This window comes from Amblyomma mixtum, chromosome 5 (genome assembly GCF_055824585.1).
Source record: "Amblyomma mixtum isolate Tamu chromosome 5, ASM5582458v1, whole genome shotgun sequence".
Classification (NCBI taxonomy): domain Eukaryota; kingdom Metazoa; phylum Arthropoda; class Arachnida; order Ixodida; family Ixodidae; genus Amblyomma; species Amblyomma mixtum.
The window spans coordinates 182,496,714-182,640,892 of NC_143016.1; the positions used below are offsets into that span (position 1 = coordinate 182,496,714).

At 47.4% G+C, this 144,179-nt stretch overlaps 2 protein-coding genes and 1 pseudogene across 2 annotated transcripts; all 3 read right to left on the reverse strand.

Annotated features, from left to right (window-relative positions):
- Nucleotides 1–20,464: 20,464 nt before the first annotated feature.
- Nucleotides 20,465–21,031, reverse strand: LOC149345009 (uncharacterized). Its single transcript, XM_089542716.1, has one exon. The coding sequence runs from the start codon at nucleotides 21,013–21,015 to the stop codon at nucleotides 20,491–20,493; it is 525 nt and encodes a 174-aa protein (XP_089398842.1). The 5' UTR covers nucleotides 21,016–21,031; the 3' UTR covers nucleotides 20,465–20,490.
- A 10,337-nt stretch (nucleotides 21,032–31,368) lies between these two features.
- On the reverse strand, nucleotides 31,369–68,911 carry LOC149345010 (uncharacterized). The gene is made up of 3 exons (XM_089542717.1): nucleotides 68,715–68,911; nucleotides 47,087–47,268; nucleotides 31,369–31,574 (listed from the first exon to the last, which is right to left on the reverse strand). The coding sequence occupies exons 1-3, from the start codon at nucleotides 68,909–68,911 to the stop codon at nucleotides 31,369–31,371; spliced, it is 585 nt and encodes a 194-aa protein (XP_089398843.1).
- Nucleotides 68,912–86,264: 17,353 nt separating this feature from the next.
- LOC149345011 (uncharacterized) lies at nucleotides 86,265–113,393 on the reverse strand (annotated as a pseudogene).
- Nucleotides 113,394–144,179: the final 30,786 nt, after the last annotated feature.

Genomic DNA, 144,179 nt, shown 5'->3' on the forward strand with positions numbered 1-144,179 from the left:
CGGCACTGCCGTAAACGAGATGGAATGGGGACATTTCCGTTGTTTCTTGCATAGCCGTATTGCAGGAGAAGGTGACATATGCGAGCACTTCGTCCCGCGTTTTGTGTTCAATATCTACGCACATGGACATCATGTCAGAAAGGGTTCTGCTCAGTCTTTCAGCCAACCCGATCGTCTGAGGGTGGTAAGACGTTGTTCGGCGGTGGTCGGTATGACTGTAAACCAAGATCTGCTGCAGCAGCTCAGCCATGAACGCAGGGCCCCTGTCAGTGATCAGCACTTGAGGTGCCCCATGGCGGAGTACGATCTCATGCACGAAGAACTTGGCGACTTCTAAAGTGGTGCCGCTAGGTAGAGCTGACGTTTCTGCATAGCGAGTCAGGTACTCGGTCGCGAAAATTATCCATTTGTTGCCAGAGATAGAACGTGGGAACGGACCCAGCATGTCCATTCCTATTTATTGGAAGGGCCTTATGGGTGGTTTAATGGGCATCAAGAACCCAGCTTGCTTCGTTGACGGCATCTTGCGACGCTGACAGGCTCGGCACGTTCTGATGTAGTGAGCGACATCAGCATGGAGACGAGACCAGTAGTACTTCTCTTGGATTCGGGCTAGCGTACGGGCAATGCCCAAATGTCCACAAGTGGGTTCGTCATGGGAGGCTTGGAGGATTTCATTGCGCAGGCTAGGCGATACGACGGTCAGTAATTGCGTATTGTTCGGAGCGAAATTTTTTTTACCAGAAGACCCTTGCGGATGCCTAGAGATGACTACACGCGCCTGAAAGCGCGCGGGGCGGTCATGTTACTGCCGTTGAGAAATTCCATGACATCTGAAGGCCTCTCCACGCCGTTGTGACGTCACGCAAGTGATACCGCAGTGGTAGTCGGCTTCACTGTACCAAATTGCTGGTTCAGAGCTACCCATTTTTTTCTTGCTAACAGCCTGCGAGCTTATTTTACCGCTTGAATATTTATTAGGCTACAGGACATGAAAGCCAATTATTGGAACCATGTTCTTCCGCACTGGTGGCTGAAAACTGCATCCGCAGAGCATCACTGCCTGCAACACACCATCACATTTTTTTCTCAGACATTTACGCATACGATCATCACGTTTTCTCTGGTTTTCTCAGTTGTCTTTCCTGATAACGTTAGTAATCGGGCAAGTAGCAAATGCGGGTATTGCTGCATAATTTCGTGACTCATCGAGATTGGATGCAGCAAAGTACATACTATTCTTTAAACTATACCCTAGTCTGTATTATGATATTAAATTTAACTAAAAACAAATGAAAGACATTTTTATTCAAGCGAACGTACTGCCATTTATTACCACATTCCTTTTGAGATGAACACGGCATGCTGTACAAACAAACCATTCTTCATTGAGACATATGGTGTCAGCTATGAAAACAGTTTCAAATGAACATGGCATGGAAATGTGTAGAAACAAATCATGTATCATTCAAACAAATTAGAGCATTTACCCCAAATGAAATGCAAATTACTGCCCACTAATAAAAAGCGCCCTATCAAAATTAACATTGCGTGCAAATGAAGCTAAAAAGGTCAAGCTTGCGGTGTCTTCAGATTTCGGTTTTTTTCTTCCTTACTGGCTGCAAGCTTGTCATTCTGCACTTTACAGAGATTGCTTAGTAAAACATTTCCAGCCACACTAAAAATGTAGTTCATGACGAGCTGTGGTGAATGTCCATTATCACACGTGTCAAGGTCTTCACTGCTATCTATAACAGACAATGTTAAGGCAACAAGAAGCTCCTTTTGATTTGCACAATCATAAAACATTGAAGAATTTCTTTCATTTACAAGTTGGTCCAGGACAACTTCCGCTGTGACAAGTGCATGCACAACCACAGGCTGGGGAAACTTTAGCCCACCTCTCGTGGCGGAGGAAATAAGTGCAAAATCATCACTGTCAAAACAACCATTTTCTAGTACCAGGTTCTGCTTGCAAGAAGTACATGCAAGCTTTTTTGTAACTGTATGCGCGCAATACCCGGCCACATACGTAATGGCTGGAAGCATCGGCTGCTTGTTTGCGATATCTTGGTCTCTCACAGTGATATCAAACTGCTTCAAAGCTTGCAGGTGGTAAACAGCATCACAAGTAGTGAGCACATCTAGCTCAGGGAGTTCGGGTAGCTCCAGCACTTTCTGGAGCCTGAGTTTTTACTCGGATTCGTATATCTGCAGTATTGACACATGATACTGTGCTCCTGACAATTGCCGATATTTTCCAAATCTGTCCTCTAGGCAGTCGGTTTCAAATTTCCCCAACAACTCATATGTGAAGCCAAGCTCGTCAATGCAGTAGCATGACACTTCTATGAGTGCATGGGATATGTGGCAGAATGCACTGTGTGTTTCACGGGGAAGGTGACCTGCATCATGTTTCAGACTTTGCCATAAATTCCGCCAGTCAATGACACTGTTCAGCAAGTTAATCTGAGGGCAAGACAGACTTCTGACGGCTCTTGAAAGCTGTCACGCAGTCGCTGTGCATTGAGGAGGGTTTTCACATTTACAATGTTCCACCATGTCAAGATAATGCGGATAAATTCAGCTGTACTTTTGGCATGTTGAAGATTAGCTAATTTGGAACTAGACAGTGCTGCATTTATTGAAGTGTTGAAAATCTTCAGGACAAGCTTGACATTCTGGCGCTCTAAGTTGGATGGATTTAATGCTTTCAAAGACAACGGGGGGGGGGGGGGGGGGGCAACCGCAAGAGCTCACTGCTTTCCTCTTCGTGCGCCTTCCGAAGTGTGCCCAATGATGCTGTTAGCACCTGCGTATCACTAGAAAGTTCACTTAGGTCATGAAAAAACATGCACGTCCCTGGGTTGCGTTGATTAAGCCAGTTGTTGCGGATGCACTTCAAAATGTGAACGCTGTCTAAAACAAAGAACAAAGGTCTGGAAGGATCAGATGGGTCTGCATAGACAATATCACATCGGGGGGGGATCACAAAAATGGCATTGCTTTCCGGTTTAATTATTATTAGAAATGACTGCAATCACCTTAAGTCGAGCATCCTCTAGGTCTTTAATGAGGCGTCTGAGAATGCAATGGAAGTCATTTGCGTCGAATTTGGCAACAGGTGGAATAAGAACAACGTCTTTGTTTGACGACAAAAAGCTCTGAACCATCAAAATGTACGCAGTCTTTGCAGCATTACTGCTTTTTGTGGCTGCACCTGTTACAAATCATTCTTTATATTCAATTTAGGGCTGTAAATGAATTTCATCTATTATTAGCGTCAAAGTCCGTTCATGGTCCTTCAGTGCTAATGCCATTCGTTCTGCATACGACAAGTACAATTCTTCTTGCAGCTCTAATGAAGGGCTAATGTTATATGCAGCACAAACACGTCTAACAGTGTTTGGGTGGGGAAGCTTCACCTTTGATATACTTCGCATGAACTTGTAGGCATGAAGTGATATGGTAAACATAATACTACCGAACACAAGCAATTCAGAAGGATACTCAGCCGCATTCCTCAAAAAAATCTCAACTTGCTGCCTGAGGAACTTTATCACTTCTGCCTGTCAGTCAGACGGAAATTGCGAACGCGACAGTTCATCCAGCAGTGCCAATGTCTGCTGCAAAAGAAGTTCAACTTTTGCCTCATCATTCACTGAACAATTTAGAGTCTCTTCTAAGCGATCAAGTGTATCTCCCAGTTGTCTGATGTCAGAAATTAAAACAGGGAACACGATGGTACCTACGTTCTCAATCGGAGTTTCTCCAACGTACACCTTCAAAGAGAGGTTCGCACTAACAAGCACAGCACAGCGCACAACCGGCACATCTTGACGCACAAGTTTCAAGAAAAGCACTTCGTCTTTTGTGACCACTTTGCTCCAGGACTCTCCCGCGGAAAGCTTGTTCACGAGGCAAAAAAGGTCTTCGAAAAAGTCGACTGCGTTGTTCATCTCCTCTTCTTCTTGAGCTCTGATTGACTGTTGTACTGCCTCTTGCAACGCTTTAGCCTCTAGCCGAGCGCGGTGGTCTTCTGGGGCCTCGCGGTCAGCACTTTTCTCTTGAGAAAGGTACGTGGGCCATCCGAGAAAAATGCTTGGCGTTGTCCCCGGTTATAGACGCCTAAGTTTCAGGAGAACTTCAATGACTTTTTCTTTGTCCATGTCAGTGTAGCTTGTAGAAGTGATAAAGTCGCTGGGATGGAAGTGCTTTACGCAGAACTGAAATCGGACTTCACGTTACAAGCAAATCTACCGCAGGAATACTCGGCATCTTAAAAAATAAGCGACTGCTAAAGCAACTATGATAAAGAAGTGAATGGAAATATAAAGCAGACTTCCTTAGTACTGTGTACTTCGTTGGCACAAAATCCTTACGCGGCACGGCGCGCGTCCACGCAGTTTCTTCCGCTGCCTTCGCCGGGAACCTGTAGACGCGAATTGAAGGCCCGCCAGCATAATTTCAGTTGCAGTTTGGGGAACAGCAATATGCAGGTATATTTGCTCTTGGTGCGACTGACCAAGAGCAAAACGAGTGGTTTGCGCACAGTGTAGCTAAAGCACGACACGCGTTGTCAGCTACAAACAGAGTGCCGAGCTTTGAAGGCGAAAAATGTTCACGTCTCTTGTGCAGTAAATATTGCCTGGCGGTAGTATTCAAGCCATGGAGCAACAAAAATATATTTTGTTGTAAAAGTTGTGAAGGAATCAGTATGTTTTCCTTAACTGGATTGCTTAAAATGCTTCTGCGGTCACGCCGTAGAATGCGATTGGCCCCACATTAGCGAAAAGCCGCAAGCCGTGACAAGCCATGCCGGTTCCGTCGGCTGTCTCGATATCCGCCGCAGATCTCACCGCGGTGACGTCGGCCAGTGGAAAGGATGAAATGGACAGGCCTTCAGTATTCTAGAGGGTGTTGTTACATCTCGAAGTTCGAGGTCGGCACATTCTTGGTCAGCGAGGCAGGAGGCGCTGAGAGCACTCAGTAAGAGTTGACAGTTGACAGCCGTGCTGTGCGGACGTGCGTTTTGGTGCTCTTCGAATCACGCGTGGAGACCGGGACCGGACAGACTGCGAGAGCGACTGCGTAAAATAGATGAGTACTTTCCTTTAATAGTTTTAAAAGTGCGTTTAGTTTTTTAGGCTGTTAGGGGAAGTGCAGGTTAAGGAATCGAATTTAGGTCAGTGACCTAATTTCGGCCGGGACTATTTGGCCGGCAGTTGTCTCAGTGTTTTTTTTTGTGCGTTAACTTTTAGAGAGATAGCTATTTTTTCCAAGTGATTGATCGGAATTTGCGGTAGCCAGAATTTTATTTTAATTTTGCACGTGTTTTCAAGTGTTTTTTTGTCTTGAGCGTGTAGATATCTGGGCATTTGGTGCAAGCAATAATCGAGTGTTGCTACGATGGTTAAGCTACTGAAGGTTAGATGTATGGAGTGTGAGGAATCGGTGAATTTATAAGAAACGCGGTTCTATTCAGTGGAGGAGGCCGAAGGCGCAGATTTTATGTGCAAATTCTGCGTATTAGGTGCACGCCTGGACAGGGCTGAACAGGCGAACAGCGAACTAGTGCTAAGGATGGATGCTCTAGAAACAGAGTTACAGATAGAGAGGGCAGAGAAGCGTAAGCTTCAAGTACAGCTCTGTCAGATCGAGTCAAAAACAGCTGACACCGCCATTGGAAGCCACAATGGCGAGCCACAATGGCGGGCATTCCAGCGCCAGCCACGTGGATGGCGCTTGCACTGGCATGGACAGCGAGAGGCCAGTAGGTCAGACATGTTCAGGGAGGAACAGCTACGCACAGGTGGCAGCTGGGAATTCGAGAGGCGATACTTAGAAGGGGTCCGAGCTATTTCCAGGGAATGAGGTCACAGTCGCTGATAAGAGGCAGCAAGATCCGGAAGTTAGGAGGGAGTGGCAGAGTACCCTAGTGCTTATCGCTGGTGACTCAAACATGGGGCGCTGCTAAAGAGCTAATCTGGACCGGGTGAAGGGTGCTAGGCGGGTAGCAGTCGGGGTGTTTCCAGGAAAGGCAATGGACGATGTTCTGAGAGCGACTAAAAGTGAACTTTCCGAGAAGGCTGCAAGGCTTAACTTGGTAGTGGTAGCGGCGGGGCTAAATGATGTCCTGAATGGTAACGCCGCACAAATAGGGAAAACATTAGCTGAGGGAGTTGACGGTATAAGGGCGATAGCACAGCAAGCGCAGATCGTGGTGTGTACAGTGCTGGAGGTACAAGGAAGGAATGTAGAGGTTGCTAAAGACGTTGTGAATCTTAATCGTGAGTTAACGCAGTTAGGCCTCGAGAAAGGCTTTGAGGTGGTAGAAATAAACAAGGAAGTGCACAGAGCAGGTTTGGGCAGAGACTTTGGACGAGATGGCATCCATTTCAGTGGAAGGGTAGGAGAAGAGATAGGCAGGCGCCTGGGAGGCCGAGCGGTAGCTTTTTTAGGGGGTCCACGGTGGCTCAGGGCGTAGGGGTAGGTAGAAGCGATGTAAATGTAACAATGGCGGCTGATCCCAACAAAATGGCCACTAGGAGGCCCAGAAAGAAAACTACGAAAAAGAAATTTAACGCCAGGTTCAGTTACATAAACATGCAAGGGGGTAGAAAGAGAGCGAAATGGCTAGAAATAGAACAGCAGTTAAAGGACGAAGCAGTAGGTGTGTACGCTCTATGCGAGACACATCTGAGGGATCTAGAAGATCCACCTTTCATCGATGGCTATGTCTGGGAAGGGTGCAACAGAACAACAACTTAGAAGAAGGGAGGAGGAGTAGGTATGCCGATACATCAAGGAACAAATTGGCAAAGAATAAAATCAACTTGCAAAGAACATGTCTGGGTATCAGGTACAATTGCTGGTAAAAGGACATGGCTAGGGGTAGTTTATTTAGGGACCGGGGACAAATGCAGGCAAGAAAACAAGGATCTAGTTAAGTGCCTCAATGACGATATAAAGCAGATTGGAGACGGTGTCGATATTATTTTGCTTGGAGACATGAACGGCCACATCGAGGATCTGGATGGATACACAGATTGTAACGGGAAGTTAATGCTAGACTTGTGTGAGCGGCACAACTTAGTTCTTGTCAATAGAGAAACTAAATGTGAGAGACAAATCACGTGAGAATCCCGTAACAGGCAAACAACCATTGACTACTGTCTAATGTCGCAGGGCATCTATAGCAAGCTCGCAATAATGGAAATAGACGTAGAGGGGAAGGACAGCCTAGGAAGTGATCATAAACGTATTAGTCTACAGTTGGGAGCCCTAGTCAAAAGAGGAATGCAACAAAGTCCAAAAGACAACGCAAAATTAAATGATGAACAAATAGCGCTAATATCAGCCGATATAGAAGAAGTAATTGAGAAACGCCACATGGAAAATTGGGATTATAATCAGTTGGAACTGCTCATCACTACAAAAATGAAACAAGGGAATGGAGTTAACCGCTGGAGAGGAAAGAGGAAGCCACGAAGCTGGTGGAATATGGAAATTAAGGAGGCCATCGAACAACGACGGGTGGCTTCAAGGGAACACAGAGAAGCAAAGAGGGCGCAGTTATCTGTAAAGGAAATAGGAAACAAATGGGAATCTTATCGACAAAACAAACAGCAAGTTCACGTCCTAGTCCATGCTAAAATAAAGCAGTCCTCTGATAAATGGCTGGCTGAAGTTCGCGAGGCAAATAAAGGGGGGGCAAGAAAATTCTGGAACCATATAAGCTGGTTGGGAAAAACAAATCAAAGAAAGCAGGAACAGATTATAGATGCTGAGGGAAAATATTTAGAGGGAGACGATGCTGTGGACTGCATTACGTCATTTATAGCTGCGTCTTTTAGCAACACCAATGGGGTAATCTCCCCAAGTGAGGCGGCAACACAGGACAGCACAAAAGAGAACAGCTTAGAACTGACTAGTCTTAACTGGGAAAAGGCGGAAGCGAATATTCCTAAAACCACATCCGCAGGGATAGATGAAATTCCAATTAAGCTGATTAATGAACTTGGCCCAAGAAGCAAGGAAGCGCTGATAAAAGCATTGGAGACAGTCATAACAAATCAGCAAATTCCGCACAGCTGGAGGCAGAGTAAAATGAATTTGATTTATAAAGGGAAAGGAGATAAGATGAACATCAAATCCTACCGTCCGATTACGATAACGTCTGTTATGTACAGGCTGGCAATGCAGGCGGTGAAATTAAAAATTCAGGCATGGGTAGAAGGTAATCGGATACTCGGAGAACTCCAGAATGGGTTCAGAAGGGGTAGGCGTTTAGATGATAGCCTGTTCGTGCTTACCCAATGCATAGAAATAGCTAAGGCGGAAAACAGACCTCTGTTTTAGCCTTTCTGGACATAAGCGGTGCATACGATAACGTCATTAACACTTCTTTTTGGGCAAGTTGGTTCATATTTGAAAACTTTAAAAGGGCGCAAACACAAACGACCACAAAGTACAAGAGACGAGACACAAGCGCCGACTGTCAACTGATTTTTATTGGAGCAAGGGAACACCTTATATACACAGCAGCATACACAAGATAAGAAGTTGCAGAACGCACGTGTGAGCAAGAGACACTGCGGAAAAAAGATACGAAAAACCAAGCAAGGCGCTCAAGGGGTGAACAGATTAGTCGCATCTAAAAAACAGACCTCAGCGTTTAAGAGAGATATCGAAGGCTTACTAATGCAACTGCTGCCATATTTCATGATATGAATGGCTTCCAAGCTGAGACGTGCCGTCTTATCAATGCTTTTGCCGAGTATTTTCGTCTCATGAAATCGGGCCACGCAACCACTGCAATCACTAATATGCGCAACTAAATGTGCGTACTTGTCTTTAAAATTCTTAACATTTCTTGAATGGTCCCCTAATCGATCATTGATGCAACGGCCGGTTTGGCCGACATACACCTTCCCGCACGTCAAGGGAATAGCGTAGACCACTCCCGTGGAACATGTCGCAAACCGATGCTTGTGATTAATTTGGCACCCACTCTTTTTCGGGCCACAGATGCGGGGGCATAGCCCTCCCAGCTTACTGGGTGCCGAAAACACAACCGGCACACCGTGCCTGTTGGCCACTTTTTTTAGGTTGTGAGTGGTCTTGTGTAGGTACGGCACAACCAAAGGTTTTTCGGCCTTTTCCTGATTACAACCGGTCATTCCTGTTCCATGCTTCAACTTCTGGAGGAGGGTCTCACAAACAGCAATCAAGATCGAAGAGGGGAACCCTGCCGCTAAAAGTCGGCTTATCTGATTAAGGAAGCTATTTTGCATTCGATGCGGGCACGACCTCCTGAGAGCAGATTCCATGCATTGCAAAGCTATCCCTCTCTTCACAGTCTTGGAATGCGCCGAGCTATATGGCAGCAGATCTTTTTTCGCTCGAGGGTAGTAAGACCAGCAAACGTGTGTTTCACAGAATGTTAGTTCAAGATCTAAAAACTGTAAAACAAATGAGTCAGGTAGTTCATGGGTAAAATTTAGCCCAAGTCCATATTTTTTGAAAGCTATTAAAACTTCACCTACTGTAGAGGGGTAGGTGAAGGTAGTCTGTTTTCTTAAAAGCACTAAAAAGTCATCAACATATCTAAAAATCTTTAAAATCCTTCCTTGGTTTTTCGTATCTTTTTTCCGCAGTGTCTCTTGCTCGCACGTGCGTTCTGCAACTTCTTATCTTGTGTATGCTGCTGTGTATATAAGGTGTTCCCTTGCTCCAATAAAAATCAGTTGACAGTCGGCGCTTGTGTCTCGTCTCTTGTACTTTGTGGTCGTTTGTGTTTGCGCCCTTTTAAAGTTTTCAAATACGATAACGTGAACAGGGAACTTCTGTGGAGCATATTGAAAGATTTAAGTATCGATCATTAGGTAATTGATTTTCTACAGGAAATCTACTAATGAAGTTGAAATTGCATGGGAAGGAAAAAAAAGTACCACAACTGTGGGGGTGCACAAAGGATTAAAGCAAGGTTGTCCTCTATCACCGCTGCTGTTCATGCTTTACGTGATAAATATGGAAAGAAGGCTAGAAGAACGTAATCTAGGTTATAATTTGTTGTACAGATTAGGCGGAAATGCAGTTGAGCAGCGACTGCCGGGTTTAATGTATGCGGACGATATTGTACTGTTAGCAGATAGCCAGGAAGATTTACAAACTTTGGTTAATTGCTGTGGAGACGAAGGAGACGATCTAGGATTCAGTTTTAGCGCAACTAAATCAGGTCTGATGATTTTTAACGATACAACTGACCATGTGCTTAAAATACACGGCCACGAAATACCCAAAGTTGCCGAATACAAATACCTCGGGATATGGCTAAACGAAGGGCAGATATACACGGAAAAGCACGAACAGGCTCTTAGGGCAAAAGGACAAAGAGACGCCGGGATAATGAAACATAGGGCATTATGGGGGTACAACAAATATGAAGTACTAAGAGGCATTTGGAAAGAAATAATGTTGCCGGGACTTACTTTCGGGACTTAATTTCGGCGACGGACAACAGCGGCGTATGTCATTAGCGGTGGGGCTGTGGACGGCTGAAAGGGAGCTGGGGTTGTATGCGCCTGTTGCACCTCTTCCCGAATAACCTCGGATAGGGCAGAAACCGTTGGCGCAGGCGGCGTAGCCGGGTACAGCTTCTGCAGCTCCTCGCGAACGACAGCTTGTACGGTTTCGCGAAGCACGTCAGTGGTATGGATGTCAGTGGCTGCCGCAGTCATGGCCAAAGCTGACGCTCGTATTGCCACAACCGCATATCGATTGACTTTTCCATGGTGGTGGCCTCCGAGAGAAACTCTGCGACAGTGGTCGGTGGATTGCGGACCAGTCCGGCAAAGATGTGCTCCTTTACACCTCTCATAAGGTACCGGAGTTTCTTCTGCTCTGTTATATCCGGGTCAGATCGACGAAATAACTTCGCCATCTCTTTGATGTACGCCAGCACGCAGCCCGTTCTCTTCGTAGCACCCACCCTGTCTTACGGGGTGGGTTCGACAGCACCCGAGAACGGGAGCAACGCAAGTCGTACTTTATTTATACATTTGGAACAATTGCCCAAGGCATTAATGAGAACCTGGGCGCTTTGTCTTCAAAACGCCCCTTGCAAATCCAGTACTGAACTTGGAGTGCCGGCTTGACAAGCCTCGCAAGCTTTCTCCCATACGCTTACACCGATGTCCTCATCGCACACCGAGCTCTTACCTTCCCCCCTTCTACCATCTTGACGAGAGAGGCGCAGACAAAGAACCCTAAGCACTCCCGCCATTCATAGTTGCCCCACGTGACAATTCTTCCCCAATGTCGTCTCCGTTTCCGGCTTTTTCTTTTCATTTTTTTCGTTTTTGTTGCTTCTGTGGGTGTGTGCATGTGAGCTCATCTACATCCCACGTGTGTCCAGTTAAATTCAACTCTGCCTGCCTTCACTCATCCGGCCAAAGAAGTTGCACATGGCGGAAGTTCCCCACCCCACCCCCCCTTTTGCTCCATTGTATTTTGTTTACTCGTTTAAGTGGACAACATTTGACTGCATCTCAAATCTATGCTGTGCTTCGGCCACTTTTGTCTCCATACGCTTTGCTAGCTGTCCGGTGTGTTAGGACTCAGTTCTCCGTCCATTCACCCCTCCCGCGCTTTTTTTTTCCCCTTTTCTCTTTTTTTTCGTCTTTTCTCCGCACGACCGCATACGTGGGTGGCGGGCGACGACATTTACCCTCCCCCTCCCTGTCTTGTTTGTGTATTTTTGGTTAATTATTTCTTTTTTTCTCTTCCTTGAGCCGCTGTGCCTTCTGCATCGTCGGCTTGTTTTGGCTTGTGTGTCGAACACCTGTAGAGATGAAGACCCTTTAAAAAGAGAAGCAAGAACCATGTAACATCAGTCTTGAAAAATGACAGGCTCTGTCCGAAACGTCGACTGCCAATAAATATTTTCTTTTTTTATTTATTTATCATCATACCCACAGCGCCATTGGCTGGCATTACAGTGGGGGGGTAGAAGAAAAAGTACACAAATGCCACCGCGTGCAGGTGGTTACAAAAAAAGAAGATAACAATGAGATAGAAAGAACACGGAATTATTATACACAAACAAATGTCACAGCATGGAAGAAAATGAATCATTTGATAATATGGACACTACTTCCTCAGGCAGCTTGTTCCATTCCGAAACCGTTTTGGGGAAAAAAGACATTTTAAAAAGGTCAGTCCGGCACCTGTATTCTTTAACTTTAAGTGAATGATCTCTACGTAAAGACACGTAATCAGGGTTGGCTATATATTTGGTTCTGTCTATTCCAGTTCTAGAATGAAATATATTATGAAATAATTTTAAACGCAGTACTTTCCTACGTTTTTGAAGTGAGTCCCAACCCAAAGATTTTTTCGCGCTCGTTACACTAAAATAACGCCCATAGTTATTGAAAACAAAACGAACGGCCAAATTCTGAACTCTTTCTAGCTTTTGAACGTCAAGCAAGGTTGAATGAAGCGTTTCTCAATTTCGCATCTTAGCAACCAAGTACGTTTATCTTATTGTGCTAATTATATATATATATATATATATATATATATATATATATATATATATATATATATATATATATATATATATATATATATATATATATAGGTTGCGAGGGCATGAAGTACTTGAATGCTTACAGGAGTACATAGCGAAGTATACACTTCGTTAAAGGAAGACTATTTATTTGAGTCGACGTTTCGTTCGGAAGACCGATCTTCGGATCGGTCTTTCGGCCGAGACGTCGACTCAAATAAATATGGTTCCTTTAACGAAGCGTATACTTCGTTATATATATATATATATAAGAAGTTGGGGAAGTCACATTGAAAAACTTAACAGATTTGTTCAACGTTTCGACCAGGGACTGGTCTTGAAAAAGACCAGTCCCTGGTCGAAACGTGGAATAAATCTGTTAAGTTTTTCAATGTGACTTCCCCAACTTCTTATGTTTTTAATCAGTTGCCTTGAAGATTTTGTTATCCCTTATATATATATATATATATATGTTGCGAAAGCGTGAAGTACTAGACTGCTTATAAGAATATATAGCGAAGTATACGCTTCGTTAAAGGAAACATATTTATTCAACTCGACGTTTCGATCGGAAGACCGATCTTCTTCAGGAGTGATTTTACATTGTGAATGCATCCCCTTTTATAGGGACGGGCACAGAACACAAAGCACATAGCAGAAAAATACGCATAAAAAATTATTAGAGGCAGTCCGACCCACACACACATACACAAAAAAAAATAGAGTTCGAGGAACAGGTACTCAGTCAGAAAATACAACGTCCAGATGCGGCCTCTGTTTTGTTAAGCACCACAGGCTTGCTTATTGACAGTCGTGTCCAGCTGGGAAGTGCTCGACAGGTGCGTGGCCGTGCAACAACTTTTGTAGAAAAATGCGAAAACTTGTTCCTTCTCCTGGCCGCGAGAGCAAAAAAATAAAATATGACCCTCCAACAGAGAGAGCAGGCAACAGAAAAAAAAAAGAAAAAAAAGGAAAATGAACAGAGCAAGGAAGAAACCTCGAAAAAAAAGTGAAATTGGTAAAAGAAAACCTTTAAAGTAGTGCTTTTTCTTCGCACCCAGCTATAGTGCACCCACCCCTGGTTGAGGGGAAGTATTGGAAGGAATGTAAAAAAAGAAAAAAATATAAGAAAGGAATATAAAAAAATGTGAGCTTACATAGTAAAATTAAAAAGGAAAAATAAAAAAAAAATAAAAAAAAATTGTGCGGCATTCGCGTGACCACAAGGTGAGCACACCCGGGGGGGAAACGGCACAGGTGTGGCATGCAGAAAGGGGTATGACCTCAGACGACTTAGTCAGTGTTGCTTTGTTTAATTTCGTAGGCCCCTGACCTCGGAAGAGAGGTGAGGGTGCCGTAAGTTTCATTAATGCCATTTTGCACTGTGTTAAATTTAAAAATAAAATATGATTCTCGTTGCTCGCGCTCACGAGTGTTTTTTAAGCCACTCTGTAGTATTGTTACTTTAAGTTTGTCAAACTCGTGACTTTTCTCGCGGATGTGTTTCGAAAGAGGGAGGTTGGGGAGGGATTGGGTATGTGAGCGGTGGTTATTAAATCTGAAACGGAAGGAATTGTCTGTTTGGCCTATGTATTGCATTCGACAGTCGCCACACTCGAGCATGTAAACCACTTTGCTGGAATCGCAATTCAGGTCTTCCCGGATAGAATGCTTGAAATTTGAATGGGTGCTTTTAGCCAGTGCCGTGGTTTCCATGTGTTTGCAGACTTGACATCGGCTTTTTTTGCATGGTGTGCAACCTACAGCTCTCGGTTTATTGACTGTCGAATCGACAACATGGTTTTGCAGATTTTTTGGTCTCCTATATGTTACTTGGGGGACCGTTGTGAAAATTTTTGAAAGACGGTCACTCTGTTCTATGATATTAAAGTGTATTATTAGGATGTTGTTAATATTCGGGAGATTATTTGTGAAGGTTAGTATAAGATTACAGAGCTGTGATGATGGCTGAGATTCCTTAATGACATGATTAATATTAGTTGCTTCTGCCTTTTTAATGGCATCGTTGATTATAGAAGACGGGTAATGTTGTTTTTTTAGAGTGTCCCGCATGCGATTAGCATTTTCGTGAAAATCTTCCGATCGTGAGCAAATTCGTTTGAATCTGATGGCCTGTGAGTATGGGATTGAAGTTTTGCAGTGGCGTGGGTGGCAGCTGTTGAAATGAAGATACTGTTGTCTGTCTGTGGGTTTTTTATAGACACTAGTGATTAATGTACTTCCTTCTACTCGAACCAGAACATCCAGGAAGTTAATTTTATTGGTTGAGTAGGTGTGTGTGAAAGAGATATTGGGATGGATTTTGTTGAATGAGGCGATAAAATGGATGAGTTCGTCCTCGGTTTCTGTCCAAACTATGAATATGTCATCCAGAAAGCGTTTGTAAAAAGCTGGTTTTGTTGGATATGAGGACAGAAAGTCAGATTCAATTTTGTTCATAAATATGTTGGCGTAATTTGGAGCCATTTTTGTGCCTATAGCTGTACCGCTAGGTTGAAGATAATATTAGTTGTTGAACTCAAAGGTGTTAAGTTTAAGGACCAAATTTGCAAGTGTCTCGACGGCACTTGGACTAGGGGTGTCTAGAATTTTGTATTGTTTATATGATCCAACCATTGCCTGAATTCCGTCGTCATGTGGGATGTTAGTGTAAAGTGATACCACATCCAGGGTAACTAGGAAAGCGCCTTGAGGGAAGGTGACATTCGACAATTCTTTCAGGAAGTGATTAGTGTCGCGTATGTAAGATGGATGTTTCGGAGGTATATGTTTGATGAGCGAAGCGATATACTCTGACATCGGTTCTGTTATTGTGCCAATACCAGAAACAATCGGTCTCCCTGGATGATTCTGTTTGTGTATTTTCGGAAGCATGTAGAAGCGCCCCGCGGAGGAATTTCTTGGCGTGAGCGCCTTACCTACTCGCGGTGGTGTGTGTGTGTGTGTGTGTGTGTGTGTGTGTGTGTGTGTGTGTGTGTGTGTGTGTGTGTGTGTGTGTGTGTGTGTGTGTGTGTGTGTGTGTGTGTGTGTGTGTGTGTGTGTGTGTGTGTGTGCGCGCTCTGCTATGCGCTTTGTGTTTCCCACTTACCTGTTCTGTACCCATCCCTATAAAAGGATGCATTAACAGAGTAAAATCACTCCTGAAGAAAATCGGTCCTCCGATCGAAACGTCGAGTCGAATAAATGTTTCCTTTAACGAAGCGTATACTTCGCCTTATATATATATATATATATATATATATATATATATATATATATATATATATATATAAAGCTGTTTGGTGAACTGTATCACCGAGTTCACAAGTAATCGAACCCCCTTTCATTTGGTGAAGTTTGCGACCGTCTGACGCCCTGGACCTTCGCAGCCGTATTCTCCCGCCGCCCACAATGCCTAAGGACTCCGTGCCCAGTCCTGCCCCTGCCACCTCGACCGTTCTCTGCACTGGAGCGCTGCGCAAGCGTGATCCCGCTATCTTCAGTGGCACCAACGACGATGACGTCGACGATTGGTTGGCAACCTACGGACGGGTGAGCACCCATAACAAGTGGGATGATGCACTCAAGCTCAACAACGTCATATTCTACCTTTCGGACGTTGTGAACCTATGGTTCAGAAAGCACTTAGCCGACATCCTCACGTGGTCAGCCTTCAAATCCAATTTTTCTGATGTATTTGGCAGGCCTGGGGTGCGCAAAACTCCGCGCGGAACAACGCCTGCGAAATCGGGCGCAACTGCCTGGTGAAAATTTCACCAGCTACATAGAGGACGTTGTGAACCTTTGCACATCCGTCGATGCCTCTATGTCTGAGCGCGCGAAGATTGCGAAGATTATGAAAGTAATTGACGACGATGCGTTCCAGATGCTTCTGGCACGCAATCCCACCACAATCGCCGACGTAATAACCCATTGCCAGAACTTTGACGAACTTCGGAAGCTACGCATCCTCACCCGTTCTCCGCTCTCGCAGCAGGAGTCGCTTGCTTTCCTCACGTCTGACACCGCCCCGGCACAACTGTCACCGCAGATCAAGCAGTTTGTTCGGGAGGAAGTCGCGCGTAAGCTCTCGTTGATGCCCTTCAGTCACGACGTTGCTACTCCTCTGTTGACGCCATTACAGGAGGTCATCCGCCATGAAGTCGCCGAGGCTGTTCCCACTGCACATCCAGTCCCTTCGGTTGCTCCATTAACCTACGCCCAGGCTCAGTATCACCAACCATCTCCGATACCCGCCCGGATGACCTACGCAGAAGCAGCGGCGCGCTCCGTGCCCCTGACTGTTCCTTCTCGTCAGCCCGTCCTATGCCCGGCCCCGTCTCTACGACCAGCCCCGGTTCCTTCGCTGTCACCGCAGCGGCTTTGCACCCCTTAGCTCACATCGGATAACCGTCCCATCTGTTACTCCTGTGGGTACCCGGGACATGTCTCCCGCCACTGTCGCCGTCGCATGGTGGCATCGCCAACCATCTCAACCTCTGTGCATCCATCTCAGATGCTTTATTCGGCTTCTCCATCCTCGCCTCTAGACGCGTACGCCCCTGACCATCGTCCCTGCAAGACCCGACGTTCTCTATCACCACGCCGCCGCTCACTGTCACCTATGCGCCGTCGCCCTCCCTCCGCTGAAGAGGGAAACTAAGATCCGCAGTTCCGGAGGCAAGAACTGCGCGCTGTTCGAAAAGCTCAAGGCCTCCGTTTTCCCCACGCAATGTTCTTCAGGTCATCGTCGACAGACTACCGGTACATGCGCTTATCGACACGGGTGCCTCAGTATCAGCGATTCACGGAAAACTCTGCCGTCGTTTGCGCGAAGTCACGACATCGTTTACGGGTCTCTCCGCACCGCTAGTGAACAGTGCATTGTCCCTCTCGCCTCAGGCACAGCGCGAGTCATCATGGACGATATATTGTATCCAGTCGAATTCTTGGTGCTGTCCTCATGCTCACATGACATAATTCTCGGGTGCGACTTTCTGTCACAGAACAACGCCGTCATCGATTGCGCCCGCGCTGAAGTTGAATTTTCTGCTTTGTTTGACGAGCTTACTACTGAAACCTGTGCCCTCTTGCCACTGAAGGTCACCATCGCTGAAGATGTTGAAGTAGCGCCGGGAGCATCTGCCCTTGTTTCTCTGTCGTGCCGTGTCGCGTCGGATGGCACCGTTTTATTTACGCTGTCTGCTTCCTTTGTACGCCGGAAGAACCTGCCGCTACCTTTTGCTGTCCTCGATGTCAGCAAGGTGTCACGAAGATGCTGCTCTACAATCCATCCCCGTGTACCCTTACCCTACTCCCTGGTGGGTTCCCTGGCTGCATTCAACCTGTCTGCCTTCTCCCTACCCTTAATGTCCACGAGGCAGCCAGCGGTCCTTCCCTAAATGCCATGCATTCCGAGCTCGCTACTGAACCTGAGCCTGACGAACTTTTCCGCGCCGCCATCGACGATACTCTTCCGTCCACCTACCGTCAGCAGCTTTCCGCCCTTTTCCCCACTTTCCGCTTCGCTTTCAATAGAGCCCATCAGCCATTAGGCCGTACATCAACCGTGGCTCATCGCATTGAGACCGGCCCCCCCCCCCCCCCCCGCCTTTTCGGCAGCGGCCCTATCGCGTGTGTGCGGCTGAGCGCCAAGTGATAAGTGAACACGTTGAGGACATGCTGCACCGTGGCGTCATCCGTCCCTGTCACAGCCCTTTGTCTTCTCCGGTGGTTCTGGTCAAGAAGAAAGACGGTTCTATCTGATTTTGTGTCGATTACCAGCGACTCAACAAAATTACCCACAAAGACAATTATCCGCTTCCCCGCATGGATGACGGTCTTGACTGTCTCCAAGGCGCAGAATACTTCTCCTCTCTTGACTTCCGTTCGGGCTATTGGCAGGTCCCGATGGCTGCCGCTGACCGTGAGAAGACCGATTCGTTACCCCTGATGGCCTTTACGAGTCTACCGTTGTGCCATTCGGCCTGTGCAACGCGCCAGCTTCATTCGAAAGAATGAAGGATAACGTCTTACGCAAGATGAAGTGGTATACGTTCCTCCGTTACTAGGACAATATTGTTGTCTTTTCGGCAGATTTTTCCACTCACCTCACACGCCTGCACCAGATTCTGACTTGCCTCACCGACGCCGGCCTGCAGCTTAATCTAAAGTGCCACTTCGGCGCCCGGGAGCTAACGATCTTGGGTCACATTGTATCTAAAGAAGGCGTTCTTCCCGACCCGGCCAAACTCCGCGCTGTTGCGGAGTTTCCTAAGCCGACATCAATGAAGCAGCTGCGGAGCTTTATCGGTCTGTGCTCCTATTTTCGGCGTTTGGTCCGAAATTTCGCGTCGATCATTGCGCCAGTCACGAAACTGCTTGGAACCGACAACCACCTCTCCGCATGGTCACCCGAATGCGAAGACGCGTTCACCACACTGTGCTGTCTGAAGCGTTTTGATGCGTTTGAAGCGGATTACTTGACTGTAGGGGATGCTGGTTATAACATGCTTGACATGGCTACTGTCAAAGTGCAGATACTGTTGGCGGTCAGTAGGTTTACTGTACACTGTTGTAGTGACTGCCGTAGTGACTGCCTATAATGAAGCTAGCATAGAAAAAACAGTAGATAGTTGTACTTTGGCCACCTTACTGAAACTTATATTGCAGTTAAATAATTTTGAATTCGAAGGCAAACATTATGTCCAGACAAGTGGTACATCAATGGGTACCCGTATCGGCCCAAATTATGCAAACATATTTATGGGGATGCTTGAAAACAAATTTTTGGAAAGCCGGTCTTTAGTACCATTTTGCTATAGGCGTTACATCGATGATACTTTTTTCATTTGGCCCATGGCGAAGCCGGACTCCTATCATTTATTGCCGAATTCAACAGCGTGCATCCTTCGCTATCATTTTCCCATACATATTCTAGATCTACAATAAATTTTCTCGATGTCACAGTCTCACTTCACGACGACCGCTTAACTACAACAATGTCCCGTAAACCTACTGACCACCAACAGTATCTGCACTTTGACAGTAGCTATGTCAAGCATGTTAAACCCAGCATCCCCTACAGCCAAGTGGCCCGCTTCAAACGCATCTGCTCGGAAGAATCTGATTTTAAACGCAACTGCGCTACACTTCGTAACTCGCTGACTAAGCAGAATTACCCACCACAACTGATAGATGACGCCATTAAGAGGGCTGATAGACTACACCGAACGAGTCTACTTGCCACAGATAAACCAAGAGTTCAGCACTTTCGTACCAACCTTGTCTTGACCCATTCTGCATCTGCTCCAAAAATTTCAGCAATCCTAAATAAGCACTATAACATTCTTATGCAAAGTGATCACCTGAGGAACATATTTTTAGAGCCGCTCAAAGTAGTTTAAAGAAGGTCAAAAAACCTACGCGATATACTAACATCGTCAAAGACCAATTCCCTTGAACCCGTAGGCAATCCATGGAACAAGAGTCGGTTTAAAGTATGTCTGCACATGACCACAACCTGTAGCGTGAAAAGCACCGGTTCACTCTTTCGTTTAAGCATTCGCGGTGATTTCAACTGCGATACTGCAAATGTCATATACCTGCTGCAGTGTACCGTGTGTAATTTGCAATATATAGGTCAGACTGAAACCCCCTTTAGGTTACGCTTCAACAACCACAAAGCCCACGTCCAAGCCCTACCGAAGTTACCGCTATCAAGGCATGTCCAACTCACCGGCCATTCATTTGGTAAGATTTATGCTACCATTCTGAAATCAGGCTTTAGAACTGCAGTTGAGCCCACTTATAACGAACTTGATCGTCACGCGGCATTTGTTCGTTGTATCCAAAGTTCGTAGTAAGTGGACCACCTATAATACGGGCAAAAAGAGCAAGCGAGACGAATGTTAACTTTATTTTTGAAAAAAGTCAGTGATGCATGTCTGCTTCTTCAAAGCTGATCGCATCACTGCCGTTTCTAATTGTTCCAGCGCGGTAATATGTTCATCGCCAAGGCCTCTGCTGCACACGAGTTCCTTAAACGACGCGATGTAACCGATCGCGGTTGAAATATTCACAGCAACCGGCGGTAGAGCAGCATCCTCGTCATCGTCCTCGTCGGTCTCTGGGCAGTCAGGAAGGGCTCGCACTTCACGCATAATAGCTTCTTCAGTGCATGGCTCCGCAATGTCGGCGTCGTCATCAGCAGAAGCGAAATCGTCCCAGGCAACGTCAGGTCCGGCCAGCTGCGTGTCAACGACGCGTTGCCACAAGTCCTCGTGCGACCGGCCTTCCGGTGGGTCATCTATGGCGTTCTTAGTGTCTGGGCCCATAAAACTCGCCTTGCGGAAGCAGTTTGCTATGCACTCCGCGGTGAGTTCCATCCACGCCGCTTTCAACATCTCCATGGCGGCAAGCAAGCTGATGCGAACTGGCATGGCAGCATCATCGCGATCAACAAGCGTTGGATGACGCGCCGCCGGTAGCACACCTTGAACGCATGAATGATGCCCATATGCAGCGGCTGAATTTTGCAGGTTGCATTGGGAAGCAACAAGAGCACTGTCACCGCACTCAAGGAAGGCTGCACATGGTGCGCCGCACAGTTATCCAGCACGAGCAGGACCTTCCTGTTTTTTCGTGCCATGTCGTGGTCGAACTCGACAAGCCACTCGGCAAATAAGTCACGACTCATCGAGGCTTTTGTATTGTTCCTGTAGCGTACGGGCACGTAGCTTCCAAAGCATCGCGGCTTACGTGACTTGCCGATGACAAAAGGCAGCCGCCGGTCACTGCCGTCCATGCCACTGCCGCGTCGTGTCAGGGGAACACAAAGTGCGCGAAATTCGCCTGCCGCGGGTTCGCAGTCGAGCGAAACCGCGCCAAACACCGCCGGTTTGGTCAACTACGGGTGCCCGACAGCTTCGCGTTCGCTCTAACCGAGTGTTGAGGCCACAACAGTTCGTTCTATGTGAGACACTGTGCCATTGCCCCAATATATATTTTGACGGTAGCACCGCCCTCGTTCGTACTAAGCGGGCGTTCGTTATATCTGCGGCTGTTATAAGTGGGCTCGACTGTAATCATGACCGGGAAATTAGGGAGTCTTAATTACCTTATCTATAAGTTTAATACAGTGTCTTCTGGTTTAAAAGAAAGCACAAGAAAATTGAGTTCCATACCCTCCTAATGCGCTAATATTTCGCTTTTAGGTCAGTGTATTCTGGTTCGTCATCAGTTTCTTTTCTAGATTTAGTAATAGATATTCTTTCTACTGAGTATGCTGTTCATAGCCTCTATTTGTTTCGTTGATCATGTGTAACGTCTTCCTTCTTCATTCTCGCTGTTCAAGATGATGACATGTCATCTTGGCACTGATTATAAGCAAAGTGCATTACAATGTTCATTATATATAGCTAACACAGCAGATAGACTAAATTTCGCAAAGTAGCTGTTGTGTATGTGGTTCATTTAACGTCTTGTGATTGGCACTGTGAGTCATTTATCGTTTTGTAGCCTTGCGCGTGATGCTTTTTTGATCGAATTTTTTTTGGGCCCATTATCCTGTGCGTTGTTCTTATCGACATTTATATCCCTTTCGATCCATACATTCTGACGAAGGCTGTTCGACGGTCGAAACGTCAATAAACTTTCAAGCGTTTCAAACGTTGGTCTACGTTCTTACTGTATATATATATATATATATATATATATATATATATATATATCGGGGGAAAGAGGGGGAACCTTCAGCTTCACAATGCGGCGAGTTAAGTTTTTCTACGAGCAGACGAGGCGTGCGGATGTGTTTGAGCATGTACCCCTGTTTCGTCGCTGCGTCGAGGAAAGCATGGAGCGAACTGTGGAACAGGCTGCGCGGTGAAGTTTTACTTTAAACTAGGTAAGTCACCTACGGAGACTTTCCACATGATCAAGACAGCCTACGGCAATGATACAATGTCCAGATCACAAGTGTTCAAATGGCACAAAGCATTTCCAGACGGCCGTGGAGATATTCACGACGAGCAACGGTCCGGGCGTCCATCGACGGCGGATAGGTATGGAAATGTCGATCTCGTCCGTGCTTTATTGAACACTGATCGGCATTTAAGTGTCTGTATGATTCCACAAGAGTTGGAGATTCCGAAAACGCCAGTTCATGAAATCATCGTTGAAGATTTGCAAATGCGGAAGGTATTTGCAATGATCGTACCAAATATTTTGAGCCCTGTGCAAATGGAGACACGGATGACTGTTTCTGCCGAGTTGTTGCAACAAGTCAACAGTGTTCGAAACTTTCTAAAGCAAGTTATCTCTGGAGATGAAACGTGGGTGTTTCAGTATGACCTAGAAACAAAACGACAGAGATCAGAGTGGCCCACCACGGAATCTCCCCGTCCGAGGAAGGCGCGGATGTCAAAGTCCAAAGTGAATTCCATGTTAATCGTCTTCCACGACTGCAAGGGAATTGTCCATAAGGAATTTGTTCCCTCTGGAGTTACCGTAAATGCAAATTTGTATGTTGAAGTCCTCGAGGCACTAAGACAACGCGTCCTGCGCGTGCGTCCAGAGATTGCAACGTCATGGATTCTGCACCACGACAACGCTCCGTCGCACACGTCGCTCGCTGTCAGAGAGCTTTTTACCAGTCAAGGCATAACCGCACTTCCCCAACCACCATACAGCCCCGACCTCTCACCCGGTGATTTATTTCCTTTCCCCAAGAATGAAACGCTCTTTGAAAAGACACCGATACGACACCGTGGAAGACGCCCAAAAAGCCACAACAAAGGTGCTCAACGAGATCGCAGAAAAGGAGTTCCAAGACGCCTACAAACAGTGGGAAACTCGCTGGGCTCGCTGTGTCGATGCTCAAGGTGCTTATTTTGAAGATTATTAGGGGTATTGAAAGATACTGCCAAATAAAATGTGCTTTTTACATCGTCTCATTAGTTTCAGGACAGACCCTGTGTGTGTGTGTGTGTGTGTGTGTGTGTGTGTGTGTGTGTGTGTGTGTGTGTGTGTGTGTGTGTGTGTGTGTGTGTGTGTGTGTGTGTGTGTACGTGTGTGTGTATGTGTGCGTACGTGCGTGTGTGTCTGTGTGTGTGTGTGTGCATTATACATTGTGACGCCCATGAAAAGGCGATACCTATTCTGCGTGGTTGCTGTTGCTGGCTAAGCCGAGGATGAGGAGGATGAGGTTGGTGGCGTTCGTGCTCGGCAAGCGGACCCCGCTGTTTTCAATCCTCCGTCCCGGTCTTAATAAATCACTGGGCGCAACATGTTGGGGGAAGGTGCCGGGTATACAGGCTCCCCCGAAGACGGATGCCCAGATTAACATTCGCCGCAGTCGTCGCATTGTTGTTCTGCCGCCTTCTGTCCCCACGATGTCCCTGAACGGCGACGCTCCGAGGTCTGTGCCTAGCAGTTCGTGGCAGCATTACCGGGAGCCACGGTCGCTCGCGGGCTCATCCAGCGACAACGTGAATGAATGCCTCACCCACTATTTATTTATTTATTTATTTATTCAATAAACCCCTAAAGGCCCTCAATAGAGGGTATTATATAGGGGGGAGCAAAGACACACAACACAAAATAATATTGAGCAAGCGCCAATGTGCTATACATAAGAACAGAAAGCACATGTAGAAAACAAAAGAAATAAACAAAAACCTGTAGTATACATTGTAATTTACACAAAAAAAGAACAGATAGTGTTTTAGAGGCATAACAACCGCAGGAACAAAACAAAATAACAAAAAAGCTGAATGGAGCATGTGGTACAATCAATTAGTGAAGCTAAACAGACATTTGGGTAAGAAGGTCCTGAAACTTATTAAGATCCCGTTCAGAAGCGATGTGTGATGGAAGATTATTCCAGTCGACTATAGTACGTGGTATTAAAGAGTTAGCAAACGAAGAAGTGTGGCATAATATGCGTTTAACTTTCAGCGGGTGGTCGCGACGTGGAAAAAAAGATTCAGGTGATTGAAAAAAATCGTCATGGAGCAGAACATGCTACGGGTGAGTCGTTACAAGTGGAACTCCTCTACCCGGCTTGCCAACGTCGTGTTTTCCCTAACCGATACGGCCCTAACGTGGTTTCACAACTACGAGGAGTCCCTCACGACTTCGGACCGCTTTGTAGAGGAGCTCAAGAAGTGCTTCGGTGACAGTCGCGAAGAAGCGGAGTGAACAAACACTTGCGCAAAGGGCTCAGCTTCCCGGTGAAATATGCACAAAGTACATTGAGGAAATCGTGAAGCTATGCAAGGTCGTCTCTCCTGTCGGGACAGAGGAGGACAAAGTTGGCCATTTGCTTAATGGTTTTGCCGAAGATGTCTAGAATTTTCATACTGGAAAAGAAAGTCTCGAGTATGTGTCTGACGTTCTCAAGCACTGCGGGACGTTTGAGACATTGAAAATGCGTCGCATAAAGCCGAAATTTGGACGTTTGGCCGGGGTACGATGGTGGCAGCTGTAGACTCACGATCGTTTTGTGATCTGCCTTCCACAATCTGCCAAATTGTTCGCGAATAGTTAACCAGGTCGCTGGAATTCACTCGAAATTCCTCAGAGCTCCCTCATGTGTATCTAACGCGCCCTACTCAATCAGCCGCCGGTAATGCAGCGGACTTTGAGGAGCATCGGGTATCCCGAGGGCCACGGCGGAGCAACATATCGCGATCACCCGCGGAGCACAGGTCTCGCTCTCTCGTACCAGTCTACGCCGGCCACATACGACGTGAACTTTCGGCCCCGTCCTTCGTACGATTACTTGCTCGCGCAGCCTTCTCCCGGCCCCTCTCTAGTGTGTTACCGCTGTGGTCAACTCGGACACATCTCCCGATTTTATCCCCGACTACAACCATCCCGTTACGGCTCATCGACCTATCCTCGGCGGCCGTATTACCAGATCTTTCTTTCTCGATGCTCATCCTTCCCACCTGATTCCGGCAATTCATGTCCTGCACAAATAAGGAATCATTCGCCGGCATCGGATAGAAGTGTGACACCGTCTCCAGGTTTCCGCACTCGTCGATCTCCATCGCCTCGAAGCCGCTCTTCTTCGCCTCCGCCGGAAAACTGGTCGGCGCGACCGATGGGGGTGAGGTTGCTGCAAGTCTGCCGCCGGAAGTGATACCCCTGCCTGTAGTTATGTTACAGAACAAAGTGCATGTGCTAGTGAATGGTGTACCTGTGATGGCTTTGGTGGATACCGGTGCTACTGTTTCAGTTATGAGTGCTGCGTTTAAGTGTCTCCTCGGACAAAAAGTTTTGTTTCGATGAGACAAAATGTGCAGTTTTGTGGTGTTAGTGGCGAACCGTTTCCAGCAGTTGTAGTGTGTAGTGATAAGGTTCCATTGTGTGGTGAAGTCTTCAGCACGGAAATGGCGGTGTTGAACCGGGCGACGCCAGACGTTATTCTTGGCCTCGACTTTTGGCAGATGTGTGGCGCGAACTTCGACTGTCACACAGGTGAGCTCAACGTTGGCAAATGTTCCACCACTGACCTTCTGGAAGGCTCGTTCAGTGGAGAGAGTGTTCTGTGTTGCCCGAGATACTGTCCTGCCTCCATCTTCGGCTGTGTGCGTACCGGTTTCCTGCCCCGATACCAATCTCGACATTTTTGATGCGACTATGGAACCGAACCACTTGAACTGCATAAAAAAGAGCATCTTGGTTCCTCATGCCGTGGTTCCCGTCATCAACGGAAGAACTGAACTGTGGACAGTGAGTAGTTCGACAGAATCTGTAGTTCTGCCTGAAGGCCTGAAGCTTGGGTCATGCAGCCAAGGTTGCCTTGGTTTACGACGAGCACCAGAGGTTTACGAGGAGTCGCAGTTGCTTCTCATGACTGACACCTAGCTTTCCACGCATGAGCGCCGTGCACTGTTGGCCATCCTCCTGCGATACTCCACTGTGTTTGACTTTTCACAGGCCGGCGGCCCATCTTCCATCCCCTCGCCTCAAACCCTGCACAGGGTTGACACAGGTGCCTCACATGCGATCCGCCAAAAGCCCTACCGAGTGTCACCGTCTCAACTCAAGGTTATCAATGAACAAGTGCAGGAGATGCTAACCAGAGGCGTTATACAAGAGGCCTCAAGTCCCTAGGCTGCTCCAGTAATTCTTTATCGGAAAAAGGTTGGATCATGGCGTTTTCACGTGGATTACCATCGTCTGAATGCCGTCACGAGAAAATGCGTATACCCCCTACCTCGAATCGACGATGCGATCGACTGGCTTTTTTAGCCTCCTACTTCCATTGATCTTCGGTCGGGGTGTTCGCAAATCCCTATGCATCCGGCGGACAAAGAAAAAACAGCTTTTATTACGCCTGATGGCCTTTATGAGTTTAATATGATGCCATTCGGTTTTTGCAATTCGACCGCCACCTTCGAGAGATTTATGGACACTAAACTCCGCGGTTTGAAATGGGAAATATGCATGTGCTACCTCGACGACGTTGTCACTTTCGGAAAGACGTTCAGTGAGCACATCGACCGTTTAGCTCACGTTCTGGACTGTTTGCGCCAAGCTGGCCTTGTGCTTAACTCTAAAAAGTGCCACTTTGGTGCGCGTGGAGCGTTAGTGCTTGGACACCTCGTTGATACAGCCGCCATCAGACCTGATCCAGCCAAGACTGCAGCTGTCGAGTCGTTCAAGCCATCACAGTCTGTTAAAGAGTTGCTTAGTTTCTTGGGCTTATGCTCTTTCACCGCTTTATTCATCGCTTTTCGGACGTAGCTTACCCTCTGACAGGTCTACTTCAGAAAGATTTGGATTTTGAGTGGACACCTGAGTGCGACTCCGCCTTCCGCCAAATAAAATTCCTTCTGATATCTCACCCTGTACATCGCCACTTCGATCTCTCCGCTCCCACAGAGATTCATACCGACTCCAGCGGTGTTGGCCTCGGCGCTGTTCTGGACCAGCGATGCGACAGCAAGGAGCGCGTTGTAGCGTATGCGAGTCGCTCGCTCAGCAAGCCGGAGCGCGATTATACGGTCACCGAGCAAGAATTCTTGGTCGTCGTTTTCGCCACGGATGCCCGTTCCCCATCATCACCGACCATCATGCCCACTGCTGGATCATTAACCTTCGTGACCCGTGCGGACGCCTATAACAGTGGACTATCCGGCTACAAGATTTCGAATACACAGTCGTCTACAAGTGTGGTCGCCGTCACGCTGACGTGTACTGTCTTTCGAGGCTACCCCAATCGTGAGTAAGACTGAAACATCGATACTTTCGACCTCTGCGTCGCGTCAGTGCCACCTGTTTTTCCTGATGTCGCAACGTTCAAAGCGGAACAGCAGAAAGATTTAACCCTGCGGTCTCTCCTTGCGGAGGCTAGACACCCTACCAATGTCAGCCACTTTTGTGTGCGTGATGGTCTTCTGTGGAAGAAACACTATTATTCTATCAGCCACCGCTTCCTGCTCGTAGTTCCGAAGAGCCTGTACTCCTCTATCTTGCAGGCCATGACCCTACATCTGGACATATTGATTCAGCACGGACGCTCCACAGTACCCAGGCACGCTTCTGTTGGCCGAAAATGCGGGCCACGACTGAGCTTTACGTCGCCAGCTGCACTCAGTGGCAACGATACAAGCGCCCCACTAGCCTTGCATCTCGTCGGCTTCACCCTGTGACACTATCTGCAGCACCGTTTGAGCAAGTGGGCATAGGTCTGCTGGGCCCGTTTCGAGAATCCTAATATGGGAACCGCTTGATAGTGGTTTGCGTCGATTACCCTACCCGGTATTGTGAAACGGCAGCTGTACCCTCGGCTACAGCGTTTCGTGTGTCCTCTTTTCTGCTAAGATTCATAGTTCCGCGTCATGAACCTCCAAATGTTATCATCAGTGACCGTGGTTGGCAGTTCAACGTTGATGTCGTGAAGCAGCTTCTCCGTTCCTGCGCATCGCATTTTCGCCATTCCTCGCCTGACAATCCCCAGACGAATGGGCTCACTGAGCGCACGAATCGCACGATCACTAACATGCTCTCAATGTATGTTGATTCAAGGCACAAGAACTGGCACAGCGTCCTGCCGTTCATCACCTATGCGTTCAATACCGCGTGCCATGAGACTATTGGCTTCAGCCCCTTCTTATTACTCTATGCTCGCCCCCCACGCTACACCCTGGACAACATACTACCATTTTCTGACGAGCTTCATGAAGATATCTATCGCCGAGACGCTCTGTCTCGCCGAAAAAGTCCGGCGCCTTGCTTGCCTTCGTGTTCGCGCCTCCCAAGATCTGTCCAAAGCGCGCTACGATGCCCACCGCAGTCACGTCACTAGAGCCCTGGTGATTTGGTCTTGTTGTGGCGCCCTATGAGAAAGCGAGGATTGTCTCATAAGCTGCTGTGCCACTACGATGGATCCTATACCATTACTTACCAAATTAGCGAGCTCAATTACCGCATAGCTCGTCTTACGGCGAGCGGCCACTGTTCAGCGCGAACTGCATTCACTCAGGTTGCCCGGCTGAAGCACTACCATTCGCGCGGCGCTTTTTAACTCGCCCAGCGAGCTTCGGCTGCGTTGGGGGAAGTGTGACGCCCATGAAAAGGCCTATTCTACCTATTCCTATTCTACATGGTCGGCGTTGCTGGCTAAGCCGAATTTAAGGAGAAAGAGGTTGGTGGCGTCTCGGGCTCGGCAAGTGGGCCCAGCGGTTTTCAATCCTCCGTCCCGGTCTTAATAGACTACCGGGCATAATAAATTATATATATATATATATATATATATATATATATATATATATAGGTCGGTCTTCCGATCGAAACGTCGAGTTGAATAAATATGTTTCCTTTAACGAAGCGTATACTTCGCTATATATATATATATATATATATATATATATATATATATAGCAGTTGCAGGAGGTCTTGTCGTTCAATGGGCCAGGAAGACTTGTAGAAGAAGGGGTCACAACCTTGCAATTATCTTAATTTAATACCGACAGTTTCGGACGGAGGATCGTCCTTCCTCAGGGTATACACAAGAATGACTTGTGTATACCCTGAGGAAGGACGGTCCTCCGTCCGAAACTGTCGGTATTAAATTAAGATAATTGCAAGGTTGTGACCCCTTCTTCTATATATATATATATATATATATATATATATATATATATATATATATATATATATATATATATATATATATATATATATATATATATGCGAAATAGAGAAACGCTTCATTTAAGCAAACATATATTGGGTGTCGACGTTTCGGACAGAGCCTGTCCTCTTGAAAAAGGACAGGCTCTGTCCGAAACGTCGACTCCCAATAAATGTTTACTTAAATGAAGCTTTTCTCAATTTCGCATTTTACCTCTAGCAACCAAGTACGTTTATCTTTTTGTGCTATATATACAGCTTCCACCCTCGCCGTTCGATGACGTTCTACGTCACATCAGCTTTAACTCAGGACGTGCTACGTCCGCCGCTTAAGAACATGGGTGGCGCTGATGAACACTCGCAAGGTTAGGTTATTTGTAAACATAAATACCCCGAAACCAGATGATTTGACAGCCGTCGCCGTAGTTCAGCGGTAGAGCACACGACGCGTAATTCGGAGGTCGTGGGTTCGGATCCCACCGGCGGCATGTGGTTGTTTTTTCTTCTCCTTTTCTAATCAATTAGCTTTAAGCGATAACGTATTCAGTAATATTCTAAATCGAACAACAGCACAAAATAAATAAATCAATTAAAAATCCCCTGTGTCCCCCTTGGTTTCTGTGGCTGTTAGCTTCTCTCTCATATATATATATATATATATATATATATATATATATATATATATATATATATATATATATATATATCAAAGGTCGCGCTGTATTACGTTTGATGACCATTGCTTGTTTTTTTCTGCTACGAAATGATTACAAGAACGCGACCAAGTGGATTCGGTATTGGAGCGAAATTTGGGCATCAGGAACGCATGGGCGCAGAAATTCACTCAATAGCATCTGTTTCCACAAGTCAAGAATGGGCTAGAACTTCAGAAAGGGAAAAGAGACCCGCACATCTCTCTACGTTCTCGGAAAACCGTGGTGCACTTACTCAAATCATACCCTAAAGTACACTGAGAAATCTCCTGCAGGAAACAGTTCAGCCAGAAAAAAAGGTACAATATAAAACCTTCTTTTATTTTCACATTCTTGGCAGCCTTAGTCACATCCAAATTTCTAGACATCAGGCTTTCACTTTCGATGTCGCCTTTCATGATTCACGACAACGGGAAGCGTTTCACAATTGTTTGCTATGCGACAAACAACGTTCGACCTTGGCTAACTTTCAACTTTTGGATCCTGTGCTAATTTTTTAAAAGATACCTAAGTTCTACACTTCTAAGATGCTGCGCAGCCCAAGGAAAAATAAAACTAAAAATTGGCGCGCCTTCATCGCCCATGGCACACAAGGCGTAAAGGAAAATTAAATAAATAAGGAGGCACGAAGCAAATGAAAATTCTCCTCAGCAGGAAAAAAAGAATTTTGAGAAAGGTAAGTTTCTGTGCTTGGCTGGTTTCAGCTATCATGGAATAAGTGGCGCTTCCACACGAGGACAATGAAGAAAAAACCACACACGCAATTGCGCTGAACTGAAAAAATGAGAAATATAGCGTCAGCGCAGTTGTGCGAGTTGTTTTTATTTGACTGTACTCGTCCGCAAGTGCTGCTTATCCCAGGATGAAAAAAAAGTTCCCTACTACAAGGAAATAAAGAAAGTGATCCATTTCAAGTACGAAGCATTCGTTGAATTTTCAGGGCGTCGGAGTGAAACTATCCTGACTGGCTGCGGCTTTGCTTAGATCCTGTTTGTATTGTCCGTGCAGCACCTCCAATATCCGATCCTGCATGCAGCTTTTAATGGAGTTTAAATCATGGCCTGGCACTTCTAATCTGCGATCGCTGAATAAGCCCAGTTTAAACGGGCGCACCAGCCATGTGCGCAACCTCGGCTGACCACCTGCGAAACAAAGCATCGTGTGAGGGCCCCTTCTGAGCATAGTGTAATTACTAGTCATCACAAAACAAGGATATAAATGTATGTTCGGTAGCAACACCTCAAGAACCGTTTTGGCGCACTAAGCGCTGTTAAGATTCTTGCGCTCAGTAAACCTTGACGAGCTACTACGGGCCGCATGAAATAATTTAGGGCTCACGGGTACAAACGGGATCATAAGTGCACATGATTTTTTCCAAGACCTGCTCGTACATAAAACATAGCCAAATATGGTGGCGGCTGCAGGCGCGCCTGAGGTTGGTCGTGTTGCACTGTATTCCGCATATTTCTGTCAGCAAAGTAGCAGGTATAGCTTGATCGCTGAGATTTCGAAAGTTACAAATTCGCTTGAGCTTCTCAGCAAATCGCATTGCATAGAGCTCAAGATCACGATGTTCGCTATGGGCATCCAAACGGACAAAGCGGGAGCTTCGCATCGTTCAAAATTGCTGCCCCCTTCGGGCCTGAATATGATCCTCGAAGTCAAGTTCATGTGGATAAAAACATTGCCCGGCGCTGTCGCAGTGGGGCTTGGAGGCAGTTTTTTGTACGGCTTAATAGGACGGCCAATGAGAGAAGTGTAAGTACCCGGAAAAAACAGTTGTATATATCCTCCATACCGTCTAACGGCGGCATGACGACACTCCATTCTCCCATTACTATGACACCGAGAGGACTGAATCTGACACGTACCCAGCGTATGCCGTATAATCGTTAAGACAAGACCTTGCAGCAGAAAGTTTTGTTTCAATATACTCTTAATCAGTACTCAGTGCTTTATAATAAAGCTTCAAGAGGGCGACGAAGGCCGGACAGTGTTCCACAGCAAATTCGTGATAGGATGGAACGTTGCACACCAAGCCCAGTAGGCATGTTCTCCCCCTTTCAAACCAAACGTCACTCGTAGATGCTATTTGAAGGAACGAGTTTAGCGGCACCACTCCGACTGTAGGATCTTAATTGCATATTCTCCTCGAATGCCCCTTCAAGGATCTATGAAGCCAACCATAGCCTGAACTTCGAGAGGACGCAGAGCATACCGCACATTCCAAAATAGTGTCCTTGCTTAGAACACACACATTGCTTCAACAGCCACAATGTAAGCCGAATGCTGATAGTAAAGTCCTGGCTAATTACGTCTAGAACCTTGCAAATGGTACACTGACATATTCGGTCGAAACACCCTTAAAGTATTGTTGACATGTGTCATGAAGCACGGTTGTTTTTAGTTGTGTCCCCCGAATCTGTGTAATTAACTTACTTTTGCAGTGTGTGCAAGTCTGATTGTTGTTCCTATCAAAATATTTTTTTTCTTTTATATTGCAAACCATGTTATTTTGTCCTTACTGAGTATGCACTTTGTATAATTGCTGTGGCCCACCCACAAGCGCCCTGTCTTGAGCTTCCGTGGGCGCACATACTCCCATGTGTAAATATGACAAAATAAATCTATATATGTATGTACCCAGTGTGCAAGAAATAACATTGATGACTGAAGAAATTTGGGCGAGTTGGTACATTCATAAATCACAAGAGCACAGCAAACAAGGACAGAAGGCAGACGTAGACAAAGCAAGCTCTTAATTTAACTGACCTATTTACCAGAAGGAAAAGATAAATGTCAAGAATCTTACAAAACGATCACAAACGATACTGGCATACAAAGCACGAACAAGGGGGCCAGACTGCCCCGACCACAGATAGCCAAATTGGCCTCCATGTAGCCTGAAGCCAAATTATCAAGACACCCAAAAATGGGCAAAAATCTTTTTTGTTAGGTAACTCCCCGGGTATATTAATATAATTCTGCGCAAGAATATTTAAATATTGCTTTTTTCTTCGCGTGACCTATGAGAAGGTGGCCACGGCATGGTTTTTCCGCCAAACCCATGTTGCACATGTTTGAGGAGCGCAGCAACGCAGGCGTGCAGGCTAATTCGTGATAAAGCAAATACAGTCTCGATCATAAATATCGTGTGCTATTTTACGAATCCGAAAAAATCACGAAAATAGAAATGCACGAATGTTACCCCACAATAATGTCACTCAGCAATTGAGCATTGGTATGCATTCCGCCATTCATTATAGTTAAAGCTCACCACCATTTCCTCAACAGAACAAAGAAGCGAAAAAAAATACAATTAATTGCAAGACAAGATCTAGTAGAATAGATGGCGGCTAGTACAAAACCTAACACAGTAGATAAAAGAAACCAGGTGAAAGAGGATTTGCTTGGCCCATAATAATTGTTGCAGCTGTAAGGTGAAAAAATTCTTAGCAAGGTCTGAAATCATTTCAGCTATGCTGGCGAGGCCAAACTTCACGTGGAGCAGCCATTCTAACACTTCATGAGGAAGTCCATTTCGCAGGTCGGTCTTAATGAGCGAGACCTGAATGAACACTCGTTCGACGGCGGCGTTTTATACGTATGTTGATAACAAAGAGAGCGCTGGCTCAGAGATCAGTAGACACATCGGTTTGCCGGCAAACATTTCTTGTTTTAGCAGTTGACAAGCTTCCTCTCAATTTTTTTTTATGGACTGCGTACCCTGTGCCAGATCGTCAACTTTCGTTTCGAGCAGGGGTTACTTAGCTTCTAGTGCATGCTCTCTATAATAAAGTTGTAGACCTTTCTAACACAAAAATTAATCAGAGTCGCTTAGGGAATACTTCTCTGGGTGTTGTTGCCAGGTTTTGTGTAGCCAGGAACAGCTGTCGCGATTACCGTTTCAGGAGAAAAATAATCCCGCATTTAGACTAACAGGTGGCGGGTCCTTGTAGTGAAGCTTGTTCATTCGCTCGAATTGAATAATGATTCGCTTAGAAATTCACAAAAGGTTAATTTTGCCCATCACTCCATTTCACTTAATATAGCAGCTTTCTCTACTTCTCTTTGCCTCATAGGGCTTGCAAGGCAGCCCACTTAATGACGAACGATCGCGGAATGCTCAGCCGTCTGGTCCCAGATAAGCTGGTAGGTGTCTGTGGCAGGATCGCCAGCACTGCTAGCCCTGCTGCCATCACCTATGTATTCGGGACATGAACCGAGATAACGGCGCTTCCCTGCACTCTTGCTGCTTTTTTGGTGAATGTATGAACCAGGGGAAAGTTTCGCGTTGAAGAATTTTTGTAAACTACATACAAGGTAGTCAAGGCGGTCGAGTAGGGCATCAATACCACTACATTAGGGAATTATTAGTACACACGCACTTTACAAGGATGCATTTTCGGCCTTCATTTTTGAAGCGAAAGCATCACTACGCGAGGTAAAGCCAGTTTCGTGGTGGACCCAAGTTACACCTTCAAATGACCTTGAGCTTCGAATGCAAAGGAAAGGAGCACAACCGGCTCCGTGGGACAGTGGACACCTTAATCGCGCTTGAAGGTGTGAAACCGATGAAGATCGAGAGCTTCGAAAGGAAAGGCGCATAACTGCACCCTGGGATTGTCCTTTTTTTATGGCTGGGGGTTTGAGATTGCCAATGAAGATTTTACACACGATGATATAATCGTCACTTCTCAGATTTTGTCTGGTGTTGCTCTAGCTTAAGTCTGGGAGATTTTTGCCTATCGTAAGGACCGGGCACATGCCCCTGTTTACGCTTTTGCCTATCCTGGTAGGTTGGATGGGGTCCGTGTACTGCGTTAGCCCGCTTGGCTGGATAAAATCTGTTAGGGCGTTATGATTCATGGATATTTTCGTGTGTCCCCATTGCACATGTTGAGCGTTGAAGCCGCCAACCACTAGGGTTGTGTTTTGTACCGCGATTTGTCGGGCTTTGAGTGTTGCAGCTTTTGCTGGTCCAGACTGTGCCCGTGGACTACTGTATGCGTTCAGTACGAACAAAGTAGAGGAGCTCCTTTTTACAGGTAGGATTTCGATTGATATACAATCGAGCTCTACATTTTCAATGTCGCGGTTAACCACAGTAGGGTATCTATGTGCCACCTCAGTGTTTAAAGGCTGTTCTGTGATGTGACATGGCAGAACTGCCCGCGACCAAAATAAAAAGCTGATCGCAGACCTAGAACAGCGGACACAAACCCTCCTATCGTACGTAGGAAAAGCCACTAAAGAACTCGTAAATGACTTAGGCGTATATACGATTGACAGACGCCTTTCACGTATGTGGGAGCAAGGCAAAGTCTAGAAAAAGATGGCTTAAGCAAATATACAACAAAATGCTTAGAAACAGGATAGTCACACTCACGAAGGAAATTCAACACCACTCCGCAGAAGTCGTCAGATATCAGTGGAACCATATCTGCGAAAATGTACATGGCAATCTAGGCACGAGAGAGAAGTTGAGTCTTCTACGGCATATCCTTGATCCGGAATTCTACAAATCTATGACTCAACAGGAAATCATCAAGATTTTAGACATAGACCCAGGCACGGAGCAGCATATTATAAACGAGAGGTGAAGCCCGTAAGCGATTATAAAGGACAACCTAACCCTATCCTGGACGTGCACAGAACAATGGCGGAAATAAGAGCAACCCTCCATAAGATACGCTCGACATCCGCCACGGGAGAGGACAACACTAAAAAGAAGACACTGAGAAACCTAGACGACGCATCAATCGCAGACCTTACAGCCTTTGCGGAAGAGAACACTCTTGGAGGAATGGTAAACTTCCAGCGTATCGGAAACATGCCATCATAAAAAATTCATCCTAAAACCGGGTAAAAGATCGCGCTCGAAAGTCTCACACCTATTTTGCTTACTTCTTGAAAAAAAAAACTGACAGAGCATGTCATACTAGGCAGACTCCAGTCCGACACGCACAAAGAGAATTTATACCCATACACTATGCGCGGATTTAGACAACATTTACCAACATGGGACAGGGTGCTCACACTAGCAAACGAAGTCCTATATTGGGCAATCCTAGCCCTAGATTTAAAGAAAACATTTGATAATGTGAAACACAAAGAAACCCTAGAATCCCTTTCCCTGTTGAATGAAGGCGAAACGTCGTTTAATTACATCGAGGAGTTTATATCCGATATAACGGCTGAAATCCACCTTTAGTTTAGGAGACAGAGAAACGCCCCAAGGATCAATCCTCTCCTCCAGGTTATTCAACATAACCCTCTTCAAAATGGCACACGAACTCGATAAAATCCGAGATGTAGAGCACTCTTTGTACGCGCACGATATCAACATTTGGACCACCAAGAGCAGTATCAGCACAATACAAGATACGCTACAGCAAGCGGCAGATGTAGTAGCCGAGGAAGCAGATGCCGCGGGACTCGAATGTTCCCCCAAAATCCGAAGTCCTCACCCTACACACAAAGCGTCAAAGAAAGAATAAAACACCTGAGATCCAAATCTACGCAGAAGGGGCAGCCATCCTAGAAGTGAAAACACTAAGAATTTTGGGAATGTTGGTACAATGAAATAAGAAAACAACAACATACTAATAAAGACACTGACGAACACCGTCAACCAAACTCCCTCCTCATGTGACGCATCGAGAATAGGCGAGTAGGAGTTAAAGAAGCAGACATCAAGAAACTTGTACAGGCCATCGTTCTTAGCAGAGTTATCTACTGTACACCATACGTCACCCTCACGGTCGGAGAAAGAGACGAACTGGATTCTCTATTTTGACATTCCTACAAAATTGAGCTCAACCTCTCCCGTCATACGCCAAGTGAAAATCTACTACAGTTAGGAATTCATAACACCTTAGCGGAAATGATGGAAGCACACCTCACCGCAGAGTACGGTAGAATAACAGGCACGGAAACAAGACGTTTGGTCCTCAAGAAAGCAGGAATACAATAAGAAGGAGTCCGTGCATACACCTTGCCAATTCTAAGACACATGCACAAACACTTAATAATCTGTCCTTTGCCCAAAAACGTGCATCCACACTACGATACACACAGAAGAAAGGCTGGGGCACAAGAACTTCACAATATTTTCAGATCAGAAAGACACGGCGCATGTGGACGTTGCAAAACATGAGGACTGAGAAGCATTTTCCCTGGCCGTTGTCGATCATCGAGGTCATCCTCTTGCATCGCCGATGATCGATAAATCAAAATTTCCGGAGGAGTCCGACGAAGCTGCCATAGCTTTATGCATTACCTCCGCCACTCTGAAATACATCATCAGCGGCTCTATAACCGCTATTGAAAATTTCTTCAAAGGAAGGGCCCGCTCGAAAGCCATAAAAATCTTACCAAAAATCCCCAATACCCTCCAGATCACATTAATCCAGGTCCCTGAACATTCTAACCATCCTAGAAGTGAGGCGGAGCACTAATTTGCCCGAGGATTCGTAGTTAACTGGGAGGTACGTAACTGCGAGCTTAGGTCGGCCAAGGAGCGAGTGACAGCCTACAAAGAAATTACAACGCAGTTCAAGAAAGAAAAAGAAATTCTCCCAGAACCACATAGATCGCTAACAAAAACACAAAAATCCAGTTGGTGGCAGCTCTAAACAGACACTTTCTTTATTCCGTACATGTACTCCATTTGCTTCCCAGAGCAGTTCATCCCGTCTGTTCTCTCTGCGGACACGAAAAGGCAGACACACCGCACATTCTACACTTATGTAATCAAGACAAGCCATCGCAGAGTGTGCAGCTCTCGACCGAATCACAGTGGGAGGCCGCGCTGCTCAGCTCGTACTCGGAGGTTCAACTCCGTCTCACGGAGTGGTCCAAAGAGGTCGCCGAACGACATTGTCGGTCGGACACCTGGCGTCCGACACAGAAGAGGAGCTCAAAGCAGGGAGGGGAACATCACTCCAAGCCACGCCAACCCGCGCCTCTATTAAAGTTTACCTCCTGCCCCTCCGGCCTCCTTAGAGCAGTGGACACCTCAGTCGTGCTTTAAGCTACGTGGTTGTAGTGACAGATGTGCACCGCATGCGTTGGCATTCACAACGTTGCGGGAGAAACAAGAAACTGAAGCCATGGCTCGTCGGTGTTCATTGTGTGTATTGCAGTTCGCATTGACAACGTTTTAGAATCCCATGATTTTAAGGGAACAAAGAGCGGGGAACTGCTCTCTTGGGCATTGGAAGCCTGAATCGCGCTTTGAGGTACGTGGGGGGGTGAGAGAGAGAGAGATGTGGGCTGCATGCCTTAGCGCTGAAAACATTGTGGCAGACACGCGGCGCTGCAGGGATACGCAGCAGCGTTCATTGCGCTTGCATACTCTTACGATCAACCCGTTACTGCCACCTGCCAGGGTGGCAGGGTGGGCGCGCTGCCTATCCAGTGTCCAGAACGCATTCAACGGTACAGACGCCAAGCTACGTATAGCTGCCCGATACGCCACATCGTTCGCTCTCTAACCAGGTTCAAGAGTAGTTTAAGCGTAGCTAGCTTATTTTATGGGCTGTTGAGCTGCCCACACTTGACAGTTATCCCGTCTGTCCCTAGGTTCGCACAGTATTTCACTTGAATTTCGCTATGAGCTAGCAGCGCCTTCGATTGAGAAAATCGCCCCTCTGCAGATGCAGTGGCCGCTAGCACGAAGCCGGGAAAGGCTGTAACAAAATCACTGAAAATATTTGCAAGAGAGCAGATGTTAATAGCTGTTTTTACTATTTTACATATTCACATAAAAAATATAGTCCAAAAAAGCCGCATAGTCAAAAGCAATGTTTTGATTCCAAGTAGGGGAAAATGTTTACCAATTTAGTTATTAACAGACCAATCTGGCAACCCTGTGCTCGAACTCTCTACGCACGCGTCTAAAGCAAAAACAGTCTGGCAAACGAATATAGCCCTGGACGCATTCTATTTAGGCATTCTATCCTATTTTTTCATAAGGACCAGTTGGCTAACGAAATTATGGACGTGTTTTAAATGCGTAATTTTGGAGACGCTTTTGTCACCCGGCCATCAGTTGCGGTTTCAAGAAATGAATTACATTTCCTAAAGAGTGCCTATCTCCGTTGATAGCGTGAGTAAGGACGCGTCCGGGATTATCTTCCTTAGGCCAGAGTGGTGTTTCCTGCTGGACCCATGCGTGCATAGTTCGCGCCTTGTATGCTGGTTTAGTTCGTGTTTGTTTTTGCAAGACGCCAGACGTATATATTCTTTGTAATGAAGTTGGGCTTGAGTGAGCTCTTGTTTTCTCCATCGCGCTTATCTGTCCCCCGCAGTCATTATAAAGGCCCTATTTATACACCTCCAATTATAAACAGTTTAGCCAGACAAAGACTAGTCCACTTGTTGAAACGTTAACTCTCTGTGTGTGTCAAGAAACCATCTACGTATCACCTCTCGACTATACTACGAAAACAGCACTTATACCCCCCGATTCCTTCCATTCGAAAATTACTGAGAGGAAAGAGCCTCGGCATCCTTGATTCCGTCTCTGAACAGTGCACGTCTAGATAAGTTTGGGAACATGTCCCCACGTGTCGCGGACATGTCTCGCACATGTCGCACACATATGCCTATGGCAGCAGAAGTGCTACTCCCATCATTGGCGTTGGAAAACTCTCGCGGGACGCGATATGCGTTGTTCGTAGGGTGACGCTGCAGCCTTATGACCTTGAGCCTACCAGAAATGTGGAAGAACGCTAACATTATATTAATTCATAAGAAAAGAGACGTCAAAGAGTTCAAACATTACACACCAATCAACTTACTGAGCGTTGTCTACAAGTTATTGCCACGTATCATTGTGGTGTCTGCTCGTTCGCGCAAGGCCGCAGGAAAGGGGTGTTATCATTTTTGTTCGTGACGCGAGAAGCGACCGGACTAATCTCGATTGATCACACCTATGCCGAGCTGCATCTACGTGTTTCCAGATTACTCTAGATGCTCTCGACCGGTTATCTCGAAGTTTCCTTGCCGGCTTTAAATTGAACGATACCGTGAGCAGCGGGGATTCGTAGTTCGACGACTGACGAGCACGTTTGTTGCTTACGCCGCCGCCGAGTCATGGAGTTCTTTTGCGGGCGCAAGTCAGCCCAAATAAAGAGCTTCGTTTACAAGACTTTTTGGTGTCTTCCTGACCACTGGACTGTCGTCACTACAACGTGACATCTGGTGGAGGTGCTGGGTAGCCTTTCATGTTCTTCACACCTCCTACAAGTCGTGACGCCAGCCATCTGAGTCATCTACCGCAGGACCTGAGTCCAGTCCACCTCGCAAGCCGACGCCTGCAAGGGGACGCACCTGAGTTCGGGATTCTGCCAGACCTTACCCGGAAGCGAAAGCCAGCAGCAACGTCTACCATGAGCTTACCCCAGACGATGACTCCAATCATTTTTCAGCAGCCCCGGGTGCCATCCACCTTCGACGCTTCGCCTGGCGCCGACCCCGAAGAATGGCTGCATCAGTTCGACCATGTGGCTATCTTCAACAACTGGGACGATGCCACGAAACTTAGGTACGTCTTTTTCGCCTTGGAGGGACCAGCAAGAATCTGGTTTGAGAATGAGGAAGCTAGCCTCACGAACTGAAAAAACTTCAAGGAGCAGCTTCTAAAGACCTTCACGAACGTCGTGCCAAAGGAGAGAGCCCAGCAGCTGCTACAGTCTCGCATACAGCACCCAAACGAGACCGTTGCAGTGTACGCTGAGGAAATGAAACGTCTCTTCCGGCGTGCCGACGCAAACATGAAGGAAGAAGAATAAGTAAAGCTGCTCCTGCGAGGAGTTAAAGAGCAACTCTTTGCCGGCCTCGTCCGCAACCCACCGAAAACTGTCGCGGAACTCAAAGAGGAGGCATCCACGATGGAAAAAACTCTTGATGCCGGAGCCCGCCAGTATGACCACCAGTATGACCACCAGCAGCGCGTTTTCTCAGCAAGCTGCCTGGACACCGCTAACAACAATGACCTGCGGGAGGTTATACGTCAAGTTGTGCGAGAGGAGCTCCGACGATTGCTGCCAACGGGAACGCAGCCGCAACTTTCATCGCTCACTGACGTCATCCGGGACGAGGTTCAACAGGCCTTGGGTGTGACGCCGACACCCACGCAGCCTCTGCAGCCCCCAGCCATAACTTACGCCGCAGCTCTGCGCCGTCCTGCCCCTCGACGACTGGACCAAAGCCCCTATCGCCCTCAGCTAGCTGCGTTGGACCGCCGCCCTCACGCCCCAACCCGCGCATCCTGCGAGCGTCGCACACAGCCCAGGAAATGCGACGAGTGGAGAACTCCCGACCAGCGCCGCCCACTATGCTTCCACTGCGGCGAGGCTGGTCACATTCTCCGGTACTGACCACACAGGAGAATGGGCATCCGAGGGTTCTCTTACGACGTCCCACGACCCAGACCCGGTAGTTCGCGGGCTACTTGGGGCTGCGGGGAGGCAACAGACGACAGCTGCACGCCGCGTTGCCAGCCATATTGAGTTAGACTGTGTGCATTTGGCGTACTTTTCGTGTTCCTGAAGGACGATATGAGGTATGACGATATGACGATACCTTCTCATGAGGTCCGTAGCTGCTTTCTGAGCCATTGTACGACTTTGGTCTTGCATCTTCGTTCTATTTTCTTTAAATCAACCACACACGGACGCCCACTCGGAGCTGCGAGCGCGTATTCTTTGCTCGTGTCGTCAAGAGGTTCTTGCTCGCTTGTTTTGCGACATGCTGTCTGCGCGCTTACCTGAAAGCATCGCAGGTGAACCTCTCGTATACTGAGGCAACTGTAGCGCTTGCTGTCAACATTTTTTTGCGAAAGATTCCGTCTATCTGCCTATCCGAAACGAGTTGGGCTACTTTGTGCAAACTTCGGAGCGAGCAGTAGCGGCGAGCATACCTCCGAAGCTGAGTTCTGTGATGCACCTACGCTAAGCTGACAGTACGGTCTTCAAATCGACTCAGTATCATAATCGAGCGCAGGGCGTTGCTTCGGCGTCGTGGTGGCCGTGGCTTGCGTTGTCTGCTAGCAGATGACAGCGTCCTTGTACGGTAACCGAAGGGGAGCCCGGCTCTGGCGCCGAGTTCGAAAGCAGCCTATGGTAAGTAGGTCATGTGACCTTGAGCCTGTTTCCTGTCAGAGCGGAAGCCGAGACCTGTCAGCAAGCAGTCCGGGACTGGAAAAACAAATGCTGCCACTGATATCCTAGTGGAAATAAAAGAAAGTAAGGGGCTTGGGCAGGGCATGTAATGCTAAGGCACGGTAACCGCTGGTTTTCAAGGGTAACGGAGTGGATTCCAGGAAAAGCCATACGTAGAAAAGGGCGGCTGGAAGTTTGGTGGGCGGATGAGATTAAGAAGATTGCGGGGGTACGGGGGTGGCAGCTGGCGACGGAGAGGGTTAATTTGAGAGAAATGGGAGAGGCCTTTGCACTGCAGGGGGCGTAGTCAGGCTTATGAAGATGAAGACAACGGTGCAGTGATCGCTGCTCTTCCGTATGTTCTCAACGCGGGAAGGGCTGGATTGGCCAACTGCTGACACGCATCCTCGCTATACACCATACACTCTATGCTTATGCCACCACATAGGCCACGAAAGGAGAGGAAAGCAACGTGCAGTACACCGTCTACGAAGCTGCATATGTGATTGAAGGTATGCTGCCGTTTGTGATCCCAGCTATGGGCCTTACAAATGATAACTTTTTGTTTTCCACGCACGAAGCTCGAAGGAAAGCGTTGCGCCTACCCGGCAGCGGCCTCCAGCTTGACAAAGATACCACGGCTCGACAGTCTGATGTACTGGCGCTACATTTCGAGGCCAACTTACTGCTCCCCAATCCCTGCACTAAATTCAGAAGCAATTCGCGCAAGTGGCCCACGTTATCTGGCACCTGCACTATATGCACAGTGGCCCAAAATAAAGGAATATCATACCAATCCTCTTAATAGTCTTAATACCTCTCGGCACCTACCACACACCTGCTACCGCCAACTCCCCACAGAACTAAGCCGTCTCAACCTGCTCGAATGATCGCCGGCGTAGTTGGTCGAGGGTGTTGCCCTTTCACGAAGCAGCGTACTTACTGCCTACTTCAGCTGAGCGCATAACAGGGCGCAGGGGCTCATCGAGGCGCATTGGGCGGGCAGTTCTCACGCCTGCGCGGCACTGGAATGGGGACGCGCATACCTGCTCCCTCCAGAATATGGATGACCCTACACTCCCCCCCACTAAGGCCTCTTCCCTAGTCCCCGAGCTTCCAATGAATATCTAGGTCGCGGTGCTCAACAAAAACGTACCTCCAGTTACACACGGCATGCAGCCGTGCGCTCGTCCAGACCCTCGAACGCCGCTACGTCAACGTCCGACGCGCCGTTTATTTCTATGCGGCAGCCTAAACGCACAGCATTCACGCCATGGGACTAGCCGTCCTGGATGTCACCTCATACCCAACAATCGAGTGCTCCGCTTAGGGTACGATCTGACAGAACGACTGAAGAGGCCTCGGTAGCACGGCCAACTGCGCTCACACACCCTCTGTGAAACGCCGACAGCCACTCATTTAAGGAAACCGGCGCCCACACCAACCTAGACGAGCCTCACAGACTCGCAATCGCGTGCCGAACCCCGGATATCCCGGCTCACCATCTCCTCTTTAGACAATGCCATGCCTGGCACTAAGCCGGCCGGCGAGCGACGGCTGATATCGACTTTAGAGGCCGGATTGTACCGCCGACGGAGCCCCTGTATTGTAGTCAACGCCCTGGAAGTGGAATAGAAAGTACCATTTCATTACCAATTGTTCCGGAACAGCCTTAGTAATAGAGGTTTTTCTCCCACTCCTGTTTCAATGTTCACAGAAAAGGGGCTGTATGTAGATCTTTCTTTATGCTCACAAGTCTTCTCAAAGCCTTAGATATCTTACTCAATACTTTGGCCTTGAGGTAATCCAAAACTACTGCCTGCATACAGATCACGCCATGAAGCCACTGCTGTGCAACACAATACTTCAAAGATGATAAATGCGTTTCGTGTGGAGGTGTATGCGTTATCTACTCTGGGACTGATTTGTGTGGACAGGCTGAAATTACTAATCCTAAATCTATTCTTCTCACCTCCGAAGCTTTTACTCCGTACTGACATCGCTGTCATCGCACTAACGGCGCTGACATGGCGAGTCAAATGCATTTAGGACAGGTTAACTCTCAGTTTAGATTTGAACATTTCACAGAGTGACAAAGAACTGAAACAGCGGGCGCTACATCTGAACCTCTGGGTTTTTCTACCAGCTTTACGTCCCTGATTAGCTGTCGCGCCTCCTCTCTACATAACTCCCCAACGATTTCGAATTGTCACTCTCATTTTCCACTGTTTCCGATCATCCTCTTCACATTCCACTCCAAAGCCTGAACCCAACACCAGGGGACAGATTTTGCGGAGAAGTAGTAGTAATTCCCGCGCATTAAAAACGGTGAATTCAATATTAGGCGCGTTAAGAGTGTTTGCTCTGCAGACCAAAGTCGCATATAATATCTCTAGTTGTAGTGAAATTTATGCTGACTGATTGGACGGTACGAAACTTATCGCTTTTGTGATCATGCGGCCCCTTCCATTTCTTTTTGTAGAGGTTGCATGAAGGACAGATCCCCACTTTCACTCTTCGAAAGAGCGAGTGTGCTGGGAAATGAAATTCTAGTTTGTGGAGTTTAACTTCCCGAAGTGTCGCGTCGCCGATAACGAACACCTCAACATAGGGTTTCGGATTAATTTAGGTTACTGCAGGTTTTTAACACGCTCACAACACGCAATATAGGGGCGATTTTGTATCTCGCCTTCATCGAAATGTGGCCGCCGCGCCGGCATCGAATCCGCAAACTTGGGGCCAGGAGTCGAGCGCCGAAGCCACTGCGGAGCCCGGCCGCTCGGTTTCCTTTTACCCGTAAATATAACAAACAAATGCAGATGGTTTAACCCTCCCAGAATATAAGATTACGTACTTAGTTGGTATAACCCCTTTTTATTGTTCTGATCTATGGCTGAGCTTCCTGATTGCAGGTTTTGACCATGTTTTTTTTCCTTTCCTCCCACGTAAAGTGCACAGGCCATTCTTTCTTCACAAGGAAAAATATGTCTTTTAGTGAAGTTTATTTTGGTTGGTTACGCTTCACCTGCGCTCTGTTTTACTCCGATCTACATTGAAGCGGGGTGTTGCCAAATTAGTGGCCATCCTTTGTGTCCTGTTTGTTCGATAAACTATATAGAACAATACGGGAAGGGAGTAAGTTGGTACCAGGATCGTCAACTTTCAGCATTAATATCAAGCAGATTCAGTCGGCGCTTGTCCGTGCTTAGCTTCAATGGAACAGCCGCAACGCAGTATTGCGAGGAATCGCCTTGAAGACGTCGAACTGTACGCGGTATTGGCGCAGCAGGGAAGAGGCTCCCTTTCTAACTGCAACTTGATGTGAGGATACAAGTAAGGTGACAAGGTCGCCAATGTGATCGCACGAGTCGTAATGGTGTCAGAAGAATTGCCGGCACTACGTCGCTACAACAAGGAGCGTTGCCATACACACTTTGAAGATCGAGGGACGGAAGTGGCAGGAGGCAATCAAGGGGCCCGAACGATAGCTGCTCAGAGTCGGAAAAACGGGATCTTGAGTGAACGAAAAGGGCAGTGAGGTCTCAGTCACGCTCGATGCATGAACGTCACCGTGACAGAAGAAATGAAAAAGGCGATGTGGGAAGGCACAAATATGAAATGACAACAGTGCAGGATTCGGGAAAAAAATTCGACCTCCTCTGGACTGCCAAACATGCATCCCTCACTTATCGCATCCCTCAAGCTCTAAATCTGACAGGTGACAGCCGCCCTCGACCTCAGCATTCCATACTTTTCGGTCTTAGGGGTGGCTAAAGTGATCCGCTGCACTGCTCATAAAGAAACCGTTTGGACTGAAGAGATTTGTCTGAAGCACCTAAGTACTTTTTTTTCTGGTTTGGTTTGGTTTATGGGGTTTAACGTCCCAAAGCGACTAAGCCTATGAGAGACACCGTAGTGGAGGGCTCCGGAAATTTCGACCACCTGGGGTTCTTTAACGTGTACTGACATCGCACAGTACACGGGCCTCAAGAATTTCTCCTCCAAAGAAATTCTAGCCGCCGCGGCCGGGATCGAACCCGCCTCTTTTGGGTCAGCAGCCGAGCACCATAACCGCTGAGTCACCGCGGCGGCGGCCGTAGTGAAATGAGCACTCGTACTCTTAATTCAGAACTCATCCCACATCCCACCGTTTCCCTCCTTAGTCTTTATTTTAGTTATTGGTAATTAGGCACGCAGCGCACACGTTTTACCGTCACTTACAGCCTTTGTCAACTAAGGCACTTCGTTGCAACAACAGAACTGAACAAAAGAAGATGCTAAGAGACATGACCAGCTCACAAACACGTCAACCAGCGCCGCAGTGTTTCTTTCTATGTTTTACTTTGTCGTCATAGCTTCCGGCAAGCATTGGTGCTACGAAGCACCCCATGACTTCCTATATTGTCATCTCTGGGTACTGCGAAGGGCTACGCACACAAGGACGTCTGGTAAAAGCATGCGGTGCACTCATGCAGGTGCGATACCTGGCTCTGAAGCAAGCTCCACGAGGACATTAATGTTTGATCTGCCGTGAATCGGTCGCCCGTGGGCGACATGCTTCTCATAGCTGCTCGAAAACTTATACCTCGCCTCCACATCTTGGAAGAACAAATAGCAGCCCACGGTCAGCTCGCCATCCAGCCATCCGAGCGACGAGCACCAACCCCTGCGGAAATAGAGCGTCGGGGCAAATTACTGCTGGTAATGCAAAGAGAAGTTTCAATGCTTAGTAGAGGACTGCACTTAACTATTGTTAGGTTATTCCCCCACAACACAGTTGGACTGATAACAGACAGGACATTTTTTACGCATACTTCAAACGTGCTGATGATCAGCTATAATCAGTTGCAGTGAATTTTTGTTTCTTAGAAAATTAACTGGGCTAAAACTTGCAGAAACAGCTGAAATGGGCCGCAACTCCTAGAAAACCTGTCAATAAAGCGAAATGGAAGGACACAGCACCGTCTAGAAATCAATCATTGCAGATAAAAGCATTATATCGACAAAAAAATAAATGTTCTCTTTTTGACCGTGAGAATAGTTACATAGTAAAAATATAGGTAAATACTAAATATGCATGTAAAAAAAACAGCACTTTATTTCAACACAAAGCACTGGAATAAACTGTCACGGAGGAACTGACTATTAGACTGGTTTTATTGTCTAAAGTGGTGAAAACGTCGCCGTGGTGGCTCAGTGGTTATGGCGCCTGGCTGCTCACCGGGAAGACGCGGGCTCGATCACGGCCCCCCTGTCGAAATTTTATGAAGGCGAAATTCTGGAGGCCCGTGTACTGTGCGATATCTGTGCACGTCAAAGAAACACAGGTGGGCGAAACTTTTGGAGCCCTCCACTGCGGCGTCCCTTGTAGGCTAAGTCGCTTTGGGTGGTTTAACCCCCGTAATCCAATCTAAAGTGCTGAAAAAATTTTGAAAACACTTATACTGCGCCTTAAGGGGGTGACAAGATGGCATTAATGGTCCCTTCTGAGGCCTGGGGTTCCCTTTGCTCGTCAGACAGGCATCCTGTTATTCAAAATCATGTACCGCTTAACCTACCCTTAGGTGTATAATGCGATATCATTGGAGATTTCACTGTTCCTTTGAGAGAAACCGTTCGCAAGCAGTTTGGAAAAGCAGGCTTGGATGGGTTGGGAGCGCTTAGGGTCTGCCAGGGCAGAAACTTTCAAGACCTTCTTTGCGACGTTGCGTTGTGACGGTGCTGCTAGTGCTGCACTGTGTGAGGAAGAAATTAAATATTTGTCCGTAGTTTGGAGCCCAGGGACGTTTCCATATGCCTCGGAATGGGACTCCTGTAGTATATATATGGAAGTTCTATCGAATGGAGGAGAGTCCAAAAATCTTCTACCCACGAGCAGACTACTAAGGATGCATTACAAGCCACACGTTGTGACTCATATGTAAGCTATAGGGCACAAAGTTTTAATAAAGGATATATACGCTGCATACAAATTTTCTGCTTTTTCTGGAGCGCTCTTAAATGGAGAGTGTGCTCAAAACAAAATTTTGGTCTCCTGCTGCGGCGAATCTCTCGACGTACTTTTAACCAACTTGTTTCAGGCTTTTTCTTATTTTTCAAAACCACCCATTCTTGGAAGTTGTGCTTTATGGGCGACTAAGTGCACATTTGTCTTCCCTGGAGATGGAACTGGGAGAGTTTTCTCTGATAAATTTCCACTCTTAGCATTTCCTTGCAGTACCAGGGCGGCTTCTCCAGGAAGTAGATAACAATGGTTCACATCGGTCATTACTTCCTCTGCACATATACATGGAGCCTTACCTATCCTTTATTAATACCAGTGTATCAAAGCGAGTTCACTGGGTGCAGACTCAGTTGGCCGCAAAGATCCCATTTAGACTCCACACTCCGACCTTACAGGTTAAGGCCTTCCTCCAGCGAAGGCGACGTTTCTTCTGTGACCAGTGAATTACTACCTTTGCCAGCAACCGTAAACTATTGAACAATGCTTTGTGTTGTGTTCCGAGGATGAGTTTATTAGGAATATTTTTAAGAAGACTTCTAAAAACGACATTAAGACCACGCCTTTCTTCATATGATTTCTGCTTGTAATGAAATGAAAGATTTTGCGATTCCGAGGTAACATTTCGTGTTTATAAGGGTTCTTAGCGTGCGGAAAATCCGCATCATAGATAAACACGCAAAAAAGCCGTTTTCAACGAAGTCACTGTTCAAAGAACACTGAATTTTAGTGCGGGAATCATGTCCTGCGCAAGTTCCACCTCCTGATTGGTGGTGTTTCTTGACGTGTACGGCTCCTGTTTTTTTTTTCTTCTGTGCGGGAAGCATGTCCTGCGCAAGTTCTACCTCCTGATTGGTGGTGTTTCTTGACGTGTACGGCTCCTGTTTTTATGCGTAGCATATTGCAATCACTCAGTTCAGCCCTTGGACTTGGCCGGGCAGCCACCAAAACACGTGACGTGACGTCACCAAAGCACGTAAAAACTAAAAAAAACAAATAAAAAACAAAAAACAAAGACAAAGAAAAACAAGTGCGCCTGAGCATGGTGGCGGTTGTCAGCGCCCCGTTTCAAAAGGGGGCAGTCCTATCCATCCATCCATCCATCCATCCATCCATCCATCCATCCATCCATCCATACGTCACGGAGGAAAAGCTGCTTAGAAAATCGAGTGCCGCCAAGCAATGCCTCGCGCAAAAAGACCGCCCTATATGCAACGCATTCTTGGCTTAACCAAGCTAAGCCTGGGCATTTTTTTTTTCTTTTGTGCGGGAAGCATGTCCTGCGCAAGTTCCACCTCCCGATTGGTGGTGTTTCTTGACGTGAACGGCTCCTGTTTTTTTTCTTTTGCACGGGAAGCATGTCCTGCGCAAGTTCCACCGCCTGATTGGCGGTGTTTCTTGACGTGTACGGCTCCTGTTTTTTTTTTGTGCATGCAGATGTACTGGATTGATGGCGGCGTTAGGCCGTAATCCCCCATCACTGAATTCTGCCCGGTCAAGTAAGGCACGAGGATACATACGAGGATCATACAACGGTGATAAAACTAGCTTCGCAGATGGCGGAGCAGTTTAACGCATCATGAATCACGGGGTTTAGAGTTAGGTACCTTTTCTTTCTTTAGTGCGTTAACATTATAGCCATCATCATCGTCACTATAAAGGAATGTTCCTATCATTTCATGCAACGATGACAAAAAAAAAAGCTTCGGAGATGGCCGAGCAGTCTGACTTATCATGAAACACAGGGTTTAGAGTAAGGTGGCTTTTCTTTCTTTAGTGCGATAACAGTATAGCCATCATCATTATCACCATCAGCCTGACTACACCCACTGCAAGGCAAAAGGCTCGCCCATGTGTTTCTAGTTCGCTCGGTCATTTGCCAGCTGCAGCCATCGTATCCCGGCAAACTTCTTAATCTCATCCGTCTACCTACTGTCGCCCCCTGCTACGCTTGCCTTCTCTTGTAATCCAATCCGTTACCCTTAAGGATTAACGAGAAGAGAAAACTGGGCAAGTTGGAACTGATTGTCGTCGTCTCGTCGTCGGCTCGTGTCGTCGCTTGCTTCTTCCACTACGTCCAGTGGTTTGCGCTGCTTTGAGATGAACCCTTGAGGACCGGTGGTTTTCTTTCCTTCGCATTACATTCCCTGCCCAAGCCCATTTCTTCCTCTTAATTTCAACTAGGATGCCATTAATTCTAAATAGTGTAGTTCTATCATGTATAATAGACTGTGGCTCTGTAGTGTACGAGTCAGCATGAAAAAGCACCTCAAAACACTCAATGTAGTGTACCACCTGGGTCTAAGGTTGGCTGTTGGATCGTTTCGCACAAGCCCAAATGCCAGTTCATACGCTGAGGCGGACCGATGGTCAGTTGAAGGATGGCGGACCTTTACTACTGTGACATATACGTTACGAAAGTACTATCTTATGGTGACCACCCATGCAATGCGCCATTGGGAAACCCAACCACTACACTGCTGTTTTCAAACCGACCATCTGAAACCCATCTTCACCCATTAGAATGCCACACTTGTCCATGACATGAAGAAAGCAGTCTCAAATATTCTGCTGACTTCTTCTCAAGACATACCTGCTCCTTGGGAAGTGCATGCAGTTTTGGGAGGTTGGCAAGCACGGGTCGCCAATTGGCCCAAAACAGCGCCTCATGTCCCTAAAAGCAAAGTACCAGTGCGCACAGTTTTACACCGAGGCATCCAAGACTTGCTCAGTTTCATGTGCAGTTCACAGCTGCCTGGTTTCCAAAAGACGAACAATGCATAGACACAGAAGCATATTTATTGCAGAATGTCATGGTATCCTGCTGGCTGTCAGATCCATTCTATAAAAGCATATCCCCACCTCTGTTATTTACTCAGATTCCATAAGTGTGATTATGGCCCTGTCCTCTAGGAAAGCCTACAAAAACAGTGTAATATATTTCTCCCTAAATGTCTTATGTCTGCACGCACGTTGCACCTGAATATGCTTTGAAGCAGTTCACTGTGGCGTAGATGAAAATAAGAAAGCAAATGGGCTTGCTGCGTCCGCTGTCGAACTAAGTCGTACTGTGGTAAACCAACTTCCATACAAGGGCCTCAAGCCGTATATACATACCGCACTCCTCAAAGAGTGGCAGCAGGATTGGGAAGAAGAAACAGAGAAGTGCACACAATGAATCTGAGGATTGGAAAGTATGTCACAGAAAAACAGAATAAATTCAAAGGAGTTGCTCCCTACAGACTGAGGATAGGACCTGCATACATGATTACTTACATCACTCATATCACTCACATCAAACTCTAATACGGCCCAAGCTCGAGTACGCCGCGTCAACTTGGGATCCTGGTCAAGTAAACCTAACACAGGCATTGGAAATGGTTCAGAATAATTCTACTCGCTTCATCCTTTCTAACTATACTAGAACAGCAAGCATCAGTGCCATGAAATCTAGCCTTAAGTTACCATCCTTGTCATCACGTCGCAAAATTTTTCGCATGCGCCTTTTTCACAAATTATTCTATCACCCGCTGTTTCATGCCGGATTATCTCACCACCTAAGTACGTATCACCAAGACTAGATCACATTCATAAGGTTGGCATCCCTTTCTGCAGATCAAAAACTTTTTTCCAGTCATTCGTACCACCCACATCGAACGAGTGGAATCACATTCCTTCTTCGACGGCCACCATCACCGATCATCGATTATTCAAGAACGTCATAGCTAACCTTGTCCAACTAGGATTCCTTTTATACTGTTATCTTTTTTTTTCTTTTTCTTAAACGCCTCAGCTAATAATGTATGTGTAGAAGTAATGCTTTTACCTTGTCTGTTTCATTAACTCTTGTTTATTGATTACATTTTTTTTCTTTTGTAACCACTTCCCTTTCTAATGCCGTAATGGCCCACAGGGTGTAATAAGTAAATAAATTTTTAAAAATAAATAAATAAATAAAAGGATGCACCGGCAACACAATGCTCGAAGTGTGGAGCCCGCACCTGAATTGTACACATAATAGGTATGTGCCAGAAATTGTAACAGACACACGACAGCCCTTCTGAGTACAGATATTTAGAATAGCAATGCACCCTTCTTTATTTTTATGTATTGGCCGCATGTTTTCATTGAATAGGGTTTTTTAAGTTTTAACTCATGTAGGCGTAAACGGGCTGTAATGATGCTTTCCCACCACTAGGCAGTGCTATGGCCCTGGATAATTTTAGACGCCCTTAGATGTTTACATTTCCAAATATAAGCCCAGCCCTGTTATTCCAAATAGTGTTTAACAAAATTACGCTCACATAGCCTCTCTGTTAAAGTATTTCCTGCGACCATTTGTGTATTTTTTCTGTTTGTGCTGAATTGGAATCAAGAACGCAGTGAATATAGCGTCGTATAAGGATAGATAGTCGGTGAAAACACATACCAGAGGTGTGTTGCAAGCTCAGAAAGCCACAGCAACAAGCTATAGGACAGGAATTCGCGCAAAGGGAGGAGTGATGCGGCTTCACCAACGAGGAAAGTGCCTGCTCAATTATCTGTGCAACCTTGGTTTGCCCGCAGCTGTACAATGTTTTTAATGGCAGGCCGAAGTAAAGAAAAAATCATTGCAGGATGTTAACGAACTAGCCCGAGAAAAGGAGGACATTGTAGTGTTATAATGCAGGCCTTTGAAATTAAATTGGGTTTCAAGAGCCCTATGCCGCGCAGAGCTTATTACAGAGACTACTGTGAGCAAGTTATATTATGTGCTCAAACTTTCCCCATACAAATTTTCTCATATCTGGATGAAATGGTAGCAATCAGTCACTTAGTCGCTTTGGGACGTTAAACCCCATAAACCATAAACCAAGCAATCAGAATATGTACCGGTAAGTGCAAGGCACTGCGGGTATTTCAACTTCCAGAGAATGTACAGTTGGAAATTATGGCGTGATGCAGTTGAAATGCCTGCTTTTCACTAAAGAGGCCTAAAACGACGTCTCAACGGGAAGGTTCTTAACTTACGAGATGTGGTGCGTTTTTTTATTGTCTGTACTCGTTCAAGGCGTATGGTTTGTACAGCGTCCGAAAGCGACTAAGGCTATGAGGGACGCGGCAAGGAAGAGCTCCGCAAGTTGTACCACCTCAGTTTTTCTAACGTGCACTGGCATCACACAGTACATGGGCCCGCAGAATTTTGTCTCCATCCAAATTTGGCCCCCGCGGCCGGGATCGAAACCGCGCCTTTCTGGTCACCAGCCGAGCGCTTCAGTGTGACTACTGGTGTGCTGCACTCTCCGCTTTAAACCAGAATCTCAATGACTTATGTTCACATTCCTCAGTTAGAAGTAATATATGTGCGTCCCATCACAATAGATTGTCATCAAACATTACCACTTTGATGCTTATTATGGAGTGATGATCTCTAGCGCAGCATTTTAAGGCGATGGTACACCTTGAGAGCAGCCCTGTTAATCTTCCTCTCTAATAACCATGTCACATGACACTCCGCAAGACAATTAAAGACGAACGATAACCATGTCACCCCACTACTCTTGTAGTGGTGTCACATGGCGCCCCTCAGAAACCTTCCCTGCGAAGTCCTCTAACTTACCTTGAGGGCCAGTATATCAAAAGCATTACTGGAGCTATGAATGGATTTGAAAGGTCAAACGGTAACGGAATTTTATGTCTTACTTGGACATGCTTAGCAGACAACGTCTTTCGTAGCAGGAGCACATTTTATTGGGGTTCCTATAGCCTCTCATTGTACTCGCAATATTTTTGCTGCCCCAAGATTTCAGTGCTAAATAAGCACTATCTACTGCAAGCTACCGCATAGTATGTGAACATATGGTGCATGCACAAAATACCTGAAAGTGGTATATCGAAAATCTTCCATGCTTAGTAGTCATGTCTGCATTCGTCTGCATGCAAGCACAAAACATTACCTGAGTGAGTTTTGGTGCTTTTTTGCCATTTCACTTCCCTGGTGCTGTCATTTTGCAAGTTCAGTGATATACCTGCTCTAATACATTTATAGGAATTTAGGCGCTCTTAGTGGCCTCGTTGACTCGGCCTTCCAATATGGCACCTGTCGACATTGTCAAAGAATCTCAAAACAATCAGCATATAAGACAGATTGATGCTGCATTCCCAACGGTGTACATGCTTAGCTCGCCAAAATATATTTCTTGTACTGCACACACTCAGAAATTGTAAAAATCGAGTACAGAAACAAAGGCAAACCGCGAAAAGACATACGTAATAAATGTGACCCCTTCTTCTCATGCACCTAGCAGCAATGAATGTAGTAAAAAACTTCACAGCAGTCAAGAGGCATTTGACTTGAGTAGCAACATACAAACCTTTTTAGGAATACTAGAAATAAAGGTACTCCTGCCGCACTATGAAACTGTCTTCCTTGGCCCTGTATCTTGACGTGACTAGGCGCACATTGGTTTGTTCTGAAAGCGAATGTATTATAGTGCTAACCATACCGTTCCTACTTCCCCTGTCGTCAGTTTGTGTTACACTTCCTGCTTTATGCTATTTAGATTTTTTAGATTTTCACCTTTCGCTGTTTCAATTTACAGATGCAGCAATATTTTTCCTGGCTTCCTTCTTTGTGTTGTCCGCTTCTGATTTATGTTTTGCGAACTGTTCTCCTGTTTTTTTTTTCTTCTACTTTGTCTGCATAGTACATCACTGCACTTTTCCAGTTGTGCGTCCCTCCTGCTGCCTGATTACACGTGCCAGCTTTTTTATTTCTCCTCTACTTTTGTTAATATTACTGAACAAAGTATGTTTTACTAAATTGTTTAACTTTGAAATGTAGACCATCATCTGCGTGTCCGCTCCCTCTTTTAGCAGATGCCAAGAATGGCGATGCCTACTTTGCCAAGAATCTTTTCTCCACATACCTTCACCTCATAAGTAAAGCAAACGCTTTGCTCTCATCAGTGCACCTTTTTGGTTTCTGTACAGTTTGTGCGTGTTCCTAAATTGACGACTGACGCACTGCCAGGCTGACGTATATTATTGCAAGGAAGCCGAATTGACGATTTTCGCTGTGTCCTTCTTGGGTGACATATTGCAAGGAAGTCGAATTTATCTCACTGCTAATGAACATTTTACATAGCGATTAATATGCTTTCTTCCATAACAATATCTTTTCATTGCTTTATTTAAGATATTGGGTGCTAGGCAGTATGTACACTTTTGAAGTCACTCTGCTACGCCCTATTGTATGCTCGGCGACAACTTAAACCGCTAAACATTTCAGCGCCATTCTTTAACATGCCATTTGTGCTTTGAGGAGCAGGTATGGGGGCCTCAAACAGCCTCCTAAACTACGCCTTAGATACTACAAACCCAGAAGAGGGCCACAAATATGTTGTGAGTAGAAGTCCCAGGTGATCTCCTTTTATGGAGGCGTGCCCCACTGTTTCATACAAGCCTGCCTCGAATTATTTTCCACAGCCGGGAGCCTGCAACCGCTACCAACATTTCACGGCACAGGGACGTTCTTGGTCAACTTCGTACAGATCCGTACGTCGCGGCCGGCAACAATAAATGAGCCAGGGGTGTGATTACGAGTTTTTGTCTTAATTTTGAGACTCTGACGTCAAAATGACGACACCGCGAGTCGTTGACCGCGCAATCAACCAATTAGCAGCGAGGTTGTGGTGTCTAATAGTAGGGTTCCACCCAGGAAGCATTTAGTTGCGCAATAAAGGACTGTATGCTAAAGTTTTGCTGGAAACACGCCGTTAATAATTTGAAGAATGTTTTATTTCGCTAACAAACTATGTTTCAAACTCAACGACCTGAAGCAAAAGAAGAAGCGTCCTAAATTTTGGAATTAAGTTTGCTCTTCAGTCACTTTTGCTGCCGCGAGGGTGCGCTGACGCTGGAAAAGCGTCGGTAGCGTCGACTAGGTGTCGTGAGCTGCCCCCTGATTCAAAGGATTCAGCCATGGATTCAGCCTTATCCCTCCACGCACATACTCAGCCATCGTAAACATGGCAGCCAGAAAAAAAAATCAGCTGATTGACGGCTGTCCTTTTTTTACACACTACATAGAATCAAGGTGCTGTGCGGACGTCTTAAGTGCGTGCAAAAATCTATTTAAAGGCAGTGATTGCTACGGGTCTGCCGAGATCAATTTGCAAGGAGCGCTTGGCTCGAAAACCGGCGAAGGCAGCTTTAAGGCAAGTTCACACTGGCGAGTTGCAAACGTCGCGCTAGTATTGTAGGCGACCGATTTCGGTCAATTAGTTACGGTTTGCGAAGCACATGTAAAGCGGGCAGGGAGCGTAATAAATCGATTTAAGCTTGTCGCGCGACCTCCGCGACTCGCCAGTGTCAACTCACCTACACTGCTATCGATGGCAAATGTGCTCCAAGGGCGATGCGTGATTATATTTATTTTTGTTCAGAAAATACCCGGCGACCATGAATAATCACACTGCAACAACTGCCGACATACGGGAGCAGACCGGTGCAGCTGCTGGGAGCTTGCAATCTCACTGCGGGAATTAAGGGACGGCACGCCCGGTCACTGCGGCAACAATCACTCTTCCGCCTCATAACCAACTCATGCCGCCCGCTTCGGGTTAAGCACTTGATATTCGTGTTGGTGTTGTTGCCTTTCCGTTCGGATGATTCTCGGATGACGCCGCCGGGGATACTGCGCTGGCGAAAGTATATGCGAAGGAAGTCCGCCTTCGCCGCCGCCTTGTCTTCAGGGGTCTCGCCGGAAAGCGCGCACCTTCTGCGTCTTAACTTTGACAGCGGTCTCCGCAACTCACCGCAAACATTTGGTCACAGTCGGTTGGGCTACGCCGACGTTTACTTCATTTCCTACGGTGTCATGAAACCCACCGGCCGCGAAGGCGCGCACAGGCACTTGCCGCTCCACTGACCGCGCACTCACCAGCACACCTCCAAGTTCAACGGCGAGTTCGTCGCACAGCCATTGTGCTCCTTCCTATGTCAAAACGTCGAAACAACTCGTCCGGCACGTCAAAACCGTCTTCATGCACCCGCTTACAGCGTTGCTCGCGCGGCCACCGGCCATGTAAACAACCGCCATTTTCTGTCTCAAGCGGTTTGACACCACTCGTTTCAATCCCGAAAAATCGTCTCAATCGGCTCGCATAATTAGGTAAGCAACGTCAACACTTCTGCCCGTTTTATGACGTCGGCCGGTGACGCAAAAAAAACAATATGGCCGCTGGTCACACCGACCAATAGGAACGGGGCCAATGAGACACTTTTTGAGACACTTTCAGATTGAGATGATTTTGAGCGACTCGTAATCGCGCCCCAGTAGCGGCTTACTTTAATAAGAGGGCGCCCGCCTGACGCAGCTAAACAGAATCGAGATTAAAAAAGAAACTAAGCTTTTTTGAAATTGGAATCAAGTAAATGTTGCGAGGATTTAGTTACCGGCCAGTACATTTTTTGTTCGTTCTGCGCATTTTATTAATTACAAGGACCTGAGCTTAATCTCATCTATGATTCGATGGAAGCGAAATGCAAATGGTTCCTGTGTGTTGTGCGATGTCAGCGCACGCTAAGAACCAGAAATGGTCTATATAATCTAGTACTCTCCACTATGGTTCTCTAGAGTCGTGAAAATCATCTTCATCATCAGCCTGACTACGCCCACTGCAGGGCAAAGGCCTTTCTGTTCTGTGCCAGCTGCGGCTATCCTATCCTCGCAAATTTCTCATTCTCATCCGCCCACCAAACTTTCTGCCGCCACCTGCTACACTTGTCGTATCTTGTAATACATTCGGGTGCTTCTAAGGACGACCGATTATCTTGCCTTCGCATTATGTGCCTTGCCCACGCCCATTTCATCCTTGTGAATTCCGCTAGATTTTTCATTAACCCGCATTTGTTCCCTGACCCACACTGCTCTCCTCCACTTTCTTAATATTACACCTATAATTTTCCTTTCCATATCTCGCTGCGTTGTCGTTAACTTAAGCTGAACCCCTTTCGTTAGCCTCCACGTTTCTGGCCCATAGGTGAGTACCGGTAAGATACATTTGTTATATACTTTTGTCTTCAGGAATATTGGTAAACTACCGTTCATTCTCTGAGAGAACGTGCCAAATGCGCTCTACCCATTCTTCTTGTCTTAGCCATTTCGCTGTCGAGTTTCGAGTCTGCGGGCACTACCTGCCCTAAGTACACGTATTCCCTTACCACTCCCAGCTCCTCTCCACTAATTGTGAACTGCTGTTCCCTTCCGACACTGTTGACATTACAGAAGCGTTACAAGAAGTTATTGCGGCTATAACTTGAAAGACGGGCCCAGTGCAAACCAGCACTGACACAAGAAAAGCTGAACACAATGCAAAGGTAGTAGGGTGAATGTGTGCCTAAAGGGACACTCAGCCCGTTTTAATATTTATGAGTTGTAATGGTTTGAAAGTACAAAGCTTGCAACCGTGCCAAATTTTTCTTTTTTTTTCTGCCTAACATTTTCAATTTTGGCGTGATCATATCTAGCTTTCTGTGGTCAGGCAGTTTTATTATTGTTAACTAGCTAGTAATCTTCAGCACCGCCTGCAGCGTGCGAAAAAAAAAAGACGGCTCAGTCAGCTCTAAATGATTTTTGTCCTAACGACAGAGTAAACTCCGGTAGGCGTATGAACGCACTGATTAGGCATAATTGTCTCCTGTAGCCATCGCTATTTAATGCATTAACCTTACTGCATTTTCTGCATTATAGAAGCAAACGCCACAATTTAACTTCTCTGCACTCATGTGTCAGCTGTTGATCGAGCAGTTTTAATCTCGAACTGCATTAGCAGTGAGCCCAGTTGCACACCGAGACTTCTCCTTCACAGTAACGTGACTTGAATTAGTTTTCTGGTTTCTATTCTTTCTGTACAGAGGCGTATGGCGTATAGGTGCAAGGCCATGCCAGCCAGAAGTATCCTGAGGAATACTGGCTAATGATGCGAAACTATCGGAAAATTGATTATCGATAGTATCAATTTTTTTTTTTGAAACTATCGATAGTGTAAAAAAACTATCGATAGTGCTACTATCGATAGACTATCGATAGTATTATAGATAGTCTACTATCGATAGTAGCACTATGGATAGTAGCATCGATAGTATTACTATCGTTAGTACCGCTACCGATAGCTAGACTATTCATAGTGAAACTATCCATGGTGAAACTATCGTTCGTAAAACTATTATGCATTATGCGCGCCGCCGCGGTGGCTCAGTGGCTATGGTGCTCGGCTGCTGGCCCAAAAGACGCGGGTTCGATCCCGGCCGCGGCGGCTAGAATTTCTTTGGAGGAGAAATTCTAGAGGCCCGTGTGCTGTGCGATGTCAGTGCACGTTAAAGAACCCCAGGTGGTCGAAATTTCCGGAGCCCTTCACTACGGCGTCTCTCATAGCCTTAGTCGCTTTGGGACGTTAAATCCCACAAAACCAAACCAACTATTATGCATTATGCATTTGTTTGCCAGCGATATAACCAGAACATCGATCTGCGGTACCTGATTGGTTTCACGGTCTCATGGGCTTAACGTCCAAAAGAGTCTCAAGCTATAAGGGATCCCGTAGTGGAGGTCTCCGGGTAAATTCCGACCGGCTGTGGTTCATTAACGTGCACTGGGACAGTTCGGGAGAAATACCTGGAACTGCATTCGATGAAAGAACAAAGAGCACAAGTTGTGCTGGCTTACAGGACACTATCGTGCACAGCAGACGTCGTCTTGCTGACATAACCGCTGCAGAAATGCTTTTCGCACACATGCTTCGCAACTAGGACATTCGCACGCTAACATTTTATCCAACAACTTTACGTAGGGCACGTTTACAGAGCTCGGTGGCGCGTAGGCCGCGAAAAGGGGCGAGTCCTGTCAGTTACTCATATCATCACCTCCATACCACACACTCGGGAAACCAAGTTTAGGATGCAGTGGGTACGCGTGGATGATTTTATGGAATCGATAGTACTATACAGGGTGTCCCAGCTAAATGTAACCAAACTTTTAAAAAATGCCAAGTGTCCTAGTCCAGTAAAACCAGCTCAGAGTTGTTCATAATCGCGTGGCCTAGTCTTGAGTATTTTTTTCGCTCTTCAAAGTTAATTAATTAGTTGAGTTTAATTAGCTAACTTTTTAATTATTCACTTCAGGAAGAAAGTGTCAACGCAAAAGTTTTAGATCCCCTCAAAAAACCGTTAGTAGTGCTATTTCCGTCAAGTTACGATTTACGTAGCTTCATTTATTGGCCTTAGAAGAAAGTTGTCACGTGACCAGCTGCTCGCTCACTTCTCTGCCCCGATGTGCACCCAAAGTCTCATCGAGGAGAGGACTTCAGAAAAAATGGATTTTATTCTTTAAGGCGCGTCTTGGGACGTTGAAGTGGCACAGTTGTCATGTGGAAGCTTTTTCTTATTGTGCGGGTTATGGTTAAAGGCCGGTAAAAAAACTACTATACGTAAGTATTACTTTGCTGCAAATGTCTCAGTAAGCTGTTTCTCAAAGCGACCTACAACTTTTCGATTGACACTTTGTTCCTCAAGTCAATAATTAAAAAGTTAGTTAATTAAGCTTCACTAATTATTCAACCTTGAAGAACGAAAAAATACTGCAGACTAGGTCACGCGACTCTAAACAACCCTCATTTGGTTTCACACGGCTAGGACACCCCGTGTTTTTTAAAAGCTTGGTTACATTTAGCTGGGACACCCTGTATATTACAAGTGGTATCGATACGGCTATCGATAGTACTATCAATAGAAGTATCGAAACTACTATCGATAGTGCTATCAATCTAACTATCGAAACTACTATCGATAGTGCTACCGATAGTACTATCAAAAGTAATGACTATCAAGAGTACTATCGATAGTCTTTTCTGCCATCGATAGTTCGATAGTGTAGCGTACTTGCTGAAGAAGGGGGCTTTATTAGCAGGCACGAAAGGGAAGGCCAGGCAAGCTGGGACAACAAAAGCGACAGATTCCAGACGGCGCGAGGCCTACTTCGTCGTCGTCGCCCTACTTCGTATGCGCCACCTGGCAATACTAGGTGGCATTATTCCCCCCTTATGAAGAAAAAAAAGAGCGCTGTCGCTGTCGACGTAAGGGTGAAACAAAAAATAAACAAAAAAAGAAGCAAAGTGTCGCAACTGAAGCGCGCGAAAACATCAGCACGGTTGCGTTACCGTGTATAGTACGGCTTAAGCCGCACAACGTGCACAATGTCAGAGTCGGGCTGTCGGCGTCGCGGTTGCGCAGCACCGTCCGGAACCACTTCATAGTTAACCTCACTCACACGCCGTACCACTCTGTAAGGGCCAAAATAGCGGCAGAGCAGTTTCTCACACAAGCCTTGGCGACGAACAGGAGTCCACACCCAGACTTGGTCACCGGGTTTGTAGTCAACCTGTCGGTGGCGAAGGTTATAACGGCGCGCATCCGAGCTCTGCTGTTGCCCGATGTGCACGCGGGCCAGCTGATGGGCTTCTTCAGCACGTTGGGCAAATTGTTGGGCGTCTGGGGCGAGTTGGTCATCCTCTGGGCACGGGAGCATGGCATCAAGCATGCTCTGGACTTCGCGTCCGTACACAAGGCGAAACGGGGAGAAGCGCGTAGTTTCCTGCAGGGCGGTGTTGTAGGCAAAGGTGACATACGGCAGGACCTCATCCCAAGTTTTGTGTTGGACATCTACGTACATGGACAACATGTCCGCCAGGGTCCTGTTTAATCGTTCGGTCAAGCCATTGCTCTGCGGATGGTAGGCCGTGGTCTTGCGGTGAGTTGTGCAGCTCAGCCGAAAGATGTGGTCGATTAGCTGCGCTGTAAACGCCGTCCCTCTGTCTGTAATCACGTGCGAAGGAGCGCCATGTTGCAGGACGATGTTGTGCATGAAAAACTCTGCGACTTCTGAAGCTGTGCCACGAGGGATCGCCTTGGTCTCGGCGTAGCGAGTCAAATAGTCGGTAGCAACTATGATCTACTTATTGCCGCCCTGCAACAAAGGGAAAGGCCCGAGGAGGTCCATGCCGATCTGGTCGAACGGAGCGCGAGGGGCAGTAACGCGCTTGAGAAAACCCCGCCGGCTTAAGTGGTGGCGTTTTCCGGCGCTGGCATTCTCGGCAGCTTTTAACGTATCGTTTGACATCAGCAGAAAGTCCAGGCCAGTAGTACATGTTCCGCACTCTGGCGAGCGTACGTGAAAAGCCCAAGTGGCCAGACGTGGGCTCATCGTGGCAGGCGAAAAGAACGTCAGATCGGAGCTCGGCTGGAATGACGAGAAGGTAAGGTCTATCGTTGCCTCTCGAGTTCTTCTTGTACAAGGGACCTTGCCGCAAACAGAAGGAGCCAAGACGTCGAGAGAAGTGGCGAGGTATAGCCGCATCACTACCTTCAAGGGCGTCGATGAGTGGTCGAAGGTCCGAGTACGCCCTCTGCCGAGTCAGTAGGTCGGAGGCGGTGAGAGTACCAAGGAAGCCGCTGTCGTCATCGGGCGCTGCGTCAGCAGGATCAACTGGTGCACGCGACAGTGTGTCGGCGTCTTCGTGTCTGCGGCCGGACTTGTAGATAATAGTAATGTCAAATTCCTGGAGCCGTAAGCTCCAGCGTGCCAGGCGTCCAGATGGGTCTCGCAAATTTCCCAGCCAGCATAGGCAGTGGTGATCGGTGACCACTTTGAATGGGCGGCCGTATAGATAAGGGCGAAACTTCATGGTGGCCCACATGACTGCAAGACATTCTTTTTCAGACGTGGAGTAATCGCTCTCGGCGCGCAAGAGAGTACGGCTAGCATAGGCGATAACCCTAAGGCCCTCTTGGTGTTGAACAAGGACAGCGCCAAGGCCGATGTTACTGGCGTCGGTGTGGACCTCGGTATCAGCATCTCCGTCGAAGTGCGCAAGAACGGGAGGTGTTTGAAGCAGCTGGCGGAGCGTAGAGAAAGCGGTCTGTTGCTCAGTGGTCCAGACAAAGGAGGTGGTATTCCTGGTGAGGCGCGTCAACGGCTCAGCAATCGTGGAAAAGTCCGCAGTAAAGCGCCGATAATAGGCACAGGGACCCAGGAAGCGCTGGACAGCTTTCTTGTCGGTCGGAACGGGAAAACGTGCGACGGCGGCAGTCTTTTCGGGGTCCGGCCGCAGTTCCCTCAGCGCTCACAACGTGACCCAGAAATTTGAGCTCTTCGTAACCGAAATGACACTTCTGCGGCTTCAGGGTAAGGTCTGCCGAGCGGAGGGCTTCGAGGGCAGCCCGCAGGCGCTGGAGATGTTGGTAAAATATTTCCGAAAAAACTACGACGTCGTCCAAGTAAACAAGACAGCTTTGCCACTTGAGGTCTGTGAGGACGGTGTCCATCATCCGTTGGAACGTAGCCGGGGCGGAGCACAAACCGAAAGGAAGCACTTTAAATTCATAAAGGCCATCTGGAGTCACAAAGGCGGTTTTTTCGTGGTCCCGTTCGTCTACTTCAATTTGCCAATAGCCGCTCTTTAAATCAAAGGATGAGAAGTACTTAGCGCGCCGTAATCTATCCAGCGAGTCGTCAATGCGCGGCAATTGGTAGACGTCTCTTTTTTGGTCACACTGTTCAGTTTGCGATAGTCGACACAAAACCGGAGAGTGCCGTCCTTCTTAACAATGGCTACAGGTGAAGACCACGGGCTTTGGGAAGGTTGAACAATGCCATCGTCAAGCATTTCCTGAACCTGAGTTTGGATAACCACCCGTTCTTTAGCAGAAACACGATAAGGCTGCTGTCGTATAGGGCGAGCGTCGTCATAGGTGATGATGCGGTGCTGCGTTATGGGTGTTTGACGAACCTTCGAGGAGGAAGCGAAGCACGACTTGTATTCCTTCAGCAGCTGTTCCAAAGCCAGTCGTTGCTCCTGAGACAGGTGGCAGTTTATGTCGACGTTTTCAAGGGAAGGTTCGTCAGTGCCGGCTGCCGCGGACGCAAAACAAACGGGAATATCGGTAACAGTTTCGGCAGAAGCGATAGAAGTTCCTGCAAATAGGTGCCGGTACTCATTAGAAAAATTAGTGACCAGGACCGCAGACCGGCCACCAGGAAGCGTCAGTAGACTGCGAGCGGCGCAGATGCCTTCAGTAAGCAGGAGTGAACGGTTAGCCTCAGCGACTGCTTCTTCGTCATGCAAGTCGTTGCAGGTGACTTCAACCAAAACACTGCTCCGTGGCGGCAAGGTGACACTGTCTGCAGAAACACGAAGGGCGGCACTGCGGTGGCAAGATTCGGCGAGGAGGGTCGCTTTACTGGTCGAAAAGGTGATGATTCGTTGGCGGACGTCGATGACAGCACCATACTCCCGCAGAAAGTCAATGCCGATAATGAGATCGCGGGAGCAATTGCACAGAACTACACAACTGACGACGAACGTAGATCCCTGAACCTGAACGCGAGCCGTGCAAATACCCTTTGGAGTAACGAGATGACCACCGGCAGTACGGAGATGCACTACGGAACAAGGCGTAAGCACTTTTTTTAGAAGAGTCGCCAATTTATCACTCATAATTGAATAGTCGGCCCCGGTGTCCACTAATGCACTGGCTCTGTGACCGTCGAGAAGAACAGGTATGTCCAAGGAAACGCAGCTTTCTTGGTCAGATGACGGTGCTATCTGTTCACGGTCGGAGCGTAGCGGCGGCGGCGGGAGGTCTTCAGCGCAGCGACTCCCAGCGACCTCGCCCCCGAAGGTCGCTGGTCTCAGTTTTTTCGGCGAGGGCTCGGCGAGCGACCCTGTGCGGCTCGCAAGGAGCTGTGCGGGTTCGGGGAAGAGCGCCTCGGAGAAGATGAGCGCGGCTGATGCGGCGCATGGGCTGAAAGTCGCTGTTCCGCGAGGAAGTCTTCAATGGCTGGAGGCTGGTGGCAAAACCGGGGTCTGGGCGAATCGGCTCGAAATCCCTGCAGCCCGAGGCGTCGATAAGAGCAATTGCTGTAGAGATGGCCTGGTTCTCCGCAGTGAAACCAGAGTAGCCGGTTGTCAGGTGTGCGCCAGACATCGGCCTTCCGCAAGTGCGCTCGGTGATCGTCGAAATACGGGACTGGTGGAACTGGGGTCAGCGGTGCAGGAGGCGTTACTGGAATCGGCGGTGGCGAAGCTGCAGCCGGGCGTCTCGCAACTTCGGCATAGGTGGGGCGGCTGTAGTCTCCCGGCAGAGGTGGTGTTTCGACGGTAGGACACCTGAACGCCTGTTGCACCTCCTCGCGAACAAGAGCGGAAATCGAACCAAGTGCAGACTGCGAAGGGCTGCAAAACTTGAGGACCTCTTCACGCACGATGGTGCGAATCAGTTCGCACAAATTGTCAGGGTGACTCCCGGCGGTGGCAAACGATTCGGTGACTGCAGCAGCATGCACGGGCCGGTTGTAAGTCGCAGAACGTTGTTGAAGAACCTTTTCCATCGACGCGGCCTCGGCAAGGAATGCAGCGACGGTCGATGGTGGGCTGCGCACGAGGCCTGCAAAGAGCTGTTCTTTGACGCCACGCATCAAATGCCGGAGTTTCTTTTCTTCTGGCATGGCCGGATCAGCTCTTCTAAACAGGCGCGTCATGTCCTCAACGTACATCTGAACGCTTTCGTTTGGCAGCTGGATGCGGGATTGTAGCGCACGTTCAGCTCGTTCGCGACAATCAGCGCTTGTGTAAGCCTCCAGCAGCCGACGACGGAACTCATGCCATGAGATAAAACGTCCTCACGGTTCTCAAACCAGGTGCGAGCACCATCCTCGAGGCTGAAGTAAACGTTCCGGAGTTTGGCTGCGTCGTCCCATTGGTTAAACGCAGCTACGCGTTCAAAGTGAAGGAGCCAGTCCTCCACATCCTCAAAAAGTTCCCCACGGAACGTCTTGGGAATCCGCGGAGTCATCAAGGTGTAGTGGGATGGCGCGGCAGCAGCGGTTTGCAGAGGAGGAGGAGCGGCTGTCGCCTTGGCGCCGCTCTCTAATGGTCCAACCTCCGATGGCAGTCCCTGGATCCTCCGGCTGAAGCGATGTACCGGGGTGTCAAGCGGTACAGGGCTGGCTCGACGGCTGCCTGGAGGGGTCTCTTGCATGGGCTCTCGGGTACCCGGCACACTCCACCAGACTGTAGCGTACTTGCTGAAGAAGGGGCCTTTATTAGCAGGCACGAAAGGGAAGGCCAGGCAAGTTGGGACAACAAAAGGACAGATTCCACACGGCGCGAGCCCTACTTCGTCGTCGTCGCTCTACTTCGTATGCGCCACCTGGCAATACTAGGTGGCAATAGTGACTCAACTATCGATAGTATCGATAGTATTATCGATAGTTTTGCATCACTAATACCGGCTCAATGCCCTGAACAAACCCTTCGCATCAATGGTCTGAGATGTGCCATAAAGAAAGGATGGTAACCATGCAAGCATTGAAATTGGCCAAAAGAACCCTTGCAGTGAAGGCCGCCGCGGTGGCTAAGTGGTTATGGTGCTCGGCTACTGACCCAAAAGACGCGGGTTCGATCCCGGCCGCGGCGGTTGAATTTCTATGAAGGAGACATTCCAGAGGCCCGTGTACTGTGCGATGACAGTGCACGTTAAAGAACCCCAGGTGGTCGAAATTTACGGAGCCCTTCACTACGGCGTCTCTCATAGCCTCAGTCGCTTTGGGACGTTAAACCCCATAAACCAAACCAAACCTTGCAGTGACAATCTCTGTGCACACTAGAGGTGGAACAAAGACTACTTTAATCAATGATTGCAATAATCAAGATTTGATTACGTTAAAAAGTATCAAAAGGTTGAGATGGATTCACAAGATGGACCATCGCCCATGCGTGAGCTAAACATGGTGCCGTTCACATTTAGGTCCTAAAGGTGAGCACTTAGTCTGTGATGCTGGTGAAAATCACGGTGAAAGGACGTGATAAATCCTAATTCGCTCATTGCCATGTGAAAAGGTGAAGGTTGCACCAGGCGGGGATAAGCGGATTATCCCAATTATACATGCCCGCGCCCTTTCCCAGTGCGCAGGCCACACGCATGTCTCGCAGAGCGGAGTTAAGTGGGACGTCACATGAAACCTGCAGTACACCTGGGCAACGGTACTTTGTGTGTGCACTTTCAGTAGTCATCTTTGCGGTACCTAAACTTAGTACAAGTCTGTTGCTGTTCATAAGACACAGCTCTGCAACATTACCTGTTTTATTTTTGTTACATGGGATATGCAGTCATGTGCACCTATTATGTGAGCCGTACACTTCGCGTACGGCTGCTACATTTACGATCACGTAGGCGAATGATCGCGTAGGCGTACGATCGCGTACATGCATGATAACGTAGGTCTGCGCAGCAATAATTGAATGCAGAAGTCACGTACATATCTCCCATTTTTTCAATGGGGGGGGGGGGGAGGGACTAATAGATCATGAGATTGACGCCGCATCAAGTGCGAGCATTTCGCATCCCTGAGATTTAATACAGTGCTGGAAACCACGGCAGCCGATACACCCGCCTTACCCGCTTAGCCAGGTGGGCAGAATGTCGTAAAGCAGTTAGGGAGCGGTGAAATCCTCAGCTCGAATCAGCCAGCATGTCCTTCCGAAGAAGAAGGTCCGCATGCCGCAAACTAGGCGAAAACCGAACGTGCGATCGCTTCCCTCCATGTAACGCCAACGAACATCACGAGTGAGGGTGATAAAATTCTGCAGGCACTGCTCAAATAGCGAAATTTTCATCTCCTCCAGCAGATAAGAAAGTCCGCACGCCGCAGGCTCAGAGAAAAGCGAGGTGCGATCGCTACCCTCAATGTAACGCCAACCAACATCAGCAGTGAGGGTGGTGATAACATTCGGCAGGCACTGCTCATATAGCGAAATTTCTATCTCCACTAGCGGATGAGAAACTCCGGACGCCGCAGGCTAGGTGAAAAGCGGGGTGTGATCGCTACACTGAATGTAATTCTTACAACAACATCAGTGAGGGTGATAAAATTCGCCAGGCGTCCTCAAATAGCGAAATTTGTATTTCTTCAAGCGGATTAGAAGTGAAGCATGTTTAATAGATCGTGCTGACTTCTCGTCATTCAGCGTGTTCGGCGCAATCAAGCTTAGTAAAAATGCCAGTCATCTTACCTTGGTCTAAGACCTGGCTGAACAAGGTTATAAATGTGGCCGTCCGTAATTGTAACATTGTAGACTCCCTCCCCTTCAAACGGTGAATGCGTCGTCCATGAGCAGTCTTGCACAGTGTAGTAATTACCCGGGTTATAAGACTGCACCTTTGTGTTCAGCAGACTCAACAGTTTATTCCCAGGCGTAGGGTCGGTCATCGAAGAACCTAAGCCAGAAAGTGGCTGTGAGCATTGCGATATAACACCTAACATAAATTGTGAGCACATGTGACCACAGAGCTAACTGAATTATTATAGGATTTCAGCAGCGCGAACACGGTTAGGAAAAGACAGTAGGGACAGGACGGAGCGCTGAACTATCAACTTTATTTCAAGATACTTCAGTGCTCTGTCCTGTCCCTACTGTCTTTTCCTAACCGTGTTCGCGCTGCTGAAATCGCATGGATTCCCACCAACTAGCCCGCCAGATTGTATTATTGAATTATTATGGCTGCTTTTCCTTTAAGTGAACAGAGGAGGTGCCTGCAGCTTGAACACATGGGTACTGAGGAAAGCGAAGAAGCGCGAGCGCGTTTTCAATACTTTTATTAAAGAGCACAAAAACGTTCGCTTTTCACATTGTGGACGATAGCAATCTCGCATGCTATCTTAAACGCATCATGATGCAATAGCCAGTCAACACAACATGCGTCAACAGGAGGAAGAGGCACATTTTATTTAACCAATGGTACATTGAGCGCTGGTCTCCATCCTCTTGGGCCGGTGTCCTTAGTACAGAGCTCCGTCGTCTCTCGCCATCCTGCGTGCGCCCTCGATTAGCCGTTGCTGCTCTTGTGGGTCTGTTCTGGACACAGCAGCCTCCGAAGAGGAGAAAGTGCAGGGGAGGATGAGTTTTTGGCGCCCCGGTGGATCGGGGCATTCCCATGGGGAGCGAAAGAGTGTAGGCATAGGGCTCCTGCATGCTGGGCGGCCGATTCAAGAAAGTACTATCCTGTACACCACTCGCTTCCTACACAAAATTGGGTCACACGTTGCACGTGACAGCAGTTTGGGTTTGCGAATAGTCATGTCGTCCAGTTTCTGGCGAGCAAGTGTAGCGTAGTTTTAACTTTTTAAAGCTTTACTAGCTTAGCGGCGCCGACTTCACTCTGTCTGCACGATTGATCTTGAACAGGAGAAGCGGAGCTACTAAGGTGCCGCGTGAAGTGCCATGTGACTCGCAGCAGCTGCAGCCGCGCGCTCCGCCGTCGCCGCGGCAGGCTGCCTATCCAGTGTCTCGCTATGGACGAAGTAAGTCAGCTGAAGCCGACGTCCTCGAGAGTGGGTACTCGCAGTCTTGGGGTGGTGGTGCTGGCAAATCTGATCATCCGGTCGCCATCGCCAACCATGCGAGGGATTTCGCAATCGACAGAGAGCAAAACCACGCTAAAAGGGCAGCAGAAACTGATGAAGAGCGGGAGCTTCGAAAGCAAAGGGAAAGAGCATAACTGCCCCCCCCCCCGCCTCCCCCCCCCCCTCTGGGACAGTGGACACCTCAGTCGGGCTTAGTGACAGGCAGTCGGCGGTGACTTAGTGACAGAGAATAGGTTGGAGCGTTCGAAAAGGAAATAAAAATAATAACAGTCGGCGGTAGTGACAGCGTGCGCTGCGTGCGTCGACATTGACAACGATGTTGCGGAAACGCGTCACAAAAGCTCGAGGGCGTCGCCGTTCGTTGTGTTCATTGGCATTGGCATTAACAATACTCTAGACTCCCATGATTTTGAGGAAAGGAAGACCACATAACTCGCTCCCTTTTTCTGTTGACGCTGGAATCTAGCTTTGAAGTACGTGGCGGCGGTGCGAGAGAGGTGTGGACTGCATGCGGCAGCGGTGACAACGTTTAGGCAGACACGCGGACTGAAGGAATAAGCCGAAGCTTGACTGCACGCTGGTTACGGAAGCGTGACTTTCGCCTGCATAACCAGGTAGCTAAGCGGCAGTCATTTTTGTTTATTGATAAAAAACTTACGACGCTCATTCGCAGCAGGGTGCGCATACCTAATAGTGAGATCAAAACGTAGCGACACAATACATAAAGGCGCTTACAGTTAAACGCTGGTTACACGCTGGGACTATGTTTACTTCTGGTTTCTGTACTTATTCTGCTATTACACGATTCTCAGTACTCCTAACAGGGGTCTGTAGTGTATTGTGAATAAAAAAAATAACTTCATGTCACTAGGCAAGGACAGTTATTTTTTTATAGCTATCGATTATCGTCCGTGTAAAAAACGAAAACTTATGGCTGTCTATTTCAGGGAATATGGGGTTTAAATTTCTAGGATGATGGCGCCCTGTTTGCTTACCACAAAACAACGTTCAATGTCAACAGCTATGCAGACCGAGTTTATTATGTAAAAGGTAAGCAAGAACCTGTGCACTAAAATTAAAACAAGCCTGAGAAACTCCCACCTCTCCCCACACCCGGTTCTTTTTGTTCACTGTACGACTTTCGTGCTAAATACTGAATATGCAAAGTGAGACTAGGCCACGTTCTACCACCACGTTGTCAAAGGTTTATTTCATTAACCCAGTATGATGTTAATGGATGGAATCCGTAAAAGGACCCCCTGAGGCATTTAGAAACTCCTTTATGATCATCTTGATTCTCACTGAAACTTCGTTCTGCGTTGTGATGTAAATATTGTTCCCCAGGAAGGAGTAAAAATAAAATGGTTGCCGGAGTTGACGCAAGAATTGCTAAATGCACGCGAGTGTGCTATTGCTATTGCTATTGAATTCGCTCATTATCCATTTATGCAGCCGCCAGACGGAACCGACGGTCGAGGCAGGGCAGGTAGATGCGATTCTCACAAACAGATAGTGAACGGGGTGAGGCACCGGGAGCTTACCAACATTTCTACAAGACCCCTAGCCAGTCAAAGATGGCATAGAAGCAGTTTAGCGGAAGCTCTTCGCCATAACAAAACACCGGTATTCTAGGTAGGAGATACAGCAAACTCTCTGTCTCCCACCTTCCCAGCCTGTCTGTAATAAAATCTTTGCGTTATAGACACAGAAAAGCCGTCATAACCTTCCTGTTTGAACCTATCCACGAAGTCACTCTGATCTCAGCTACATGAAATTTCATACGCCACAAAATCCCATGAGAAAAATTACGGGGGCGCTAAAAGGGCAATCCCTTTATTTTTGCGAGATTCACGTGTTTTAATGAAACTTTTACTGGAGGTTTCCGTCGCCGTCCTGCTCATTTCCGCCAAGTTTCGAAGCCATGCGAATGTAATGTTGGCCATTGCCATGGCCTCAGTTCAGCTGATTTCTGGGGGCAGCACTGCGTTTGTTGCGTCACAGACGTTAATCGTGCAATATTTCCCTCTGCCCGTTTGAAGAGCAAATTTCCGCCTTTATTAGGTCGCTATAGGCATGTTGAGTAGGAATTCATTATTCCTAAAGGCCATTTCGAACCATTCAAGGACGTATGAGTGTTTACGAGAGCATCGTTCGCAGCCATCAACCGAGATTCCGTTTTTGTTGTCTAAAAAATATTTTATTCAGTGATTTTAAAACGCTTTCTTGTGACGGAGACAGGCCACTCAAAGGTATCAGATTTGATCATTAAACCGAAATTTCAGAGAAACCCTATGATGCCCTTTAATTATCATTATGACAGAAGCCAACAGCCACAGAAACCAAGAGGCACACGGGATTTTTAATTTTATTTATTTATTTTGTGGTGTTGATCAATTTAGAATATTACTGAATGTGTTATCCCTTAAAGCAAATTGATTAGAAAAGCAGAAGAAAAAACAACCACATGCCACCGGTGGGATCCGAACCCACGACCTCCGAATTACGCGTCCGGTGCTCTACCGCTGAGCTACGGCCACGGCTGTCAAATCTTCTGCTTTCGGGGGTATTTATGTTTTTACAAGTGAACCTAACCTTGAGAGTGTTCATCAGCGCCACCAACGTCATTATTATTATCATTATCATTATGCTATTACAAAGTCTTTATCCTCTCGTTACTTTGTTCTCTTCTACTTTATATCTTGTCTTCATAGTTAACAATACTTGCGCTCATACTTAACAAACGGATGAAACGATATGGGTACGTGGCTTAGAACGCTTGTTATGCAAACTGCAGATGATGATGATGATGAAAACTTTATTTGGAACAAGGGACTTTTGGACACGTCGGTCCTTGGGCCCCCGCACGGCCCCACTGCACTCAAACGTTCATGTCCCGGAGCCTCATCACGCTGGCAGCCCGGCCTGTGGCGATGGCTTGCTTGGCCGGGTCCTCGGAGCGCAGTAGGGTCTACCAAGCCTCCCAAGTGGTAAGGTGCTCCATGCCCCGCTGGGAAGGATCCGCCGGGCAGAGAAAAAATTACCGACGATTACGTTACTTCCTAATGCGAAATTTGAGCGCAGCAAATAAGCTGTTTCACCTTTTCGATAGATTGAGGCAAAGAAATCGAGCAACACATGTATGCGCTATCACAGAATTTTTTTTTTATTTTTCACACGTATTCCTTTAACAAAGACTCCACTAACAGTTCTTGACAGTCATGAAGGAAGCTTTGTGGTCGGAGAAATAGACTGATATATCTTCGACTTGGTACACCAATGCTTGATTCTCAAAGACGAGATCTATACAAGTGCCTCGCGAGGTTGTCACAGCCGTGGGACGCGTTACGAGCGAGAGGAACGGGATGTTCTCCCGCATAAGTGTTAGGAAATTGCTGTTTGTCTTTATGTTAACATTAAAGTCCCCCACTACTAACATCGGTGTGGATCGATGAACGGTTAATGCGAGTTGCAGGAAGTGCACGACGTCTTTCGTGAGTGCGGTAGGGGCGAAGTAGGCAGCTACTACCAGCAAGCCGTTGGGCAACTTTGCGGCGCACAGTTCGCCAACTTCATGTGACGTGCCAAACATTTCGACTGGTATTGCAGAGAGACCTGTGCGCAAGTAGATAGCGACTCCCGCCGCTCTGTTGTGGTCTCTGCGAGCACCACAGCAGTATAGGAAATGTATGATTTCGAGAGGCTCTTCGGGATCCATCCAGGTTTCAGCAAAGCAAAGTACAGAAGAATGGCGCAGAATGTGATCGTGGTGTACGTCCTTGGCATGTGCGGCAAGGGAGCGTACGTTAAGAATGTGGTTGTGAATGATGAATCAAGTGCTGCCAGCGAATGACGCGTCCATTGGCTGTCTGCGTGTGTTACTGATGTGTGGTTAACATGTTAAGCTTCGCCTGTAAGAGTGGAACGCGACAGCGTCTTGCAACGCTGCTAGGGAGTCCACAGAACGCCATCGCCAATTCGGCTGTACGCCTTGCTGGACGGTAAATTTATTTTTTGAGGAAAGGAAATGTATCTCTCTCTCTCGCATATCTGGGTGGACACCTGCACCTCGCCGTAAGGGAAAGGGGGAAGATGGGAGTGAACGAAGACGCCGTATTAGCTAGACGCGCCTTTGTTCATTCCAAACCACTCAGCTGGCATTACGGAGTGGCTAGCGTGGTCGTATCGCACTCCGGAGACCCTGGTTCGATTCCCCAACTCGACCAATTTTGTTCTCGGTTTTATTGATTTATGCGGTCTAACTAGAAAGGTTAATTAGGCTATTTCATATTTATATTATTGTATTTCTATCCATCGTGTTCTGTCATTAACCTGTCAATTGTTGGAACTGTCTAGGATGTTCGACAGAACGTATATGAAACGAGCAACGTCTTACTGAGTGGGGAAGTGCGTGGTGGTGGAGGGAACGCGGCTTCGTACTTATCTGTTTTTTTCAGCAGCGTCTCCTTCCGCGGACGCTGTTGTCGCTGCGGCGCGCGTCTTTCTTTTCTTTTCTTTTCACCTCTTCATTCTCCTCTATATTAATTAGGCTAATTGATTAATTAAGCAATTAACTAAACTCAGTCCAACTTAGTTGCAGCATCACTATACGATCCCTTTGATTGGTTGCATGGTTACTAGCCAAAGTACAATTGGCCCCATTTGAAATTCGCGCACTGTGACGTCACGAGCATTTCGACCAATTGAAAAGCGTGACATTGGGGGCGGAGCTGGTTACGAGGCCGACGCCGACGACGACGCGAAACCCAGGAACGGACGCCAAAGAGCTGCGCTCTAAAAGAATATGGTCGAGAGTGGCTTTGGGGTGGTGGCAGAGGGTACAGGAAGGGTTCGTGTGGACTGGGTGATATCGAGAGCGTATATAAGGGTAAGGGCAAAGTGCGTGTTTGGAGCCGCCTCCAAAGTGTCTGATGGTAATTGTCGAGGGAGGAATGAGGTGGGGGGTAGAGCCGACGCTCGGCTTTGCAGGCCTGCGTCATTTATTTATTTATTTATTTATTTATTTATTACATACTGTTGGCCTCTCTTTGAGGCCGTAACAGGATTGGGTGCACATATGCATGAAAAAGTACACAATAAAAGACTGCAGAGAAGGAACTTTTCACTCTCATAGAAAGAAACATGGTAAATGACACATGGTGACAATGTCAACCGTTTTGAAAGTGGTTTGCTACCTTCGACACGAATGCTTCAGGAGTGAGCTGGCTTACAATTTCAGAAGGCAACAACATATTCCACACACGGATTACATGCGGGAAGTATGAAAATTTGAATGCATCAATGTGGTATCTATATTCAGATAGATGTTTTTCATGTTTTGTTCTTGTGACACGTGTATTAGACGTAAGCAGGTATCTAGTTTTATCAAGTTTTGTGTCGTTATTCAAGAGGATGAACAAGAACTTAAGCCGCAACAGTCTAGCTCTTGATTCATATTGCAGCGAAGAAGCACGAACACAAGTAGAAGGAACACGCAAAAAACACGGACGAACGCTAGCTCGTGTCTAGCTCGTGTGTGAATTATAGATAGGCCGGCTTTTTGTAAAAGCAGTGAGGGAGAGTCATGGCGACTGTATTTGTTATAAATGAATGAGTGCATGCGCTCCCGCGAGAACCCCAGGTCGGAGGCTGCCGGTGCCCGGTTAAGAAAAGCTCGCGCTGGAGCGTTGGCGGCCTAGTTTCCGGGGTTCCCGGAGTGGGCAAACATCCACATCAGCTCCACATGGCGGGACGAGCGCGCGGCGAGGGTGTCCAATATGCGAAATGCAGGGACGTGAACTCTCCCGCGAGCAAATATTAGCATGGCAGTTTTAGAATCTGACAGTATATATCGAGCCTCCGTGCGTGCGATGGCCAGGGCAATGGCGGCCTCTTCGGCCTCCTCGGAAGTGGCAGCGGGGGATATGTGAAGGGTGGCAATCGGTTGGAGGGAGAGGTTTGTGATGGCTACAACCGCGTCCTCGCCTGCGCATGCAGCATCCACCCAAACGGCAAAGGGTTCCGTGGCATAGTGTCTGTGGAGTGACCGAGCGCGAGCTCTGCGCCGGGGTTCGTGGTAGGTGGGGTGCATGTTTTGGGGGAAAGGTTTGATAAGTAGTTCGCGGTTAATATGGCGAGGGACCTGGAGATGTGTGGGATCCGTGGCTGGTAGGCGTATACCGAGGGTCTGTAGGATGTGTCTCCCGGTGGTGGTTCTCGCGAGACGTATGTATTGTGTCTGTCGGTGGGCCTCGATAAGCTCCCCTATCGTATTGTGTAGGCCTAGTTGAAGGAGTTTTTCGGTTGAGATATTTAGGGGTAGGTGTCATGCTGTCTTAAAGGCTGTTCGAATCATGGCATCCAGGGTGGAGATTTCCCCGGCCTGGACTTTCAGGTAGGGGACCGTCAAGATAAAGCGGCTGACGACGAAGGCATCAATGAGACGACATAGGTCATGCTCCTTCATGCCCCGGTGGTGTGCAGAAACGCGGCGGATTAGGTGGGATATTGACACAGCTGTCTGCTTGTGTTTTCGTATGTTGAGTGTGTTTTGCCGTTGTTCTGGATGTGGAGGCCAAATACCCGGAGAGCGTTTACCTCCGGGATGGGCCGGTTTTCTAGTGTCACAGTGATGGGGGCTGTGGGCAGTTTTGTGTTCTGGGGCGGATTATGAGGAGCTCTGACTTCCCCGGTGAGCAGGAGAGTCCGATACTCCGCACATGTGTTTGGGTGAGGGTAGCTGCAGACTGTGGGTGGGCGTATCTGATGTTGTGACAAGGGTTCGCGTGTGTGTGGAGACATCGTCATGAGTGATGCCACCCACTGGTCAATGTCTGTAATGGGAGCGTCAGGGAGGGCCGTCCGTGCGGAGCGGAGAGCATCCCAGTTGGTGATTTTGTGTGTTAGGTGACGGGCCTTTCTTTGCTTGTACGGTACTGTAACGGAGAGGATGTAAAGATGGCTTCCTAATGTATGACGCGTTGTGGTCCACGTAATACCAACAAGGTTGCGGCTCAGTGTCAAATCGGGGCTGGTGTCCGCGCTGACCTTGTTACCAATCCTCATGGGGGTGTTAAAGTTGTGTATTGTGAGGCAGAGCTCTTGTACCAAGGACCAGAGACGTCGGCCGCGTCCAGTGGTGGTGCGGTAGCCCCAGTCAGTATGCTGACTGTTGAAGTCTTCTCCGGTAATCAATGGATGCTTGGCTGCAAGACTATGGAGATCTCGCAGTAGCGTTTCCAATGAAGCCATGGGGGAGATGGTGGGTGGTATATACTGGCGAAAAAAATCGATGGCACTGAGTGTGTATCTTGTATGATTTCTGTAATTACGCATGGCGTCTCGGAGGTGATGTGATGGGTTTGGTGTGTAATGGAGCGATGTATGAGTGTGAACGCGCTGGGTTTATTCGTGGCGTCCTAGTGAGCAGATGTATAGTATGCAGGCTGGGGTGCATGTCGGAGTTTACTTTCGTGGGTGGGGGACGCCACATCTTTGACTGTTGTGTGTGCGCTGAAGGGTGCACACGTCCGCACGGTGTCCTGGTTGACGGCAGTTTCTACATGCGTCGAGGTGTCCTCTGTAGGGGGTGCAGTTGCGGAGGCCGCCTCCGTAGGAGATGTTTCTGAACTCCGGGCCCCCCCGGTAAGTAATAAGGATTGAACGGGTCTGTTCTATGCGGCGTGCATCAAAGATGGGGACCGTAGGGTTGCCCACGAAGAGGTCTTCTAGAACTTGTGTCGGGGTTTCCTCCCAGGAGGCGTTGGTAATAACTCCCCTTACTGCACCATCCGAGGGGGGGGGGGGGGATGTAGGCACTGTTAGCGTAGGGTTGGTTTCGAATTGTGAGTTGTTGAATGGCGACCAGGCGAAGTGCGTCGGCTTGGTGAGGGGTGCTCATGGTACAGATGTTGTTCATGGGGTGAATGAGCAAGTGGGTGGCGTTAGGTTCTTGGAGGTCATTGGCCGCAGCTATCAGGGCGAAGCGAAGCAGGCGCGGTTGAAGGTCGGTTAAAGAAAGGCCTCCGTTCGAGCGGAAGACAATCTTGTAATCGCCAGCAGGTAATGGTGGCTGGCGTTGCGACCTTTGCGCCGCGAGACGTGCCGCTCGCAGCTGGGACGCTTGGTGTATGGAATGTGTAGGTCGCGAGCCGGCGCTGGCGTTCCCCTGGTCCTGGATCTTCGGCGCATCTTTTTTGGCGGGCGGGTACGTTCAGGATATGAGTCCAGTACCTGGGATCATAGCTCTTGGGGTTGATGGTCTGCCCGAGCACCTGGACCTCCATGCTCTCGCTGTGGGTGAGGGGGTAGGTGAACGCACGATGGCGCGAGGCCTAGTGCGGCAGCTGGTCGGTAAGGGGTGGTTTGCGGCCCGTGGGCCCACGTAGTGGAGACCGTCGGCCACCAAAGTAGAGCTGATCGTAGTGCTTACATTTACGAACGGTGTAGTGAAGAGGTGGGTACTGCGGGGCACCTAATTAGAAGGAATCGCGGTGTTAGTACGGAGACTGTAGAAAATTATAGAGCACAAATGTTCACGCACAACGTTCTTGAAAACATTCATAGATTAGTCGCATACGGAATAAGCTCATCGTGCCTTAATCGCATTCTCTATCGTCGGTGGTGAAGGCCTGCAAGGCACTGCTCCACTGTTTGCGAACTTCTGGCCTCCATGATAGGCTGTGACGTTAACGAATGCTGACTTTTCATAGTGATTCCATTTTTTTCTATTTTCACTTTCATTTTTATCCCTTCACCCTTTGCCCCTGTGTACTGTAGTAAACCAATTATTCTTCCGGTTGACCTCCCTGCCTTTCCCCTCCTTCATCCTCCTCCAATTTTTTAATCATAGTCAACGTTTACACACTCCGTAAAACACTGTGTTCAAGTTTGATGCCCCCCTCCCTGTTCCGCAGTGCCAATTCTCCATTTGTATCAGCTAACACGAGCGCACGCATGAAATCACAGAATCAAGGCACGCGCGATATTTTTAAGGCAGGCAGCGCTGCCAGACGGAGAACGACAGAGAATACGCACAACAGGGGGTTGTGTCCATTCTCTGTCATCCCTCGTCTGCCGGTACTGCATGACTTCAAAATGTCCGCAGACCAACTCTCAGCAACATACCTTTCTCGACCGAATTACTAATTATAGTTTCGTAGCGATTTAGATGATAAAACGCAAGAAACGACGGCATACAAACCAGAAGAAACGATCAGACATGTGTTATTGGCAACTGTTTTTTTTTTCATATGAGACGAGGGTGATTGCTGGGCGAGCTGGGCGAGCGCATGAAAGTGCTGGGCGAGCGCCAGGAGGATACGATATTCATAGAGCACCACACATGTGGACCCAGAATTTCTATGTATAGCTGGGCGTACACTCACATTTTATTTGCTTCTAACTCTGCAGTGCGAGCTGAGGTGCTCCCGCTTTTTCTCGTATGGTATCGCTCTATAAAGTCACATGCTATCATGTCTTTTCCCCTGCCTTAGGTACTAGTTTCTGGGAGCTTCGCCTCACTTTTATAGCGGCATCTGTTAAGAGCCCATTCCTTAGGTTTCAAATCTAGCAGTGCGCGACCGGTGAGCGGTTGGTAATTAGAGAATGATGAAATCGGAGAAATGTGCGCCGGTTTCGTGGTTACCACTGTTACAAGGCTGAGGGCGGTTACCACAGAAGGAGGAGGCTATAACGAAAGCGGAGGAATGTACGGTGGTTCATGTGCTGGTTGCCATCTGAATAAGCCGGAAGGTGCCGACCCATAGACAGAGGAACGTGTTATGAGAGAGAAAGAATCCATAACCGGAGGGACGTTTCGTTGAGAACCCCCCCCCCCCCCCCCTTCCCCCCTCCACCCTCTATCCCCGCCGTTTGGGCACCGCCGAAGGAAGAAGGCATAGCGAGCGCCCAGGAATGTGTACCCTGAGAGCGGCTGCCGCAAGAAACGCCCGGAGGGAACTAACTGTGGAAGGAGGAGTGTGTATGGCGGAAGCATAATGAGGAAGTGGAGGACGGCTTCCGTTGAAGGAGGAGGGCTCAACGAGTACGAGGAAAGCCTCGATACTTGTTGCTGAATCTCACGTTACACAGCGATAACTGTCCTTAAAAGTTTTGTCTTCCCCACCGCAAGCCTTTAAGTATTGCGGTGAGTGCCAGTCTGCATCATTGGGCAGTTACTTCTGCCTACGTGGTCAAAGAGGCACCGGTCTGTTTGGTCGATACATATTTCTCCGCATGCGATATGACTAGCCGAGAAAATTGGGTCCTTTTCGCGTGTCCCCTTGTACTTGCTTCACCCTTTTAATGACAGTATAGTGCCCTTGTCTCCTGCTGATAATGAGTTCTAAATAGCGCATTTCCCTTCCCTTTTATATCTTCTGCATGGCGTCCGTTTTAGCGCACCTCCTTCTACAATCTACTGAGGCTTAGCTCAGACATAAGGACAGATAGTGTGGCACACATCAGAAGCGCTATCACAACTCGCACAACCCGAAGCCAATCTTGTAGAATACAGATTTCCAGCCAATTTTCAGACTCTCATAATAGCGCAGAAACTTTGTACGGACTGGTCCGCTTTGGTTTACTTCCCCGCGGTGTGTCTTCCTGAGTTAGTGGCCTTAACTTAGAAGATAGGGTACCAGCGTCGCAGCGACACGAGCATTACGGACGGCGTGATTGCTGCGCGCGTGCTTGAGACGACTCTGTCTTTATCTCGGGAATGCCACGAGCACCGACTGTTCAGTTAGCCCGTTGTGTCGTATGACGGTACGGGCAGGGCACTTTTTTCTTATTTCTTTTTAAGCCCAAACTAATATCTGTTCAGTGTGGCGATTCACTCTCCGCCATCGGGGTGAGGCTTCTTGGTGGAAACACTCTCTAGCCAGCACGTGCCGTCCAGCCTCGGAGTTTTCCTTGCCCTATCATGGGCGAACGTTCGCTCATAACCTTGCTGGCGGCTTGGACAACCTTGATTCCTTAGTGTATTTTGCTGCTAGCTCTTGTAGCAAAAAATGCCTTGTTTGTGTCAGCCAGCGCTCGGTTGCGGGCGCGATCACGCGGTGCGGTGTGGCGGCTTCGATCGATGTCAGCCGTGATTAAGGGGGGAGAACGCAGTTATCCCCCTTGAGAGAAAAATTGACGCAACCCAATATTTTAATTTCGCCCAACGTTTCGGGACCAACTCGGTCCCTTCATCAAGGGTGACTAAAGTGCGCCAGCAACAGCAGATGTGCACATCCGGATGTGCACATCCGGCTCACAAGGGCGGCGATGAATAGAACTCCAGGAACGCACCCCTCTGCGTACGTTAGAGGACTGCGCCACGTGCTAACAAAGGGAGAGTGAAGACAACACCCCGCTGCTGGCTGCACACTTTAGTCACCCCTGAATAAGGGACTGAGTTGGTCCCGAAACGTTGGGCAAAATTAAAATATTGGTTGGCATCAGTTTTTTTTTCTCTCACCCATCAAAAACCCAACCAGACGGACCTCCGTCGAAGATATTTTCGTTGAAATTATTCCCCCTTATTACAACACCACAACTTTTCCAGTGTTTCACAGAGGGGCCGATAATACTGAACAGTTAACCTATATCAGTTGGTCAGTGGCCTTTTCGTACGCAGTGGGAAAAGTGCCTAGCCCTGCGTGTTAGATCCTGACAAGAAACTTGAAAAATTAGGGAAACAAACGTTTTAATTTCGATTTTTTTTTATCTGCACAGAAGAAGGTAAACAATGCCAAAGTCATTACATGGATCTTTGGGCGTACTACTATCACCTCCTTACGACCTATAAGCTGAGTAGGTGTCTACCAAGCACCTGAAGCCGTCCACATGGTGTCAAGGTCTTTGTGTCAATCGAGCAATCATGTCAGAGGCATGTCGGCTACTGCGAATTGCTCCATAGTCTACGTGATATAAAAAGAAGTGCTTGAAATTCGGTAATGTGGATACGAAATTGCAAAAGACGATTGCGTGAGAGCGCATGGAAAAGCGTGTACGTGCATTCGAAACTCAGCGTGAGGTAACGCGGACAAGCAAGCATTGTCACGTAGTAGTGACTACAGTTGGGCGAACAGGAAAACAGCGGGGATGTCTTCGAAATGAAACATTACTTGGGCTCATTTGCGCCCGCAAAGAACTGAATTACTCAGCGACGGTGTAGCAACAAGCCTGCTCGGCAGTCGTCGAACGGAATGCCCGCCGCTCTCGACCGTGCTTTTTTCAAGCTGATAGCGAACTTTCCAGATAAAGCTTGGAAAGTTACGAGAACATTCTGGAAAAACGCAGAATCCAATGCAAAAACGGCTCTGGCCCCTTTTATTCCTAAAGCAGGAAATCCAATTGACACAGATAACCTCCGCCCCACTGCTCTCACCTCCTATGTGGGCAAAGTAATGGAGACGATGGTACGGGATCGGTTATCTGCATATCTTGAACATGTCTTTGCGAGCACCATGTTCGGATTCCGCCCGCACAGATTCGCACAGGATGTCCTCGTGCAACTTAATCGGGATGCCATTGACCCCCTCGAATGCCCCCATAATGAATGGGTAGTACTCTCCTTGGATCTTAAAGGGGCATTTGACAATGTAACTCAATGGAATACTCACTAACCTAAGCCAGACCGACTGTGGCCTCAACGCATTTCCAATACATAAGCCAATTTTTTATGGAATGTCAATCCTACATCCAAATCAAAGATAGAGAGCATGGTCATACCTACTTGGCACGCGGGAACCCCCCAAGGCGCGCTACTTTCCCCGCTGCTCTTCAATCTGGCCTTGATGCCCCTGCCGGCCCAGCTGAGTGGTATCGCGGGCTTGCAGCCCGCCCTGTACGCCGATGACATCATCCTGTGGGCCACGCAGGGCAGTACAGGGGACATTGAAACCAAGTTGCAAACAGCGGCCACAACAGTAGGCCGCTACGCCCGCCGCTGTGGTCTTCAATGTGCCCCTCAAAAATCGGAATTTGTGCACCTCTGTCCCTCAAAAAAGTGCACAAATAATGTATCTGTTTCTCTTGAGAGTGGTCTTATACGCGAGAGTGATGAGATACGGGTACTCGGACTCTACATCCACAAACACAGACGGCCAGACACTACATTGGTCAAACTCCGTAAGGTGTTGGACCACGTGGGCCGCATGGTCCACCGGGTCCACCGGGCATGGTCCACCATCCTTCGCAAAAATTGTTAAACGTACCATTAACCTCCCCATCAATACTTCAGACAGCCGGCTTATGGCCTTTGGGGTGGTGAATACTTTCCGGGGGCTCCGGAAGGCGAACCTTACAAACCAGTACACGCACTTGTCGCTAGCGCAGTCGGGTCGCCGCCTTCTTCCTCGTCTCCATATCCAACACATCAATCCGATGGAAGACAGGTTACACATTCCAGAACTGTGGAGACGTGTCCTCCACGTGCGGCCTCTTCCAGCCAAGATGTCACACGAAGACCACAATGGTCGGCGCCTGGCACGAGCGCAATGCCTAGCCCGACATTATGGCAACAAAGCAGGTGTATACTACGTGGACGCCTCGGGCCCTCACCACGGGGATGGTACACGGCCGCGGTAGTTCACAACGCCAACGCAGTTACCGGCCTCACCTTCAGAGCCCGCAGTGCAGCAAAAGTAGAAGAGGTCTCGATTGCTCTCCCGGCCTCACATTCCCATTCAAAATACATAATCACCGACTCGCGAGAGGCCTGTCGGAACATCGGACAAGGCTGCACTCCCTTCCTAGCCTATCGAATCTACCAAAATTGCATACGGGATGCGAACCCCGCACACCGTTACCTTATACGGGCCCCTGCTCACCAGGGGTTGGCAGGAAACGAGGCAGCAGACGCAGCCACCCGCGCGCTCTCTCATTGGGCTGTTTTCTCCTCGCCAACCGATCAGTAACTCAATTTTAATCCCGTCTATACATTCAAAGATATTACAACCTACTACCAAGACAGCCATCGCCTTTACCCTAGCCCGTGTAAAGGCCTCAAGAAGGCGGATGAGCGGCTCCTTCTCCGCGTTCTCACCGATACATTGTTGTGCCCGGCAGCACTAAAACATCCTGACAACTTCTTTAGTGGGAGCTACCCGCTCTGTAGTACGGTGTCTTCGGACACCTATGACATGGTGTGGGGCCTGCCCCTTCAACCCGGCCATTCCCCCCGTCCCCAACCCAACCCGGGTGGACTGGGAGGCGACCCTGCTCGGCTTCCACGACTTACAGGCCCAACAAGCCTTAGTCGGGCGCGCCCGGCTGGCGGCCACCGCGACTGGGGTCCCAAACTAGTGATCTCCACCTAGTGTTTGTAAGGATCGGTCCCTTGCGGGCTGGTCCAAACATATATCCTGTGTCATCTAAATAAATATTTTCACTACCACCATCCCACTTCACCTAGCCGAGGAATAACCTCGTCCGGGCCGAAATGGCGGCACAAAACCTTTTCACACAATCCGGGGCAGCGAATGAGCGTCCAAACCCAGATGCGGTCTCCTCGCTTATACTCCGCGTTGCGTCTTCTTCGGTTGTAGCGTCTGGTGCCGGTCTGCTGTTGGTCGTTGATGCGTAATAGCGCAAGTCTTCTGGCTTGAAGAAGCGTAGACTGCACAGACTGTACCCCTTTGTTCCATAATCTAAGAATCATTGGCCGCGGCAAAACGCTGATAGAACGAGAAATCTTAGAAGCCTTCAAAATAAAGCAGTTAGGAACTGAATGCGTCAGCGACAGCTCCGTGAGGTTCACGGCAAAAGAATATAGTTTCATGAATGGGACATAGGTTGCAACACGCTTTCTTCGATCGCTTAATCTATTTCGTGTTTGTTGTTTTTGTTAACATTTGTGGTTGCTCTCGCGCATGTGCGCCCTGTCCTGATGTTGGCGATTCATCAAGTAAATAATTTCAGTTGTGTTTCCAGCGTTGTCCTGTGTACTTCTCCTCCTTGTGAACGCGTCCTTTCCGCTGGTTTTCCACTTATCTTCTGGCTTCTTCTGCGCTTTGAAGTTAGACGGCGACGTCGACGTTTTCTTCGGTAACGTTGGGTAGCATGGCGTCTAGCGTGATCGTCGACCCTCTGCAATGGACGAGCCTAAAATCCGTCTTCTAGATTGTCTGCTGCACTGCGGTGTTGCATGCGAAGACCATGTAAGGCAGGATGACGTCCCAGGTTTTGTGCTCGGTATCGACATACATGACGAACATGTCGACGATAGTTTTGTCCAGGCGCTCCGTCAGCCCGCTGGCCTGCGGATGGTATGCAGTTGTCCTCCGGTGACTTGTTTCGCTGTAATGCAGGTAGCCTTGCGTCAGAGCCGCCGTGTATGCTATTCCTCTACGTGATGATCACATCGGGAACGTCGTGTCATAGAAGAAGGCACTCCACGAAAAATTTGGCGAGCTCTGCACCCGTTCCGTTCGTTAGTGCTTTCGCCTCGATGTAGCGGGTCATGTAGTCGGTCGCTATAATAATCCACATAATTCAAAACGTTCACTTCGGGAAAGGTCCAAGCAAGGCCATGCCGATCTGCTGAAAGGGCCTTGAGTGGGGTCCAATGAGGTTCAGAAATCCTGCTGGTCGGGTTTAGCGGGTCTTTCGTCGCCAACAATATCGGCAGGTTTTCACATAATGTGCGACATCGGCAGAAAGTCGGGGCCAGTAATACTTCTGTTGAATGCAGCGGAGGGTGTGCGAAACCTCGAGATGTCCAGCAGTCGTCTCATCGTGTGAAGTCTGAAGAATTTCTTCATGCAGGCTTCCAGGTACAACAAGGAGGTAAGGTGTCTCGACCCGCCGCGGTGGCTCAGTAGTAGGGCTCTCGTCTACCGAGCCGGAGTACCCGGGTTCGAACCCGACAGCGGCGGCCGCGTTTCGATGGAGGCGAAACGCAAGAGGCGCCCGTGTGCTGTGCGATGTCAGTGCACATTAAAGATCCCCAGGTGGTCGAAATTATTCCGGTGACCTCCACTACGGCACCTCTTTCTCTTTTTCTTCTTTCACTCCCACCTTCCTCCCTTCCCTTACGGCGCGGTTCAGGTGTCCGCCGAGATATGTGAGATAGAGATACTGCGCCATTTCCTTTCCTCAAAAACCAATTTACAAATTTTCAGGCTGTTTTGTTCGCTGCAATGCTCTTCTTCACGAGGACACCATTCTGCACACAGAACGAAGACAATCCTCGCTTGCAAGAGACGGGAGTTCAAGGAACCTTGCCCTCCAAGTCGGGGTCCGAGTGCGGAGTACGAAGGTCGGGGTACGAGTGCTGCTGCTGTGAAAAAAAGCTGGAGCTGACGGGTTCCCCCAAGGCGTACTCTTCGCCGTCCAGCGGCGGTGCATCTACAGGAGCATGTGATATGCAGTCGGCGTCAGAGTGCTTGCGTCGGACTTGCAAACGATGGTAACGTCAAACTACTGGAGGCGCAGGCTCCATCGAGCGACGTGGCCGGATGGGTCCTTCACACTGGCAAGCCAGCACAGTACGTGATCATCGCTGACCACCTTGAACGGTAGTCCATACATGTAGGGGCGGAATTTCGACATATCCCAGTTGATGACAAGGCACTTCTTCTCAGTTGTCGAATAATTAGCATCGGCCTTGAACAAAGAACGGCTAGCGCATGCGATCACCTTCGCCAATCCGTCAGTTTTCTGAACAAGGACAGCGCCGAGGCCCACACTACTTGCGTCGGTATGAATTTGTGGAGACTGCAAAATAACGCTGAAGTTCCTCGAAGAATTCCACTTGCGGCGCTTCCCATTTAAATGGCACGTCTGCATTTGACACGTGAAACAGTGGCTCGGCGGTGCGCGAAAGTTCTTGACAAATCGTCGGTAATGCGCTCACACTCCAAGGAATCTGTGCAGAGCTTTCTTATCGGTGGGTGGTGAGAAAATTGCAATAGGAGCTTTTTTCTGCGGGTCTATGTGTACTCCTCCTTGCTCTACGTAAGGAAAGTGGCACTTTTCTGCTTTCAATGTTAGGCTGTACGATTTGATTGCGTCCACTACTGTTCGAAGCCTCCTAAGGTGCTCTTGAATGTTCGAGGCGAAGGCAACGACGTCACCAAAATTTGCCAGACAACCAGAAAAAAGAAGGTATTTCCACAACTTATTCAATAGTGAAGTAATGAAAAAACCTGACCTCGTTTGGCAGCACCCTAATCGCGTTCTCAATCGTAGCCCTGAATGTGCAAGCAAAACACACTCGATTACTTTAGAAGGCGAAGTAATCTCAAACGCACGTTTGGCAGATTCATGCAATGAGTATTTTGTATCGCTATCAAGCAGTACTCATGATTCAAGCTGCGTGCAATATTTAGGTGCAGGGACGAGCGACAGTGCGTTTTTACCGCCAACCGATACAAATGAAGTTTTCAGCACTTTGATGTCAGTCAAAAACAGCAACTGCTGTGACATTGACAGGCTTCAAATACGACCGGTCAAACATGTCTTAGACCTAATCTCTCCTATACTCGAACATATTTTTAACCTCGTTTTTCAGCATGGGATTTTTCCGAAACAGTTGCAGCCTGGAACGGTAACAGTTTTGCACAAAGGCGGTGACAAAAACGAACTCACAAATTACGGGCCTATTTCAATTTTACCAGTTTTTTCAAAAGGTCTGGAAAAAATAATCCATTCCCGCGTAATGTCATTCGCAACAAAACATAAACTAATCACAGATGCGCAATTTGGGTTTATGAAAGGGCTGTCTACCGAGACGGCACTTCTGACACAGAAGGAAATAATATTAGACGCTTTCGAGCGAGAAATGTGCGCATTAGGCATATTTATAGATTATTCTAAGGCCTTCGACACCATTAACCACGATACCCTGTTATTAAAGTTGCAACATTGTGGCTTCCGGGGCGTTTTTCTTCACTTGATAAAATCTTATCTTCAATACCGCCGTCAGCAAGTTGTTATCAATAATCATTTGCCTGATGTACGAGCAGTTCACGCAGCAGTACCTCAGGGAAGTATTTTGGGGCCTCTGCTGTTCTCTTTTTACAGATCTGGTAAATATTGACAACACAGCAAAATTCATCATATACGCTGATGATACCAGCATACTTTTAATGGGGTCTGATGCTGAGCTTCTTATCTCACGCGCAAATGTACTTCTAAATGAACTACATTCCTGGAGTATAGGTAATTCTTTTGCCATAAACAAGAGTAAGACAAAAGCTGTTTTTTTCAGGCCGAAAAACCGTAACATAGAAACGCAGGCCACACTCCATCTCGGCACTGCAAATATTCAGATAGCGTCGCAGGTTAAATGTCTTGGTGTTCTGTTCGAAAAAAATATGTCCTGGAATGCTCACATAGATGCAGTTACAACTAAAATTTCTCGCATTACAGGGATCCTGTGCAAATTGCGATATTTTGCTCTGTTTGCATTAAACGCCTTATTTTCAGTGCCCTTTTTACTTCACATATTAACTACTATCACCTAGTGTGGGGTACAACTACTTTGTCAAATATTACTAAACTTCACCTCTTGCAAAAAAAGGCAATTCGTATAGTTGCAAACGCTGCATACGATAGTCGCACTGCACTTCTCTTCAGGGAACTAAACATTATCACTCTTCCTGACATTTATAAAACAATGCTCCTTAAGCGTTACTCTAACGGAATTAAACAGAATAAAAACATTTTAGGCGGCATAGCAAACCTCACACCTAAACGGAAAACACGGAATACCCGCAGTACTCAACTGTGGGATATACCTCGAGCATGCACTAACTATGGTTACCAGATGCTACGTAATATGCTCCCGTCGCTTCTAAACAAACGAGTTGTTTCATAGCCACAATACTGTTTTTTTTTTGTAAATATATCACAGCCACAATAACTGCACTTTCTAACTTTTTCTGTATTGCACCGTACATTGTATACTTCATTAAACACTCTACTAATCTTGTAATTGTCTTTGCTTATGTCTTGATTTAGTGCCATATCCTCCCATGTCTGATGCGTTGCGTTTGTATTCTAGTTTTGTTGCCAATGCCATGTTTTTTAGGGGCCGTGAACCCCGTCAAGCCCAGCTAGAGGTTTTTGTTCACGGTCCTCAGCATCTGTAGTGTTGATGTTGGAATAAAATGAAATGAAATGAAATGAAAATGAAACTCTGCCACTTCAGGCCTGCCAGCACTGTATCCTTTACTCGCTGAAATGTCGCTCGTGCGGAACGCTACAAACGGCATTACCTTGAACTCGAAGAGGCTATCTGGAGTGATGAAAGAGGTTATCTCGCTATCTTTTTCATCGGCTTCAATTTGCCAATAGCCGCTCTTGAGGTCTATCTAATGAGAAATACTTAGCGCTGCAAAGTCGGTCCAGTGTGTCGTCGATGCGGGAGAGGGGGTAGACGTACTTCTTTGTGATGTTGTTCAAGCGGCGATAATAAACGCATAATCAAAGTGTGCCGTCTTTCTTTCACAGCAGAACTACCGGTTTCGCCCAGGGGGTCTTTGAAGCTTGGATGACGTTGCCGCAAAGCATTTTTTCCACTTGGTCCTGAATGGCGTGTGGTTCTCGCTGCGACATTCGGTGGGAGCTTTGGCGAAGAGCTCGGACGCGCTGGTCGGTCATAATACGATGGTTTGCAATCACGTTTGTCGGACCTTCGGCGATGACGAGAAGCACTCGCTGTAGGTTCGAAGCAGACTGCGGATCTAGTCTTGTCTGTACCGGGGCAGGGCTGTGTTGATGTCGAAAGGGGGCGAGTTCTCTTGGTCAAGCGAATCTTCTACGGATAGGTCAGAGCTGCTAAATGAGTCTCGTACGTCGGATATTTCATCGAAGAAAGCAATCGTCGTTCCCCTGTTAACGTGCTGGAATTCTTCGCTGAAGTTAGTCGGCAGTTCCTCAGCTTGGCCAATGCGGAAATGTGCAATGCTTCTTGCGATGGCGACTCCTCGGTCTAAAAAGAACTCCATGCTCGCCTCGATGATGGCATCATTGTTATTGGCTTCCGTGGCACCCTACGGCGATGATGACGCTTGACCGGGATGGGACGCTCACTTGTTCCTACAGGACACTCAGGCCGACGGGATGTTCCTTAGTTCTCATGAAAGGAATGGCCTCGTCCGTGAAAAGCGTGATGAACTTGGACCGCAGGGCGATGATCGCATGATGCTTTATAAGGAACTCTCAGCCCAAGATCATTTCGCGGGAGCATTGCCGTAGCACAACGAAGGTCGCGCGGTAGGTACGTCCCTTCACAGTCACTCGCGCTGTTCATCGTCCTGATGGCGCACTGAAATGACCCCCTGTGGTGCGAATTTGTGGGCCGTCCCAAGCGGTCGTGACATTCCTCAGCTGCACAGCGAATGCGCCGTTCATCAGCGAGTAATCGGTTCCTGTGTCGACTATAGCGGCAACTTTCCGACTGCTGATAATCACTTCGAAACCGAATGACCCGGCCCTTGAGTTGCACTGCGTCCTCGCCGTGGGGTCACGGCATTGTCGTGTATATAAATCGTTAGTAGGGCATGTCGTCGAAGCATTTCTGGGTGGCGGCGTAATTTTGACGACGGTTCGCGTCGTGGTCGGGGTTATGAATGTATGCGCCGTCGGCGTGTGGGCGGCAGCGTCTTCACACTGTTTATTTGTTGGAGGATCTTCGGAGTTTCGCTCGTGAGGAACCTCACCTTAAGAGGTTGCCCTCTTTAGTTTCCCCTACGAGGGCTGACAACTCCCGCATACCGCGGCGGCGTAGCTGAGGCATGGCGACGCGAAACGCCGAAACGCGAGACTGACGGCGATGGCGTGCGCGAAAAGCGGTTCGGCACATGCTCCTCTCGACGCAGGTACTCGTCGATTTCTTGCGGACGTAGCCCGAAGCCTGATTGTGGCGCGTCAAAGGCAAAGCCGCGAAGACCGATACGGCGGCACGGGCAGTGACGAAGAATATGACCATGTTCACCGCAATGGAAGCACAGTGGGCGGTTCTCGGAAGTCCTCCAGGCGTCGCACTCCCTGGGGTTTGGGCGTTGTTCGTAGGCTGGGTCGGCGGGGAAGGTAGACGGCGTTTGGGAACAGCTGGTTCGCGTCGAAGAGGCGGTCTTCCGCTGTCTGTTTGGGGCTGAGGACTCCGTACCACGGCAGCGAAGGTTGAGGCTGGAGCCTCAGCTGGAGGCGATGATCACGGGGTGCCAAGCGCATGCTGCACTTCTTTGCGGACGATTTCTTTTATGGTCGCAGCTTGAGGCTGGTTGGAAGATAGTAATAGGCGACGCAACTCTTCCCGTACAATTTCGCGGGTGACATCCCGCAGGTTGCCTTCGAATGCTACGCCATCCGAGAAGGTTGTATGAGGTGACTTGTAGCTGTAGTCGGATATGGCGGGTATGGGCTTCCAAAGTTTGCTCAATAGTTTCTCCGCTGGTGTCTTCTGCGAAGGTCTTCGCTTGATTACGGATGAGAGCACCGAAAAGCTCCACCTTCTCCGTCGTCATGTCAGGATCGAGCCGTCGAAAAAGGCGCTTCAAGACTTCTACATACGCAGTCACAGCCTCATTAGGGTGTTGGATGCGTGATTGTAGAAGCAGCTCAGCTCTTTCTTTTTTGACGATGTTCTAGAATGCCTTCAAGAACTACCGCTTGAATGACTCCCACGTCACCAGGGGAGCTTCGTGATTTTCGAACCAAATGCTGGCTGGTCCTTCATGGGCTAAGAAAACGTGGCTTACTTTTGTCTTTTCATCCCAACTATTGAAGACGGCGACACGGTCAAACTGTTCCAGCCATTCTTCAGGATTCTCGTCCAGTGAAGCGTTGAGCGTGGGCGGCAGTCGGGGCCGGTGCAACACAATGGGGGCTGGTGTCGTAGTCATGGCTGACGTCGCCGTCGAAGAGTCCTTCTTTACTCGCGTGCGGTCCGGTAGTAGTCCGTAATTAGGTGAACGCCTCTGGAGACGACGGCTGCTTCGAACTTCGTATTCCGTTGGGACGGCTCTGCGGCTTTCTCGCGATCTTCTTCGAGACGGCTCGGGCTGCTTTGACGGCTCTCAGGGGGTGAGGGCGACATGCACATCTTTTAGCACCTCCACCAGATGTAACGTAGTGGTGACTGCAGTCCGGCGAACAGGACAAAAGCAAGAATGGCTTCTAAAGGAAACTTTATTTTGGGCTAGCTTGCGCCCGCAAAGACCTGCCTCACTAGGCGGCAGCGTAGCAACAAGCGTGCTCGGCGGTCGTCGAACAGAATCCCCGCCGCTCACAGCCGTGCTGTTTTTAAAGCTGATAGCAAAACTTTCGAGATAGAGCTTAGACAATTACTAGAACATACTGGGACAACGTAGAATCGGCTCCGCCTGTCTGCAATCAATCGAGATAAATGTAGGCGCGTCTTGTACCACAAACGAAGCGATAAAGCGGCTTGCCGGCAGCTTTGAAGAATGAAAAAACACTACAAAGATTCGGGACAACATTTCTGCCCAGCAGTGAAGAGTCGGACTGATGCGTTGGTTTGCTGGAATTGTATTGTATGTAATATTTAACCAACTTTTCCCCAAAAGTCTAACAAGAATCTCTCTTTTTGTACAAAGATATAACTGTTTTTTTTAGTTACATAGTAATTCTGCTAACGAAGTGCTTTCCAATTTATTTTTCAGATCTCTTGCTTTTATAAAGAAAAAACCAGACAAAAACGTTTTTTTTTATCTTTAAAATTCCTCGAAACATTACATCTTCAGTTGTGACTTCGGTGACGATGGCAAGTTAACACGGGACACTGGAAAGAAGTCCGCAATATACTGAACTGTGCAAATAGGCGTCAAGTCCGGTGGTTGTAAGAGCGGCTACGATTTCTTTTGGCTCTTGTGGTTGGTGCGTCTCTACCTGCCCTTGTGCCGGCGATAAGCCTTTAGTGCTAAGCGTCATCAACTGGCCCACCATTCCACACCTCTGCAGTTAATTACTTCTTTATCAGGCTCTTTTGTGTGTAACCTTCCGCCAGCCGGCCAGGGTGGTCGATGCGTCAGACTCATCGCACTCACAACATGTAGGGCTGGGAACCTTGCCTTCCGCATACGCAAAGGAGGGTGCCCTCCTGTCATAGCTTCACAGTTCAGCAGTAGCGACTGATTAGTGGGACAATGGAAAATATTGTTCAAGATACTAAAATTTTCAAATTCTCTGCATGTCCGGTGGTTAAAAGAGGGCCTACGATTTGGGGTAGCGCTTGTGCCGTGGTTGTTCTCTGGTTGCTAATATGACTACGCTGACTCTTTACTTTATGTACCACCAAATGTCCCACCACTCCATACTTTTGCATCGTCTACAAGCCATGCTCCAACGCGCAACTAAGCGTGTTTTAATATCTACTCAGGCATGCTCCGGTTTGCTTGATCTGAAAAAAGGTGTCGTACTCTGCCACCCTGCTGAATAGTCTACCGTGCATGACGGCTAAGTTCGTCTTGCAGATGTGTAACCCCAGATTTCTTGGGTTGTTTGTTATTGTTCTTTGTAGTAAAACAGAATATGTGAAAAATAGCTCGTGTGTTTGTCATTTTTCACACTATCATGTTAGCGGAAACTATAAAGGCCGCATATTTTGCCTCCTAATTTTATCAAAAAGTGACTGCTCAAACTGCGTTGAGTACGAAAGGCGTTGAGTCTGGGTCACTATTTTAACCAACTTATTATTTGCTCTTATCCATTTGTTCATCTGCTCGAAAACAAAAAAAGTAGCTTACCGCCTACTTCAACGATAACGAATGCTGCGATTCGTAGCAGCAGCATGTTTATGGTTTTGTTTGCAATGGCTGGAAAAGAAACACCGCGACGTGATCAGACTATTATAATTGCGTTGCCTATTTTAATCTTCACAACGCAGCATTATTTACTGGGTTGGAAAGGTAGACAAACTATAACGATCTGTAAGCATGAAATTTAACCAGCACAATTTGTTAAGTCTCGATATCTTGTTCCCAAACCAATCGAAAGCTAATCACTCTGTTCAGCGTTGAATTAAAAATTTTGGGCTAACACCTTGTTTGATGGGCAGCACTTTGCACTATCTGCATCTCATTGGGCCCCACCGAACGTGTTTTTAGAGGTCATTGTGTGCACTCGATCCCATGTTAGTCATCATGCAGTGAACTGTTGCGTTACAACCCTCTTCAATGACCGCACTCTTTTCGTCCATCTTTACTCCCCTCTAACCTCCCCTACGCAGAGTAGCATGTCAGCGAATATTCGCGCCGGCTAAAATCTCTGTTTTCATTAAAGAGCTGTGGCTCTCTCGAGGAAGTGACACTGCTTTAAATTCAGTTCTCAAATGCTTTTGATCATGCTCGTTCTTCTTTTCTCCTGTCTCATTTGTAGATCACCATTGCTCACTTTTTGCAACGAAAAACAACTGTATAAGTTTGTGTAAATAGGTTTAACTGTTATTGGTTTTTTTTTTACGACTAATGTGGATTCTTTCCGTTTACTGCAAGGTTAACCGCTATGTATGCAACTGATCAATGTTCTTAGAACAACTGCCGATGAGCGTACTTAACACACATGGCGTTTAATGTTATCGCATAATCGACAACGAGCGCAAGATATCCACACATACAATTTATCTTGTGCATTTCCTTATAACAGCTTTTTCTTACAACATGACGATTTATTTCAGTTTCTCTCTTAAAGATCAGATATTCTGAAGGTTGCGCCCTGTGTCTCCCGCATGTTATCGTCTTCTGTGCGCTTACGTTTTCGTTTAACTTTCGAGCTACCAGCTAGTTGAAGAAACAGCCTTGTATGGCTGGAAGAAAATTCCTCGCAAGTTCAGTTTGCGTGTAAAACGCTTTCAGGATTTCACCAAAACCAACAGCACTGAGAAGCAGCACCATGCGGTCCAGTAAAAAAATGGGAGGGTTTTAACGTAGATAAACCGAGTCTACGTGCGAAAGAATGTGTTGATTCTTCGCTTCTTCTGTCTTGCATCTGCGTGTTCACGCAGCTGCTTTTCAGGCTCCGGAGTGTCTAGCGTTCAGTCTAGACGGAACGTTTGCTGCTGCTGCAGTTATGTCCAGACGGATATTTACGGCAGCTAAAGTTCCGTCCATACAATAGACAGTTTTAGTTTCACTAACGTAGAAGCTTCACGTAAGTAGAGCGCTTACGAGTCACCAGTGCGCATGCGCAGAATGTTAAGTGTCTGCGTGGGTCGCACGGACGTACGTGAGATTCAGATCTTCGCGTGGCGGTCTTCACGTTGCTTGCGTACGTGGCGTTGGCAAGATGGCGGCGCCCTGCCCGCCCGCTTCGCAACGATAACAGCTTCGTCGCTAATCCCTCGACATGGTATCGTGCTGTGAACTGCTTTATTTGCCTTCAGTTGGTCCATTGTTGCTCTCGCATGAAGTTTTAGGTGAGAACTAGCTTTTGTTTTTCACTTAGATATCCGTTTCAGCAGCTCCTAAGCCTGAAGGAGAAGCGTCTGTGGTCGTCATAGCAAAGAGTGTGCCGACGGTCTGGCGAGACCACGCGAAGCTCGAAACCTCGCGGGACATCGCGAGACCTTTGGCACAGTCAGCGGGAAAAGCAAAACGGTGCACGTTTTGACTCCATACGCACACGTCGTCAACATGAGTGGGACACCAGCGCGCCTTCGCTTCTCGAAAAGCAATGATTTAAATATGCCGCGGGACATAAAGGAAAGCAATTCCTTTGAAGATAGCATGCAACATACAGTTCGGTGGAATGAAATAGCTCAACGTTTGTCATAAGAAAGGGGGAAAGTATTTAGCGCCCGCACTGTGGCTTGGCCTGGCTCCGCTCCAAGCAGCTCGACTAAATAAAATTAGTTTTCTTTATCTGTACTAGATGGCACGGCACAACATGCTAGCGCATTGTTTAGGCTCTATGGCAGATCTACACAGTTGGCGTCCTGTACGTGTAGCTAAAACTGTACGAAGCGACATGAGCGCACGCTACGTAGACTGCTCACGTTTACGTGCGTGAATGTTCTACGTACGTAAAACTAAAACGGTCTATTATCCGTACTGTCCATGCTATACAAAATTGGTGATTTCTACCCACATAAAGCGTTTCTTTGCCTCTGGAATAACCAGTTGACAAAGCTGTACCCAGATGTTCTCTCTACGCTTGTACGGCACCAATATATCTGTCCGCGTGCTGCGTTCAGTTACATCCTCGAAGGTATAACTTCCGTGCACGCATGCAGGATCAGAAAAATAACACTGTTAGAAGCAGAGTGCAGAAACTCTTCGCGAAGTGATGTGAAGCTCTGTCGCTGTTTGTGCTGCAAGATGACGTAGCCCGAAAAAGACTAAGACGTACACAAACGGTCAACAAGCATTATGCAAACGCACCAACAAACTCAAGCCAAAACTCGTTCTATTGCCATTTCTCACTGACTGCTTGGAAAATAAAATGATGCAGCAGAATATCCTGTCACACATTAGGCGGGACAGGATTGCCACTTTTTATAATAAACATGCAAAAGTCTGCAAGCAAACTGGTTTCCCAATCACTAACGCCAGCTTTAATTCCGTCTTGACATAACTCTTGTGGCAGAAATGCTGGACGGAACTGTATGGTGTCAGATACAGTTCCGTCTGGACGGAACCCCATCGGTACATGCAGTTCCGTCTAGACGGAACTTTAGCGCACATTGTAGTTCCGTCTAGACGGAACTCTAGCGCAAATTGTAGTTCCGTCTGGACGGAACTCTAGCCACAGCCTTCAGGCTCTGCTGATGTTAAGACTGAGTAACATGCTTTCTCATAGCCTACAAAGGCAATATTTTCTGAATCAATTTGTCACCTTATTCATAGTGTGAACGTGTTCTAATGTCGTGTACCATTACAGTTTATACAAATCGGTCATATCATTAACATGCGAGAATACTGTGTCTGCGGTGACGTGGCACTTTATAGAAAAACTGCTCACCGCGTACGCTAAGACCTCGATGGTGGTAGACTTCTGGCCACTGCCGCTGCCAAGGAACGCCGCGAATTGGTCGCATTACTTAATGAATGCTTGCGGTATTGGACGCCGACTGCATTCTGTGGTGGATAATGCTCTGCGGCTACAGGTGCGTTGCACTCAAAAAGTGTTGAGATGGGATTGTTAAAATCACAAGAAAACATCAAACAATAGCCCCCACAATCGTGAGCAGAGAAGCTGAAGATAGAGACGTGACTCGTGTCTGCGGGGAAAACGTGCTGTTTTACGCTTGCCACATATGCTAAACGAAACAATATGCTCTTTTATAGCAGTGTGTAGCCTGAAACAGAGACGGCAAGAAGTTTTAAGGAACATGTTCTGACGCAGCTATTTGAGCAGAAACTCGAAAAAAAAAGTAAGCAGTCTGCAAGGTGTGCGATGCGGTTTCGCTTGATACCGGTCGTAACTCTCAGACAAACGTAGCGAAAAATGAACAGAAGCAAACGTCTCTTCTTAAAACATTCATCAGCTTGAAAGCTTATTTTTGCATGTTGCAGCGCGTAACTTCATTGGTTTCACTTTTACTGGGTATCGTGCACATAACACAGCGGTTCCTTTTATATCTAGCATCACTCACCCTTTACCAAGTTAATAGAACAGGAATTTATTTCTTCCCGCTGATATCAATTTTCCAGCCATCGACTGGCATAAGGTGGCTCATGGCGTGCGCCCTTATAAGGTGGTTGCTTTGGACAAATCAGGTGACGTTCATTCCCCTAAAAATTGCAGACCGATCTCACTAACAAGCATTCCCTGCAAGCTACTGGAACATGTAATTTATAGCCATATAACTTTTCTTTAGTGTAACCATTTTTTTTTTCAGTATTCATCAACACGTTTTTCGAAAGAACTATTCATCTGAAACTCAACTTTTAGCCTTTACAAATGACTTGTTTTCAGGTCTTGATTCTAACTTACTTATTGACTGCATTTTCATTGATTTCGCCAAGGCTTTCGATACTGTTTGCTATAGCTTACTACTTCTGGAACTAAGCAGACTTAGCATTGATCCGAACGTCTTAAAATGATTTGAATGCTTCTTGTCTAACCGCACACAATTTGTAACTACTAACGGCCATAACTCTGATCCTTGCGGTGTAGCCTCTGGTGTTCCACAGCGATCAGTGCTGGGGCCGTTGGTCTTTCTAATCTATACTAATGACTCACCTAATAAGATTTCTTCTTCCATATAACTCTGCTGATGATTGCGTTATTTACCGTCAAATAAAAAGCTCTGGCGACCGCCTTAACCTCCGGTCAGACTTTAATCATATTTCCTCTTGGTGTGACACTTGGCTAATGAAGCTGCATGTAAATAAATGCAAGTTTATGAGAATTTTCCGCCACTCACCTACTCAAGTTTCCTGTGATTATCAACTATGTGATACTCCTTTAAGCCACATTTCCACTTACAAATACTTTGGTGTGCATATTATTTATTTATTTATTTATTCAAATACCCTCAGGGCCCACTGGGGGCATTACAAGGGGGGGGGGGGGGCATATCAGAGTACAATTTTCAAAGGCAGAAAAGCACTTTTAGGTGGTCAATACGTCATGTTGAGAAAGAACATAACGTAAAAACTGTTAAAAAAATGCACAAATAACAAAGAAAGAAAACATACTAGTTTGCAAGTAAGTGATATAAAAGCAAATCTGGTTACTGAACGCGCTGGGATTCCAGATATGTTAGCAGTTCCGACTGAAATAAGGAAAACTGGGTTATGGTAGCGATACTGGAGGGCAACAAATTTCATTCTTTTATTGATAAGGTTAAAGGCGATTTCTTGTACTTTTCCGTACGAGCGAAGATGGGGTTAACTTTGTAGATATGATCGGTGCGGCGTGAAGTATGAGGTGGCAGTAGCCTTTCCTGGCAAGCTCACGTGGACTAAGTCACAAGTAACACTAACCCTACTCTCGGTTACTTACGTCGCAACTTTTCTATGGCGCCCACTAACTTGAAACTTTTTTTTTTCTTTATTTGTTTCTTAGAACGTGTCTAAGGGGGGGCCGAAGCTAAAGGCGTAACAACGCCTGACGGGGCCTCGGCCCCCCAATACAAATTCAGCACAAAAAAAAAATAATACATTTCGGCAAGCGGCACTGCACTTGTGAATCAAACAAAACATTTGCACATCTGATAATGAAATGTAAATAAATGCATAAAAACAGGGTAGTAGCAAGGCTAAAATAATGAACTTTGGAACAGAGAAAGCACAAAATATTTTTTTTTCTATCTGACTTCCTTCTTTCTAGTTGATAATACGCATACAAAAACACACAATGTATTTACAAAGCAAAGGAAAAACCGCTTGAAACCAAAACATTTTTACACTCTTTTTTGAATACAGGAAATCTTTTGTAGAAATCTACATTGAAATCGGTTCGGTTCAACATCTTAATTGTTTGAAAGTTTAATGTTTGTCGTCCATAGTTTGTTCTTATAGCTGGTAGTCTAAGTGTAGGGTTTCGGATTGAATAACGAGATGAATTACCTGAGGAAGTTGGATAGAGTTTGTATTTATGAATCCATAGAAGTAACTTGAAATAGTACACCTGGTCGGCCCGGAGCATAGAATATTTTGTGAAAAGTGGTTGTGTGGGTAAGTTTCTGATGTTTCCATGGAAGTTTTCGCACATTCTTAACATTCTTTTTTGTAGGACCAATAACCTGTTGTAGTTAGAATATGTCGTTGTGCCCCATGTTAAGATGCCATAACATAACCTGGAGTAGAATAAAGAGTGATACAATTTTATTTTCAGCCACGTTGGTAATAGACTCTGTATTCTGCATATGCTACCCACTACTCGGGAGAGATCAGTGGTGAGCTTAAGAATATGGCACGTCCATGAAAGATCCTCAGAGAACCAGACTCCCAGAAATTTTTGGTCACTTACTTGGCTGATCAGCGTGTTTTCAAACTTTATATTCATTGCATAGGAGTCTTTTTTATTGATTGGCTTAAAAACGACATATTTAGTTTTGCTAGTATTTAGTCCTAGCCGATTCATTCGTAACCATGTAGAGAGATTAGAAAGGTAAGTGTTAACTGCTTCTTCCAGGGATTCATTTGACTGGGCCTTGAAGAACACATTTGTATCATCGGCGTACATTATTAATTCAGGTGAACTGGGTATTTTTGTTATATCATTAATGTACACCAGGAATAGCAGCGGCCCTAAAATGGATCCCTGGGGAACGCCATTCAGAACTGTCAATCTGCTAGATAACATTTTGTTAGCAGATACACACTGATACCGGCTGTGAAGATATGTTCTGATCAATGCCAGTGGGACTCCTCTTATTCCATATGTTTGTAATTTATTAAGCAGTATATTGTGCTGTACTGTGTCAAAAGCTTTCCTTAAGTCTAGAAACAGACCAAGTGTCAGGTGCTTGTCTTCAATGTTTTCAATTATTTTATCTTTTATATTGATGAGTGCCTGTTCTGCAGACTTATTCTTCTGAAACCCATACTGAGCACTGCTAAATATATGATGTTTTTCAAAGAAGCTCGACAGCCTGACATATATGGCACGTTCGAATATTTTTGAAAACACTGGTAGAACCGAAATAGGTCTGTAGTTGTTAACATCGGTTTCTCCGCCACCCTTATACACAGGAGTTACTTTAGCAATTTTTAGTTCCTCGGGAAATTCTCCAGACTGAAGCATCTTATTTATAATGTCACTCAGTATCAGGCTAAGTGTATTTGCAACATATTTTATGGGTGGGACTTTTATGCCATCGACTCCAGCGGCGACACTATTCGACAGACTTTGAATTATGTTATATATTTCAGTAGGTGTCGTTGGTACAAGCATAATAGATTCGAGTTGCTGCTCTGATACCAGACTGCATATTTCATCACGAGCCTCTTCACAGGAGCCTATGGTAACGAAATGTCTATTCATTTCTTCAGCAACTTCCGTTACGGGAACTCGAACGCCGTCTTTGTAAATGTCTATTATGTCTTGTTGGTGGCGCTTTCTACCCATTACTTCGTTGACGATGTCCCATACTTTCCTAGAATCATTTTGTACATTCATGAACCTATTTTCAAAATATGTGTTCTTGGCCTTTCTTAAATCGGAATTTAATTGATTTCTAAGCTTCTTGAACTCCACAAGTACGCTTGTATCTTTGCATCTTATAAATTCGTGGTACTTTTTGTTCTTTTGCGTTATCCTCTTATATAATTCACGAGTGATCCATGGCTTCTTTATTTTCTTGCTCCTTGCTTCATACTCCTGCACAGGGAAGGCCGCGTTGTAACATCTAGAAAACTTCTTCAAGAAGGCGTTATAGGCCAGATTGGCGTTGGTTGCTTCATATACATCTTCCCACGATTCTAGGTCGATAAGTGCTCTAAATCTCTGAAGGCCCTCCTGGTTGATTACACGGGACATAAACTTTCTAGGACGTAAGTCGCTTTCTATTGGTGAAGAAGTGAGGCAAAAAATTGGCATGTGATCACTAATATCATTGATTATAACTCCAGAAGTGACATGGCTGCAATACGTGTTCGTGATGCAAACATCTATCGAGGTAGCGGAGCCGCAAGCAATCCGAGTGGGCAGTCGTATGGCATTAGTACAGGCATGAAGATTCAGGACATTTTGAAATTCGTGTGCTTCTGCAGTTGTTGATATTGTATTTATATTTACATCACCAAGGATTAGGATGGACGAAGTTGAAGACTGAAGCAAAACGAGTGCATCATCTAGGAAATTTAAAAATTTTGATATATTACTCGCTGGCGGTCTGTACAAAACGCCAATTGCAAAATTTGAGACCCTGACAAAAAGGCTTTCAACGTCGTCATCCATCCTTGTCAATTCATGCATAGTTTGGAAATGCAAACTGTTCAACAGATAGAGCGCAACACCCCCACCTCTCTTCCCCTCTCTACTTAAGCTCATAGATTTGTAGCCATCTATGTGGGGCGGTACATCTGTTTCAGACAGCCAGGTTTCAGTGAGTGCTAAGGCATGAAATTTCATTCCGAGTGAACCAAGAAGTAATTCGAAGTCATCTATCTTGTTTTTGATACTTCTAGTGTTTAAATGTAGTGCTGTGAATTTTCCCCTGAAATTTTGAAATTTTGATTTGAAATTTTCTGTGTCATAATAACAGCAGTGTAAATCGGTATCCTCATCCATGGATAGCGCCATTGCAGATGTCTTTCTTTATGCCTTGATTCAGTTTGAAATTTTTTCAACATCGGACAAGCTGGCGATGCGTATCACATCAGCTTCTTCGTCCGTCCTTGCAAGTATTCTTCCGCCACGAGTCCACACAAACTTCCATCCCATTTTCTTCTTTTGAACGATTGCAGCGCGAAGCAGTTCCTTGTTGAAGGTGGTTAAATGCTCATTTATGAATATTTGTTTGCTGTCTCCAGCGTATTCCAAATCTTCTGTGGTGAGCTGCTTTTTCCTTGCCTTTTGCAGGATTTTGTCCTTCTTTGTTCGTTGCACAAAGCGCACGACAATGTTCTTCTCATGAGGTTTAAACGTAGGCACTCGGTGGCAAATGTCTATGTCTGAATCTGCAATAGGCTCGTCCAGTAAGGTCCCGATTCTCTTAACAACATCACATACATCTCCGCTTTCTGGAACACCCCGTATCTCTAGATTATTCGACCTCTGGTATTGTTCCAGTTCTTCCAGCTTCTCACTCAGTCGGTGGTTTTCTGCTCTTAGTTCTTTATTCTCTTTGTGCAAATCCTGAAGCTCTTTGCGCAGCTCTTTCATTTCTTTTCGGAGTTCATTTACTCCATCGCAGGTGTCGCTACAATATTTGACGCTTTCCTTTAATGCCCTCAGGTCAGCTCTGAGCTCGCGTTTCATATCTTCCACAGATTTCGCGAGATCTTTCACTTCCTTACTCATGACGGATCGTTTTCGCGGCACAATGACTTAATGGCACACCTAAACAACAGCGAGAAAAGCAATGCACAAAATATAGCAGTATGGTTGCTGTGTTCGGCAGCAGTGCGTAAGCAGTAACTTGTTTACAGAGTTATCAGAAACATGACACTTTCTCACCTGCACAGAATACAGAGCTGTTAGGTCCGTCGCTTATGCGCACCGCAGCCGAACTGAAGCTCGATGATTTGGGCAGGGTCCTTTTATAGATGAAGCCGGCACCGTCGTGTTCACGTGTCCACTCGATGCTTGTTGTTCATGACAATGCAGGGTGTTGTCTGGTCGATGTGCTCGCTGACTATCAGTGATATCCAGGCACAGCTGAAGCTTGACGCTGATGCTGCCAGATTCGGTGGACAGCGCCGCGCTTGCGCAGTGGAACCTCGTATCCCAGGGGCTGCACAGAATACAGAGCTGTTAGGTCCGTCGCTTATGCGCACCGCAGCCGAACTGTACAAAACACTAGTCAGGCCAAAACTTCAATATGCGTAGTTTGTATGGGACCCTCCTCTTAACTGACTAATTCTGAAATTCGAAGCCATTTAACTCTTTTGTTACCGCGAGAAAACGGCCGTTTTTCATAGGTCTCGTATGATAATTTTTTGCCAGCAAAAATAATATTGCAGCCCACGTTGCAGGTCACAAAATTTCACATAATAGAAAGCTCTTTCCAAAAACTTCAGTTAGAGAGCAAAAAAGTTTTTAGGGAACACACAAAAATTCAAAACAATGCCATTTTTGTGGAGATTTGAAAAAAAAAATAAGATAGAAAAGGCATGATATCTACGGACGCAATATAAGCAGAGAAAATTTAGGATATGCATTTTGAAGGAAAATGACTCGGGAGCACTGAGTAAAAAAATAAACTATCTGTACTGTGTCGTTCTTCAGGTACACAAAAAAAAAACTACACGTGGAAAGAGCCTCGGTTCTCGTGCCATGCGGTGAAGCAGTTCCTGGTTTTCGTAAGGTAAAGGTGCACTCCGCACTTTTCGCAGAAAACGTTCGTCTTCTGTTCGACTTTTCGCTCCTGATAGCACATCCTGCAGTTTCGCCTTTTCGGCATCTTTTGCGAATGGTGCGGCACTTCTTTTGGGACAGGATCTACATCGGCAACTTCTTCATCGTCAAGTTATAGCAGCTGTTAGGCGAGCTCCATACGAAAAGAAAGTTGGTCGAAGTGGGCGCTCCTTTGAAATTCCGGTGTCGAGAAGTGTTGACAAGCATACAGCTTGGACACGTGGCAGACGTTCAAAAACGCGTCTTCGTGGAATAAAACCACCAGGACATACGGCCACAGCTCACTAGTGAATAGCTGGCATAATTACCAGGTAATTATTACCACTCAACGCAGTTGGATAAAAAAGCCGACAATATTATTCGATACTTGACTCCCTGGAAGACTTGCGATCGCAAAATTTTGATGTTAAAGCTGCATTACCACGAGTGCCAGGCATTTTTTTTTTCAAGCGCGGCTGCCACGTTCCCTTTCGCAACCACATTAGTTCTCAAAAAGGTCCATCAAAAATCAGAACTTCGCAGAGTGGGACAATTTGAATAGGTTCTACAAATTAAACGCCAAGACTAACCAATGGGTGGCACTAGATGCACGCTTAATGATTTCAGCGTGTCGAAATCGGCAATTTATTGCATCGATGACCGGTGATCGATATGAATTGGCGTGGTAACGAAAGAGTTAATATCTCGCTGGCCGTTTAATTTTTTCTAACTATCATCGAACTGCCAGTGTGACTCAAATGAAAGCAAATTTAAACTTACCGGATCTTTCAATACGTCGAAGAATTTCCCGTCTATGCCTATTCCACAAAATCTACCATTCAAACCATCATCTGAGATACGTTGCTTGTACCGCCATCTTACATCTCATCCCGCAGCGACAACCAGTTCAATGTTCGCGTACCCAGCAGTCGCACCAACTTACACTTCGCCTCTTTTATCCCCAAGACTGCTCAGGAATGGAACCACCTTCCCGCTTCCATCGCCTTCATTACAAACGCGGACTTGTTTAAGAATGCTGCAGTTGATTTTACATTCTAGTCCTGCGTTACCTGTTCTGTTTTTTGTTGTGTATCACCCAATCCTCTCTGTACTGCTTCGCCCTGAGAGTAAATAAATAAAAACAAATATATAAATAAAAGGATTTGTTATAAATTCTATTGTACATGTTTTTATGAGTCAACAGCTACCCAAAAGAAACTAATTGGTGTTTTTTCATATCATATCTGCAAAAAACTTGCACCTTATACTGCATCGGAAATTTCCTGCTAGGAAAACTCTACAGCATTTTGGTATTGTAGTTAATGTAGAGGTAGATTAGGAACCGCCAATGTACCAGCAATTTGATGCACGGTCGCACCCAAGAATCTATTTTATTCCATATCACGTCACATAAGTTCGAAGCATCATGGTCTCACTTGCTCGTACCATGCATATGGCTTTCCAGAAGATAAACCTTGGCTAGTTGTTGACGTATGCAGTGAGGCACCCCTTTAGTTAAATGTCATATATATATATATATATATATATATATATATATATATATATATATATATATATATATATATATATATGTCAGAATCAAAAGTTTCGTGGATTGTTTTGGACATTAGATCCGCAACAGACTTTCATTTGAGATTACACAAACAGTTTTCTACTCTGCAAACTCGTCATTTATATAGCAACTGATTAGCTAACACACTACAAAATCCCTCATGCGGGAAAAATCAAATGTGTATACGTTCCTAAGTGAACGCCTTCCTTTCATATTAAATAAGGATATCCGAACACTACGCTCAGATTTATGCCGAGCATGGATATTTCATTTCATTTCATTTTATTACCTTAAAGGCCCCTTAAAAGGGGTGTTACATAAGGGGTGGCAAGAGTAAAAGCACAAATTCACAATGACAGGAAAGTTTCTACGTTATCAGTGAAACGACTTGGGCAAGTGATGATGACAACGTGGTTTGGAAGGCCGTTCCAATCTGCGGCTGCACGAGGAAAGAAGGAATTAGAAAAAGTGACGGTGCGTGATCGTGGACGGGCAACTTGTATACGATGGCTGGTGCGGTGAGATATGCGTGCGGGTGGAAGAATATAAGGTGCGATGTGCATAGGGCTGTGGAAGAATTTGTAACGATAAAACATTGCTACTCCATCAGCTGGGTGATAGGTATATCTCCGAATCAGCAGTGTGTTATCAAGCGTGATAACAGTACAGAGACTACAAACTCTCAACTATCACATGTAATTCTGTACTTCGAAACATGAGACATCTTCAGGACAAGCGGTAATATGGAAATATATTTATAATTTTCTAATAAGAAAAAAGTATGCCAGCTAAACTAAGTGCGGCTTTTTTACTCCGAGAAACATCATACTGCATGATGTGACCCTTCTGCGAAACGGTTAGATATTTTTCCACCGCTCAGGCTGCCGACGGCAAGCCTCATGTACCGTTGCCGTGGAGGGCATGATCAGAATAGGCGTCTGCAATTACCGACGGACAAGAATGTTGCTAGTAATGACAAACATTCTGCTCATTCGTTATGCACAAACATTACTTTCGTATCGGGCATGATGCAGCTAGGCAGCGCAACATAGCCTCGAAAGGCGCAGTTCAGCAAAGAAAAAAAATGTAAGAATTGCTTTATTGCTAAAAATAAAAATTTAGGTTGTGTGCTTACAGTTTTGTGATCTCGCCCAGATATTATTGAGTCTTGCTTAGAAGCCGCGGCAAAATTTATAAATTATCTCAATCTCAGCCTGCGTTAAAAAGCTGAAACACTGATGGAAATTTGAACAATTTATTGAAATACAAGGAAGATTGGCCCACACTTTTAACAAAATTAATGATACAGTATTTGCAGAGATAATTTTTTATTCGCGTTTCGAGAGTACAAAGCCTGGAGTATACCGTCTGTGATTGCCAATACACAAAACTGCCAGGGAGGAAAGTGTAAAGCCGTTGTGGATGCACATTACACAGTGCGTAAATGAAACAAAAATGTCAGATGACGCCTAACTTAAGCAGAGGGTAATACTTCGGAAGCGCACACTTGGAATTATTTTTCACGGTTTTATTGCGTGTGCATCCTTTCATCGTAGAATAATTCTAGCATGAAATGCACGTCTCGATTTCTCTTGTGACACTCTTAACGAAGCAAAGAAATTAATTTTTTCCAAGAACTTTCTTATTCCTTTAATACAGAACTCAAAATAACCAACATTTGGTTTGGTGCAAGACAAACTTAATAACTTATGCGCCATAACACCGAACAAAGTAGAGAGTGGTTCGCAGTTGTTCGAGTGGCTTCAAACACAAGCTTCTCATTCAGAAAGCACAGAAATGCGGAAGTGCCTCGAACCATCAGCAGTCGCTTCTTCATGGATTGAATGTTCAATTATCTTCTTTCGACGGTTTTCTCAACCTCATCAAAATAGGTGCATTTTGAGACACCCTGCAGATATTATCAAAAATAACTTTTCGACAAGCACTTGTAGCATCAACCATCTTTAGGATACGAGTGATGTGATGATGAAAAGCAATAAAACAATTAGCTGCTTGGCGTTGTCAGACTCAGCTGCGCCGAATTGGAGTGAGTTCGTATTCATTTATTTCTAAAGGGTGACATCAGGTCTGTCGATGCCCGCACCGTACTCTCTAAAGGCCCCATATCTCCCGCATCGCTTTCTCAAAATGTAGCTTTTTCAAAAAGATCGGAAAATATTTCACAATTGCTCATCAACAACTGTCAACAGGTTCTAGAGGCTCGGCATACCCTGCATCAGGCGGAATTTTTAGACAGTTTGTTCTTGCAGAAATTTTTTGTGCCTTGCACCATTCTTCCAAGTTTTTCTCCATTAATGCCGTGGCGTACACAGAACAATCTCATAATGGACCCCACTCATTAAAAGAATCCGCTAGATTAAGCAGGCATCAGTAATAAGTTATGTTATTCTTCTCGAGAATGCCGCGTACTTTTTCATGAGGTCCATCGTTCTGACTTTGAACACGCTTACTTTACTCTTAAGTAACACGCTTAAGTTTACCCCGTGTTCCGGGATCTCAAAAGAAAGTACATGCTATGAAAGCGAGGAATCTAACAACCACCTTTCTAATAACCAGTAGCACATAGTTCTTGTATTTTTTAACATTCGCTAAAAAAGTACAAAACAAAACCAAATTGCCTCATTGCGGGAAGCCAGATTAAAGAACACGGCAGTCAGATAGTGTGTGCCTGGGAGATTTACTTGCAAGAAATTTTTTGTAAAAAACATGAATGGAAAGCAATCAACCTGAGTATTGCCAAGGGGAAAAACTACGACGCCAGCTAGCAATATAGATAGCAGAATGAAAGTAACAGTCAACCAGAACAATGGCGGTGCTGATAATATAAAAGCGCGCTTTGACGCATAGAAAAATAAGAATGTCAGGATGTAAACAAGGACAAAATGTATATGTGAGCATAAAAAGTGGGGACAATAATACATTTGCGGGCCGGAAAAATTTCACAGCCGAGCATGGGGCATGGCAGAGGTCAGAAGATTTTACCTGACCTTATAAAAAAGTTAATTATTGATTGAAAGCAATATAGATGGAGTGCTGACACCTTCTCACCAGTTTTATTATATGAAAAGCTAGGAAAATTGGTCTTATCTCTTAACCTCCACAAAAAGTTGAGTTGCGAAATGCCAGGTTGCACGGCCGTATTCTCTTACCCCGTACCCTTGCCTTCAGAATTTTTCATATGGTGCGCTTGGTGGCCTCTATTGTTGTTATTTATTACGAAATAATGTTCGCACGCCCATCCATTAAAATATTGAGGGGTACTGTTGAGCTATGGCTTAATCGTGTGACGCCACAGCGTTAATCGGTTCTTCGAGGGGCCTGAAGTCCTCTTTTCACCCCACTCCGCAGACACGGACACCGTCATTTATTTCTTTATGCATTTTATTTTTATTTTGTAAGTTATTAAATAAACATGGAGGGCCACCCTTTCACCGTGTCCAACGAGTGTTGCTCAATGGTGGACTCCAAATATTTACAGCATTTCGGGGTTCCCTTGCATCAGTATATCGTAAAAGTGGGCCTCACTGGGATTATCAGATCTCGTTAGTTGGGCGACAAGCCCACACTTGGATGGGCAGGGAGCTGTCTCTATTTGCACCAGCACAAGTTTGCAATATCTTCTTAGTTTCAAAGCCTATCTCATGTAGGTGTTGCATTCTGCTAGGAAGAAAGTACAGGCCATCCATAGATTTTTTGCAAATTTTTGGTGGCGCTCTCAATGAAAACCTGTGCGTCGAGAAGATTTGTTTCACCCTCTGGTGGTGGGTGGAGCTGGTTTTGCGAGCTTGATTGTTCATCAGCTTGTTTCAAGGTTTTCTTTTTTAAAGCAGCAAGCCATCACTACCGCCTAGCCGTGTTTAACAGATGATTTAGTGCTCACTTACTTCTTCTTTGCCCCAACTTGTCATAAGAGTGAGTGGCCTTTGTGGGACGCCGACGTATTCCATTTCCTCGTTGTACAGTTTTCCTTAAAATTCCTATACAGTCTAACCAGAAGTCTGATGACAAAAATTTTTAATGAGACGTTGTTTCCTGCACCGATGTAATGGCAGCTATTATGATGGCGTGTTTTTCTTGGGACATTCTTCAACGAACTATCAAAAAGTACATTGAGATGACACCCGGCACTATTCAATTTTAAGCGGTCGCTCAGTGGTTATGGTGCTCGGCTGCTGACCCGAAAGACGCGGGTTCGATCCTGGCCGCGGCGGTTGAATTTCTTTAGAGGAGAACTTGTAGAGGCCCGTGTACTGTGCGATGTCAGGGCACGTTAAAGAACCTCAGAAGGTCAAATTTTCTGGAGCCCTCCACTACGGCGTCTCTCATAGCCTTGGTCGCTTTGGGACGTTAAACCCCATAAAACCATAAAACCAGTAACAACAGCGGCGGGTGCTCCATGACGATAGACAATGTTGTGGACGAAGAACAGCGCCACTTCAGCAGCAGTGCCTTTGACAAGAGTCGTGGTCTCAGCGTGCCGTGTGAGGTAGTGGGTCGCAACGGCTATCCAACGCTTTCAAGACGAAGACTTCGAAAATGGACCAGAGAGGTCCATGCCCACTTGGTGGAAAGGGGTCTTCGGTGGATCGACGGGGTGAAGAAATCCGGCTGGTTTCAACGTTGGCTTCTGACGTTGGCATTCACGGCACGTTTTTACGTAGGCCACTACCGATGGGGGTAACCTGGGCCAATAATACTTTTGTCAAATCCGCGCGAGTCTACTGCTCACTCCAAGATGGCCGGAGGATGGTGCATCTTGACAGGCACTCAAAATCTCAGGCCACCGCTGCGATGGTACGACAAGAAGGAACGCTTCTTCGTTGTTGGCAACGGCGCGAACCCTGAGTCCGCCCTCTGAAGCTGCGCTATTTGGGTGGTACTAACAGCGCCTAGGAAAGCAAAATCATCCGTCGTTTCTTCGGCATTGACTGGGATAGGCACGCGCGAAAACAATCCGCATCCTCACGCTTACGGCCCGACTTGTAAACTACTGTTAACTTGTATTCTTGCAAGCGTAGGCTGCATATAGCCAAGCGTCCTGAGGGGTCTTTGAGGCTTACCAGCCAGCATAAGGAGTGGTGATGGCTTACCACACGGAAGGGTCGCCCAGAGAGGTACGGTCGGAGCTTGCTGATGGCCCATATTACTGCAAGACATTCTTTCTCCGTAATAGAATAATTGGTCTCGGAGGGCGTAAGTCGAAGACTGGCATAAGTGATGACCCATCCGACACCGTCTTCCCACTGGATCAGTACTGCAGCAAGGCCAACATTGCTGGCATCAGTGTAGATGTCGGTGGCAGCGTGCTCGTCGAAATGGTCGAGTATCGGAGTACTTTGTAAACAGCTGAGAAGCTCGACAAATGCAGCCTCTTCGTCGGTCCCCCACAAGAAGGGTGTGTCGTCGAGGGTCAGTGCGTTTAACGGTTCAGCAATTCTCGAGGAATCTTCAATAAAGCGCCTATAATAGGAGCACAGGCCCAAACGCGGACGAACGGCCTTTTTGTCAGTTAGGCGTGGAAAACCTGAGTCAGCAGTTGTCTTGTCAGGGTCCGGGGAACACCTTGCGCACTGACAGCGTGATCAAAAAGGCGACGTTCCTCAAAGCGAAAATTGCATTTCTTGGGGGTGAGTTGCGCGGATTTGAGCGCTTGTAGCACAATGCGCAACAGCTCTAAGTGTTGGTCAAAGGAGGTCGAAAATATAACGACATCGTCCAGGTACACCAGGCAGGACTGCCACTTCAAGCCGTACAGAACGGTATACATTATGCATTCGAACGTGGCCGGTGCTGAGCACAGACCAAATGGGAGCACTATAAACTCACAGAGGCCGTCGGGCGTCACGAAGCCGTCTTCTCCCGGTCTCTGTCGTCCACTTCGATTTGCCAGTACCCGCTTTTCGTATCTAATGACGAGAAGAATCGAGTGTTCTGCAATCAGTCGAGCACGTCATCTATCCTGGGCAGTGGGTAAACGTCCTTTTTGGCCACGTTATTAAGTTTTCTGTAGTCAACACAGAAACCCAGATTATTATCCTTTTTTGAGAAGAACCACAGGCGATGACCACGGACTGGTGGATGGCTGAATGACATCGTCTGCAAGTATCTCGGCAACCTGAATCTGAATGGCCTCTCGCTCCAACGGGGAGACACGATATGGGCTCTGCAAGACGGGTCGCGTAGTCTCATCAGTTATACGATGTACAGAAGATCCTTCTGAACCGACGGCAGGACAGGATTTATTTTGGCTTACCGAAGAACGTGGCACGGGCCAGCATTGTCTGGAGTGGGTAACCCCAAGCTGCACAAACCTGGAACCTCAGCAACGTCGTGGAGGAAGACAATAGTCGTGCCTTTGCCAGGTGCTGATATTCGTTGGCAAAGTTAGTCAGGAGGACGTGGGTACGGCCTTCACGTAGTTGGACGAGACCTCTTGCAACGGCCAGTCCTCGCTTAAGCAGCAGTGGAGTATGGCCGTCCGCCAGGTCCTCGTAGTGGAGAAATAGGCCGTTCCGTACGAGCACCAGGACACTGCACCTCGGCGGCACGGTAGCGTCGTTCTCGGCAATGTGCCGAGCATTGGAGCAGGAATGTCTGAGGTCAAAGCGGGCCACGGCCTGTTTGGTCGAGAACGTGACACGTGCCTCCTGAAAGTCAGTCACAGCGCCGCTCGAATAGAGGAAGTCGATCGCCAGAATCAAGTGTCTGGAACACTCAGGGAGCACGACAAATTCACCAACGTACGTGAAACCACTAATTCCTACTCTGTCCGTGCACGTGTCCAGAGGGAAAATCAGGTGACCGCCAGCAGTGTGCAGGGGGGCCTCCGTCCACGGTGTACGAATCTCTTCAAGTTCTCTAGAAAAGACACGTTTCATAACAGAATAATCAGCACCGGTATCGAGCAGCGTGGTAATCTCAGTGCTATCAATTGTTACACGCAAATATGATGCAGCGTTTCGGATACTGTCGCTGCCTCTCTGTGTCCAGTTATCGTCGGCTCGAGAGTTTCGCGATGGAGGATCTGGACACGACCCGACGTCAGCGGCCTTGCCTCCGGAGGTCACTGGTGTTAGTTTTCCCGACGCGGACTCGGCGAGTAACGGCCAGCAAAGCTACTCTGGCGACCAAGGTTGGAAGCGCGATAGCGGAAAGGCGAAGGCAAGCGGTACTCGCGCCTTCAAGAGAAGACAGGGTTCTGGCGCGCCCAGAGATGCTCCGCAATCTCATGCGGTCGTTCGCCGTTCTTAGGACAAGGTTCGTCGCGATGGAAACCGCGAAGACCCTCTTGGCAATACGGACATGCTCGGTAGAGATCACTGGGCTCCTCACAGTGGTAGCAGAGAGGCCTGCGGTCCAGTGTACGCCAGAAATCCAACTTCCGAGGCTGTGGCCCAGCTGTAGCCGGTGCGGTTGCGGAATATGCGGCGGTGTTACTCATGGGAGACGTCGGGGTAAAACCGTAGCCAGGCACGTTTGCGCGGCATATGTGATGTTGCTCACGCCAGGCGTCGGGGTAATGGGACTGCAGCCAGTCGTGCGAAGTACAACGAATACGTACGTGGGACTGTCATCGGACCGGGGCGGCGCTTCGGGGACAGGAGGTGCTTGCGCAACCTGTCGCACCTCGTCCCTGACGACTTCGGTCAGCAGTGCCAACGACGCAGGCGAAACCTGGTCCAGATGGATCCGTTGAAGTTCCTCCCGGACAACTGAGCGAATTAGTTCGTGCAACGTGTCTGCACTGCCGCCTAGACACGACGAAAAGCCTTCGGGCACCATGCTGTTGATGCCCCGATTGTACTGGCGGGCCCGTTGTAGCACCATCGTCTCCACCGTGGTCGCCTCGGAAAGAAATTCCGCTACTGTACGGGGTGGGCTGCGCACGAGGCCCGCGAACAGCTCCTGCTTAACCCCACGCATAAGATGGCGCAGCTTCTTCTCCTCTGTCATGTTGGGGTCGGCGCGCTTGAAAAGACGGCACGTGTCTTCGGTAAACATGCGCACACTTTCGTTCGTCAGCTGATTTCTGGAGAGCAGCGCAGCTTCAACTTTCTCCCCGCGGTCAGCGTTCGGGAACGGGGCCAGGAGATGTCGGCAAAACGTCTCCCAGGTGGGAAGGGTAGCCTCGTGGTTTTCAAACCACGTCCGGGCAGACTCTTCCAGAGCAAAGTAGATGTTATTGAACTTGCTTTCGTCGCACCAGCCGCTGTACTGGACAACCCGCTCGAAGCTCTCCAGCCAATCCTCAGCGTCTTCGAACACGTCACCGTGAAAAGATGGTGTTGTTGGCGGTGGGTGGCAAAGGTTCGGCGCCAGGGGCCAGGTGTCAGTGGCCATGGCAGTTGTACTCTACGGTCGAGGCTGCATCGTCCTTGTTGGCGGGGGAAGGGGCCCAAATTCAGGCGACTCTTCGCGGAGCCGCCGGCTTGGTCGCTGGTGAACCGTTGAGAGGTACGTTGTGACGCTGTATGTTGTGCACAGGTCGGGAAGCGTACCCAGCACTGCTCCACCAAACTGAAGCATTCAACGCGAAATAAAACAGCAGAACAGAGACGAAAAACTGCGGCGGTCCCTCACTGATGATGATGTCGTCCTAAGGCTTAATGACACATACAAACGGTGGGCGATTGGCCAGGATGCATAGCGGATACAAACGCACACGTGTACAAGGAATTAAGTGATTTGATAATTTTAGGATGTAGAGCTAGAATTTGTACACAACAAAAATACAGAAAAGGAAAAGTAGTAAAATTCTCATTCTAGCAGACGAATCCATGCGATGAAATTCTATAGTCGTGAATATAATCGCACACTGGTTTCTGGGCATATCCCTTGCGCTTGCCCCAAAGGGTAGGAGTATTGGAATGGATAGAGGAAGCCCGAGTTGAGCGCGGGGAATTTCCAAGTAAATTGTACAGAGAGCAGCAAACCACCGGCAGGAGAGGAAAAAGTGTTCTATGGACTCAATTTCACCAAAAAATACACAGAGGTTGATTATAGAAAGCCCTGATCAGCATTAATAAAGATTTATCAGCAGTATCCTGCAGCGCAAAAGGGTCATGGACACCTCACATTGCCTCTAACTGCACATCCGCGCACTCCAAGGAAATGTCAGGTGTTGAAAATCCGCTGCAGCTAGAAGAGGCTCAAGAGGTGGAGACGCTGGAATCGCTTAAAGCGTGCTTAAAGCGTCGAGTAGACAGTATTTGTAATGAACGGGACAATAGGTCCATCAAGGGCAGCTGCCCGAGCGCGCGAGCGAGAGGCAACCAACTTCTTCCTCCAGTAGTGCATGCACTTCTACTGTTTTTTCGAATGCATGTATCACTATCAAAAATTGTTCGTAAAAAGTTGGTGGAAAGTTACTTCTTTGAATTTACTCTTCTCAGTAGAATGTAACTAGAAACTAATTTTTACATTCTATGCACCTTTACTAATACAAAGCTGTTAAACTCCCAGTTGAAAAATCCACCAGAATGTTTTGGTGTGTTCTGGTGTTAACACCAGGATTTCCTGGTGTGGCTGGTGTGCACACCAGACACAACACAACACCAGACACACCAGACACACCAGGCACTTCTTTGAATTTACTCTTCTCAGTAGAATGTAACTAGAAACTAATTTTTACATTCTATGCACCTTTACTAATACAAAGCTGTTAAACTCCCAGTTGAAAAATCCACCAGATTGTTTTGGTGTGTTGTGGTGTTAACACCAGGATTTCCTGGTGTGGCTGGTGTGGGCACCAGGCCAGCCTGGTGTGCACACCAGACCAGCCTGGTTGTGTCTGGTGTGCACACCAGACCGGTGTGGTGGTGTCTGGTGTGCACACCAGACCGGTGTGGTGTTGTCTGATGTGCACACCAGACCGGTGTGGTGTTGTCTGATGTGCACACCAGACTGGTTTCATGTCGTCTGGTGTGCACACTAGACTGGTTTCATGTCGTCTGGTGTGCACGTACACTAGACTGCTTTCGAGTCATCTGGCGTATATGATCCAGCTCAAGCACACCAGACCTGTTGCTGTATTCATGTGCGGGAGCCGAGCGCCACCAAAAAGATCTGTTCGGTTCATTCTAGTTTGCATGATGTACCAGATACAATCTCAGGCACATGCCAGACATGTGGCCAAGGATTATTTCATGCACTGACCAACATGTAGGTTGGTTTTGTACTTACTGAGATTAATGAAAGATTTCTGTCCTGCTTAATTGCATAGTCCATTGTTGCAACTATGGGTGTTCATGTCTTCACACCACAGTCAAACCGTAAAAAAGTCCAAGGTAAATTGTGAGGTGCATTTACATATCATACAGCATATAATTTAGTATTTATTACTATTACACTAAGGATGAATGGCAGTCTGTTTATTATGTGGACAAAAAAGGCACACTTTTTTAGCTTCCAGGTATAGTTAAATGCTCTTATCAGCCAGGACAATAAAAAAATTTGTATCTGGTGTGACTATGAAAACATAAAGGCATGACAGCAGGTTGAACTAAAGCTTGAAAGAAATTAACACACGTTTATTCTCAAAATTCAGCATAGAACTCCTTCGTTTCAGAGTTGCAGTAGTGCCTTCGCGAAATGGGCATTTGGGAAAGTGCCCCTGAAAGCATCACAAAAGAACACGATCAATTCATTCCCCTGAATTGTAGCAATGTGGGGCCTTTCATTCAGCCAGGCAGCTTCCACAGTGCTTACCAGTGCCTTTCACAGTGATCAAGGCAATGAAATTACTGGAATAAGAATGGTGATAAGGAGGTGGGCTTTTGTGCAGACACAATACTTGACGGGCAGGTGGGAAAGTACTGAAGTGCTGCCAGCTGCATTAAGCACAACAGCAAATGCCAGCTCAGTTGATAACAAATTTTGCAAGGGCATTTGAAGACAACTTCACACAGCACTGTGCATTTGCTCATCGACGCAATGCCAGAAACCATAAGGAACAGCAAGACAGGAACAGGCATGGCTGAGTTGGCAAGAGTGAAAAGTGCTACACGGCAAAACAGCCGAAAACATCCTAAGCTCCCCCTGTGCTATAGATTCTGCCTGTAAGAGCTTAATTTTCTGACTGACATGAGAGCTGTACATTTTTAAGAGATGAAGAAGAGAATGTGAACTATCAAGTTTAAATGGCCAAGGATTATTTCGTGCACTGACCAAACACCACCAATTGCATAGCTGCTAAAAGGAGCGTTTTGCTACTGTAGTTTACTTGTTTTAACACCCGCTAGGTGAGATGCCCCAGACAACTTTTTCATCAACAGCCAAACAAAGTCTCAATGTCAGCACATGTAGGTAAAAAAAACAAGCAAAAGACATTTTACATATCATTATATAAAGGATCTTGGAAAACAATGCCCTTCGAAAGTTACATGCACTGAAAAAATTCCCCGCTGTACATTACCACTGAAGGCTATGGAAAGGTGCAAAGGAAGTGCAAATACACTGTAGAGAACATCTTCAGCATGAGTTGCTGTTTTTCACGACAATGCCTACTTCGAAGCATGAAGGACAAGAATAAAAAAACTCGTGCTCAGCAGCAGAGCAACAAATAATGCACAAGACAGTACACCGCAACTTGACATTACTTAATAAGGCACAATATTATATAAAAAAGGGCTCATATCACAGGATACAATGTCAGTCAGGTTATCCAGCTGAAGTAAGCAAAGAATAAAAATAAATGGGTGCAGTTTTCACTGGATATAAACGAATGCATGAGGACTGCTTCAAAGAACTGTTCCTGAACTCGGAACAGATTGAAAACACAGAGATAACAGTCCCTGATAAGTGTGTTCATTTAACAGAAATGAACACTTACAAAAAAGCTGGCTCATTCGGGTTGCTAAGTCATATATATAGGGATATATCTTGTAGAGAAATCATCAGCTAAACTGCATATACTGTGGGGCAAAGGCTTCTCCGAATACTAAGTTCCGAACCTCATGTGAAACACGGCCCTGCAGGAGCATTCATGCTTTGGTTGGTCTGTCCAGCGGGCTCAAAATTTAAGGCTACGTGTTCCCTTGATGGAGACACTTGGCAAGTACGTATGTGAATTTTGTACTAAGCTGCCATTGAAGCATGTATGTGTTGACGTGTTGGGAAATGCAAAGAAAAACATGCCTATCGAAACATTTTCTTGCTGAACATGCACAAGACAGTGTACTGGATGCCACTGCCATGTGACAGTGAACATGCACAACAAACAAGACAGTGTGTTAATGATAATGCAACACGCTGCAACCTCAAACAACACTAACTAGGTACCTTGCAATGTGCTGCCAAGTTTCATGACAATTTGAATTTTGTAAAACGCAATAGCAAGTTGGCCACAATCATAAATGGAGATCAGTGAAAAAGTGGATGAGTGAAACTGCTATGAGGAAGATGTGCGACAGACTGAGCAAAGGGTATTTTGTCTATGTCGAAAAGATCAGCATCATCATTTTTGCATTTTTCACAAAGCTGTATTCGTGTCTCACATGCTGCATACATATCGTAAAACTGTGCTCAGAATGACATCGCTTTGAACCAGTTTTGACCACTGGTTTTGTAGAAAAAGAGAGGAACAGAGCTGTAGCAATCACTTCATAAAAAGACCTCAAATATGGTAAATATCCATGCCGCAGTCTTTTGGATGTATAAGACGACTTGCATGTACACTGAAACTTGCTTCAAGAAGTATTATGATGCAGTTCAACGATGAAAAAAGCTCAAAAGCTGAAGAAGTTTACATTTTTGTTTCCCTGCAAAACTGGGCCGTGTCGAACTGTACGCCCGTGCTTGTAAAAACATAACACCAAGGAGGCCTGAAAGTTAAAAATATGCTGAATGGTTTGTTTCATAGCTCGATAGTATCCAGCATGCAAAAATAGGGTGCACAGGGGCGGCATTTTCCCATTTGACAGCATTTGAAGCAAGTGGGATACAAGTGTCTTACTCAAGAATATTTTCATGCTGTTCCCTCATGGTACTGAAAATGACTAATCACTTTCATGAAGATTAGGCATCTTCACTAAGAATGTGCTCTCTTGTTCCACAAGCACACAAGATGAAACAACGCTTTCTTCGCAAAGCATGCAGAGAGCGATGCCAAATGGAGGGTGCTCGATTCTGAACAAAAAGGGCAGCTCAAACACTTCAGTAATCAATTCTTGACACAACAGCAAGATTTTACTGTCAGCAGCAAACACCTTGAGAATTTTAACAAGTTTGCCGTTACTTGCTTCCAGGTAGCATGAACATGTTCTTTCTGCTTGTTGATAATGGGCGCTGTGTACAGTGAACCCCTTGACACGAGCTATAAGGTACTCACTTACGCATGCCTCGGAACCAATGTTTTGCCTCAACAGTATTTGGATGGGTTCTTCATAGACACAAGGTGGCAAAGCTGCACCTAAGACACTAGATTTGTGTTGTTTAGAAATTTTACCTGAAATTAGCTCCTGCTGCTTTTTCAAAAATGGAGGAAGAGGTACAGACGTTTCAAAGAATTTAGAACTCCATTCATAATGAATCTTTCTGATATTTGCCGAGGAACCCCTTTCGCAGCAGACACAAGCTTCAAGATGTCCCCGTTGCCCCCTTCAAATGGGAAGGTTGACGTGGCCCACAGTAGACCTGTCATCCTAACAGATTTCGCCAGATGTAGAAGTTGATGAACATTGAATGTTTGCGCACTTTCATCATAAAATATTTTCACTTCCTCCACAAACTGTTTCAGCAACCTTTCTGCAATAAAAGTGCCACTGCGTTCAACACTTCCTCTCAGCAGCATAAAAATGCCTTCTACCAGCAATGAAAAATGCCTAATATATCTATCTGGCAGAATGTTTTGAAAGCATGGCACACTGTAGTATAGCAACCAATACTTCCATTCTGTGGCTTTACAGAATGCCCTCTCTGAAATTGGCCTTGGCAGTCTCGAGAAGCTTATTGGTGGCCGTGCTTTCAATATACGCTGATTTAGCTCGGCAATTCTATTTCCTACATACCAAGGCTTCCCAGTTGCAGACAGTCAAAGCTCTGTCATTTGTGCAGTCACACACTCCAGGACACAATGCATATAATCGGGAGGGAAGCCCCAGACCAAGTCCAATGTTCCTAGCTTCGTAACTGGAGATGGCCCCTTCACTCCATCGACAGAGCACTCTCTTGTAACTGCAAGGGACATGGCTGACAGCACAGTGTCGTGGGACCTTTCAACCATGGCACCGCCTTCAAACGTGTACTTTACTGTGCCTACAAGAAAAACACAACAAATCATTAAAATCAAAACTCACTTCATGCCGCACAGATCAAAGCAGTAGTAAAGAACAAATGAAAATAATTAAAAACATGAATATAACACCGGCAAAGTATAAAACATCCAACTAGCCAAGTAGGCTGTTATTCCTTACTTTTACCGCTGCCAACCAATCTGCCATGTAAAACATATGCTGTATATCTGTGTCCTTCATAAGACTGAATGAAAGCAGGAGTCTCACCGTCAACTAAAGTTCCCTTGTTAGGACACCAAGTGCAACCGTAGTACCCGTTGTACTGCTTTGCATTGAGCAAAGCAGCTCTGGCCGGTGAGTCGACACAGCAGCACACAATTCTGACTGCAGACTCCACAACTTGATCAGCAAAGGTCCACATCAGGCTGCCAACCTCTTGGAACTTGTCCACAAAGGTTTTCATGAAGAGATGTGCAGGTGGATGCTCCTTGGCGAACCACACTGCTCCAACCAAAGTATTCTTCCACCGCAGATGAACGGGAAGCTCATTGAGGGCAACTTGTATTGGCCACACAGAACCTTTGCTTGACTTAAATACCGGTGCACCATCAGTATTCATCGTCAAAGTTAGGTCACTCCACTTCATTTTGTGGTCGCTGCGAACTTTCTTGTAGAGCAGGCCATCTGTGATATCGGTGAAAGCCTCTGGGCATGATGAAGCAAGCTGAAGCAGGTTGCTTCCAACTATTTTTGCCATGCGTTTCAGGAGCTGTTGCAGTTGTCGCTTCAAGTTAAGAGTGATGAAAAAGCTCCCCTTCTTCAAAACCTCTCCTAGGCTTGCAACTTCTGAACAAATTCGGCAACGCCAGTGGCTGGTACCATTGCCATCAATTAAGAACTGGCAAGTCGGGCAGAAGGCATGAATGCTCACCATTTTTGACTGCTGAAGCCTCCACAGTTTTCGAAAACCATATTTGGTTGAAGGAAAAACCTCTTCAGCAAAGAGGGCGTTCAGAAGCTTGAGCATGCTGTCAACTTGTGTCCATGGTAGCTTAGCTGCCACAACAAATGATAATATCAGGAGCATGGCTTGCAGTCGAGTTGTGGACTGGCCAGGAAGAGTCGTCTTTGAGTTGGCTGCGATGAAATCAGAAAGATCATCATCTGGGTCGTCAGCTTCCGCATACACATCAGGGTCTTCCTGCTCAGCATTCTGGTTAAAAGAGGCAGCACTTCCTGCTTGTTCAGAGAGCTGAGGTAGTGGCAGCAGACATTCTTCACTCTCAGTTTGTTCGTCTGTAACCTCAGCGTCCCCTCTTGGTATCTCATTTACTGCAGCTAACTGCAAAGAATAAACAAAAGAGGAATGTATTAGCTACATCAGACAGTGACGAAAGCCCGAGTGGCATGCTTTGAGAAATCTGGCCGATTAGTGGGTCAGCATCTTATCATGGCATGATGTGAGCCCAATTAATGCTGAATTGTTGCTCCATCCTTACACCGCTTGTTCTTTACCCAGATTGAGCATTTGAAACTATTCCAGCTGACGAAATGGGAATGGATGTGAGAGGGCAGCAGTTGTAATTGCGTCCACTGCACACAACTCTGCCATTCGCTGTGATAAGATGCTGACCAAGTGACCGGCTCCAGCTCTCACAGTGCTATAAAGTGAGCTTCACACACTGACATGAGAAGATTTGTCTGAACCGGTGTTCTGCTGGACAAAGAGAGAGACCTGAGAGATCCGCTATGTTGAGGGCTCAGTGTTTTTACTTTTTGTCATTCTTACTGGTATGCACAGGAATTTTCCATAAAAATTACTACGGGCTTTAAAAAGTATCAGTGCAATCCGTGCTGCTCACAGATGATGTCAGAGCAGAATTGCATGCATACTTCTCGGCATTTGTTGCATACTTAACCAAGTGTTGTCAGTAATCAGAGGTTTATTTCCTCGGATGTCTTTTATGCCATCGCCTAGGATGGTGAGAAATGACAGGTGGTGGCTAATGTACGACGCGTAAACTCATGTTTGCCACATCTACATATAGTATGCCGATGTAGTCGACACCTCTCACACATTTATAGTGTTCAGTTGGAGTTCGTGTTTGACTGCAATTATATTGATGAACTCTTCTATACGCAGCATTTTTCATTGGCGCCTGTGCTCAAGTCCCCAAATGATGGCGGCTACATCCAATTTGGCTGCTATTTGGCTGTATTTCAGCCTGGCTATGTTACAAAAGGCCCTCACAACGCAATATTTCGATCCACATTTCACCTCACCAGTCTCCTTCTGCTTCTGTTTCTTGTTCCTCTTAATTCGATGCCTCGGAGTGCTTTTTTTCCTGATCATTGTACACCCGCGCTGCCTTGCTCTTCTGCCACAATCTTTGACGCAACAAACTTTTTTGCCATGGTTTCATTCATCACATTCATCATTTCCGTTTCCTAGCCCTGTTTCTCATTTCTGCATGCTGCGTTCTGCTATCAGCCGTCTGCATCCATCACAGACAATATTTTGGACGTTGATAGGCTATGTAAGCAATGTAAGCTCCGCCTTTTCAGGAACTCTCTTTAGATGCTTACCGCGCAGGCAAGAGCATGACCACTGCCTGCGGTGGGTGTAAGGACGCTAGGTTCTCGCGATTCCGCAAAAAAAAAAATCTGACTTTAGCTTTCTCCCCCCCCCCCCTTTTCACAAAGAAAAAAAGTGTGTGTGGTGGGGGGGGGGGGGGGGGCAAGTTGAAATACAGAATAAACGAATAGGTCCAAGTTATTCAAAAGGCAACGCTTCAAAGGAGCGCGGCACAGTCTAGCGAAGCAAATCTCCATTACGGTAATGCACGCACAACGCACAGCAGCAGCCGCGCCGTCATGATCCGTGCCGCCGGTGCTCGGCGTTTCGAGCTGTCCAGCGCCAGCACCCGTTTGCCCTTCTTTGCTGTCCCTACTTCACTCAACTTCTGCAGTGCCTTTTATTTCGCAGCGACCCGTACCTCTTTTCCGCATCCACACCCACAAATATGCACTTGCTCGCCCCGCGTTTTGCTTCAAAAATTCACTAAAAAGCGGGCTTCTCCTCACGGCTCGCAAGCCTAATGGCAAAGGTCGCTTTTGCAACATTGCACAGCTCGGAAAAAAAAAAAACACTTGCGGATTCTTTATGAGTTCATGGAATGTAAAACTTTTCGCCGCAGAAAGTGAATGGGCCCTAGCATATGACGTAAACAAGTCGGTGAATTGCCTGCGGTGCTTGAGACGTTGCAGCGGATTCCTTTTGCAGCCGGCTCCATGTCGTCTGCCGCGGAATTTTCAGTGATAGCGCATTTGGCTCCAAATAGGCGCGGTAGCGTTTTTTGGGAGGCATGTTGGAGCACCTCCTTTGCACGCTTGTAACAGGCTTGTACAAGTAGACGAGGCGTTGGCTTGTATAAGGTGCAAGAACGACACTGAAGACAGATGGAACGTACAACCAAGGAGGCGACTACAGACTGCGCGGGAAATTCCGCGCGCCCGCCTCTCCTTTCCTTTTTTTTTATAGCTTCAATGCGTGCCCGCCTCTCCCAGCAAGGCAAACGCTACAATCTAGACAAAAAGAAAGTGGCGCTTACAAAGTTAACTACTACATTTGCAACATATACAGATAACTCAATCTGTTTCAGAGCAACGCGCTAAAGCAGTCTCATCAGCATGCAATTTTTTGTTTGACAAGACTGCAGCGCCACACACACCATTACGTTGTCAAAACATCATGTAGATAGTTTGTTCCAACCGTTCCAGCATCCTTTTTGTTCTATACTGCGCGACATTGGTGACTTGCTCCCGAGTGTGCATCAGTGCAATGGTGTTTTACATATACGTGAAGTTTCTGCTTGACAACGTGAAAAAAGTCACTTCATCGGTTCTTGTTAAAAATTTCCACCCGAAGAGCACGGAAGATTTTGCGGCGGGAAATATCTATCAGGTCTATTGGGAGGGGGACGACAAAACAAAGGGTGGATACTACGACGCGGAAATCCTACAGATGACAGGTAAGAACACTTTTATTACTGTCTGAGTACTTTTGTAATTTCTACTTTGCGGCAGCTGTAGCTACCCGTGTATTTCCAGTGCCTTTAATGTACAGGGCGTTGATTGATATTGAAACTTCATTCAGCTTCTATGTATGTACCGCCGTGAGCACGCTTAACACAGACGCTCGAGCGATTGTCTTTCACTGACGTTAGTGCCGCTGGGCGTCGGCAGCTGCGTCTGAGACAAAATTAAAGTGGAAGCAGGGCACGACCTGTCTCCAACGTCCGCAAACATACCGTGCAGTATGGCCTTGGACTCTGCGCCCAGCGCTCAGAGGCTGTAATATCAGTGCAGGACGCGCAAGCGAGCGTTCCTCCAAGCAACCACAGATATCCGTCGGACGTACGAGCTAGATCCGAACGTCCTTTGCCGAGATCGGACGTCCATCGGACGTACGAGCACAATCCGATTTCGGATATCCGTATTCATACATCCGCCGGACGTACAGACAGTATCCGCTTTTGTCTATCCGCATTAGAGACAAGGTGTACGTCCGAGGGATGTACGGTGGAGTGTATTCTCCGGATATGAGTATAGAGTTTTTTTATAATTGTTCACACAGAAAAGTCGCGCCGTTCGAGTATGTAACACTGTAGAGTTCGCTTTTTTAACCTAGAAAATTTTATTCGCGAAGCAAATTTTGTCAGTTTTATTGGCTAGTGTGCGAGAAATTGCGTTAATATCTGCATATCTGCTTTGGAGAAATTATTTCCATGAGCTACACGGTTTGACTTGAGGACTTTTGTAAATTCGCGCAATTCCCTAGTCATATACTTGCAGTGCAAGGGCCACTGCTGAACTAAATTTATTTAAGGGTAAGAGCGAGTGCTACACAAATTTACAGTAAATCAATTACTAATTTACATCTAGAAAACATCTAAAAATCAGTAGCGACATCGTGTCCGCCGTGGTAGCCACCCTAGCCGTGGATTAAACGCGATTGAAACCACTTGTAGATTCAAAACTCCCGTTTAACTCCGCTATCATCATCATAAATGCAGCTTATAGTCAGCCCAATCCAATCCATCAGCCACAGAGTGCAGCGGCGTAATGGCGGCGTTGCTGGTTTGGTGCGAAGTGTGGTGCCCCTTTTGAGCTCTGTTACTAGAATGTGTGGCTTTTTTTAGTCTGCGGACGAAAGTGGTGTGTAACTTGAACAATTCGAAGGATGCGGCAAGTGCCTGAAGCCCTCCTGGAACGCTGGAATATCGTACTACACCGACTTCGGATGAAAGAAGGCCTAGTGTGATTGCCTACGGCATGTCCTACGGTGGTAAGTGCAGTACACTGCTTGGGAATTACTTTTATGACAGTGGAGCAGGATCTGTAACATTCTCTCGCGGGAGAGTTGGAGTTATGTTATGGCTATACTGTGGTGTGGGCGACGGATGGGTTGAGACTTGTTGAGAATGGGTTCAGAATACCAATAACAAAGTTGCCAAGCATTTTTGAATTTATCATGGTCTACTGAGATTTGGCGTGGACTTGATTACTAACCTTTTTCTTTTCATTTTTTGCAGAAAGCTGTTCGCTTCTGCTTCATCCTGGAAGTAGGAAGATGGATGTGCGCTCGAAGTTTTACGTCTTATGGAGGAGTTACACATCGCTGATGTACAGTCACAATAAAATATTCTCGCTGTACTTTCAGTTGCTTTTTCATTTTATTGCCCCGCGGACACGAAGAAAGTATGCATGTGCCATATATGCAAACATCCGAAAAAGATCCGGGAACGGACGTCCGAAATCGATGTCCGTCCAGAACATCCGAAACGGACGGCCAACGGCCGGCCGATGGATAGCTGTGGTTGCTTTGTTAAGCGTGCTTACGGCGGTACAGCACTCGAATTTGTTTGTCAGGGCTATAGGAATGTGTTCTTGAGCTTTTCTGCCTTTCGTAACGCGCACCGCTGTTGTGCAGTTCTCACGTTCAACTTGCAGGTTTGCGAATTCCGTCCTGTTTGCAGCATGTTGCATGTTGATGGATGTAATGAAATTAATCTGGCAGTGTCCGGTAGATGGTAGAGTCGCCCAGCTGAAATTACCCCGGCACCTCCATCAACTGGGCCTCGTGAATACGTTTTTTTTCTCACTGGCGCCCCTCCAGGCATTCTTCAGTTGTAGTAATGGACTGTCTTATGTACAAGTGATGAGTGGCTGGTCTTCCCAGGGTGAACCCGTTGCTTTCTTTTTTTTTTTTTTGGGGGGGGGTGTATCACTTGGGACTAGTTCGGAAGCATAAAATGTATACTTCACTGCTCTTGGTTACAGCTCAGTTGATGACCATGTCCTAGCTACGTGTATTGAATATTAAACTGTGAAGACCTCTGTAGCCGAGAAAGCTGCCAAATGTGACAGAGGTTCTCACGCCACACTAGGTAGGAAGTGTCGATTCTGCATTGTTTCTTGAAAACTTGACATGAATGCGAAATTCTAGAGGCTCCCGTGTACTGTGCGGTCAGTGCACATTAAAGAACCCTAGGAGGTCGAAATTTCTGAAGCCGTTCACTGCGGTATCCCTCATAGCCTGAGTTCCTTTGGGACGTTGAACCCCATAAACAAAAAGCCTGGGGCTGCAGTTTCATATAGCAATGTTTGTTACTGCTGCTGAACAGTGGCGAAAATGATTCATTCTTAAAAAAAGGACAGACTACACAATTGAGCAGCCAGTCTCTGATGAGTGTTGGGGGAATTCTGGCTGATGGCCAGATAGGCACTGTCAATTAAATAATTTAGAATAGAAGCTGCTGCAAAAGGCTTGGTGCAGGAAATATTATCTTGCATTTTATCATTACAATCAATGTATGGAAAATTGTGCGAACATACTCCTAAAAGAGATTTCTTCCCAGAATCCAAAGAGGAAATGGACCAACATATTTCTGGTCAGCGACATCGTGGCGCAGTCGCGCGCCCCGCAAAACGCCCAAGAAAACGCCCAAGAGACCTGGCACGTGATAAAGTATGTATGCGCAATTGAAACCCGAACCTTGTAATGAAATGTGATGTTTAATAGGTTTTCAGTAACGTTGTGTCACATGCAAGCATTTCTACAGTTTGCGTCCAAAGAAATTTATTTTTTTTTTATAATGTTAAAGACAATATGGGTGAATATGTGTTTTGACACTGTGCTAACTACTGCAGGTTCGAAACATCAAAAAGTTGCGGATGCTCGCGCAGCAGGACGCAACGGACGACCTTAGCACGGAGACAGCGGGACGCGCCTCAGCAGTCGGGACGAGCGGATGTGTCTCACGTCGGCTCCGCCGAATTTTATGATCCTTTCCCGAAGCATTTGCCGAAGCGCTGCGACACCATCTGGCTACACTTCCAGAACAACGAGGAGACCACTCACCCTTGTTCAGGTGGGACCGTTTTCTCAAATCCTTCGAGAATTTGAAGACCAAGCGGATCGCGCGAGTTGCTAAGCCTAACAGTTAGGCCACGACTCAGCTGCCCGCCGCGGCTCCGCGGGCAAATTCTGCCGCAAACCATGACGACCCTGATGGGATACGACCCGGAGGGGATGCAGATTGTCACCATGCCGCAGGCGAAAACCCCAGTTTTCGACAAGGTTACGGAGGCGATTATCCAACGCAAGATAGAAGAGTGGGAACGCGCATCAGCCCGTGACGACCACTCGGCACGGCAAAAAGGTCGAACGCCAGATGGACGCGTCACCGCGGCAGGGGATACGCCGCTGCAGCAGACGCCCCGCACGCGAGTCAAGCGTTGGAAGCCACCTCCGCAGCCGCGTCTGGACAAGCAAGACGCAGTGATCATAATCAAACCTAAAGGAACGCTGGATCTCAGCAAATTCAGGGGAAGCAACGCGGTCGGAAACGCCTTGCACATTGCTGCTGGCGTCGACAAGGGCTCAGCCGAGCTCAGCGTTTGGCCCATATGGGAACAGAACATCATCGTCGTCGGGGTGCGAGACGCCCAAATAATCAGAAAGATCCTGGCAATTCACGAAATTCAGCTTGGGGACAAGGCACAGGCAGTGTACTCCTACCTCCGCCCCTCCGACGACACTTGCAAAGGAGTAATACAAGTGGACCCGAGGGTTTCCAACGAAGACATCACGAACGCGCTTCGCTCCCCGGACGCACCAGTGGTGAGCGTGAGAAAATTAGGTTCCTCCAACGTGGCGGCCATCACGTTTGAAGGAAGAAAGGTTCCGTTTCACGTCTTCTACTACGGTGAAGCGGTTCCAGTACGCCTATACAAGAAAACAACGCCAGCCTGCGCACTGTGCGGGAAACTTGGACACCGGGCGGATGTTTGCCCTTGCCCTTCGAAGTCAAGATGTCCGCAGTGCGGTCAGCAAGATGTTCCAGAATCCCACGACTGCCAACCCAAGTGCACGGTCTGCGAAGGTCCACATCCCATGGGGTCGAATCAGTGTAAGTACAAGTACCGAACATCACAAAAAACCAAGCCCAAGACAGGAGAATTCAACCACCGGTCAAGATCCAGGCTTCGGAACCGGTCCGGCAGCAGAGGTCCATCGAGCAGCGGGGACCGACTGACCCACCAGGACCAGTCCAGCAACAACTGAGCACCACCCGGCTCACGCTCTTCAAGCAATGGACCGGGGACTACCGATAATGTGATGCACAACAACGGCAGTCGTCCAGCCGAGAAGACAACAGGACCCCATAACAAGGAGCAGCGCAACGGCAGCAAGGTGAGCTGGGCAGATGTAGCTGCCTCCTCCCCCGAAGCGTTGGCTTACAAACGACTTAAAGCAGAGATTGAACAACTAAAATCAGAAAATAGCACATTGAAACAGCAGTTAGTCATCGCAGTCAATCCAAACAACACATTACCTTCATCGACGCAACAGGCATGTCCGATGGAAGAAGATAGGGCAGAGCTACACCCTCCGTCTCCACACCAGTTAGATGCTAGCACCCCCGAGAGGCAAGCAACTACACCAGACGCACCCCACCAGGCACCAACTCCGCAGGCACCACCATCGCAGGCACTAAAGCAGCAATATACAGAGCACCCCCAAACCCAGGAACGCATCACTCGCTTGGAAAAAACAATTCAAGACCTCATTGAAAATAAATTACAAATTATGATCGAGACGACAATCAAAAGTATGTTCGAATCAGTTATTAAACCCATGATGGAAAACCTCGAACCAGTTTTAATAAGGATGCAATCGCAGGAGATCAGAATTGACCGCAAACTTCAGGAATTATCAGATGTTTCTCACAACAGAGGCACAAAGCTGCAGGGTAAAATGGGAACTCGTCGTCTGCCAAGCACTCAGCCAGATCAACAACCTGAGGGCGCACCACATGATGAGGCACAAGTTTCTAGTGTTCAGCATGGCTCCACAACGTAGACATAAACTTACTATCCTACAGTGGAACTGCAGAGGACTAAAACGGAAGAGGGAAACATTACAGCAATACATAGACTCTCATCCCGATACGCCGCAAATAATAGCCCTGCAAGAAGTGAATATGGAGGCTAAGATCAGAGGATACTCAACACATCAAACAAATCCCTCGACATGCATCTTGGTCCACAAATCATGCACGGCAATCACTGTAGACCTTAATCTAGACAGCGACATTGAATATACCTTCATAAAAATACTGCCACAGCACAGAAACAGCAAGGGCACCTATATACTCAATATATATAGTCGCCCCAAACAGCACCGCGTAGCCTTCGACGTGATCTTTCTTAAAGCCCTAAGAGAAGCCCAAAAAGCTCCCCTAGCTATAGTTGGCGACTTTAATGCTTCTAGCCCCCTATGGGGATACCCCAGGGAAGACACGAAAGGCAGTAAACTAGCATCCGCCATCGCTGACATGGCCCTGACCCTACTCACGGACCCGCAGCACCCGACGCGAGTCGGCACCAGCGTAACGCGGGATACTTCTCCCGACCTCACGCTCGTCCGCAATGCCCGCAACTATGAGTGGCTCAATACAGGAGAGACCCTAGGCAGCGATCACTACGTGTTGCAGACCATCTTCGAAAGCAACAAGCACAGCAAACCACGAGGGCAAGCCAGAATTACAGACTGGGAGACATTCAGAAAGGACACCAAACTAACCACATCCGAACAAATAACCAGCTACGAAGATTGGGCGGCTTTCATTCTCGACCTTAAAGAAAAGCTCACAAAGTCTCTTGCCACCACGGAGGACCACCCAGCTGTTGACAACCACCTCCTACACCTTTGGGAAGCAAGACGTAGTCTTATAAAACGATGGAAAAAACAAAGACACAATCGGAAACTAAGACTTCGAATAGCCAAGCTTACTATTCAAGCAGACCAATACGCATGGGACCTCGCTCGCACCAATTGGCTAACGAAGTGCGAATCCCTCAAAGGCCGCCTAGACACCAAGGCTACATGGAACCTTCTGCGATGCCTAATTGACCCTCCGAAAGCGAAGAGTGAACAACACAGAAATTTGCATCGAGCCCTACACAGCTTTCAAGGCACGGATCATGAACTCGTGGATGAACTCACGCGTCGCTATATCTGCACCGCGCGAGACCCACAACCCTACAATAAGGAGTACCGTGGGGAACCGAACGAAGACCTAGACAGAGATTTCACTTCAGAGGAAATCATTGCAGCACTAGCAGATATGCGCCGAGGCACAGCCCCGGGACAAGACAAAATTACTGTCGGACTTCTGGCCAACCTCGGCACGGAGGCTCTGCAGCAACTCACGGATTACATAAACGAATGTTGGCGTACCGGCACCATTCCACAAGCATGGAAAACAGCCAATGTACACTTTATTCCCAAACCCGGCAAGAAAATCAGCATTGAAAACCTGCGCCCCATATCCCTCACGTCGTGCGCAGGCAAACTCATGGAAAAGGCAGTCCACACCCGTCTCTCCAATTATCTTGAGGACAATGAGCTACTGCCACACACGATGTTTGGATTCCGGGCACACTTGTCCACCCATGATGTGCTTCTGCAAATCAAACGTGAAGTCATTGATCCCGCACGCACAAACAGTAACCGAGCGCTTCTAACACTTGACCTCAAGGGAGCGTTTGACAATGTCAAACACTCCACAATCCTCAACAACCTCCACAGCATGAACTGCGGACAGCGAGCCTACTCGTACATCTGCGATTTCCTTACGGACAGAACCGTCAACATCAGCACCGGCTCAAAACACACAACGCAAGTGAAGATGGGCACGAGAGGCACTCCGCAAGGGGCAGTACTATCCCCACTTCTCTTCAACATAGCACTCCTAAACCTCCCACCTCTTCTCAATCAGGTACAGGGAATACGCCACGCCCTGTACGCTGATGATATAACCATCTGGACAACCACGGGAAGTATGGGAATGATTGAAGAACAACTACAAACCGCGGCGACAACAGTTCAAAATTATGCCCGGGCGTGTGGACTAACGTGCTCACCCGAAAAATCCGAACTCATAGTCTTCCGTCAACGCAAGAATCAAGACACCATCAATATCCGCGTAGACAACTCACCCATCAAGGAAGTTCAGACCCTGAAGATACTGGGTCTGTACATAAATAGCGACGGCAACAACCTTCTTGCCCTCCAGAAACTACGGCTCGTGAGCGAGCAAGTCGCCAGGATGATCGCCAGGATAACGACGCGCAAATCAGGGATGCGAGAAGACGATACTCTGCGACTGGTGCAGGCTTTCGTTGTAAGCCGCGTCGTCTACGTAGCGCCCTACCTCCGCCTTAAGAAGCGTGACATAAAAAACCTCGACATCATAATCAGAACTGCCTACAAGAAGGCCCTGGGACTCCCTCTTGCGACATCGACGGACAGGCTCTTGCGACTGGGTGTGCACAACACGATCGATGAGCTGATAGAGGCACACCTTACGGCGCAAGTGGTACGGCTCTCCACAACTCGAACTGGCCGACAAGTCCTGAGTGATTTAAACATCAATTGCCCCCGACAGCTAGACACCAAAACCGACATCCCAGCCTCATGGAGAGGACAACTCAAGGCAGCTCCACTACCCAGGAATATGCACCCTGATTTTCACCAGTCAAGACGACAAGCACGAGCCGAAGCCATGAAAAGACACTACGGCGAGCGCGAGGGCGTGTTCTATGTCGATGCTGCGGGTCCCGAGCAGGGAATGACGGCCGTCGCGGTAGTGCACCAAAATACAACAGTCGACGGACTAGTACTGGCTAGCCAGGACATACTGGCTGCGGAAGAAGTGGCGATTGCTCTAGCTGCAACACACACTAGCTCAATATACATTCTCACAGATTCACAGACCGCGTATCGCAATTACCTCAGGGGCAGGGTCGCACCGCTAGCAGCTAAAATCCTGCAAGATAGCTACATCCGTGGCTACCAACCCACACACAAACACTTAATATGGGTACCAGGTCACCAGGGCATCCCAGGGAACGAGAGCGCACATGCCTCAGCCCGAGCATTTCTCCCCCGGGCACCCAGTGCGGATGCCGTGGAACCTCCTACCCCACTACTAACTTACAATGACATACTTCAGCACTTAAGATTATCCCGTCGGGTCTACCCTCCGCCGGCTAAGACACTAGATAAAGGGGAGGAACAACACCTCCGAAAGCTACAGACCAACACTTACAACAACCCACGAAGACTACACGCCATAGACCCGGAGTCATTTGACTCACAATGCAAATTCTGCGGGGAGAAGGCGGACCTGTACCATATGATATGGGCCTGCCAACGAAATCAGGCGATCACTGTTAATAACCAGCCAACGCAGGGGGGGTGGGAGGCAGCTCTGTCCAGCTCGGACGGAAAGAGTCAAAAGCAACTCATCGAAAGAGCCCGGACAGCAGCCTACGCCAATGGGGTTCCGGACTGAGAGCTCCAACCACGGCTACAACCTCCTAAACCATTTCATTAAAATATTTTCACCACCACCACGGAGACAGCAGCAGAGAAAGAGGTGCAGAAGCTGAGAAAAGAAAATGAGCAGCTGCGCCAGCTGAACATCAAGCTGCAGCACCAGCTCTTGCGCTTCCTCTCAGCTGATGGTACACTCCTTATAAGGAGTTTTTTTTTTCCTGTATTTCCTGCTGGTCAAGCTTATTGATTAAATGTTTTCAGGTCACATAACCTGGAAAAATATTTGTGTCGTTTAAGAAGGAAGTGTGTGTGTGTTGGGGTGAGGGGGGGGGGAATAGCTTACGGCGCATATTGAAATCTGCGGACTGAAGAGCAACTTGCTCTCACTTTGAAGGATTTAACCTAGCCATGACTGCCGACAAATCTTTTTGTGTTACTCTTTTACTCTCTTCCCTTGCTTTAAAACACCATACCAATAATTGTTGTACCTGCTTCGGTGGCTGAGTGGTCAGGGCACTTGGCTGCTTAGCCAGGACACCTGTGTTCAATCCTGGCCGTGGTGGCCGCGTTTTGAAGGAGGCAGAACACAAAAAGGGTCCGTGTACTCTGCAACGTCTGCCCATTAAAAACCCTATGTGGTCAAAGTTATTCCGAAGCCCTCCACTGCGGTGTCCCTCATAGCCTGTGTGTCGCTTCGAGACATGGATTAATTGTAAATTGTGGCTAAGCCATAAATCACAATTTTTTATTTGTTCACAAAGTCAACACGCTAGTAGTTCACTCAGTCATGTTGGCCTGTTGAATAAGACCAAGCTTTCCATTAATGTCAGATCTTAAAATTCATTACTTCAGGTGTTAGAAAAAAATAATAAATACCTGACAAAGCCATATCTAAACATGTAGTTTCTTGTGGGACACGAACTGATAGATTTTTTGGCACTGCAGTGAGCCATGCCACAAAAAATCCCAAGCTATGGGAAGGAATAACGGGGGATAAGGTTGTAGTGGAGCTTATTTTGGAGGCTCTTTTCGCACAGATGCATGGCTGATTATGTTGGAATCAGTGTAACATCTACCACAAAACTGCGTCTAAACTTGAGTCGGGCATGAATCTGCAGTCGAATTGCCAACCAGCACATGCATGAGCGTGTATGAGGGCTGTTTGTGGAGTGCGAGGCGTTTACCATGGGAACAGGCACACAATATTGTAAATATACGGGACATGTGCCTCGCGGCCCGCTCCTAACAAAGACTCAAGACTCGTCCTCTGTGGCTTCAACATTTCTCTTTGAAGCACTGAGGCGACCAACTTGCAATGCATTCTTGCAAAGAGCAGTAAACACAGGAGAGGACGCTGCAGCCAGGCAAGGGTTGTACTGCTCCACTCCGCACCGCTGAGGAGCGTTCTTTCAGTGTTGTAGTTTAGAGGCCTTGCACTGGATAAAGCGGGAGTGCTCCACATTGTACTCTTGAGGGTAGCTTAAGTATTGTCTGTTTTCTGCCTCAATACATAAAAAAATTAAGCTGTGCTCAAATTTCGCATTACAAAAAACCATGATCGTTGGTGAAGTTATTTTCATTGGCCTACATCTGTGCCACCCTTTGCAGCACTGCCTGCTGCGTCTGCACCTTCCGCGGCCGTGGCGGCTGCATCTGCCAGTGCTGCACCTGCCCGTGCTGCTTTTGCCTCTGCTGCACTTGCCCATGCTGCATTTGCCTCTGCTGCATCTGCACCTGCGGCGTCTACTTCTGTTCCACCTGCGACATTGGCACCTGCGGCATTGGCACCTGCGGCATTGGCACCTGCGGCACCGGCACCTGCGGCATCAGCAGCTTCGTCACTGATGGCTGCTACATCGGCAGCTGCTACCTGGGCGACTGCAATAGATGCCCCTTTGGCTGAGGTGTTCCCAGCTCCCTCCTCTCCACCTGCAGCCACCTCTGAGCCCCCACCGAGCCCCATTCCTGGAGCCCTGGTTCATGTGGAGTTCACAGAGGGTGGTTTGGGCAGCCAGGAGGAAGGCCCCACCAGGGAAGGCACACAAGTGTGCACAGTAGCAGAGGATGGGAGGGTATGTTTAAAGATACAGCTTAATAATATTTAATATTAGTAGTAACGTTACCACTTAGTTGTTTCACATAATAGCGAAGGCGAGACAATGAAACTCTTGTGCCACAGGCACTGGCAAGGTGGAAGAAGCAGAGTACATTCACAAGCAACAAATTTGCCGGGCAATTACTATTCAGGCAGCTTCATTCCTTCAGTGACAGCCTTAACATTAAAGGTCCCCTGACCGCGTTCAGAGATTACAAACAAACAAGTACTCTGGATAAATTGGGCCGCTAGTGGCAACATCTGTACATCGTTTTTTGGTGTTTTCTAGCTGATAAAAGCTCACATTTTGAATGAGAGTGGTCTCTGAGAATATAACGGGATGCATGCCAACTCAAATTTATATTGTGTGTTCCTCTAAATGATAGTGTAAAAATGCAACAAAAAACACACCTGTAGTTCCATCTTTTCATGGCTTGCAGTGTATGTGTGCGTGCTTTGATAATACTGCACTTTTCAGTTGCGGGAACCAAAACAGAAGGCAGCGAAATTTCTTGATTGTCATAGCTATATCTCCAATATTAATTGGTCAATACAGAAAATTTTTGTGGGAGGGCATTCTTTGAAACAGGCCGGAAACCATTGAAGTCAAACAAAAATCCAACCAGATGGTGGTCAGGTGCACTCGGGTGCGACGAGAGCAGTGTGGAATGAAGCACAACTCTTGGTTCGGAATATTCGAGCTGAACAATAGACTTGCATGGGACCTGGGTATTGATTTAGGCAAGATGTGTGGTATATAGCTGGTTGTCTGCGAGTGTGAACGCTTCGACAGCTAGTGAGAGGACACATTCTGAAAATACTTGGGGCTGTGAATTCCTCAGGTTTGTTATTGGAAATCAGTGGGAGAGGCATTTGTGTTGCAGTGGACGTAACATGGCCAATTTTGATAACTGTAATTTCTTGGAAGTGCCTACCTTTTTCTTGTTTTGTTGTTTTATTACTTGGCCAGGGGCCGCAATATTGTCATGAGCTGAGGGCAGATACGAAAGTGACGTAACCTTTTTTTTGTGCTGCATTAACTGCTATATTCCAACTTACACTGAACACAGATTGCCTTGAAGCAGCTGTTCTTATGGGCTGTATGGCTGTGTGTGTTTTTTCACATTATGAAGTGGTGTTGAAAGTAGTTTGGTTTGATTTCATGCAGGTTCACCTGGCCAATGGGGTATATCTCACCAAAGAGGTCTATGACTAATTGCTCACAGTGCCAAAGGACTCACACTTCGTGGAGCGAGCCGCGACTGCCATTTGGTCGACGGAAGTGCTCGCCAAGCGGAGTGTGACGGGCACACTGTCCAACCGCTTCGTGGCCCAAGGCGGAGAGAAGCCGCCTCAACAGCCCCTCACCCCCCACAAAGTTGATGCACTGAAAGGTGAATGCGCTCATCTTGCTCTCTGTTCTGTGATTTAACTGCAGTTTAACTCTCACATTTATTAGTAAGCAGACTAAAGTTTTCACTCAATGTGCTGTGTCCGCAAAAATTGATTGCTGTTGGTGTTACACATTCTGTGTGATTGATATTGTGCTTCCACCTTCAGCCATAAAATTAAATATTTAAGTGTTTTTAAAAGAAAATAATGCCTGAAAGGTTTATTGTTCACAGTGGGAAAGCAATTGAGGAATTTTGATAGCAGATAATTTGACAGCTAGTGGAAGAAAGGACCATATGTTGTGGCATCATCACAACATCCCCACTGGATTGTGACAAAACTGCCCATCATGGCAGGTAGCAGTTAAATTAATGATTGGTTGTGAGAGGTGGCTGTTAAATAAAGAAAACTGTGAGCCGCAGAGCTTAAATGTCCCCTCAAATTTTTTTTGTTTGTTTACAGCTGCATTCTAATGTACCGCAGCTAAATTAACTAGTGCGGAGATCCAAATGTGCGTCATTCTAACACTCATGGTGCATTTTCTTTTCTATGCAGTGTTTTTCACGCACTACGCATCAAGAAAGGGCTACGCAGAGGAGGACGTCGCCAAGGCCTCGAAGAACATTCGGATGTGGCTCTCACAAAAAGCCTGTGAGCTGCGGCGACAGAGGCCTCCAAAATAAACATCTTGCATAAGCATAGAAAATTGCATGTTTTTTTATCCGAGAAGTGGCATGGGCTTTTTTCCTATGCAACTTTCTCCATATAATGCACCATTACGTCTCACCATACATACCGAATGCAGCAGGGCACATGCCAGGCTCGTGATACGAGCCTGTATGCCTGCATGCATGGAAACGTCGTCTGGTGTCACGGCCTGGTGGATTTTTATGCCCATTAACATCAACCCGGAAACACCAGACCGGAGACACCAAACCGTATTTTCTGGTGTTAACACAAGGCACATCCTGGTGGGTTTCTCAGCCCGGAAACACCAGCCCGGAAACACCAGCCCGGAAACACCAGCCCGGGAACACCAGAACCGTGTCTGAATTTCCACTCTGGTGTTAACACCACATACGGCCTGGTGAAATTTTCGATTGGGCTGTTACTTCTTTTCATATACTCATGTCAATAGAAAGTTACTAGAAAACCTTGGTACAGTTTGACACTTCGAGAGAAATTAGTGAACAAACTGCATGGGGTTTGAGGTGATTAAAACTATCTTGTTGGAATAATTGGGATGACATCTTGCCTGATTGAATAGTAGAATCTGTTTCAACTAGTCAACAATTTCATTGCATTGAAATGGACCAACATAATTCGTAGCCAATGCATTTGGAATCAAGTCAGGGTATGCGAAAAGGCTTTAAAACAGTAGATATATTCCATATTAATAATTTATGTACTTTATGTCTTTATGTACTGTTTTGAGTAGAACTACACTAGATACTGCGAAAACATTTTTGGTCGCACGAATAAATGCCTAATATAATCATGAACTGTAGGCGAACGCTTCAAAGCTATTAAAACAACCTTGAGCAGGAACCAAATATTAGCAGTCACATTCTCTTAGCCGATCATACTCTATTAACATTCCTTGATAGAAAGTTAATACAATTTCCTTAGTGCTTTCTATGTACTGCAATAAAACGTTTTATCATGCGAATAAATTCCGAAATTAATTAAGTACTCTAGGCTCACAATGCAAAACATTTAAAGCATCCTGGAGCGAGAAAAAGCATTAGCAGTCACATTTTCTTAGCCAAGCATATTGCCGCCTCTACAACAATAGCCGTTCGGCGGCTGTTCGGCACGCAGCTCGTGCGCCACGCTGTTCGCTGCTGAAGAAGACGAAACTGGACGTTCCATCCTGGCCGTCTCGGTGTGCGCTGGCATCATCTCGGTGTTGGCGTTCCTCTGCCGTCTGGACGCCTCTACCAACTGCTACGTGACACTGGTGGAGGTTGCGGGCTCGACGTTCCATGTCCAACACCTCTTCAGACAGCCGCTCATCGAGTCCCGACCAGCTACCCCTTGTCTGCACGCCCGTTCACCGCTGCAGCCGCCACCTCCTGGGACTGGTCCCAGAGTTTGGTATCCTCCCACAAGAGGCACGCACTCATCGACCTGGTGAGCATACCACCATGGCGCAGGCTAGCGCTTCACACTTGACGCTCCAGCAACCCCGCGTGCCAGCCAGCTTCCATGGCGTCACTTTCGAAGACGTTGAAGACTGGCTTGACCAGTTTGAGCGGGTTGCCGATTTCAACCAATGGAGCCCTGCGCAGAAGCTGCGGAACGTATATTTCGCCCTCGAAGACGGAGCCTAGATTTGGTTCGAGAACAGGGAGGCCGATCTCCAAAGCTGGCATACCTTCCGCCAGCAGGTCCGGGACACCTTTGCTAGCACGGACCGCCGGGATCGTGCGCGGCGCCTCCTGGACGCTCGCGTCCAAAAGCCTAATGAGAGCGTTGCCATGTTCGCCGAGGACGTGACCCGTCTTTTCCGGCGCGCTGACCCAGATATGCCGAAATCAACGAAGATCCGCCACGTGATGCAAGGTGTGAAGGACCAACTTTTCGCTGGTTTGGTCCGGAATCCCCCACAGACGGTAGCCGACTTCATCAAAGAGGCGACCGCCATTGAGCGGGCCTTGCATCAGCGCTGTCGCCGAAATGACTCCTTGTGCGATGAGCCAAGCGCCAGTGCGGCTTCTTTGAGCGTGTCCAGCGACAATGCGTCGCTGCGTGAGCTCATACGCGCGGTGGTCCGTGAAGAGCTGCAGAAACTGACCCTTGACTCTTCTGATCCGACGGCTGCGGCTCTTACCGAGGTTGTGCGCGGCGAGATTCGCCAAGCATTTTCACCGCCTCCTCCAGTCATGCCGGAGCCACGCCCCATGAGCTACGCCGCGGCTCTCCGTTCCGAGTTGCCACCTGTGCAACGCTTGCCGTACCACCCGCCGCCGCCAACCGCTCCGCCACCGTCATTCTACCAGCGGCCTCAGCGAGGACCTGCCATGCGTCCACCGGCCCGGAAGGCGGCTGTTTGGCGCACTTCTGATCAGCAGCCGCTCTGTTACCATTGCGGGGAAGCCGGCCACCTGTATAGCCGTTGCCCCTACCGTGAAATCGGCGTCCGGGGTTTCCCACGTGACGCTCCCTGTCCCCGTTTCGGTGAGCGACCCCACGAAATAGAGGAGTACCTTTCTGCCCATGACACCACCTCTACCCGCCGACCCCGATCTCCGTCTCCCGCACGCATCACGTCGCCCAGCCGCCAGTCTTTCTCAGATGGACGTCGGGGCCGGTCTCCAAGCCCGCGCCGGGGAAACTGAAAGCGGTGACCTCAGGGGGGAAGGTTGCTGACAGGGGATATAACGAAGACCTCCGAACGCCGCCGGACCGCGATGCCGAGATCCCGATGCCGCCGCAACCCGATTCTGTGAACCCGAGTTTCCCTGACACCGATGCAGTTAGCGCCGACCTCCGCATTCACGTTGACGGGCACCCAGTGACTGCTTTAGTCGATACAGGCGCGGACTTTTCGATAATAAGCAAGCACCTCGCGGATCGCCTCAGCAAAGTAAAGACAGCATGGGATGGACCTCAAATTCGTACTGCTGGCGGTCACCTCATGACGCCTGTCGGAAGATGCACTGCTCGAGTCACCATTGCCAATTCTGCTTTTGTTGGCACTTTTGTTGTTCTGTCGCACTGCTGCAAAGACTTGATCCTCGGAGTGGACTTCTTTGTGAGCATGGAGCCATCATAAACCTTCCCGATCGTCTGGTAACATTTTCGACCCCTGGAACGATTGCAGCCGACACCGAACCACGAGGAGTGGCCCTGCGCATAATCGACGCCGATGTGACCGTGCCTCCGCGATCCTGTGCCCTCGTTATCGTCATTTGTGACGACCGGTGCAGTGCTGATGGCGTAGCAGAACAGAACACTGCGCTTGTGCTCTCTCATGGGGTCTGCATCGCGAGAAGTATCGTCACGCTACGGAACGGACTGGCAGATTGCCTTCTAACAAATTTCGGGACCGAACGGCAACACATCGCCAAGGGCACTGCGGTCGCATACTTCGAGGGCATCGCCGAAATTAACGACTGACTTGCCCTCCAGAGCGAAACGTCCAATTCTTGCACACCTCAGCGGATCCTCGACGTGAACCCAGGCTTACCCCCAGCCGATAGGGAAAGCCTAGTCGGCCTACTGCATCAGTTCCAAGACTGTTTCTCGTCTACGACGGCAGTCAAACAGACGCCTCTCGCTAAGCACCGCATCATTGCGGACTACAGTACCCGACCAATTCGACAAAACCCATACCGTGTCTCACTGCGGGAGCGTGAAGCCATAGCTGAACAAGTCAAAGAGATGCTGCAGGATGGTGTTATTCAGCCGTCGAAGAGCCCGTGGGCTTCGCCTGTGGTTTTGGTTAAGAAGAAGGATGGTAGTCTGCGATTTTGCGTTGACTACCGGAAGCTTAACCAGGTTACCAAGAAAGACGTCTATCCGTTACCACGCATTGACGACTCTCTTGACCGGCTGCGGCACGCGCGCTTCTTTTCTTCGCTGGACTTAAAAAGTGGTTACTGGCAGGTCGAAGTTGACGAGCGGGATCGCGAGAAGACAGCGTTCGTGACGCCGGATGGCCTTTATGAGTTCAAGGTCCTTCCTTTCGGTTTGTGTTCAGCTCCGGCAACATTTCAGAGAATGATGGACGCTGTTTTGTCGGGCCTGAAATGGCAGACGTGCTTGGTATACCTGGACGTCGTTGTTTTATTTGCGCCAACGTTCGAAGAACACATCCAGCGCCTCTTGACCGTGCTACAGGCTATAAGATATGCCGGCCTGACGTTGAAGCCCGAGAAATGCCACTTTGGTTATGAGGAGCTCCTTTTCCTGGGCCATGTCGTCAGCCATCGTGGAGTCCGGCCGGATCCTGCTAAAACAGCTGCCGTCGCCAACTTTCCCACTCCTTCGGACAAGAAAACGGTCCGCCGTTTTTTGGGCCTTTGCGCGTATTACCGGCGGTTCATTGCCAGCTTTTCCCGACTTGCTGCACCGTTGACGCATCTTACAAGAGAGGACGTCCCATTCGCGTGGACCGAACAGCAGCAGCAGGCATTTGATGAATTACGGCGACGCTTGCAAACCACGCCTGTCATTGGTCATTTCGATTCTCGTGCGGAGACTCTCGTCCACACAGACGCCAGCAACGTGGGTCTTGGAGCTGTACTCGTCCAGTGGCAGGACGGCGCTGAGCGCGTAATAGCATACGCCAGCCGCACTCTGTCTCGTGCTGAATCTAATTATTCCACGACCGAAAAAGAATGCTAGCCGTGGTATGGGCTGTGACAAAATTTTGACCTTACCTGTACGGCCGGCATTTTCAAGTTGTAACCGACCACCACCCTCTCTGCTGGTTGACGAACTTACGGGATCCCTGTGGCCGCCTTGCGCGTTGGAGCTTACGCCTTCAGGAGTTTGACATGTCCATCGTGTATAAATCAGGGCGCCAGCACAACGATGCCGAATGCTTGTCCAGATATCCAGTCGAGGCTGCGCGCCATGACGACGAACCGGACTTCCCTCTCATCGCAGCCGTAGACGCAGCGACTATTTCCAGTCAGCAACGTGAGGACCCGGCGCTGAAACCTCTCATCGACTTCCTGGAAGCACGTACCGAGGAGGTTCCCCGGCCCTTCGCAAGAACCCAGTCCTCCTTTTGTCTGCGCAACAATGGGCTGTACAAAGCCAACCTTTCTCCAACCGGAAGCGACTACCTCCTCGTCGTTCCAGCGAATCTCCGTGAAGGAATCTTGCAGGCGTGTCACGACGAGCCCACAGCAGGTCACCTCGGCTACGCCCGCACTCTGGCTCGGATCAAAAAGAGCTATTACTGGCCTAAGGTTGCGGCGACTGTACGACACTATGTGCGCACGTGCCGTAATTGTCAACGACGAAAAACACCCCCTGTCAAGCCAGCTGGACTTTTACATCCCATTAAAGTGCTTAGACTCCCGTTTGAGCAAGTTGGCATGGACCTTCTCGGCCCTTTTCCAACTTCATCTTCGGGAAACCGGTGGATTATCGTCGCCACTGATTACCTTACGCGCTACGCTGAAACAAAGGCCCTCCAGCGCGGCACAGCAGCCGAGGCTGCGAAATTTTTCGTGGAACGCATCGTCCTCCGGCATGGCGCTCCAGCACTAATTATCACGGATATAGGCACCGCTTTCACTGCAAAACTCTTGGAATTCCTCATGCGGCTGAGTGGCACTACTCACAGGAAAACAACCGCCTACCATCCCCAGACGAATGGCCTGACCGAGCGCCTCAACAAAACTCTCGTCGACATGCTGTCCATGTATGTTGACGTTGAGCATCGATCTTGGGATGATATCCTGCCATATATTACTTTCGCGTATAACACGGCTCAGCAGGAAACCACGCGGAGGACGCCCTTCTGTCTGTTGTACGGCCGCGAAGTGTCGACAATGTTGGAAGCAATGCTGCCCCATGATGGCCGCGACCCCGACGTTGGCGCCGAGGAGTTCACGCTTCGCGAAGAAGAAGCTCGACAACTTGCAAGAGTGCGCATCCTGAACTAACAAGACCGTGACGCCCGACGTTACAACCGCCGCCACAGACTGATGACGTTCGCCCCGGACGACAAAGTGTGGGTATGGACCCCCATTCGACACCGTGGTCTTTCCGAAAAACTGCTCAAGCAGTATTTCGGCCCCTACCGAGTTCTCCGTCAGCTAAGCGACGTAACCTATGAAGTTCTCCCGGATGAGGCTTCCCAGACTACTCGCCGTCAGCAGAGACTAGATATTGTTCATGTAGTGCGGATGAAGCCCTATTTTTCGCGAGACATTCAGTGACTAAGTGTTGTGCGTTACTCTGTTTTTTTTTCTTGTTCCTTTCTCCCTATTTTCTTGTTAAAGCATCGGACCGATGCTCTTTCGAGAGGGAAGGTAATGCCGCGTCTACAACAATAGCCGCTCGGCGGCTGTTCGGCACGCAGCTCGTGCGCCACGCTGTTCGCTGCTGAAGAAGACGAAACTGGACGTTCTATCCTGGCCGTCTCGGTGTGCGCTGGCATCATCTCGGTGTTGGCGTTCCTCTGCCGTCTGGACGCCTGTACCAACTGCTACGTGACAATATTATATTAAGATTCGTGGATAACAAGTTAATGCAATTTTCTAGCTGCTTTGTATACTGCTGTAAACAAATATACTAGATACCGAGTAAGCATTTTTGATCATGCGAATAATTGCCTAAAATATTCAAGTACTGTAGCCGACAACTTTAAAGCAGCAGCTAAACCAACCTTGAAGACAAAAAAATTATCATAGCTGAGCCCAAATTGTGGTGTTTCGAAAATTTCATTTCAATTTTCTCTTACAGTGTGGAAAAAATAGGGAAAATTCATAACGGAACATTTAGCCCGAAATTCAGAAATACACCTCGAATTGAAGACATTTAGTGACATTTTTTATTGTATTAAGTATTGTTCGAAAAAAGTTACCAGCAAAAGAAATGATTTTGGTACTAAGTGAATGAATTCATACAATAATCAAGTATGATTGCTTCGCACCTCAGGGAAACTAAGAGCTTTCAAAGCAAGAATAGGAGTTAGTGTGATATTGTGTTACATATGCACCATGATGAATTCTTTATAGCAAATTAACTTCAGGGAAGTCTCATTCTACAGGAAAACAGTACTTTCTGCCGTGTATTCGGCCTTAAATTCTGTACTCTGTCAGTCATTAAACGGATTTAACATTTCAGAACAAACAGAGTTTCAGCAGAGCTGTAACCGCTCTGCCATTTCGGCAACACGCTGGTGTTGCTATTGTTGCAATACCAACACAGTTGTAGTTAGAGGTAGCATTGTCGCACATACTACGGTGCTAAAACTCTAGAGTTAAGAGCGTTTAGCTCTGGGGTTTCGGAGGGATTATTGT

Bases quoted from the DNA above. Each gene is read 5' to 3' on its own strand.
- LOC149345009 (XM_089542716.1), bottom strand. From the start codon at position 21,015: ATGCCAGTTCGCATCAGCTTGCTTGCCGCCATGGAGATGTTGAAAGCG.
- LOC149345010 (XM_089542717.1), bottom strand. From the start codon at position 68,911: ATGACCGACCCTACGCCTGGGAATAAACTGTTGAGTCTGCTGAACACA. The intron at 47,269-68,714 runs GTAAGATGACTG...CTATTTCCGCAG, and splicing joins CAGCCAGGTCTTAGACCAAG to GGGTTGGTGCTCGTCGCTCG. The intron at 31,575-47,086 runs GTATCGCACCTG...TTTGTTTCGCAG, and splicing joins GGAGCTTGCTTCAGAGCCAG to GTGGTCAGCCGAGGTTGCGC.